At 41.9% G+C, this 117,786-nt stretch overlaps 2 protein-coding genes and 1 long non-coding RNA gene across 4 annotated transcripts; all 3 read right to left on the reverse strand.

The window, feature by feature from the left end:
• Positions 1-291: 291 nt before the first annotated feature.
• LOC125113342 (uncharacterized) lies at positions 292-35,854 on the reverse strand. The gene is made up of 3 exons (XR_007131418.1): positions 35,508-35,854; positions 33,505-33,625; positions 292-804 (listed from the first exon to the last, which is right to left on the reverse strand). It is a non-coding gene; the product is annotated as an uncharacterized LOC125113342 (long non-coding RNA).
• An 8,994-nt stretch (positions 35,855-44,848) lies between these two features.
• CDADC1 (cytidine and dCMP deaminase domain containing 1) lies at positions 44,849-92,200 on the reverse strand. Of its 2 annotated transcripts, none has more exons than XM_047755968.1 (10): positions 91,592-92,199; positions 90,769-90,866; positions 79,608-79,682; positions 76,464-76,641; positions 70,169-70,738; positions 64,809-64,858; positions 61,141-61,310; positions 58,943-59,132; positions 53,577-53,637; positions 44,849-46,476 (listed from the first exon to the last, which is right to left on the reverse strand). In XM_047755968.1, the coding sequence occupies exons 1-10, from the start codon at positions 91,671-91,673 to the stop codon at positions 46,379-46,381; spliced, it is 1,572 nt and encodes a 523-aa protein (XP_047611924.1). In that variant the 5' UTR covers positions 91,674-92,199; the 3' UTR covers positions 44,849-46,378. The 2 variants fall into 2 exon arrangements, with proteins under 2 accessions (XP_047611924.1, XP_047611925.1); XM_047755969.1 differs by lacking the exon at positions 44,849-46,476 and adding an exon at positions 52,584-52,613 and having other exon boundaries at positions 91,592-92,200.
• A 21,964-nt stretch (positions 92,201-114,164) lies between these two features.
• MLNR (motilin receptor) lies at positions 114,165-117,087 on the reverse strand. Its single transcript, XM_047756340.1, has 2 exons — positions 116,193-117,087; positions 114,165-115,417 (listed from the first exon to the last, which is right to left on the reverse strand). Exons 1-2 carry the CDS (start codon positions 117,085-117,087, stop codon positions 115,047-115,049), a joined length of 1,266 nt encoding a protein of 421 aa, XP_047612296.1. The 3' UTR covers positions 114,165-115,046.
• Between the last annotated feature and the right edge of the window lie 699 nt (positions 117,088-117,786).

A 117,786-nucleotide genomic window follows, 5' to 3' on the forward strand; every position in this document is an offset into this window, starting at 1 on the left:
ACTTTTCATCCATTTACAAGGTAGTTTAGTAACTGCCCACCTAATGGCATGTTAGTGCAGCAATTGCATGTTCCAGAACCACCCAGATAAGCCACATGTGTAGAAATCGAAGACCCACATTCTGTGATAGCAGGAGAAAATGTAAATGCATAACTAGGGAGTGTTTCAGTAAAGTCATTTCATTCATAAGCACCACGGAATATGATGATGTGTGTTTGGGATGCAGGAGATCCATGTCTACTGGTGTGAAAAAGCCACTTTGTATATCGTTGGTTAAGGAAACACTCGACAGAAGTTTGATTTGACAATATGTATGTAAATATTGAACTGTGTACCTAATATCTTGGTGTTTGTGTGGATGCGTATTATATAAATTCAAAGGTAGTTTAAGCTACGCGTGGAAATGGCATGGCAAGGAGGATATACGGGGAACTGATGATGTTAACATCTGGAGATAAAACTATAGCTTCTGGGAATGGTTAATTAATGGGCATTTTTACTTCCTTTTATTTAAATACTTTATAATTAAATTTGTTCCTCTGCATAGTAACGTGCCATAACGTATGACCACACACTGAGCATTTTAAAAAACAGTTCATAGGTCAGAAATCCCAGTGGTCTTGGCTGGGCTTCCTCTTGAGGGTCTTACAAGGTCAAAAATCAGGTCTCACGAGGCACAGGTTCTTATCCGCAGCTTCCAGGGGAGAATCCACTTCCAGGACCACTCAGGGGCCAGGCAAAGTCCACTGCATTGTGGTGGTTTCCATGTGGCCCCTCCGTGGTCACACCATGCATCTGGTGTCCCTGAAGGAGAGACGAAATACTGTTTGTCATCGTTTACTTATTTTCTTTTCTAATCCTTTCATTCAGTTGAAGGGAACATCACAAGTATTTTATGTAAGGTTATTACCTCAAGGTTTCAATAGAAACTGTTGACAATTAGGTTATGACCTGAATGCAAATTATGGAATTAGTGAATAGGACAGAAAATGAGTGACCCTCGCCCTGGCTCCATCCCTCTGCTCCAGCATCTCCATTCCTTATTACGACTTCAATCTCTTCATCTCCGTGACCTTTGGGTATCTCTAGAACCAATTCTAGACCTCTCTATTGCTCTCCCATATCCATCCTGTGCATTTTAGACGTCAACCCCCATGAGACCTCTATCCCCCGGTTCCGAGCTCTCAGCCCAACCCTCCTCCCCAACCTTTGAGCCTCCATGTCCTCCTCCTCCCAGACCCTTTGTCGTCCCCTCATTCCAATGACCTCAGCCCATTTCTCCTGTCCTGGATGTCTGATGCCCTCAGTGTTCCAGTCACCCGTTATCCAGTGTCTTGACTGTCCTCACGCCCCTCACACATTTCCCCCAACCCTGTAATTCCTGACTCTCCAATTTCCTCTGCATTTTTGGGGAATGTTTTGAGAAAAAGAGGTGTTAACTCTTCTCTAAATGTTTAGTAGAATTCACTTCTGAAGCCATCTGTTCCTGGACTTTGTTGGAATTCTTTCAAAAAATAACCGAGTCAATTTCATTACTGGTTATTCATCTGATTTTTTATTTCTTTCTCAGTCTTGGGAGAGTATACATTTTTAGGGATTCATCCATTGCTTCTAGGTTGTCCATTTTATTAGCATGTAATTATTCATAGTAGTCTCGTGCTTGTTGGTACCTCTGTGGTAGTACCTCTGCTGCACCTTCCCCTTTATCACATCTCATTTTACTGAATTGGGCCCTCTCCTTTTTTTTCCCCCTTGATGAGTCTGCCTAACGATTAATCAATTTTGTTTATCTTTTCAAAGAACCAGCTCTGGAGTTCCCGTCGTGGCTCAGCAGTAATGAACCCAACTAGCATCCATGATGTTGTGGGTTCGATCTCTGGTCTCACTCAGTGGGTTAAGAATCTGGCGTTGTCCTGAGCTGTGCCCTAGCTCACAGATGCGGCTTGGATCCCATGTTGCTGTGGCTGTGGTGTAGGCCAGCAGCTGAAGCTCCAGTTCGATCCCTAGCCTGGGAATCTCCGTATGTCACAGGTGCGGCCCTAAAAAGACCAAAAATAAATAAATAAATAAAATAAAAAATAAATAAAGACCCAGCTCTTAGTTTCACTACTCTTACCATTGATTTTAGGTCTCTATTTTATTTATTTCTACTCTTATCTTGATGGTTAAAAAAAAATTTTTTTTTTCCTAACTTGGAGCTTTGTTCTTTTTCTAGCTCCTTTGGGTGCAAGGTTAAGCTGTTCATTGAGATTTTTCTTGTTTTCCATGGTAAGCTTGCAGCACTGTAAACTTCCCTTTTAAACTGCTCTTGCTGTGTCCATAGATTTGGACTGTTTTCACGTTAGTTTACATCTAGGTATTTTTTACTTTCCTCTTTGATTTCTTCAGTGGTACATTGATTGTTTCATAGCATATTGTTTAGCATCCACGTGTTTGTGGGTTTTTTCCAGTTATTTTCTTATAGTTGATTTGTAGTCTCATAGCATTGTGTTTGGAAAAGATACTTGAAATTATTTCAGTTTTCTTAAATTTACTGAGGGTTGTTTTGAGGCCTCGCATATGATGTATGCTGGAGAAAGTTCCATGTGCACTTGAAAAGAAAGTGTATTCTGTTGCTTTTGGATGGAAAGTGCTTTATATTGCTTATCTCCATCTGGTCTAATGTCATTCAAGGCCAATGTTTCTTTGTTGATTTTCTGTCTGGATGACATATCCATTCTTATAACTGGGGTTTTAAAATTTCTTACTTATTGTGTTATTGTCAATTTCTTCCTTTATGTCAGTTAATATTTGTTTATGTATTCAGGTGCTCTTATATTGGGTGCATATACACTTCCAATTTTTTTGGTCGTTTGTTTTGTTGTAGGTTTTTATTTTTTCTATTATAGTTCATTTACATTGTTCTGTCAATTTCTGCTGTACGTCAAAGTGACCCAGACATATAAACACACATTCTTTTTTTTTTTTCCCTTCCCACTATACAGCAAGGGGATCAAGTTATCCTTACATGTATATATATTTTTTTCCTCACCCTTTGTTCTGTTGCAACATGAGTATCAAGACAAAGTTCTCAATGCTACTCAGCAGGATCTCCTTGTAAATCTATTCTAAATTGTGTCTGATAAGCCCAAGCTCCCGATCCCTCCCACTCCCTCCCTCTCCCATCAGGCAGCCACAAGTCTTTTCTCCAAGTCCATGATTTTTTTTTCTGTGGAGATGTTCATTTGTGCTGGGTATTAGATTCCAGTTATAAGTGATATCATATGGTACTTGCCTTTGTCTTTCTGACTCATTTCACTCAGTATGAGAGTCTCTAGTTCCATCCATGTTGCTGCAAATGGCATTATGCCATTCTTTTTTATGGCTGAGTAGTATTCCATTGTGTATATATACACCACATCTTCCTAATCCAATCATCTGTTGATGGACATTTGGGTTGTTTCCATGTCCTGGCTATTGTGAATAGGGCTGCAATGAACATGCAAGTGCATGTGTCTCTCTCTTTTTTTTTTTTGTCTTTTTTGCTATTTCTTTGGGCCGCTCCCGCGGCATATGGAGGTTCCCAGGGTAGGGGTCGAATCGGAGCTGTAGCCATTGGCCTACGCCAGAGCCACAGCAACGCGGGATCTGAGCTGCGTCTGCAACCTACACCACAGCTCACGGCAACGCCAGATCGTTAACCCACTGAGCAAGGGCAGGGACCGAACCCGCAACCTCATGGTTCCTAGTCGGATTCATTAACCACTGCGCCACGACAGGAACTCCTGCATGTGTCTCTTTTAAGTAGAGTTTTGTCTGGATATATGCCCAAGAGTGGGATTGCAGGGTCATATGGAAGTTCTAGGTATAGATTTCTAAAGTATCTCCAAACTGTTCTCCATAGTGGCTGTACCAGTTTACATTCCCACCAACAGTGCAGGAGGGTTCCTTTTTCTCCACACCCGCTCCAGCACTTGTTATTTGTGGACTTATTAATGAGGGCCATTCTGACTGGTGTGAGGTGGTATCTCATGGTTGTTTTGATTTGCATTTCTCTTATAATCAGCGATGTTGAGCATTTTCTCATGTGTTTGCTGGCCATCTGTATATCTTCCTTGGAGAACAGTCTATTCAGGTCTTCTGCCCATCTTTCCATTAGTTGATGGGCTTTTTTGCTGTTGAGTTGTATAAGTTGCTTATGTATTCTAGAGATTAAGCCCTTGTCGGTTGCATCACTTGAAAGTATTTTCTCCCATTCTGTAAGCTGCCTTTTTGTTTTCTTTTGGGTTTCCTTTGCTGTGCAAAAGCTTTTCAGTTTGATGAGGCCCCATTGGTTTATTTTTGCTCTAATTTCTATTGCTTTGGGAGACTGACCTGAGGAAATATTCATGATGTTGATGTCAGAGAGTGTTTTGCCTATGTTCTCTTCCAGGAGTTTGATGGTGTCCTGTCGTATATTTAAGTCTTTCAGCCATTTCGAGTTTATTTTTGTGCATGGTGTGAGGGTGTGTTCTAGTTTCATTGCTTTGCATGCAGCTGTCTAGGTTTCCCAGCAATGCTTGCTGAATAAACTTTCTTTTTCCCATTTTATGTTCTTGCCTCCCTTGTCAAAGACTAATTGACCATAGGTGTCCAGGTTAATTTCCGGGTTCTCTATTCTGTTCCATTGGTCTGTCTGTCTGTCTGTCTGTCTGTCTGTTTTGATACCAGTACCACACTGTTTTGATGACTGTGGCTTTGTAATATTTCTTGAAGCCTGGGAGAGTTATGCCTCCTGCTTGGTTTTTGTTTCTCAGGATTGCTTTGGCGATTCTGGGTCTTTTGTTGTTCCATATAAATTTTTGGATTGTTTGTTCCAGTTCTGTGAAAAATGTCATGGGTAATTTGATAGGGATTGCATTGAATCTGTAGATTGTTTTGGGTTGTGTGGCCATTTTTACAATATTGATTTTTCCAATCCATGAACATGGAGTATCTTTCTTTACATCTTCTTTGATTTCTTTTAGTTTTATAGTTCTCAGCATATAAGTCCTTTACCTCCTTGGTCAGGTGTATTCCGAGGATTTGATTTTGTGAGGTGCAATTTTAAAAGGTATCGTATTTTTGTATTCCTTTTCGAATATTTCATTGCTGGTATACAGAAATGCAACTGACTTCTGCATGTTAATCTTATATCCTGCTACTTTGCTGAATTTATTCATCAGTTCAAGTAGTTTTTGGGTTGAGTCCTTAGGGTTTTCTATGTATAGTATCATGTCGTCTGCATACAGTGACAGTTTGATCTCTTCTCTTCCTATATGGATGCCTTTTATTTCTTTTGTTTGCCTAATTGCTGTGGCTAGGACTTCCAAAACTATGTTGAAGAGCAGTGGTGAGAGTGGGCATCCCTGTCTTGTTCCAGATTTGAGTGAGAAGTCTTTCAGTTTTTCCCCATTGAGTATTATATTTGCTGTGGGTTTGTCATAAATGGCTTTGATTATGTTCAGGAATGTTCCCTCTGTACCCACTTTGGCGAGGGTCTTGATCATGAATGGATGTTGGACTTTGTCAAATGCTTTTTCTGCGTCTATTGAGATGATCATATATGATTTTTGACTTTTCTTTTGTTAATGTGGTGTATGACGTTGATTGATTTGCATATGTTGAACCATCCTTGTGAACCTGGGATGAACCCTACCTGGTCATGGTGTATGATTTTTTTGATATGTTGTTGGATTCGGTTGGCTAAGCTTTTGTTGAGAATTTTTGCATCTATATTCATCAACAATATTGGCCGATAGTTTTCTTTTTGGTGTTATCTCTGTCTGGTTTTGGAATGAGGGGGATGGTGGCATCATAGAATGTCTTTGGGGGTATTCCTTCTTTTTCAACCTTTTGAAAGAGTTTAAGGAGGATGGGCACCAGTTCCTCTTTATATGTTTGGTAGAATTCGCCTGTGAAACCATCTGGTCCTGGACTTTTATTTGTAGGGAGTGTTTTTATGACCTCTTCAATTTCATTTCTAGTGATCGGTCTGTTCAGTTGGTCTGTTTCTTCTTGATTCAGTTTTGGCAGGCTGTAAGATTCTAGAAAATTGTCCATTTCTTCCAGATTGTCAAATTTGTTGGCATATAGTTGTTCATAGTATTTTCTTCTTATTTTTTTTTTTTTGTATTTCTGCAGTATCCATTGTGATTTCTCCTTTTTCATTTGTAATTTTGGTTATTTGGGTTCTTTCTCTCCTCTTTTTAGTTGAGTTTGGCCAGGGGTTTGTCAATTTTGTTTACCTTTTCAAAGAACCAGCTCTTAGTTTTATTAATTTTCTCTATTGTTTTTTGAATCTCTATTTTATTGATTTCTTCTTTGATCTTTATAATTTCCTTCCTTCTGCTGACTTCAGGTCTTTTTTGTTCTTCTTTTTCTAATTTGTTTAGGTGGAGGGTTAAGTTGTCAATTTGAGATCTTTCTTCTTTTTTTGAGGAAGGCCTGTATCACTATGAATTTCCCTCTGAGCACTGCTTTCGCAGCATCCCATAGATTTTGAGAGGTTGTGTCTTCATTATCATTTGTTTCAAGGTAGTTTTTAATTTCCTTCTTGATTTCCTCATTGACCCATTGGTTTTTTAGTAGCATGTTGTTTAGTCTCCATGTAGTAGGTTTTTTCTCTTTCCTTTTCCCATGGTTGATTTCTAATTTCATGGCATTGTGGTCAGAGAAGATACTTGAGATAATTTCTATGCTCCTAAATTTGTTGAGGTTAGCTTTATGTCCCAATATGTGGTCAATTCTTGAGAATGTTCCATGAGCATTTGAGAAGAATGTGTATTCTGATTTTTTTGGATGTAGTGTCCTGAAGATATCAATTAAGTCTAACTTTTCTATTGTTTCCTTCAAGATCTCTGTTGCTTTATTGGTTTTCTGTCTAGAGGATCTGTCCATTGGTGTGAATAGGTTATTAAAGTCTCCCACTATGATTGTATTCCCATCGATTTCTCCCTTTATGTCTGTTAATATTTGTTGTATGTATCTGGGTGCTCCTGGATTTGGGGCATATATGTTGATGATAGTAACAGCCTCTCCTTGGATGGATCCCTTAATCATTAAGTAGTGTCCTTCTTTGTCTTTCTTTATGTCTTTTGTTTTAAAGTCTATTTTATCTGATACGAGTATTGCAACTCCTGCTTTCCTGTCATGTCTATTGGCATGAAATATTTTTTCCCACCCCTTCACTTTCAATCTATATGTATCCTTTGCCCTGAGGTGAGTTTCTTCTAGGCAGCACATTGGAGGTTTTTGCCTTTTTATCCACTCAACCACTCTGTGTCTTTTAATTGGAGCATTCAGTCCATTGACATTTAAGGTGATAATTGATAGATGATTATTTATTGCCATTTGAACCTCGTGTTCCAGTTGATTCTATGGTTCTCCATTCTTCCTTTTTTTGGTTGGATAGTCTCCGGTTATTATCTGTTTGAGTGTTTTTGTTTTTTTTGTTTTTTTCATTTTTTGTGAATGCGATGTTTGGTTTTGGCTTGTGGTTGCCCTGTTTTTTAAGTATGCTAACCCCTTCCTATAATTGTCCTGTAGGTTCAAACACTTCATTACTATATCCAAATTAAGAAGAGAAACAAACAAAAAAAAGGGTCTATTTACTTCCTAACATACACTTACAATTGTTATATCTTCTTCCTGGACTAATCCTTGATCATTATATAGTGTCATTCTCTTCCTTCCTTTCTGTCTGTCTTTCTTTCTCTTGTCTTTTTAGGGCCACACCTGTGACATATGGAAGTTCCCAGGCTAGCAGTCAAATTGCAGCTGTGGCTGCCAGCCTACACCACAGCAACACCCGACCCACAGCAATGACAATGTTGGATCCTTAACAAGCTGAGCCATGAGGGAACTCCTAATTATTGATATGTATGTTCTTATTGCCATTTTGTATATTGTTTTGGGGTTGTTTTGTAGGTCTTTTTTCCCCCCTCCTGTTTTCTTGTAACTTGATGGTTTTATTTATTGTCTTTCTAGGGCTGCACTCACAGCATATGCAAGTTGCCAAGCTAGGGGTCAAATTGAAGCTGCAGCTACCAGCCTACACCATAGCCACAGCAACACCATATCCAAGCTGCATCTTTGACCTATGCTGCAACTTGCAACAGTGCCAGATCCTTAACCCACTGAGCGAGGCCAGGCATTGAATCTGCATCCTTGTGAATACTAGTCAGGTTCTCAACTCACTGAGCCAGAAAGGGAACTCCTTGATGGCAATCTTTAGTGTTATGTTTGGATTTCTTTTACTTTTGTGTATGTGTCTACTACAGATGTTTGGTTTGTGGTTGCCATCAGGCATACACACATACACACGATTATTTTATGTGGCTGATTTCTTCATTTTGAATGCATTTGTACTGGCCTCCCCTCATGATTATTGTCTTGATACATATTTTACATCTAATTGTTTTGTTTATCCCTTAACTGCTTATTGTCAGTGTAGATGATTTTACTATATTTGTCTTTTAACCTTCCTACTAGATCCATGCATGTATGATTTCCCCCCTTTATTACATGCTTGCCCTTGCCACTGAGCTGTTTTTCTTTTCTAGATGTGGCCTCTTCTTTTCTTGCTTAGAGAATGTCCTTTAACATTTCTTATAAAGGTGGTTTCATTATCCTGAACCCTGTTTCTGCCTGTCGATGAAGATTTTGATCTCTCCAGATCTGAACAAGAAGCTTGCTGGTTACAGTATTCTTGGTTGTAGTTTTTTTTCCTTTCATCACTCTGAATATATCATGCCACTCCCTTCTGGCCTGCACATTTTATGCTGAAAAGTCAGCTGATAGCCTTCTGGGCCCTTCCCTTGTAAGAAATGTGTTGCTTTTCCTTTGCTACTTTTAACAGTCTCTCTTTAATTTTTGCCAGTTTAATTACTATGTATTTTCATGCCTTTCTCTACAGGTAACCTTGATTGGGACATTCTGTGCTTCCTGAACTTGGTTGTCTGTTTCCTATAACAGGTTAGGGAGGTTTTCAGATAATGCCTTCAATTACGTTCTCAGCCCCCTTTTCTCTCTTTTCATCTGGGTCCTCTATAATGCAAATATTAGTGTGCTTGATGTTGCTACAGAGGTCTCTTGAATTGTCCTCATTTTCCTTATTTTCTTATTTTTTCTCTTCAGTATCTTGGTTTCCACTGTCTTCCAGATCCATCTCTCTGTATCATTCAATCTACTGTTGATTCCTTCTAGTGTGTTTTTCATTTCACTTACTTTATTCTTCATCTCTGATTATATGTTCTAAAATTTTGTTAAAAATTTCTGACTATTCTTTGCACACATTCTTCTCCTGAGTTCTTCAATCATCTTTATGATCACTAAATTCTTGGGTAGACTGCTGTTCTCCACCTAGTTCTTTTGGGGTTTTATCTTGTTCCTTTGTCACCCTCATTTTGCTGTTCATAGTTTTAGTATCTCATAGATTTGTTATTTTTCCCAGTGTTGGACAAGTGACTTTTGCAGGTGCCATAGTATGTGTCCCAGCAGTACAGTCCCTTCTCATTAAGAGCTTTATGCTCTAGAGGCTTTCCCTATGAAAGCAGCATGGGTGTTTCTGTTGTGGCGAGCTCACTAGAGGGTGCTCTGGTAGGCATGGTTGGCCCCTGGTCTGGTTGGCTGCTGGCTCCTGCCTTGTGCAGAGGCCTCTGGTTAGCTACTGGTTGTTAGGACCATGCCGGAGGTGGCTTACTGCAGAACCCTGGGGGAACCCAGGGCTAGTGCTGCATTACGTGTGGGTGGAGTTAGCCAGTAATGCTAACCCAGGAAATCCCAGGGCTGTTGGCCACCTGCTGTGAATAAGCCAGGTCCTGGAGTCTGATTGCAGGTCCCCAAATTTGTATTGGATCATTGATGGGTGGCATTACTTTCTGACATAGCTCACTGCAGGCCCAGGGTGTCTTAAACCTTCTCTTAATACTGCTAGTGATTGGGGCCAGAGCCCAGCTGGTCCCAGGAAATGATCCTGGCATGCTAGTGGGTGGGCTATGTCTGCAGGCTGTGGGGCTACAGTTTCTTGTACCTGGTATCTGCCTACTAGTGTGTGAAGCTGAGCCTGAGACTAGAGTATACTTGCTGGTGGGTAGTGCTGGGGCCCAGTCAGTCCCAGGGCATGATCTGGTCTCCTGGTACGTGGGCCATATCCACAGACTGCAGAGCTATGGTTTTCCTATGGCTGGTATCCACCCCTAGATGGGGAAGCTGGTACTGAGGTTAGGGCAGGTACACTAGAGGGTGTGGCTCAGGCCCATGGGATCCTGAGAATGGTGCTTGCCCACTGTTGGTTGGAAGTGGGTCCCAGGTTCTCTGGCTACAGGGCTCTGAGAGTCTTGGGTTGAGTGTCTGTGCACTAGAGCATGGGACCAGGTCCTGGGCCCTCTAATGGGTAGGATCATGTCTGGGATGATTGTGGGCTTACAGGGTTGTAAGGCAATCTTTCTGCCAGTGGGTGATGCTGTGTCCATGCTGTGTTGGTTGCTTGTCCTGAGGCATCCCACTACTGGCTCCTCTAGGGTGTTGCTCTGGGCAGGGCTGGGTGTTGGGGCTATAAGCTAGAAGGAGGTTTCCAAAGTGGCATTTGCCAGCACCGGTGTACACATGGTAGAATGAGCTCCCAGTGTTACCAACAACATCTATTAAAGAGATTAGTATATCTCCCTATTTTATATTCTTGGCTCCTTTGTCATAAATTGATTATATATGCTTAGGTTTATTTCTGTACTGTTTTCTCCAGGGATCTTTGTGTTTGGGTCAATGCCATACTGTTTTTATTGCCATAGCTTTGTAATACGGTTTGAAATCTTAGAGCATGAAGCCTCCAGTTTTTTTCTTTTTTAGCATCACTTTTGCTATTTTGATTCCAGTGTGGTTCCACGCAAATTTTAGAATTCTTTTTGTTCTATTTCTGTGAAAAAAGCTACTGAAATTTTGACAAGGACTTCACTGAACCTGTACATTGCTTTGAGAAGTATGGACATTTTTAACAATATTCTCTTAATTCATGAGCAAAGGCTATGTTAACATTTATTTGTGTTGTCTTCGATTTCTTAATGTCTTGTAATTTTCATTACACAGGTCTTTCATTTTTCAGTTAAATTTATTCCTCGGTATTTTTCTCATACAATTGTAAATGGAATTATTTCTTTCAGATGTTTTATTATTAGTATATAGAAATGCAATTGATTTTTGTTATGTTGATGCTGTATCCTACAACTTTATTGAGTTCATTTATTAGTTTTACCATTTTTTGGGGAGGAATCATATATATAAGATCAGGTTTTCTGAAAATAGGGAAGCTTTACTTTTTCCTCTTCATTTTGGATGCCTTTTTCTTATTTTTGTGTGGGATTGCTCTGCTTAGGATTTTGGCACTGTCTTTAGTAAGAGTAGTGAGTGTGGGTACCCTTATCTTATTGCCAATTATAAAGGAAAAGCTTTGAGTTCTTCACCACTGAGTACAGTTAGTTGTGGGTGTGTGTTACATGGTGTTATTTTGAGGTATGTTCCTTTTGTTCTCAATCTGCTGAGAGCATTTATCATAAAAGAGTACTGAATTTTGTTAATAGCTTTTTCTACCTCTGTTGAAAGGATCATATATTTATTATTCCATTAACATTGTGTATCACCCTTATTTCATATATAGCGGTATCATGCCATCCTTCCATGCAGGGATAAATTCCACTTGATCACAGTGGATGATATTTATAATAAACTGTTGAATTTGGTTAGACTTTTGCTGAGAAATTTTTGCATTTATATTCATTAGGCGTTTCAGCCTATACATTTATTTTTGTATAGGCTTCCTTATCTGGGTTTGTTGTCAGAGTAATGCTCTCCTCATAAAAAGAGCTTAGGACTGTTCCCTCAATTTTTTGGGAAGAGTTTGACAGTGATTGGTGTTATTTTTTAATGTTTGGTAGAATTCACCAGTGAAACCATTTGGTCTTGGGCTTTTCTTTGTTGGGAGTTTTGTGTTTATTATTTCAATGTCCTTGTTTATTATTAGTCTGTTCAGACTTTGTATTCATGATTTAGGCTTGGTAGGCTTCATGCATCTGGGAATTTCTATCTAATTATTTGGTGTGTAATTGTTAATAATATACTCTTACAGTCTTTTGTATTTCTTTGATGTCTCCTCTGTCATTCATCAGATTTTTTTTTTTTTTTTTTGTCTTTTGTCCTTTTAGGGCTGCACCCATGGCATATGGAGGTTCCCAGGCTAGGGGTCTAATCAAAGCTGTAGCCACAGGCCAACACCAGAGCCACAGCAACGCCAGATCGAGCCACGTCTGCGACCTACACCACAGCTCATGGCAACGACAGATCCTTAACCCACTGAGCGAGGCCAGGGATCGAACCTGCAACCTCATGGCTCCTGGTTGGATTTGTTTCCACTGTGCCATGATGGGAACTCTCATCAGATTTTTTTTACTTCTCTTTTTTTCCTAAGTTTAGCTAAATGTTTGTCAATTTGCTTTATTTTTTAAAGTACCAACTCTTTTTTTTTTTTTGTCTTTTTGCCATTTCTTGGGCTGCTCCTGTGACATAGGGAGGTTCCCAGGCTAGTGGTTGAATAGGAGCTGTAGCCAGCCATTGGCCTACGCCAGAGCCATAGCAACGCGGGATCCAACCTACACCACGTCTCACGGCAACGCTGCAACCTACACCACAGCTCACGGCAACGCCGGATCGTTAACCCACTGAGCAAGGGCAGCGACCGAACCCACAACCTCATGGTTCCTAGTCGGATTTGTTAACCACTGCGCCATGATGGGAACTCCAAAAGTACCAACTCTTAGTTTGATTTTTTTCTTTTACTCCCTAGTCTCTTCGTCCATTATTTATTCTCTAATCTTTGCTCTCTTGTGCTAATTTAGTGCTTGGTTCTTTTTTTTCCCTACTTCCTTGATGTGTAAAGTTGTTTTTGAAAACTTGCATTTTAAAAAATGCAAGGAGTTCCCGTCATGGCCTAGCAGAAACAAATCTGACTAGGAGCCATGAGGTTGCAGGTTCGATCCCTGGCCTCATTCAGTGGGTTAAGGATCTGGTGTTGCCATGAGCTGTGGTATAGGTCTCAGACGCAACTTGGATCTGGCATTGCTGTAACTGTGGTGTAGGCTGGCAGCTACAGCTCCGATTAGACCCCTAGCCTGGGAAGCTTCTCCATATGCCACAGGTACGGCTCTAAAAAGACGAAAAAAAAAAAATGTAGTCACATAAGAACTACTTTTGATATATTCCCTAAATTGTGTTATTTTGTATTTTTATTTTATTCTTTTCAAGATAGTGATTTCTTTCAATTTCTGTTTTGACCCACTGGTTATTTGGGAGTGTTGTTTACTTTCTATGTATTTGTAAATTTTTCAGATTTTTTTCCTGTTGGTTTCTAGTCCCTATTATTGTGGTTGAAAAGCTGAGATGTGATTTTAATTTTAAATGTGTTAAGATTAGCTTTGTGGCCCAGGAATGATACATCCTAGGGAATGTTTTATGTCCCCTTGAGAAGAATGTGTTTTCTGGGGTCCTTGGATGAAATGTTCTGTATATTTCCATTGGGTTTACTTTTCTTTCTTTTTTCTTTTTTTTTTTTTGTCTGTCTTTTCTAGGGCTGCACCCAAAGCATGTGGAGGTTCCCAGGCTAGGGGTCTAATCGGAGCTGTAGCCACTGGCCTTGGCCTACACCACAGCCACAGTAATGCAGGATCCTTAACCCACGGAGCGAGGCCGGGGATCATACCTGCAACCTCATGGTTCCTAGTCGGATTTGTTAACCACTGAGCCATAACAGAAACTTCTTGGTTTACTTCTCTAAAGTGTTATACAGGTCGGTGTTTTCTCATTAATTTTCTGTCAGAATGAGAATTATTAATCTATATTACTTTTCTAGATGAACTAGTATTGGGGGTATGTAACATTTCTTTGAGTACATATGCATTAATACCTTTTTTATTTTTATAAGTATTACCTATACAATTCTACCATGCTACTTTGTTCGCATCTGTCAAGTTGATCCCAGGCCTTTCCTAAATTTATAAGGTGGTAAATTATATTGATAGATTTCCTAACAACAAAGACACTGAAGTCTGGTGGGGGATTCACTTAATCTTGCTATAACTTTTTTTCCTAAGTTAGGTTTATTAAGGTATTATTCATTTTTTCCTTTAAGTTTTATTGAGATATAATTGACATACAACACTGTTTAAGGTGTACAGCATAATAATTTGACTAAAATACATCATGAAATGATTATCTAACTGATTAGCATTAGGGCCTTTCCCATCCACCACCATGCCTACAGCACCTCTGCAACACAAGGCCTCACAACCAGGCACACTTGGGGCCCACCCCACTACCTGAGCACCACACAGCTCTCCATAACAGAGGGCTGCGTGCCTTCCAGCACACCCACAGCAATCACATAATGCAGGGCCTCAGCCATTTAGGCCAGGGTCCAATGCCACCTACCAGCTAGTCCCCAGTGCCTGGCCCTGCCACTGCAAAAAGGTGCAGGCATTCCACATGGGGGACCCCCCGAGAGCGTCTGGCTCTGCTGGCCAAAAGGGAATGTGCTACTGGGCCCTGTAGATAAGGCCACTTCTCTGTGACTGGGAAATGCAATGAACCAAATCTAATGAATAGAAATGCACAGAGAATGTGGAAACAAGAAAATAAATGTTACAAATGAAGTAACAAGACAGCAGCAGGAAAAGTACTAGACAAAGCTGAGACAAGCATTCTACCTGAAAAAAAAGGCATCCACGATTATAAAGGTGCTCACTCAAGTTAGGAGAATAATAGAGGGACATAGTTAGAACTTCAACAAAGAAGAATAAAATATAAAAGAGCAAACAGCTCAAAATACAACTGAGATTACACACACACACTGGAGGGAAGCAACATTATATATTACAGAAGAATTAGATCAGTGACCCGGAAGACAATAGTGAAAATCACAAAAGTTGAATAGCAAGAAGTAAACAAGAGATGATGGGTAAAAGGACCTCTTAGACAACATCAAGAATATTAACAGCATTATAGGGGTCCCAGAAAGGGGAGAAAGAGAGAAGGGGGCAGAGAATTTGGACGACATACTAACTGATGACTTTCCTAACCTGGAGAAGGAACCCGATTTCCCAGGTCTGCCGAGACCAGTTCAGCAGGGTGGGGCTGAAGGACGGGTGCTGTGAAACTTAAGAAAAAGTTAGCATAAAACAAGACACAGAGACATTTATCTTAATCAAAGGTGGGAACCGGGGGACTCAAGGTCTCAGGGACCAAGAGCGCCGCCTCAAGAAACCACACTGTTTTCATTGTGCTCTTTAGGATGATGGCAAGTGAGGAGGGGCCGATAGGTGCAGGATATAGGTTTTTTTTAATTATTATTTTAAAAGTCCCATAGCTGGTAGATGGTTAAGCTTTTATTCTGACCTTTAGGCATTTAACAGTCATTAGCACTGAGGAAGCTAGGTGCCTCCCATCTATGCATAGCATCTAGAGAATCACCACTGTGCTTCTGCAGACGGCATCCCTATCTGCAGCAACCCTGTGTGCCCAGGTTTGCACCTCGGTTCTCCTTGCTGATGCATATCCTACTAAGGACCTCTGATAAACCCCTTGGGGCCATGAGGCTCATCTTCCTCTTATTCTTAAGAGGATGTATCATGCTGTGCAGACAGCATGCCTATCTGCACAGGTCCAGCATGCCTAGACCAACGCATTATGTCCTCATTCAGCTGACCACATGAATAACTTATGCCTTCAGGTCTTTGTTCTTAAGCTTAAGTCATCTGCCAGCACTGCGCCTGTTTTTCGAGCAGGAATATACGGTAAAGGTAAAGCAGGGCAAGATGCTTGCTCTCACCACTTTTCATCAACACAGTATCAACACTCCTGGCCATTGCAAAAAGACAAAAAAACAAAACAAAAGAAATGGATCGAGTTTGTAAAGGAAGTAAAAATGTCACTGTTTGCAGATGACATGATAATACAGAGAAAACCCTAAAGACTTCATCAACATTAGCATAAATTCAGTAAATCTGAAGTACACACAATGTACAGAAATCTGTCATTTTGCTCTATACTAATAAAGTATCAGGGAAAATAAGGAAAAATGTTTGATTGTATCAAAAATAATAAAATACGTATGAATAAATTTAACCACAGAGGTGAAAGATTAATACACTGAAAAGTATAAGACATTGATGAAGGAAACTGAAGATGATACAAATTAAATGAAAAGACACCCCAAGCTTTTGGATTGAAAGAATTAATATTTTAAAAATAGCCATACCTCTCTCAAATAAACCTACAGATTTAAAGCAACCTACAGCTCCAATTCGACCCCTAGCCTGGGAACTTCCACATGCCGTGGGTGTGGCCCTAAAAAAAAAAAAAAAAAAGGATAGCCATACCTCTCTCAAAGCAACCTATAGATTTAAAGCAATCCCTATCAAAATACCCATGACATTTTTTATAGAACTAGAATGAATAATCCTAAAATAAATATAAGACCACAAAATGACCACACTGCCAAAGCAATCCTGAGAAAAAAGACCAAAGCTGGAATTATCAGGCTTTCTGACTACAGAGCTAAAATAATCACAAAACAGACACATACAATGGAGTAGAATAGAGAGCCACACACTTACGGTCAATAAATCTACTAGAAAGGAGGCAAAAACATACAGTGGAGAAAAGACAGTCTCTTCAGTAAGTGGTGCTGGGAAAACTGGAGAGCTACATGTAAAATAATGATATTAGAACATGTACTCTCATCATACACAAATATAAACTCAAAATGGATTAAGGACCTAAGCATAATAACCCAAATCATAAAACCCCTAAGAGAAAATGTAGAGAGAAAGACTCTGACATAAATTGCAGCAATATATATATTTTTGGATCTGTCCTCTATGGCAAAATTAATAAAAGCAAAAATAAACAAATGGGACCTAAATAAACTTGAGCTTTTGCACAGCATTGAAAATCATCACAAAATAAAAATTCTAACTACAAAATGGGAGAAAATATTTGCAAATAGTATGACTGACAGTGGGTTAATATCAAAAAATATATAAACAGCACATACAACTCAATCTCAAAGAAAAAAAAAAACAAAAAAACCCAAACACAGAGTTCCCTTGTGGTGCAGCAGGTTAAGGATCTGGCATTGTCACTGAAGTGGCTTAGGTCATAGCTGTGGCATGGGTTCAGTCCCTGGCCTTGGAACTGCCACATGCCATGGGCATGGCCTTAAAAAAAATAACAAAATACCAAACAATAATGGGAAGAAGACATGAATAGACTTCTTTCCAAAGAAGTTATACATAGGCTGAAAGGCACCAGAAAAGATGCTGAACATCACTAATTATTAGAGAAGTTCAATTCAAAACAACAATGTAGGGGGAGTGGGATGAAATGGGAGTTTGGGGCTAGTAGATGCAAACTATTACATTTAGAATGGACAAACAATAAGGCCCTATTGTATAGCACAGTATTAGAATGTGTGTGTGTGCATACATATGACCCAGTCATTGCTGTACAGCAGAAATTACCACAATGTTATGAATCAACTACACTTTATTAAATAAAAACTAAAGCAATGCGCTATCAACCTCGTACCTATTAAAACTGCCTATCATTATTTTAAAAAAAAACAGCCTATCATTGAAATGTCCACAAATAAATATTGGAGAGGATGTGGAGAATGAACCCTTGAACACTGCTGACAGGACTGTAAACTGTCACAGCCACTATGGAAATAGTATGGAGGGTCCTTTAAAAAAGCTAAAAATAGGAGTTCCCATTGTGGTGCAGTGGAAACAAATCCGACTGGGAACCATGAGGTTTCGGGTTCGATCCCTGGCCTTGCTCAGTGGGCTAAGGATCTGGCGTTGCCGTGAGCTGTGGGGTAGGTTGCAGACAAGGCTTGGATCTGGTGTGGCTGTGGTGTAGGCCAGCAGCTACAGCTCCATTGGACCCCTAGTCTGGGAACCTCCATATGCCGCAGGTGTGGCCCTCAAAAGACAAAAAAAACCCAAAAAACTAAAAATAGAACTACCATATGATTCATCAATAAGTCTCCTAAGTACATTTCTAGGGAAAAAAATGAAAACACTAATTCAAGAAGGTACATAAACCCATGTTCACAGCAGAAGTATGGACAATGGCCAAAATATGAAGACAACCCACATGCCTATAAACAGACATATGGCATATATGGATAGTGGAATATTGCACAGCCATAAAAAGAATGAAACTGTGACATTTGCAGCACTGTGGATGGACCTATAGAATGACTTAATGAAGTCAGAGAAAGACCAATACTGTGTGATATCATTTGTATGTGGAGTCTAAAAATAAGATGAATATATAAAGATATATAAAGAGACTAGTGGTTTACAGTGGGAAGAGGTAACGGGGAGGGGCAAATTAGGAGTATAAGATTAAGAGGTACAAACTACTAGGTATAAAATAGGTAAGCAACAAAGATATACTGTATGGGACAGGAAATTAGAGCCATTATCCTGTAATACCTTTTTTTTTAGGGCCACACCCACGATATTTGGAAATTCCCAAGCTAGGGGTCAAATTGGAGCTGTAGCTGCCGGTGTATGCCACAGTCAGCAACGCAGGATCTTTAACCCACTGAGCGAGGTTAGGGATCAAACCCATGTCCTCAGGGATACTAGTTGGGTTCATTACCACTGAGCCACAATAGGAGCTCCCCATAATAACTTTTAATCAAGGATAATCTGTAAAAAAATACTGGGTCACTATGCTGTACACCTGAAACTAATATAATATTGTCAATATAGTTCATTTTTTAAAAAAAATGAACAAAAATAATTAGATAGAGGAGCTAAATATACATTTTGCGAAAAACAAAAAACCCAGAAGACCAAAAGTCACAGGGAAATATGCTCAACATCACTAATTATTAGGAAATACAAATCAAAACTACAAAAAGATATCAGCCTACAGTTGTTAGAATGGCTGTCATCAAAATGACAATACAGTATTGCTGAGCATGTGTAGAAAAGAGAACTTAGCTGCACTGCTGGTAAGAATGTAAATCAGTGCAGCTACTACTGAAAACAGTAGGGAGGGTCCTGAAACATAAAAAAATAGAAGTTCCCATGGTGGCTCAGTGGGTTAGGAACCCAACATAGTGTCCCTGAGAATGTGGGTTTAATCCCTGGCCTCGCTCAGTGAGTTCAGTGTAGGCCGCAGATGCACCTCAGATCTGTTGTCGCTTTGGCTGTGGTGTAGGCTCAAGCTGCAGCTCTGATTTGACCCCTTGCCTGGGAGCTTCTATATGCTGTAGGTGTGGCTCTAAAAAGAGAAAAAAAAACATAAAAAAAATAAAACTACCATATGATCTAGCAATTCTACTTTTGGTTATTTATCCAAGGAAAATAAAACAATACAGAAAACTAAAGAGGGAGTTCCCTGGTAGCTCAGCAGGTTAAGGATCTGGCATTGCCACTTGTGTGGCACAGGTCTGATCTCTGGCCTGGGAACCTCTGCGTGCTGTGGGCATGGCCAAAAAAATATAAGCGATATATGAACCCCTATGTTCATTGCAACATAATTTACAATAGCTAATATATGGTAGCAGCCTAAATGTGCAATGATAGATAAATGGGTAAAAAAGATGTGTATACATGTATATATATATACATACATACACATGGGTACATATACAGTCATGTACATAGACATGAAATTTTCCATTGTTGACAACATGGCTGCACCTAGAGAGTATTATGCTAAGTGAAATAAGTCACATAAAAAAAGACAGATAGCACATGATCTTACTTATATGTGGACTCTAAAAACAACAAAATCAGTCCTTCAGTAAGACACTGAAAACTTGCTAACTGCAAGAGAGGAGATGAGTGGGTGTTGGGCAAGACAGGTGAAGGAGCCTAAGTATAAAATGCCAGTTATAAAAAAGTAACAAGAACTTAATACATATTATCGAGGCTATGGTTCGTGGTATTACAATAATTGTGGATGGAGACAGGTGGTTCCTTGACTCATCATGACGATCCTTTTGCAAAACACTTAAATGTTGAATCATTACGTTGTACACCTGAAACTAACATTGTACATCAACTACTCAATTTAAAAAAAGAATGCATGCCCTGACAGCATTTTACCTGAGCCAGATGTTGCGAGTGTGTAATGAACAGCCTTGAGGAATGAGACAATGTCTCTCAGACAAACAAGAACATTGCTAAGCTCTCATTTTCAAAGCAGTGGAGCCCTCGAACTCAGTGTTCCTCAGAGTAACACAGCACCCAACTGGATCCCTCTGCGTCACCCCAGTGGGAACTGGGGGGAGGGAGAACCAATACAATATTACGCTCATGCCTGTTTATGCCATAAGTATTAAAAATCTTTTGTTTCTAAGGAAAAAAAATTCCCAACCTAACTTTACAACTAAAGGCACTAGAAAAAGAACATGCCCAATGTTGGCAGAATGAAATAAATAATAAGGATTAGAGCAGTTATAAAAATAACTGAGACAACAAAAATAGTAGAAAGATAAATAATATTGAGATTTTTGGAAAAGCTAAAATTGACAAACTTTAGTTAGCAGAATAACTAAGATAAAGGGACATCATTATACAGTGATGCCTCAGAAATAGAAAATGCAATAAAAGACTACTATTAATAATCCTATATAACTTAGGTTACCTAGAAAGAAATGCAAGGACAAACTCCTAGAAACAAACAACCTACTGAAATTAAATAGTTAAGAAACAGAACATATGTACAGATCAGTAAAAGCCAAAACTTCTCAAATACTTGCAAAAATTTAAACAGGAAGGAGCACTTTCAAACCATCTGATGATGAAAGCTATTACCCCAATATCAAAACAAGGCAAGGGCACTATGAGAAAAGTACAGGTCAGCATCCCTGAAAAACAAAGATGAACTATACTCACAATACTGGCCAACTAAACTCAACAGCGCACAAAAAAGATCATTCATCATGATCATGTGGGAGCCTGGATGCAAGGGTAGCTCAACGTATGGCCATTGATAATTGTGATACATCACATCGAGGGAATAAAGGGAAAATATTAATAGATACGGAAGAAATATTTGACAAAATCCAACTTCACTTCATGATAAAGTCTCAAGAAATTAGTTACAGAAGGAATATACCTCAATACACTAAAAGTCATGACAAGTCCAAAGCTAACAACATACTGAACTATGAATCCTGAAGGGCCTGTGTGAGCATGCTGAGACAGGCTTGTGCGCCAGGCCTGGGCTGCTTCCGCGTATACCCCTGGGTGCAGCCTGAACCACACTCCAGTCCCTCTGGGCTGTCCCCATGCGGCCAACCCCAGTCCTCTCCCCTGGTCTGTCCTCTGAAACCTGTTTCAGCACCCAGCCGCTGCACCTACCAGTCTTAGGCTGGGGATGCTGTGCAGCAGCGCCGAGCCTCTGTGCTGGTCTGTTTTGTCTGCTGCCACCGGGCTACTGAGCTCCTCCAAGCCTCTGAAGCTCCCTCTCTGCCCCAGCTGACCTCCCTGCAGGTGAAAGCTCCTCCCAGGGTGAAGGAACCTTTCCTCTTTCACAGCTCCCTCCCAGGGTCAGGTCCTGTCCCCTTTTCTTCCTTTTTAAAAAATTCTTTCATCCTTTTGGTTATGTGGAGATCTTTCTTGCACTTCTGGGTCTCTGAGATGTCCTGCTAGCATTCAGTAGGTATTCTGTGAGGATTGTTCCATATGTGGATTTTTTTTTTTTTATTAGGGCCACATCCACAGCATATGAACATTCCCAGGCTAGGGGTCGAATCAGAGCCACAGTTGTCAGCCTACACCACAGCCACAGCAACGCAGGATCCAAGCCACATCTGCGACCTACATCACAGTTCGTGGCAACATGGGATCCTTAGCCCACTGAGCAAGGCCAGGGATCCAACCCGCATCCTCATGGATACTAGTCAGATTCATTTCCGTTGCGCCACAGTGGGAACTCCCCACATGTGGATTGATTTTTGATGTATCTGTGGAAGGAGATGAGTTCCACATCCTCTATCCCAACATCTTAATTCAATTTCTAAGTGACTTTTTGGCCTTTTTTCTTCTATTTCAGGAAATCAAATGATCAGTGTCTGAGGGAGACTGAGCAGAGGCCCAGGGACACAGCAAATATCAAGGTCACCACACAAACATCAATCCCACAGAGTCCCTAAAGCCCAGAATCTGAAGAAGCAAAGGAAGGAACAAACTGCCTTTAAAAGGACATTCGTCACATATACTCCCCGCAAGAGTCTATCAAAGGGCTCATTTCCATTGATTTTGACAAGAGATGCTACAAAGGCACTTCAGGTTTCCAATGTAATAGAAATAAAACTATTACATTGGCATTGTAATGTACTTTCCCCTGAGCATCACTGAAGTTGGGTGCCTCTTCATATGTCAAATCATTGTTTTTATTTTACAGTGAAATTTAATTCCTTATGTTCCAAATATAGTTATTTGGTTGCTTCTATTTTTTTCTCGTGACTGAGAAGCAATTCAAATATACCTTATAGTTGTGGTGTCTTTCCACAGCATCCTTCCAAGCCAAGTGCTGTCCACGTGATCAATAAAAAAAATCCCTCGAGGATATTTTCACAGGTCACCCACACTCAAGACAGCTGACGAGGAGGGCCGTCTGCCTTGCACGGCCCTACATCAAGAGCTCTATACAGAACTCTCTGCTCTCAACTTGTGGACCAGATAAAGGACAAGGTGAGGATATCATCATTATGTCACCATCTGCACCCCAGCACATCGGTCAGTGCCCAAACATTGCCAAGATGAGAGACAACAGGCCTGCTCCCTTCTCCTACGATGTTCCCCAGCTTGCCACCAAGACCATGTCTGGACTATGTTCTTAACCACGAGGCACAAGTCAAGTGTCCCAAGGACTCAATGCCCAGACCAGAGCCTATTAGGCAAAAATGTGATCTGGACTCCAAACCTAGGCGCCGGGCAAGAGACCTGCCTGGGTCTCCATTCAGATTTGCTAGAACCTTCCCCTTCATAGTACACCCCCCACCCCCTCAAGAAAAAAACTAGGTCCTTATCTTCTGAGGCTACTCTGGGACCTGATCTATGTTACTGCCCACGGTCTTCATCCTCTTCCCAGAACAACTGGACTTGGGCACAAACAGGGGCACCACATGACCATACGGCCACCTGCCCCAGGGCTGAGTGTTAACTCCCAGCCTCTACCCAGCTCACCTTACCCGAGCCCAATCCAGGCCTGCACTGTCCCCCACGCCCCCATCTCTGCACATTCCAGACCAACCCCTCAGAATTGTCTTCATGGTGGGACAAGGGGTGGGGGAGGTGCTCCAGGTTCAGAACTACTTATTTCATCCTCCTGAGAAGCCTCCTCCTCCAAGTCAGATGTTTCACATCTTAGGGGACTCGGTGATACTGACCCACGTCCCAGTCCATGTTCTCCACGAGGGCCTTCTCGTCTCCCCCCCAAGGAGAGTGATTCACCCCCATGGCAGGGAAGACTTAGCTCCAGTCTAATACGACTTGGAGGTGACTACTCGAGTGAAAGAAAAGAGCAGAATTTGTCCCATGAATTAGCCGTCCCCCAACTATGGTATATGTAGACATTTCAGAACACCAAGTAATACAGAGGGTTCCACAGCCCATTTGATGTAATGTTATGAATTACGTTAATTTCACTTGAGCTTTAAATGGAGATTACCAAACTGTCCTATGAGGTGTTTGGGAAAGTAGAAAATTTTTAAATTCTTTGCTAATCCTTTTGCAATATATTAAGTTAGGCTGTACACCTCCAACTTCCATTGTACTGTACATCAATTATATCTCAATAAAACTGCAGGAAAAACAAAGGAAAATACTAGTAAATGAGTAAGAAACTGAGTCAACACACCGGAAGATATTAAGCCAACTGATAGCCAGTAGGAAGCTATTAATTAAAATTTATTTGTCCTCAGTGTTCTAGTGACTGGAATTTGGGAATCTCTGGATAAAGCAGACAACTTTAGGGATGAAAGTGTCTGTGTTTTTTAAGCTGAGCCTTTCTTGAAACTAGAATTTTTGCCTCTGAGAGTTCTATTCAGCGCCATAATGGAGGATATTCTCTTCATGTTATACGTTTTGGTTATTAAAAATCATGGAAATGGGAGTTCCCACTGTGGTGCAGTGGGTTAAGAATCCAACTGCAGCAGCACAGGTCGCTGCAGAGGCACAGGTTTGATCCTCCGCCTGGCCCAGTGGGTTAAAGGATACGCATTGCTGCAGCTGCGGTGAAGGTTGCAGTTGTGGCTCAAATTCAGTCCCTGGTTTGGCAATTTCCGGTATGCCATGGATGCAGCCATTAAAAAAAAATCACTGGAAATGATATTTGGTTAGTTTCTTATAATGAGATCCTCCCAATGTATATTATACAGATATTTTCACTTCCAGTCATGTCTTGTAAGGTTTTTGGTCACTAAGTTTTATTTACTTGAGTGTAAAACTGGATCTTAACAGTCTCAGCGTCGTCTATGCTCCTGAATTGTGTTCAGGTGTCAGGCTTTCAGACATAACTCAGGTCTCCTAAATCAGAAAGTACATTTTAGGAGTTCCCGTCGTGGTGCAGTAGTTAACGAATCCGACTAGGAACCATGAGGTTGCGGGTTCGGTCCCTGCCCTTGCTCAGTGGGTTAACGATCCGGCGTTGCCGTGAGCTGTGGTGTAGGTTGCAGACGCGGCTCGGATCCCGCGTTGCTGTGGCTCTGGCGTAGGCCGGTGGCTACAGCTCCGATTCAACCCCTAGCCTGGGAACCTCCATATGCCGTGGGAGCGGCCCAAGAAATAGCAACAACAACAACAACAAAAGACCAAAAAAAAAAAAGTACATTTTAGCAATATTTTTAGGTGACTCAACCTGAACATTTTTTTTTTAATTAAGTAGGACAAGCGTATTTATTCTCAACTTGACAGCAAATTTGAATAACATAATGGTCTTTTTAAAATATTGATGCCTGGAAATACAATTTACTGAATCCTTTAAAGTCCTGGGCAAGGGAATTTTAAAAAGTTTTCCAAGTAGTAACGGTATGAGGCCACGTCTGAGAACTCCCATACGTGAAGAGCAAGGATAACAGCTCCCTAACTTGTTCTAGTCTTTGTCCAGCATGAGGAGAAACTTGGACCTGGGTCAAGAATGTGTGGGTGGCTTTATAGAGAATGGAATTCTATTAACAGGGGCAAAGAACCTAATCATTTTTCCATGTGAGAATCTGTCTCAGGGACGTCTTCCCTTAGTGAGGAACACTCCAGATGCCATCCTGGTTGAGGCCTCAAGACCAAGGAAAAGATAAAAGCAAAGTAAAGAAGTTCAGGTTGAGTTACTCAACTTGAATATATTTCAGGGAGGAGTTACATGAGTATTATGGTTGAATAAGATGTGCCTCGTCATGTCTTCTCTTCAACAACAACTTGGCTTCATTCAGAGACAGAAGTGTCTTTGTGGGAGCTTTGGGACCCAGCATTATACATCTAGGGGCCAGGAGGAGGCTCACCCACCCGTGTCCAGGGTAACAGGCATAGAGACCTCAGTCTCAGCTCCAGACGTTGTGCTCATCTGTGGTCATCCATATCCTACTGGCTACAGCCCAGGGGTACCTGGAAAATACTATTTGAATCCATCACTTATGAACAAAAGCATCTTTGTGGATATTCGGTTTTCTAGTAGAGAAATACTAGCACAATGTTGGAGGGGGGGGGGAAATGTATGAGTGTGGATGCATTGGACAAAGTAAAAGGAATAGTTTCACTCTGCCAATATCAGGCCTCCCCCCAGACTGCACAACTCAGGGCCAAGAGAGACCTTCCTGGCCCACCATTTCTTCAAGAGCAAGTGAGAGCCTGTGAGTTAGCATGTGGCTTCTGCAACTGTGTGGGATGCTGTCAAAAAGACACACTGTTTTCTTGCCTCACCCGGAGTGCTGATTTACGAGTTGCATGACCTCCTTATTCATGAGGGGGTGGGAAGACGTAGCAGAAAGGATTCTTTTAAGGTATTAATATGGTGCAGATTCTACTGGCTGTATCACAGACTCCATCAGGAAGCCCACCCATGAGCAATAGGGATGCCTCACCCACAGGTCCTCCCAACTGGCCAATGGGCACCTTCGGTGCTCTGCACAGCTTACCAACACAGATCCCCACACTGTGGCCAGTGAGCCATGTATGCTCCCAACCAAGGCAGTGAGTGCAAGCTTGGGCAGGCAGCTTGAAAACACACAGAAAGTTGGCTCATGTCTGCAGGCCAAAGACAGACCATAAATTTCTGCATCAGCACCAGCCTTAGGAGAAAAAAAGGGGCTATCAGCACCCAGCCCGTTGTGTTCCAAGATCAAAAGAGAGAATTCTGCCAAAAGATGTATTAAGAAGCACAAAACAGGTTTACTCAAAAAGGTCTGAGAACGCCTCAGAATCTCTAATTCTAGAGGGATGACAGAAGGCATTTCTCTCCTGAAGACATAACTGCTGGAGCAAAAGTGAAGACAGTAGCACAAAACCCCAGGAACATTAAAAAGAAAAATCAAAGTAACCTAACATCACTAGAAGATTACAAAAGTCTTCAAGTTATCAATCCTAAAGACTCAGAAATTTGCAGTCTACCCAATAAATAAATTTTTTTTTTTTTTGGTCTTTTTTTTTTGTCTTTTCTAGAGCCACCCATGGCATACGGAGGTTTCCACGCTGGGGGTCCAATCAGAGCTGTAGCTGCCGGCCTACATCACAGCCACAGCAAGGCCAGATCCGAGCCTTGTCTGTGACCCACACCAAAGCTCATGGCAACGCCGGATCCTTAACCCACTGAGCAAGGCCAGGGATCAAACCCGCACCCTCATGGTTCCTAGTCAGATTCGTTTCTGCTGCACCACGACGGGAACGCCTCAAATAAATAATTTTAAAATGCTGTTATAAGAAACCTCAGTGAGCTACAAGGAAAGACAGAAAGACAATTCAATAAAATCAGAAAAAAAAAAATGAAGAGGAGAAAAATATGACAAACATTGTAGAAAAGATCCAAAAACATTCCAGAGCTCAAATGAATGGAATGAAAAATGTAATAGGAAAATCTATGGCTATGATAGCTTTTTCTTTTTCTTTTTTTAATTTTTCAGCCGTACCCAGAGCATATGGAAGTTGCTGGGCCAGGGATCAAACTCGTGCCTGAGCTACCACAGAGACAATGCCAAATCCTTAACCCACTATGCCATAGCAGGAACTCTTACAATAGCTTTTTAACAAATATGCAGAATAAAATGAAGTATACTATGACATAAAAAATATAAAAGGAAGAGAATAAGGGAATGGAACATTTATAAAAATGCAAAGATAAGTTTCTATCAGTATAAAATGGACTGTTTTTAACTATGAGATGTTTTATGTATGCCTCATGCTAACCACAAAGCAAAAATCTTTAGTAGGATCACAAACATTTAAAAGGCTTACCAACATGGTAAACCACCAATTTACAAAGGTAGACACGGAAGGGGAAAAGATACAATGGAAATACAAAATCAGAAAGCAAAAAACTGGTGGTAGTAATAAGCCCTTCCATAACAAAAATCACTGTAAATGTAAATGGACTTAATTCACAAATTAAAACCATAGAGTGGCTGGCTGGATAAAAAAAAAATAAAATAAGGCCCATAAGTGCATATAAGACACTCGTTTCTGCTTTAAAGACACAAACTCAAAGTAATGACAGATGGAAGATTATATTCCATGCAAGTGGAAGCTAAATAATGTGAGGCTAGCCCTAGGTACATGAAATAGATGTTAAGCCAAAAACAATAAAAGACACAAAGAAGGTCATTATGTGATGATACAAGGGTCAATACAGCAAGAAGAAAGAACAATTGTAAATATATACACACCCAACACAGAGCACCAAATATAAGCAAAAACAGATCTGATGGGAGAAACAGACACTTCAATACCAGTAGGGGACTTCAATACTCCACTCGCAGCAATGGATAGATCACCCCATATGGTAAGTCAACAAGAAAACACTGGTCTATATGTTACAACAAAAGGACTTTTCAGGCATATATAGAACACTTCATCCAACAATTTATTCTCAAGTGTGCATGGAACATACTCCACAACAGGTCATATATAATAGGACACAAACACGTCTTAGCAAATTTAAGGAGATCCATATTATACCAGCTATCTGAACACAATGGTACACAACTAGAAATCAACAAGACAGTATCTGTAAAGTCTACAAATACTTAGAAACTAAACAGTACACTTCTGAATATTCAGTGGGTCAAAAAAGAAATCTAAATAGAAAATTTTTTAAAAACATTAAATGAAAGTGGAAATACAGCATACTCAATCCTAAGGAATGCTGCAAAAGCAGTTCAGAGAGGAAAGTTTATAGCAATAAGTGCATGACAAGAAATTAGAAAGTTCTCAAAACAATCAACCTCAAATAACTAGAAAAAGAAGAAATTTACTCCAAAGTTACCAAAGGAAGGATATAAGAAAGATTATAGAGTAAAATAAAATATATACGAGAAAATCAATAGGAAGGATCAACAAATTAAAGCTGGATTTTAAAAACCATAAAATTCACAAACTTTTAGCTAGACTAGGAAAAAAGAGAGAAGACCCAAGATTAGAAATGAGGGAGGAGACATTACACCTGATGCTACAGAAATACAGCATCATAAGAGACTACTAGGAACAATTATATGCCAACAAATTAGATACTCTAGAAGAAACTGATAATTCCTAGAAACTCACTACCTATCAAGACTGAATCAAGAAAAAACAGAAAACCTGAACACACCAAAAACAAGGGATTGAATCAATAATCAAAAAACTCCTAACACAGGAAACTCAGGAACCAGACGACTTTACTGGTGAATTCTACCAATCCTATGAAGAGGAGTTAACACAATTCTCAAACTCTTCCAAAAAACTGAAAAGAAAGGAATACTTTCAAACTTGTTCTATGAGGCCAGCATTTCCAGGATACCAAAGCCAGATAAAGATTCTACAAGCAAAAAAATCTGCAGGCCAATAACGCTGGTTAATATAGATGTAAACATTCTAAACAAAATATCAGCGAGTCGAATTACACAATACATTAATAGGATTATACACTGTGATCAAGTGGGATGTAAGAATGGTTCAACATACACATGTATGTGGGATACACCACATTAATAGAGTAAAAAATTAAAATCCTGATCATTTCAATAGATGCAGAGAAAGCACTGGACAAGGGGAAGTTCTCTTATGATTATAAACTCTGAACAGACTGAGTCTGGCAGGAAGATCCTTCAACATAATTAAGGCCACATGTAACAAGCCCATGACTAACATCACACTCAATGGTAGAAAGGTAAAAGCTGCTCTTCTAAGATGAACAAGGCAGTGATGCCCACTTATTCACTCTTATCCAAAACAGCACTGGAAGTATTAGCTGGAGCAATTAGGCAAGACAAAGAAAGGCATCCAAATCAGAAGAACTAAATATTTCATTATTTGAAGATGGTATTATTTAGTGTATTAAAATATCCCAAGGAATCCCAAAGTAGGTAAAATTGCAGTATATAAAATCAATATACATCAATTGTATTTCTATACACAACTAGCAAAACATCTGAAAAAATAAAAAGTATCTAATTTACGATAGCATCAAAAATGATAAAATACCTTGGAATAAATTTAACAAAGTTGGGGGAAGTCTCTTCATTGAACACTACAAGACACAAAATAAATTGAAGACACTAATAAATGGGAAGATCATAGATCAGAGGAATTTGTAAGATTAAAAGGTCCTAATGCCACCTGTAGAGTCAAAGAAATCTCTCTGAAAGATTCAACGGCATTCTCCACAGAAATAGAAAAATCAATTCTAAGCTTTTTATGGAACAGAAAAGAACTGAATAGCCAAAAGAATCCTGACAAAGAACAAAACCAGAGGCATCAGAGTTCCTCATTTCAAACTCTACTACAATCTATAAAACACTATTAAAACACCATGGTGGTGGCATAAAAATAGACAGCCAGAGCAATGGGACAGAATAGACAGCCCAGAATTAAACCTCCCAAATATAAGATTTTTGATAAGGTAACCAAGAACAACCACACAGAAATAATGCTTGCAATAAATGGTGTTGGACAACTTGGATAAACACTAGCAAAATACAGAATTAGATGCCTATCTTAATCCACTCACAAGAAGTAACTGAAGATAGATCTAAGACTTGATACCTTTAAGTCCTAAAAGAAAACATATGGAGGAGAGGGGAAGAAGTGGAATGCACTGGGAGCTTGAAGTTAGTAGATGCAAACTATTACATTTAAAATGGATAAGCGGAGTTCCCTTTGTGGCTCAGTGGTTAACGAATGCGACTAGGAACCACGAGGTTGTGGGTTCGATCCCTGGCCTTGCTCAGTGGGTTAAGGATCCGGTGTTGCCGTGACTGTGGTGTAGGTTGCAGATGTGGCTCAGATGCCGCATTGCTGTGGCTGTGGTGTAGGCTGGCAGCTACAGCTCCGATTAGACCCCAGCCTGGGAACCTCCATATGCCACGGGAGCAGCCCTAGAAAAGGCAAAAAGACAAAAAAATAATTAAATAAAATGGATAAGCAACGAGATCCTACTATATAGCACAGGGAACTATATTCCCATCTCTTAGGATAGAAAATGATGGAAGATAATATGAGAAAAAGAATGTATACATATATGTATGACTGGGTCACTTTGCTATACAATTAGCACAACATTGTAAATGAACTGTAATTTTTTAAAAAAGAAAAAGAAAATGTAAGAAACTCCTCCCCGTTGGTTTTGATGATTATTTTTGGATATGACACTAAAAGCAAAAATACAAAAGCAAAAGTCAACAACCAAGAATAAATCAAACCTAAAAGCTTTTGTACAACAAAAAAGCCAACTATTAAATGGGAAAAAATGAAAACCATATATTAGATATAGGGCATACAGTCAAAATTAAAAAACTCATGCCACAAGAAACCAAACAATGCAAGGTATGAATGAGCAAAGGAAATAGATTTTTTTCCCAAAAAAGACATACGGATGGCCAATAGCCATATGAAAATCTGCTCAACTTGACTAATCATCAGTACAATGCAAATCAAAACCATAGTAAGATATTATCTCACACCTGTTAGAATGGCTATCATCAAAGAGACAAGAGACAGTAAGCATTGCTGAGGATGTGGACAAAAGGGAATGCTTGTGAACTTTTAGTAGGGATATAATTTTTGCAGATACTATGGAAAACAAAATGAAGGTTTATCAAAAAAGTAAAAATAGGAAGTTCCCATTGTGGCTCAGCAGAAAAGAATCTCACTAGTATCCATGAGGATGGAGGTTCGATCCCTGGCCTTGCTCAGTGGGTTAACGATCTGGTGTTACTGTGAGCTGTGGTGTAGGCCAGCAGCTGTAGCTCCAATTTGACCCTTAGCCCATCAACTTCATATGCCGCAGGTGTGGCCCTAAAAATAATTATTAAAAAGAGGTAAATGGATAAGAAAGATGTGATATCTATACATTTATCTATATACATACATTGGGTATTATTCAGCTGTTAGAAAGAAAGTTTACCATTTTCAACAGTGATGTACCCTGGGCACATTATGCTGAGATAAGTTCAAAAAGAGAAAGACAAATACTATGTGATACCATTTACAGGTAAAAATCCAAAAAAAAAAGCCAAACTCACAGAACAAAGAATAGAATGTTGGTTACCAGGGGCTGAGGTGTGGGTGTGGGAGAATAGGAGAGATATTGTTTAAGGGTACAAATTTTTTTTTTGTCTTTTGTCCTTTTAGGGTTGCACCTGCATGTGGAGGTTCCCAGGCTAGGGGTCTAATCGGGGCTGTTGCTGCTGGCCTACACCACAGCCACACCAACGCCAGACCTGAGCCGTGTCTGTGATCTACACCACAACTCAAGGCAACGCCGGATCCTTAACCCACTGAGCGAGGCCAGGGATTGAACCTGTAACCTCATGGTTCCTAGTCAGATTCGTTTCCGCTGCACCACATCAGGAATGCCTAAGGGTACAAACTTTTAACTAATTTTGATTCCGAAAGATCTGATGCACAGTATAGTTAATAAAGGCAATGGAATATTTTTTTTTCTTTTTAGGGCCGCACCTGTGGCATATGGAAGTTCCCAGGCTAGAGGTCAAATTGAAGTTATAGCTGCCAACCACAGTCACAGCTACACCAGATCCTTAACCTGCTGAGCGAGGCCAGGGATCAAACCCGTGTCCTCATGGATGCTAGTCGGGTTCGTTACTGCTGAGCCACAATAGGAACTCCTAATGGTATTGTATTATAATCATCAAACCTGCCAAGAGACTAGATCTTAATTTTTCCCAACCACAATAAAGAACAAAGGCAAACTAAGAAATGAGTTTCCAAATTTACTGTGATAGTTTATTCGCATTTCTCAGTGAATCACACCAAACCCTTACTAAAGGTAAAAAAAAATATACCTATGAACTTCATAACAGAGGAATCTTACAGAAAGCATCTGAACCAGTGAACAGGTGCAATGGGACAAATGATTGTCAGGTGACTGAAGTAAACAAGACATTATCACTGCTGTAGGTATTCTGGGAAAAAATACATAATTACAACCTGAAACTATCAAGAAAAAAAGTTTTATGCAAATTTCAGTCCATATATACCTCCCATATTCTGATTCTAATACTATATTTAAATAGTATTTCTTATCAATACACAGAGTAAATCCTTCTTAATTACTTTTTTTCAGAGCTTTTTAAGTTATCTGGACCACTAATGACATCCCATTTAAAAGTGCATTTTCTCAAACTATGGCATTTGGAGTGGATAAGCAATGAGATCTGGCTGTAGAGCACAGGGAACTCTATCTAGTCACGTGCGATGGAACATGATGGAGGATAATGTGAGAATTGTGTGACTGGGTTACTTTGCTGTATAGCTGAAATTGACAGAACACTGCAAATCAACTGAAACAGAAAAAATTCAAATCTTAGCAAAAAAAGGGCATTTCCTTAATCCTGTTTTGGTAAGCTCATATTGCACTGAGATGTACATTAATCATTCCACTTTCCCTTTCTTCACTAATAACTCAACATCCAAAATCATCCCATGGATGACTGGATATTAATGCCATCTCGTGTTCATCTTTCACAAAAAGAATAATTTCAATAGTTGAATTCATTAATTCATGGTGAGAATTCTCCATGCTCTATAGGGGCCTGGATGCAGACAATGGGAAAAGCCTCTGGAACACAGAAGAGAAGCATTCTAAAGAGTTGACTTTGACTATCACAAGAAGGAAAAAAACAAAAACAAAAAACACGTAGTTGTTGAAAACAACAGAAGGAGAAAATTAAAAGTTTACAGATTCTCAATCCATGACATTTCAGGTGAAAAAGCAGACACAACCTCTGACCTGGGACAGGACAGTTTCCTGAAAAGCGGCCTTTTCCCCCTCTTCTTCCTCCTGCTCTGGGTCATTTCTCATCCAATGTATGTTGAGGAGTCACATCAGTATCTTGAGAACATTCGACGGCCTTTCGAAAATGAGATTCAGAACAATGAGCTCCTGCATGGAGACCAAACTATGAGCTTTTTATTTCCTGTCTACATGTGCTCTCTGCTCACACAGACGCCCAACAATTCTGCTACAGGAGAGAGTAAGTGGGCTACGCAGCCCTGCCCCTTCTACCCCATTGTAGAGCAGATGCCCACACCTCCCCAAAGGCAAATGGACCAAAGACTGAAAGCAACTCTCACCAATGTACCCAGCACCCTTCTGCTTAGACCTGGCCCAACCTCAGAATCACCTGGAGTTAACATGGATGCTCCCACCCTCCACCCAGATCAATAGAGTCTGTGGGGAGGGCACAGGTGATGTTATTTCTAAATACTCATCATGTAATATCAATGGGAAACTGCATGGGAACCATGTAGCAGACATTTCTTCCAAAGCTTTAAAGTGTATACACATTTGGGGGAGGTGGGATCAGGGCCTCACTTTCAATTATGATTCTCCTGTGGGGAATGAAATGGCATCTTTAACAAGTTTTCTGTTGGTGCAGATGTTACTCCCTCAGACCCGTATTCAGAGTATCAGGCATGGCACACCTGAGACGACTGAGCACCATGAGGGCTCTGGTAAGAACTTCCAGAAGTGCAAGTTCCCTGGACCTGATTCCCAGGGCCTGAGCTCCTCATTGTTGCCTAGGGTGGATGCTGCTGGGTGGGTGGAAACCACATGGTGGGTTTAGGCTTGTGTGAGGGGTCGCCCTTAGCAATCTACCCACAGGTACTAGCCCTCAAGTCCTTTAGGCCCTTCTCATCTCAGGGCCCATCTGACCCAAAGGACTACTCACAGGAGTCCCCAGGTGAGCTGAGACTCCACAGCACCAAGGATCCAGACCATCAAGTTGTTTACATCACTGATTTGTTTGAAAATAATAATACATATTTTAATGGCTGCAGGTGTGGCCATTAAAAGGCAAATTTATTTGTAGTCTATAAATTATATTGTTTACCTGAACGATGTTGTACAAATACAATATGGTATGTCAACTCCACTTCATTTTTTAAAAATGCACTCTCACCCAGGCCAACAGACAGAACCTGAGAGGGAGGTCACACAGGTCTTAAAACTCGCCATGTTATCTTCATTGTAAGCCTGGGGTGATCAGTCCTGGTGTAAACCTTGCCTCTCAAACCTTGTCCATATGCATACAAAGCATTCTAGGACCCATGGAAGAAACTGTGATTCTGCAGGTCTGGAGTGGGACCCATGAACTGGCACCTGTATTAAGTTTCTTCCTTGTGCAGGATGCTGCACCCCCAGACCCGTTTTTAGTAGCACTAGAGAAGGCAGGCTCAACACACCTGAGCCCTTTGTACCAACAACTATTGTTGGTACAAAGACCGCTTTCATCATCTTGAGGGATCACGTGTTTGGCTGGCACTTTAAAGTTTACTGAAGGCTAATAAAGGCTGTAACATCTGAGTAAGTCTATTTGGAAAATAACATGTATATAGTCATTAATGCAACGGTTACTGAGCAACTATTACGCCTTTACAAGAGGGTGCACCTGTTTTGGAAAGCTCATGGCTATTACTGGAGTCACACTGCACAGCCCCCGACCCTCCACCCCGCCTCCCCCGCTATCAGGACAAGGGGCTCTGCGAATCCAAAAGAGACTCGGCACGGCCGCTGCCCCGATTCCCGGAGGTCAGCCCCCTTCCCACCTCCGGCAGGCTGAGCCGGGCGGACAGCGGGGGTGAGAGGAGGAACCAAAGTTCCCCTGGACCAAGTCACTGCTCGCAGCTTTTCCTGAACAACAGCAGCAGCTCAAGAGCAAACCCGTGCGCCTCAAAAGGTGGTCTCGCGCTGCAGCCCGGGGACCCGCTGCACGGTCCGCCTGCTCTTACCTGGTTCCTGGCCCGTGGGCAGACGGGGGCCCTGGCCGGCGGAGTCGGTCCCGAGGGTTCAGGCCATGCGACCGTGTACGGCGTCCGGGGGCCCCCCCGCCCTCCCCTCAAGCTTCAAGTCAGCTCTGCGACGGAGGAAATACGCCGCGCCGCAAGTCTGGGCTCCGTGGGGCCCTGGGCTCAGTTCCAGGCCCGGTGCCGGGGCCGCTCGACCCTCACTCGTGGTCGCGGCCTTACGTCACATCCCGCTGCTTGAGGTCGGGTGCTCTGGTTTGACGGCAGGTACCACGGCTTTAGGGCACCTGGCCCGGCTTTGAGTCTGCGCCCTGTCGCACCCGCTTTACGTCACGAGATCTGGCTTAAAACCCACAAGCCCCACCCCCCCGTTTAAGTCACATGACTGTCTTATGTCAGGTTCTCTCCCCCCCCCCGCCCGCTTTACTTTTCTGCACGTTATTCTACTTCACTCCCTAAAGCGTTTTTTTGGTTTTTTGTCTTTCTAGGGCCGCACCCCCGGCATATGGAGGTTCCCAGGCTAAGGGGCCAATCAGGGTTGTAGTCCCAGGCTTACACCAGAGGCACAGCAACGCGGGATCCGAGGTGCCTCTGCGACCCACACCACAGCTCATGGCAACGCCCATCCTTACCCCACTGAGCGAGGCCAGGGATCGAACTTGCTTCTTCGTGGATACTAGCTGGATTGGTTAACCGCTGAACCACGCCGGGTACTCCCCTAAGATGTTTTTTTAAGTCAGTTCCACAGGCTTTTTGTCCTGGGACCTTGTTTTAGAACACGTGACCCTCCTTTATGTCAGGGCCTGTGGCTGTGGGGATGTGCTCATATGGCGCTTGGGAGGAGGGATCTAGTTGCAGGAGAGATGCTGAGTTCGGCTCTGCACCAGTTGAGTGGCCAGTGCCTGAGACACACACATGGAGACATCCGGACAGCTGCTGGACAAATGAATTTGGAGCTCTAGCAGGGATGGGCAGAGGCACTGATCTGGGGGTCAAAAAGCGCCCGGTGGGAGGTGGTTGGCCGCAGACAGGTCAAGGTGTGTGGAGGGGGGCATGCAATGAAGCACTGAGATTTAGGAACAAAGTCTGAGTGAGGAGGAAGCCATCCCTTCCTCATTGTGATTTCAGCCTTGGGCCCCACCCATGCTTTCCTGTGTTCCTTTGTGTGTTTTTTACCTCATCCATAACAATCTCCTCCTCGGAGACTTTCCCCATACCTCCGGGGCGGGGGGGAGGGGGCTTCAGGAGGAAACCACCCCATTCCTCCTCTGTCCCCTCCGTCATTGGGTTAGAAGTAAGCCCTGCTGGTCCACATGCTCCCTAGCTGCAGACGCACAGAGCCCAGAGCAGAGTGCAGTCTCCTGCCCCTGCACAGACTGGCCAAGCCGTCCACATCCCAATCACAGATGGCATCCTAGCGGTGTATGAGGCTTTTCCCCGCCCAGGCACAGCCAATCCCTTAGCACTTGTACCTCCCTGTGTGGGATCTGGGATCTGAGTGCTTCGTTGCATGGCCCCCTGCACCTTGACCTGGCTACGGCCAACCACCCCTCACCCGTGCTTTCCTGCTAGCCCTTCTGCCCCACCCGACACACCTCTCCTCACACGGCCAAGGTGAACCGACCCTTGGATCCTTGAACACTTGTTCTCCCCTGCTCCAAGCCCTCCAAAGACTTCCCTTGACACTCAAACCCAAAGCACTTACAGCACCACTGTGCAGGATCCGGCTCCCCACCTCCAGCCCCCTCTTCCCGCAGGGGTCCCAACATAGCTGGCTGCTTACAGATCCTGCCCAGGGCCTTCCCTCCATGTTACTCCTTCTGCCCGGATCTATCTAACCAGCATGCTTTTTTTTTTTCTGCCTCTGGTTCTCATCCTTCACCCCTCAGTTTAAACACCCCCTCCTGGCTTCCTGGACTTCACACTGGAGGCCCAGCACACAGTTCAGCCTGCCTTCCTCACTAGATTGCTGCCCCCTTCAAGGGCAGGCCAGTGTCTGTTCCTCACAAACATACCCCCAGGGTCTGGAACAGAGCAAATGCCCAATCGATTTTTGTGTTTTTGTCTTTTTAAGGCCGCACCAATGGCATATGGAGGTTCCCAGGCCAGGGGTCTAATCAGATCTGTAGCCGCTGGCCTACTTCACAGCCACAGCAAGGGCAGATCTGAGCCTAGTCTGTGACCTACAGCTCACAGCAACGCTGAGTGAGGCCAGGGATTGAACCTGCATCCTCATAGATGCTAGGCAGATTCGTTTCCACTGAGCCACGCTGGGAACTCTGCCCAATCGATACTTTTTTTTTTTTTGCCTTTTGTTGTTGTTATTGTTGTTGTTGTTGCTATTTCTTGGGCCGCTCCAGCGGCATATGGAGGTTCCCAGGCTAGGCGTCTAATCGGAGCTGTAGCCACCGACCTACGCCAGAGCCACAGCAACGCGGGATCCCAGCCGCGTCTGCAACCTACACCACAGCTCACGGCAACGCCGGATAGTTAACCCACTGAGCAAGGGCAGGAATCGAACCCGCAACCTCATGGTTCCTAGTCGGATTCGTTAACCACTGCGCCACGACGGGAACTCCCCAATCGATACTTTTGAAAGAACAAGTAATACTTTTTTTTTTTTTTTTGCCTCAGTGGGAACATCTGGAAGTTTCAAGGCCAAGGATCAAATCCAAGCTGCAGCTGCAGCCTACACCATAGCTGTGCCAACTCAAGATCATTAATGATCGAAACTGCGCCTCTACAGCAACCCAAGTGCTGCAGCTGGATTCTTAACCCACTTTGCCAAAGTGGGAACTCCAAGTAATTCATTCTTTAAGAATCAATTGCACTCAAGTTTCCCCTATCGCTGTCCTGAGCACCACTGCTCTGCAGATCCTGCCAACTCCCTGCAATTCTGTTTAATTCAGTAACATTCTTTTGTCCCCCTCGTCTCAACCCTAATAAATGTCACCTTTGCTCACACCCTCATTTTTTTCTCATTTTAAACCAACCCCAGCAATCCCATTCCCCCTCTTACTCCACTGACTGGTTCTCCACATCCAGACTGGAGGGATTGTGTAAAGGTACAGGTAGGATCATGTCATTCCTCGGCTTAAAGCCTTCTATGGCTCCTCACTGCACCTCAAAATGGTTCCCAAGGCCCCTCTTGGTTCCACTCTCTGCTGCCAACCTCCTACTCCTTGCCTGCTGATGCTACAACCACATGCAGTTTCTCATCCCCCCCAACACCCGCTCCACGCTCCCCTCACTCCCCAATTCCAAGTCCCATAGATCCAACAGTGTTCAAATCTAGTTTCACTTAAAAGCTGTACCTGGGAGTTCCCCTCGTGGTGCAGTGATTAACGAATCCGACTAGGAACCATGAGGTTGCGGGTTCGATTCCTGCCCTTGCTCAGTGGGTTAACTATCCGGCGTTGCCGTGAGCTGGGGTGTAGGCTGCAGACTTGGCTCGGATCCTGCGTTGCTGTGGCTCTGGTGTAGGCCGGCGGCTACAGCTCTGATTCGACCCCTAGCCTGGGAACCTCCATATGCCGCGGGAGCGGCCCAAGAAATGGCAAAAAAAAAAAAAAAGAGAAAAAAACAAAAAACAAAAAAAAACTGCTATAAAAAAAAGCTGTACCTGCATCATTGCTTGACTGTGCAGCCACCTGGTGGCTACAAGAAATAAGTCTTTTCAGTATTCTTCCTGCCAGGCTGTTTCTCTTCAATGTTATCCATGACAACGTGGGTGGGATAGAAGTACCACACTGATCAGGAGTTCTCGTTGAGCCTCAGCAGAAATGAACCTGACTAGTATCCATGAGGATGCACGTTTGAGTTCTGGCCTCATTCAGTGGATTAAGGATCTGGTGTTTTTTCGAGCTACAGTGTAGGTCACCGACACGGCTCAGATCTGGCGTTGCTGTGGCTGTGGTGTAGGCCAGCAGCTGCAGCTCCAATTCAACCTCCTGGCCTGGGAACTTCCATATGCTGCAGGTGCAACCCTTAAGGAAAAAAAAAAAAAGTTAACACACTGATCAAATGGCTGGGAGGGATGCCTGATTAGTGGGTATAGTAAAATTAGCAAGGAGTGTGACAAGCTACAACACTGGGCCAAATCTAACCATGGCTAGATTTAATAAGGATAAATGTAAAATCCTACACCCAGTTCCAGAAATAAAACACCTCTGCACATAGAAGCACAGGTGCTCACACAAGGGTTCCTGGTGACCCTGATGCACTGAGTCTGGCCGTATAGCCTTTTGCTGGATTCTTGTAGTACCTTCCTGTCTAGAGCCCTGGCCACTAGTCTCTCCCCATGCCAGCCCTTCCTCCACGGGGCCTGTAATCTCCCTCAGTGCAAAACTGCCCCTGGGGGAGGGGTCAGGTGGATGAGCACACACAGCTGGAACTTAAAGAGACATGGGGCTGCAAACAGTGGTTGTGACTGTGAATGAAAAATGCTGTCTGCCATATCAGTAAACAAAAGATGTTTCCCAAGGGCACAATGTGGAGTTAGGAGGCTGCTCGCCTATGGAGCACATGGAAACAGAACTGGCTCTTCTGATGAGGGAGAGTGGGTGGAAAAGGTTTGAACAGCTTGAAGCACCTGGTGCAGAATGATGTGCCCAGTCCCAGGGTGTGGAAAAAAGCAAGAAAAAAGCAGAAGACTCAAAGATTCTCTGGGTGCATGATGCTATCACATCTCAAGAAAGTTAAGATCTTGAGTGGTGGGGCTCAGGTACAGCACAGCCTAAGGTCTGACCAACTTTGCTGACCAAGATGGTAAATAGCAGTAATTCTCTGTGGTCATTCTTTGAACATCCCACAACTCATGAACAAGTATTTCTGAGTGTTCCTGTGTGCACATGAGGCCTCAGGAAGCCTTGTGTGTTCCTACTTGCTCTTTCGCATTTCTGCCATCACCAAGCACAAGGAGCAGAACCACTTCAGCCAGCTCAGCCTAGATTAAGTGACCCCCCACACACCCCGCCAAACCACACTTGACAGAACGAATAACCGGTTTTATTTAACTTCTTGAGTTTGGGGGGATTTGTTTCGTAGCAGTTGCTAAGTGATACAGTTCGCCCACTTCAGCAAACAAAGACTTCCCTTCACCCATGTTTTCCTTTCCCTTCATTACTTGAAAGCCTTAGGAACATCCTCATCTTTCACTTAGTCTACAAACCACTGAAACCCTGTCCTTGGCTTTCATGACATTTCTTGAGTTTCTCACTTCCCTCCTTTTCTCTCAGAGCCCTCCCATGTGCCCTCTTTGATCTTGTTTTGCTTCTCTCTCTCCAGGGATCTCATCCTCTCCCATGACCTTGAGGACCACCAAGGTCACATCAACTGAAAAAATGCACAACCTGAAAGTTTTATTTGGTGGACATTCTGAGGACTTCAAGCTCGGAAGACAGCCTCTCAGATTTCTCCAAAGGACTGTCCAAAGAGGAAAGGGAGGAGCCAGGATATATAGGAGTTTTTCATGTATTCCTCATCTCCATCAAGTCTTAAAAATAGTCCTTAAGAGAAGAACATACACTCCTTTGACACAATATCTTTGGGGCCTTCCCCCAAGGAAAAGATGCATAATGATATTAAAGGGTGGCTATTTATACTGAATATATTAATAAAAATGTTTAAAATGACTGCAGGAATGGAATTTCATGCTTAAAGTCAAAACATTATAGAGACTCCAAAAATGGAGAAGTGAATGAACATATTAACTCACCTCTGTTTCCTCCCCTAAAATCATAAAATTAAAGAGTTTTTGTTTTGTTTAAAATACAGACTTATAGGACAAAGAGAACAGAAGACCCAATGGGGACATTTTGGAAGCAGTGCCTTTGAACATGAGGTCTCGGGAGGCTGCTTCAGTGCATGAGGCTGTGTTCTGTTCTACATTGTTCTCAAATATCTGTTGCTGAGTAACCCTTTTGACTCTTGTCTGATTGACAACCTTGAAACTCATTCTAGTAGTGTAACTAGGACCATCAAACAATGCCTTCAAAATTCTGAGAGGACGTTATTCCCAATCTAGAATTCTATACCCAACGAAACTATCACTTCAATTAAAGGTAGTATAAAGACATTTGCAGACACTCAAAAGTATCCAAATTACTCCCCAACAGTAGTCTTGTCTGACAGTCATCCTGCTGCCATGTATTCTTTCTCAGGGATCTTCTGAAAGATATGTCCACCAAACTGAGAAAAAGATTGGATTCCAGGAAACAGGGGTTCCAATTCAAGGAGAAAGTGAAGGATGCCCCTCTGCCCCTCCCCCCCCCCGGGGAGCTGTGGAGGGGGAGCCCAGGAAGACAGCAGTGCAGAGGGTCTGGTTACCCAGGCTGGAGGTGGTCAGAGGCTCTGAGAGGGAGCTCCTTGACAAGAGCTTTTTAGGACACCTAAGTGTGCTTGGACATACTGAGAGGTTAAACAACCGCGATGAGTTTGGCTATAGGTTACCAGTAAAACATAGAAAGCCAACACCCCTCCAAAAAAGACAAATTTTAAATTCAGGAAAATAAGTTTTATAAGGAAAGAAGTAATTGCAGTACACAACATGACAAAGCTGTGAATAGCATTTACATGGTCATAATACCAAACAATGACTGGTAATGCAACCAATCTAATAAAAGAATATTGGGAGGATAGAAAGTTGGAAGTATGTAGAGAGGAAAGTGAGGTGAAGGAAAGCTCTTCCATAATGGAAAGTCAAAAGAAAATACCTAAAACTGAAATACTACTAAGGAACAATACAGGCAAGTGATTTTGAGATCTGCAGATAAATACAAAATAATCAGCTAATGAGTTCCCACTGTGGCACAGTGTTAATAATCTGGCTTGTCTCTGTGGCATTGCCAGTTCAACTTCCAGCCCTGTGCAATTGGTTAAGGATCCTTCATGGCCGCAGCTGTGGTGTACACCATAGCTGCAGCTCGGATTTGATCCCTGGCCCAGGAACTTCTATATGCCATGGGAGTGGCCAAAAAAGGAAAAAATAAAACAGCTAAAATAGTTGAGCCTGGTGGCCTCTGGGGAGGGGTGATACAAAGGACAGGGTGGGACTTACTGTTTCAAAGTAAGGTTTATAAAGTTGTTCATTCATTTGAAATGTGTACATATAATTTTAGTAAAAAAATGATTTAATTTACAATAGTGGAAGTCCTTCAATTTATTACTATAATGCACATGTTAAAATCAGCCAACATGTGAACATGCACAGGATAAATGTGCACTTACATTAAAAACAAACTGAGGAGCTCCCTTGTGGTGCAGTGGGTTAAGGATCTGGCATTGTCACTGTAGCAGCTCAGATCACTGCTGTAGCGCAGGTTCAATCCCTGGCCCAGGAACTTCCACATGCCATGGGTGTGGACACACACACACACACACACACACACACACACACAAAAGCAAAAAAAAAAAAAAAAAAAACCCAAAACAAACCTGAAAATGGAAGAAAAACACAAAACAAAAAAAACCTTGACACTGGATGATGATTTAGGCCCTTCTGACATTCTGAACTAGCCTTTAAGAAATCATTCACCTTCTGGACACTCCTGTTTCCAGATTTAAAAAGGAGTAGTCTAAACAGAAGAGATCTAAGTTCCTTTGAAACCTGAATCTATTTAAATGCAGTTCATTGAATACAATAAATACATTTTTTATGGACAAGCTTCTAAATAAAACTATGCCCAAGGTGTTCCATTTTAGATGGGCCTCATTTTTAAGTGGCACTGATTAATGGGGCTTTTAACTTATATGTCAGAAATATTTTATAATTTTAAATGATAGTAAAAAAAATACAAAGACTCCAAGAATATTAACATGAAATGAAGGTTTTAAACTGTGCTTAATCCTAAAAAGCAATAGCTAAATGCCAAGTGGCCACTATTGGCAATACCAGAACTTTAAAAACTTGGTGCTTAAAATGCCACTTGCACTAAAGTGGGTCAAAAGCAGATGGTTGAGGAGTTCCCTTGTGATGCAGCAGGTTAAGAATCCCTCTCGGATTGCTGCTGTGGCTCGGGTTTGATCTATGGCCAGGGAACTTCTGTATGCTGTGGAAACAATTCCCGCTCAAAAAAAAAAAAAAGGCAGATTGTTGTGGCAGATCTTAAAGTGAAGGGTTCATGCAAAACGAGGAAGATTTTGATTTATGAGTGATAGTATATTTTCAAACTCAATAAGTAACCGAGGAAGAGAAATCCATAGAAAAGCCAAATAAAAGGCTTTGGCAGTGATACAACGAAACAACACATACATGTAAACCTGGATGCACTCTGACAGCTGTGAGGCGAGCCAGGCTCAGCCCACCTCCAGTCACCAAATTCTACTGTCGCTTGGCAGTAAACAAATGCAGAGCTGTGCTTTTCAAATTATGACTTTACTATTATCCTCTCAATCTTTGAAATTAAGGATGATGTATTTTTGAGTGCAAATTCTGATTTCTCAGGCCAAAGATGAAGCCTCTTGATGGGAAAGCACCAGCTCTCAGTCCATACTGCTATCCCAGGGGGCTCTCAGTACAGCTCAGCAATCTCTGCGCGAGTCCCCAGTCACTTCCCTTTCCTACTCCCCCGTGTGACCATCTATCTCCCTTGCCTCCTCTCAGAAGTTCCTCTCATCCCCACTGAAGCCCCTTCAGGACCTCCATGTCCGCGAGGCCCTTTCTCCATGGCTCACCAGAGTGCATGCTTGTTCTCTTTTGTGCCACCACTGTTCCTACAGTTACATCCACAGGGTGCTTCGCAATCTCGAAGGTCATCAGAATCAAGGGAGGGAACGCTGGGCTGCACCCCCGGAGCTGCTGATTCAATAGGTCTGGGTGGGCCTTAGAACTTGGCATTTCCATCAAGTTTCCAGGTTACGCTAATGCTGCCAGTCCAGGGACAACACTCTGAGATTCATTCCCTTGCTTGTATCTTCCACCAGACTGTGAGTTTCTTGAGGTCAGAGGGCATTTCTTGCACATCTCCTCTCCAGGGTCTAGCCAGCGTCCAGCAGTCATTCAACCAATCAACAAATATGTACTGAATGCCTGTTATGCCAGACACTGTTGCAGGCACGAGAGATTCAGCCATTCACGTATATACACATACACGTATTTCCCTGCACTCATAGAGTTTTCCTTCTGGTACTACACAGCAACTTCTCAATAAATGTTGAAATCTGACCAGATACACAGAAGAAAATATGGCATTATCATGACCATTTTAATAGTGCCGTAGAAATACCAATTTTCCATTTCCTAATCATAGCTCTTCCCAGTTGTATATTTTTCCCTTCTGATACTCTCTCTTCAATGTCCAACACATAAATCCACAAAACGGGCAATATACTAGATATTGGGGCTTTATAAGACATTTGCTGATTGATTTACAAAATATTTGATGTCGTCGACATATCAGTTAAACACATCTAAGATGAACTTGAGCACAATGTGAGCAAATCGCAGTATTTTCATACTGATAAATGTTAAAGAATAGCGTACCTACTGGTTTTCAAATTAGCCTGTCATCTCTAAAGGCCTCTTTCCTCCCCTCCCTCTCTATTCCATGCTCTCCATCCCAACTGCCGTGTGGACTGACCTCCTGGGGAATTAGGCTGCTGTCCCAGCAGGGCATTGGTCAACACATTCATTGTCCTGGGTACAATTCTGAGAAACTGGTAGGAGGCCTCTGAAGGCCGAGTGATGGCATGGAAAGAAAGGGGGCAATGGCAGAGGCGAGCCTGGGCAGCTGCATGAGCCTGGACAGCTGCACGAAACAAGGGCAGTCATTCCTCAGGACCGCACTCTAGGCCCGTGGGCCACAGGCCACACAACTCCCTCCCCAACTCCAGGAAAGTATGAAATATGCAGCTTCATCTTTGGACTAATTTTCTGAAAGTTTCGCAGCAAACAAAAACGAGAGGATTCACGAAGAGAAATTTGGGATATAAGTGAACTGACCATAATGTTTACTTTCAAGACTTTTGGTATTCTAAAAGTTTGCAGATGCTTTTAAAAGGCCTTCCATTCAAAGCTATGAGACACGCTATGTTAACGATATGGAGGGAATAATGGGCAGAATTTCTGAGTGGAACTTGAAAAAGACTTGTTCCAATATTCAAGACCAAAATATTTCTTCTCCGTTAACCTCACAACCAAATTCCAGGTTCACTGTTAGTGACTGCAAGAGCTGGTGATGGCAAATAGTATCTCAGAATAATAATCTCTTCTTATTGCTACCCCAAATCAGTGATATAACACCCTGGGCCAGCAAATGACTGTGATTTCTATACACAGAAAGATTGAGAGAAAAACTAATAATCTTGTTAGGAGTACACTTTTTATAATGGTGATCAGACCCACCGACTTCATTTTTATGGCTCAATTCTAATTAAATAAATTCTGATTATTAGAAAATTTGGGTATAAATGTGAAATCTGGTGAGCTACACACTGACTTTAAAACGGTCACGTTTATTTCTCTGGAGGAGCTTACTAGGCATCACCTTCATAATCCAAAGGAATTAATATTTCTGAAAATGTATGTAATTCTCTGCCAAGATGTGACCTTGAGTAAACCAGCCCCATTCTGGCTGGCTAACAGAAAGCTAAGACAAGGAGAGATCAATCCCTGTTGCCAAATAAACTGGTCTCATTAAATTGCTGACACCCCATTACATGTAATAAAAGAACACACCACTACATTCGGAAAACACACAAATAAATCTAAAATAAAAACATTCTCATTAATATCATTCATATGCTAGTAATAAATTAGCTTCCTTAAAAATTTTTTTTCAGTTATTCACAAAATCCATTCTTATTTTCTGAGTTAACAGGGCTGGATTTTAAAAGTGCAATAAAAACTCTCGAGGCCTTCACTCCAGCTTAGACAGGACTTCTGAGTGGTTTGCAAGACGGAGCTTCTTGTTTTGGTGCTGTTCTTCATCCAAGGGTATGAGTCCCAACACACCATCTGGCGTTCAAGAATAATTTAATGTCAGGAAAACGTCACTTCAAATAAATGAGCACTTGTTAAAGTCATAGAGGTCGTAAGAATAAAATAATGCTTAAGTTAAAAAGGTATTCGTTTTATCTTAAAATTCTCAACTGTTGAAAAGATTCTAGTTAATTCACTCAGGAATATAATATCTGACCTTTTAAAAACTGGATTCAGAGTTCCTGTAATGGTGCAGCAGAAATGAATCCGACTAGTAACCACGAGGATTTGGGTTCAATCCCTGGCCTCGTTCAGTGGGACAGGGATCCAGTGTTGCTGTGGATGTGGTGTAGGCTGGCAGCTGTAGCTCCAATTTGACCCCTAGCCTGGGAACTTCCCTATGCTGCAGGTGCAGGCCTAAAAAGCAAAAAAAACCCAAACAAACAAAACTGGATTCATTCCGTGTCTAGCCAACAAATGATAAATTGGGGGGGGGGGTATTATTACCATTATTATTTAGACTGGAGGAAAACAGACTTATCCCCTTGGTCAGGTGGGAGAAGGGCCTGGCTTAAACCTCTTCCCATTGTTTAAGTTCCATGGCTTTACAAGTGCATAAATTCTGCGTGTTTAAGGTGCACGAATTGATGGGTTTCAACATAAGTACAGATCTGAGGAACCATCACCACAGTCAATATGATGAATATATCCATCACCCCCAAAAGTTTCCTCTTGCCCCATCCCCACTTCCGTCCTTCCAGGGATCTGCCTGCCTTCCAAGCCTGCGTGCTCTGTTCTGCACGGTGTTCCTAGTCTTAAGGACACCTGGATCAGGGTGCGGGCTTGCTTCTGGAGGTAGATCTGGAAAGCCTTTCTCTCTCTCTTGTTATATAATAATGGAAACATTAAAAAAAAATAAGAGTATGTGTCACAGAGATGGGAATTCTAAAGCCAGGTCATAAATTAACACTCAAAAACCTACTACTCAATCCCCAAACTAGAATATTACCACCTCCCATGTGCTCCCCAGTTTTATCCTGTCCCTCTTTCACCCTCATTCAGAGGTAACCACTATCCTGAATCCTATGTTTATCACCCCATTACCTCTTTTTTTCCTTTGGCCACACCCACAGCATATGAAAGTTTCCAGGCCAGGGATTGAACCCACACCGCACCAGTGACCCGAGCCACTGCAGTGACAATGCTGGATCCTTAACCTACTGCACCACAAGAGAATGCCTCATCCCATTACTTCTTAAAAATAATTTTGCCACGTGTACTAAACAATATACTATTTGGAGTTCCCATCGTGGTGCAGTAGTTAACGAATCTGACTAGGAACCATGAGGTTGCACGTTCGGTCCCTGCCCTTGCTCAGTGGGTTAACGATCCGGCGTTGCCGTGAGCTGTGGTGTAGGTTGCAGACGCGGCTCGGATCCCGCGTTGCTGTGGCTCTGGCGTAGGCCGGTGGCTACAGCTCGGATTCGACCCCTAGCCTGGGAACCTCCATATGCTGCGGGAGCGGCCCAAGAAATAGCAAAAAGACCAAAAAAAAAAAAATATATATATATACTATTTGTTTTCTTGTCGAACTTTATATTGACATTGCATCATAATATATTTAGTCTTTCGAAACTTGATTTTTCATTCAACACCATATTTCTAAGCTCCACCCATGCTTAACAATGTAGATGTAGTTCATTATACTTTCACTGCTATATAATATTCTGTGGTGGGAATACCCTGGAATGTTTTTATTCAATCTCCAGAGATAATTTTTTGTGTTATTTCTGATTTTTGCTTTTAAGAACAATGTTGCAAGGAATTATCTGTCTCTGTGTCCTCTATATCATGCAAGAGGTTTTTTAGGGCGTATGCTTAGAAGTCAAATGGCTGGGTCATGGAGTATAGGCATGTTCAGCTTTACAAGGATAACATTAAATTGTTTCCAAAGTAGTTATACACATTTTCAATCCAACCAGCAATATATAAAAATTCCTAACCACCCACATCCTCACTAGCACTTGGTCTTGGCAAACTTTAATTCTGCAACTCTAATGGGTGCAGCAATGTGGTTGTAAAACAGTGCTGCATGTGATTTTAATTTTCATTTCCATGACTGCTATTGGGTTTGAGCCAAAAAAACCAAAAACCCCCAAATGAGACTTAAAAGCTTTAAAAAGAAAGAAAGAAGAGGCAGCTCTCTCTCTCTAATATATATATATATTATTTTACTGTTATACATAGCATGTGGAAGTTCCAGGGCCCAGGATTGATCCCGTGCCACAGCAGTGACAACACTGGATCGTTAACCTACTGAGCCACCAGGGAACTCCGGGAATAGCTATATTCATTTCAGTGATAATTAATATCAAGAACAAAGAAGGCATTACATAATGATAAATGGGTCAATTTTCCAAGAAGACATGATAATTCTTAATGTGTATCTACCTAACAACAGCATCAAACCATGTAAGGAAAAAACCTGAATCGCAAAGAAACAGACGAAACTACTATCACAGCTGAAGACTTCAATACCACTCTATCAAAAATGGATAGGTCCACAGAGAGAAAATCAGTAACAGCATAGCTGGACTCAACAGCACCATCAATCGACTGCTATATAACTGACATCGATAGATTACATCCAACAACAGCAGAATATATATTCTTCTCAACCCCACATAGAACATTCACCAAGAGAGGCCACATTTTGGGCCATAAAACACACCTTAATAAATTTAAAAGAATATAAATCATACAGTGTCTACTCTTAGATTACAATGGAATTAAACTAGAAATCAGTAACAGAAAGATAAGTGGAAAATCCCAAAATATGTAGAGGTTAAACAACACACTTCTAAATAACACATGGGTCAAGGAAGAAATCTCAAGTTATATTTTAAGGGGAATTTACAGTATTGAATGCACATATTAGAAAAGAAGAAAGATCTAAAATCAATAATCTAAGTTTCTACCCTAGGAAGATAGAAAAGAAGAATAAATTAAATCCAAAATAAGGAGAATAAAAAAATGATAAGAATTAGAACAGAAATTAATGAAACTCAAAACAGAAAAATAGAGAAAATCAATGAAACCAAAAGCAGGTTCTTTGTAAAGATCAATAAAATTGATAAACCTCTAGCTAGGCCAACTTGAGAGAGAGCACACACAGATTACTAACATCAGAAACAAAAGAGGGCTATCAATACAGAACCCATAGACATTAAGAGGATGATGAAGGAATACTGTGAATAACTCTATACCTAAAAGTTTGATAACCTAGATGAAATGAACCAATTCCTTGAAAGACACAATTTGCTAAAACTCACATAAAAAGAAATAGACAATAAGAATAGGTCAACATCTATTAAAGAAATTGAATCAATAATTAATAACCTTCCCCCCACCAAAAAAGACACCAGGCCCAAGTGGTTTAATAGGTGAAGCCTATCAAACATTTAAGGAAGAAATGACGCCATTTCTCTACAGTCTCTTTCAGAAAGAAGATAGAAACAGAGGAAATACTTCCTAACTCATTCTCTATGAAGGCAGCATTACCCTAATACCAAAACCAAAGACATTACAAGAAAACTACAGACCAATATTTCTCATGAACATAATTGCAAAAATCTTCAACAAAATATTAGCAAATTGAATCCAACAATGTATAAAAAGAATTATACAACATGAGCAAGTTGGATTTATCCCAGCTATGCAAGGCTGGTTCAAAATTCAAAAATCAATGTAATCCATTACATCAACAGGTTAAAAAAGAAAAATCACATAATCACATCAATAGATGCAAAAAAAAAATCTGACAAAATCCAAACCCCCTTCATGATAAAAATTCTCAGCAAACTGGGAAGAGAGGGAAACTTTCTCAGCTTGATAAAGAATATCTACCAAAAGACCTACAGATAGGAGTTCCTGTTGTGGCGCAGTGGATTAAGGATCCAGCGTTGTTACTGCAGCAGCTTGGGTCACTGCTAAGGCATGGGTTCAATCCCTGGCCTGGCACAGTGGGTTAATAATCTGGTGTTGCTGCAGCTGCAGCGCTGGTCACAGCTGCAGCTCAGATTCAATACCTGGCCCAGGAATTTCCATATGTTGTGGGTACGTGCCCCCTCACCCCAGAAAAACCCTACAGCTAACATCATACTTAATGATGAGGCATTCAAAGCTTTCCCACTAATAACAGGTACAAGGATGTTCCTTCTTATCACATCTTCTCAACATAATACTGGCAGTTCTAGCTAATGCAATAAGACAAGAAAAGGAAATAAAAGGTATTCAAATATGGAAGGAGGAAATAAAACTGTCTTTGTTCTCAGGTGATATGATCATCTATGTAGAAAATGAAAAGAATCAACCAAAAAAACCTTCTAGAACTAATAAATGATCATATCAAGGTTGCAGGATTCAAGGTTAATTTTACAAAAGTCAATATCTTTCCTATATACCAGCTATGACCAAGTGGAATTTGAAGTTACAAACATAGTATCATTAACATTAGCATTCAAAAGGATGAAATACTTTAGGTATAAAGGCTAACGAAATATGTGTAAGATCTATAAGAGGAAAACTCCAAAACTCCGATGAATAAAATTAAAGAAAAAATAAATAAACGGAGAGATATTTCATGTTGTGGAAAGGAACTCTCAATAATGTCAAGATTTCAATTTTCCCAACATTGAATCTATAGATTCAATGCATTCCCAATCCAATCCCAGCAAAGTTTTTGTGGGCACTGACAGATTGATTCTGAAGTTTATATGGAGAAGCAAAAGGGCCAGAATAGCCAACATAATATTGAAGGAAAAGAAAAAAGTTGAAGAATGGACATTACCCAACTTCAAGACTTACTGGGGCTGGAAGTAGGGGAAAATGGGGATAACTACAAATGGGCAGGATTCTTTTTAGATGATGGAAATGTTCTGAAATTAGGCTATGGTGATGGCTGCATGACTTGGTGAATCAACAAAAACCCACTGAACTCTATACATTAAAAGGACAAATTTATGACATGAATTATACTTCAATAAATCTCCTATAAAATTGAAGAGAAATGGATATTATTTATTGATATAAAACACTTCCTTAAAATAGATACAGAACATAAATTTGTAGTCCAATGAACAGTCACAAAGCAAACACACACTTAACCAGCACCTAGGTCAAGAAATAAAACATAGCCAGCAAAACAAAAACCTTTTTTTGCCCCCTCCCCATCATGTCTCCTCCTCCCAAGCTCAGTATTTCCATCCATGAGATGTCTTCCTCTTCCTTAGTGATCTAGGAACAATAAATCCTGGCCACTAGCCCTATATTGGTTATAAGTGGCAAATATATCCTCCTCCATGGCTTCCTTTGTATTCTTTTAATGGTATCTTTTGACAAACTGATGCTCTTAATTTTAACATATTCAATTTTTTATGGTTAGCGTTTTTTTGCGTTCTTTCCCTCACCACAGGGAATTATTAACTTATCCTTTCAAACACTATTAAATCAGATCCACATTTTTTTCTTTCCTTTTTTGCAGAACCTGGGGCATATGGAAGTTCCCAGGCCAGCGATGGAATCTGAGCTACAGCTGCAGCAATACTGGATCTTTAATCCACTGCAGTGGGCGGGGGAATGAACCTGTGCCTCAGCAGCAACCCAAGCCACTACGGAGAAAACACCACATATTTAACCTGCTGTGCCACAGCAGGAACTCCTCTTTTTTTTTTTCTGATAAATTTTTAAAAAGGAAGGAGGAAGGAGTAGATATGCATTTTTTTCCAGATTGCAAAAAAAAAAAAAAAAAATTTACTACTTGAGTAAAATAAAGCTAACTCAGAATACAGAAAATCAAGATATTCACATAGAAATTATTTTCATAAAGACTTTTATATTTCCTGATTTTTCAACGAAATCAAGTCATTGTTATTACCAATAAAATTTTGGAGCTCCCATTGTGGCTCAACAGTAACAAACCCAACTAGCATCCATGAGGACATGGGTTCAATCCCTAGCCTTGCTCAGTGGGTTAAGGATCTGGGGTCGCTGTGAGCTATTGTGTTGGTCACAGACACAGCCTGGATCTGGCATTGCTATGGCTGTAGCCGTGGCTGTGGCCGGCAGCTACACCTCCGATTCAACCCCTAGCTCCATATGCCGCAGCTATGAGCCTACAAAGACAAAAAAAGAAAGAAAATTTTACCTATACTAAACTTCCATTTACTTTGAATCCAAACAGAAAGATAGCAAAGCTAAAATTTAAAAATAACATTGTACGGCAATAATTAATGTTCAAAATTATGTGCCTGAGGATCTGCAAAATCTCCCAAAGATGACATTATATTGAAAACATCTGGTGAGTTCCCATTGTGGTGCAGCAGAAACGAATCCAACTAGGAACCATGAGGTTTCAGGTTAGATCCCTGGCCTCGCTCAGTGGGTTAAGGATCTGGCGTTGCCATGAGCTGTGGTGTAGGTTGCAGATGCAGCTCGGATCCTGAGTTTCTGTGGTTGTAGTGTAGGCCAGCGGACCCCTAGCCTTGGAACCTCCATAGGCCACGGGAGCAGTCATAAAATAGCAAAAAAAGAAAAAAAAATCTGTGTCAATATGCACATAATAAAGCTTTGAAGACTATTTCTGGTAACTGTGCTCACTCTTAGTTAATTATGTTATTCAAATAACCAGAATATTTCCATTTTCTGACCAATTTGAGTAAAAGTGACTTTACTCTAAAAAGAATCTATTTATCTTCATAATTTGGCCCTAGAGCCATCTGTGCTAATTATACGTATTTTTCTTTCCTAAGTGTCCAAGAGGCTTTTATTTTGGTACAGAAGAACACTCTTGTCTACTGTCTCATATAAATTTAATTTATAAATTCAATTTGTGCGTGATTATTTGCATTATGCTACAGAGTCCAAAGGACTAGTTGTTAATCAGAACTTTCCATTACACCTAGCATACAGCAGATACACAATGTGAATAAACTGAATGGCAAAAAATCTAACCTACAAAAAGGATCTACTCCATCTGCAACCACAGAAATTTCTAACACCTGATCATTGTAACTCACTGTGTATCTTTTCTTCTTAGCAATAAAGTTAATCTCAATAAAGGACTCTTAAATACTTACTCTCTCTGCTTTCAGGCTCATTTTTTTCAGGAACAGAAGATCCTGACGGATTCCGTTGCCACTATAAAAGGACACGAACATTTATATTTATTTGTATGTTTATGTAAACATACATACATTTAAACATTTACTCATATGTTTAAGAAGGATTTAATAAATAGCATTTCAGCACTGCACTTTCAGATGTCAAAACAGCTTAACACAATGTAAGAAAAAAGAGCATACCGACCAAGCCCTTAATAATGATCCTGAATGACCTTGAATGATATAACTTCTGGGAGTCAATATTCTCAGAGAAGGAAAGAGTGTAAAAATCCTCTTTTACCTTTGTTTTACAGGTAAGGAAGGAGAAGACCAGAGAAGTGTGGTGACTTGCCCAAGGTTACACACTGACTAAAGAGAGCAATAGCATTAGAACCTGGGTCTGACCATGCCCAATACTATAGAATCTCCACCACTTCAAATTCTGTCTCCAGGTCCTAAAGTATCTTAAAATAGTTAGAGAGGGCCTAGATAGAAAGAATGAAAAGATGACAAAGATTATCTTGCCTTTTAATATAGTTATATCATATAATATGTACTATTATTTATATCATAGAATTGCATTCATCATACCATATCACATCTCCTCTGATTAGAGTTTTCCATCTCAACCATTTGGAAAGAAATATGGAAGCCTGCAGATTCTCAGACATTCAAGGGAAGACCGGAGCAGCAGATAAGAAAAACTGGGTATAATCAGTGTCTCAAAGCACACCCCTTCCTTTCTTATTTACCTAGAAATATTCATCATCAGAATCACTAATGACCTAACCGAAAAAACCCCACCAGGGCACTATCTCCAGAAAGACACAAGGAAGTGTACAGTCTCTGGGAACTTTGTCCAGAAGCATCAATTAGTTTATCAGAGAAACTAATCAATATCATGGGCCTTAAGAGGCGACGAGATATGCAGGACATTTTATCACCTACAAAAAAGTCACTGGAAAGGGAAGACATCTAGAACAGGTCAGTCACCTATAGAAATGGGATGGTTAGGATTAACACCAGGAAAAAGGGTACTTACAAGCAGTGGGAAGATATATATGAAAAAACATTTTAAAAGGCATATCCTAAACATGTCAAAACACTAAAATCTATTAATTTGAGCCAAGTAAAAACTAATAATCTTGAATTTACACTTAAGGATAACCATAAAAAGATCATTTCTAACTGTGAAAACTTAGAAGCAATCTAGGTGTCCAACAAAAGGGGAATGGTTAAATAAGTTATATCTACAGGTTGCAATATTGTATAATTTTTTTCAGAATTATTCATTTTTATAGCATTTTTTATTACTCAATTACATTTATAATTGTACAATGATCATCACAACCAAATTTTATAGCATTTCCATCCCAAACCCCCAGTGGTTTTATACATTTATTTTATTTTACTTTATTTTATTTGTCTTTTTAGGGCTGTACCCATGATATATGGAAGGTCCCAGGCCAGGGGTCAAATTGGAGCTGTAGCTGCTGGCCTATGCCACAGCCACAGCAATGCAGGATCCTTAGCCCACAGAGTGAGGCCAGGGATTGAACCTGCGTCCTCATAAATACTAGTTGGGTTTGTTACTGCTGAGCCACAGTGGGAACTCCATAAGTTTATTTTTATTTTTTGGCTGTACCCATGGCACATGGAAGTTCCCAGGCCAGGGACTAAACCCATTGCAGCCTGCACCACAGTTACAGCAACACTGGATCCTTAACTTGCTACACCACAAGGGAACTTCCAATAATCGTGTAATTATTAAAAATTATTCCTGAACAATTTTCAATGACCCAAAAAGCACACCAACATGTTAATGGTGGTGTCTGTGAGTTGTAGAATAATATCTGTTCTTTCTTATCTTCCTCTATACATCTGTTCTTTGACATCCTCTAAAATGAGCATATATTTTTGATATTGTTTTTTAAAAATACTGTAAAGAAAAACCCATTGGTATCAAATAGAAAAAAAACAGTCTCTCAATAAATGGACAAAGGCTTACACTGGTAAAATACATTCTTGGAAAAACTTGCCCAGCTCTAGCCTAGTTTGCATCCACCCCACAGAACAGAACCTTAAGAGGTTAAGCTTGAGAGATAAGCCTCAAGGTATATGGTAACACCTCAAAGAGAAAAAAAATTTTTCAAACAGAATTAATTTCAGTTGGTTTAATGTTAAAAAAGTCAAAGTATTAACATTCATATTACTTTTGACAGTCTAAGAGCAAATATAATCACTATTAAAACAGAAATTTAGAAAAATGCTAGTTCTTATTAGTTACTGGTATTTTATAAAACTAGGCATTTAGCTAACCAAGTAGTTTAAATCATTTACATGATACTGCAAGCCAGGTCAGATGAGGGCGGAGAGTTAATCTTTACTGGAAGCAGTGCAGATAGAAACCCTGGGTACCTGAGTAAGAGCATCCTGGGTGGGTCCTGGCCCAGGAGGTGTTCCTGAACCCCATCTCTGCCCAAGGGGCCTTTGCTCCCTCTGTCTTTCTATCTTCTCCTCCCGCTTCTCTTGCCCTATCTTACACTCTTCTGATCTCTTCATTCTCTTCACAATGGAAAGGCCACTAAAATCCACCAGTAGGTGAGGTTTCTCAGAATTCACTTAACCTAGCACAGTCCCAAAGAGCTAGGTCACTTACTCTCTATGAAGAGATTTAGAGAAACCTATTTCTTCTCACGCTTCAGGAGGAATGAGGCAACAGAAAAAAAAAAAGAGAACTAGTGATTTCCCTTTTGACAGATACAAGCTTTTGTTTCTTTCTGTGTTTTAAAAATTCTTTTTGGGGAGTTCCCATCGTGGTTCAGTGGTTAACGAATCTGACTAGGAACCATGAGGTTGCAGGTTTGATCCCTGGTCTCACTCAGTGGGTTAAGGATCTGGCATTGCTGTGGCTCTGGTGTAGGCCGGCAGCTACAGCTCTGATTGGACCCCTAGCCTGGGAATCTCCATATACCATGGGTGCAGCCCTAGAAAAGACAAAAAGACAAAAAAAAAATTTGTTTTTGGTCTTTTTAGGGCTGCATCCATGGCATAGAACAATTCTCAGGCTAGGGATCATGAGTCTGCAAGCTACACCGCAGCTCACAGCAACACCAGATCCTTAACCCACTGAGTGAGGCGAGGGATTGAACCTGAGTACTCATGGATACTAGTCAGGTTCATTACCGCTGAGCCATGATGGGAACTCCTGTTTCATTTTACAAAAGAGGCATCTGTCCTGCCTGTCGCTTCTTTCAGTGGTTCCCTTTTCTTACTTTCTTCTTCTTCTTTTTTTTTTTGTATTTTTAGGGCTGCACCCATGACATACAGAGACTCCAATGCTAGGGATTGAATTGGAGCTGCAGCTGCTGGCCTATGCCACAGCCACAGCAACACAGGATCCTTAACCCACTGAGTGACGCCAAGGATCAAACCTTTGTCCTCACGGATACTAGTCAGATTCGTTTCCACTGAGCCACAATAGGAACTCCCCCCTTTTCTTTCTTTTTAAAATCATGATAAACTTTAAGTAACACAACTGGAAATAAGAAGTAAAAATACATAACAAAAAAGAAAAGGATAAAAATGTATGATCCTTCATATACACACAGAAACTAGGAAAATAGACACTATATTATTTTTTAAAAATTTAAATACATATATATATAGTTTAGTAAATATTCTTTGGGTGCTTTATATGTTGCAGGCAAGTTAGGCTCAAACAGGAATGTAAAGTTGAAATTTATAAATAGTTCTATTACATGCTTTTTGTACCCACTTCAAACTATAAGTACTACATTAATCGCCAGAATTATTATAAACAAGCAATTGGGCATTCCTGCTGTGGTGTAGTGGGCTAAGAATCTGACTGTGGCGGCTTGGGTTGCTGAGGAGGTGTGGATTCAATCCCCGGCCCGACACAGTGGGTTAAAGGATCTAGTGTTGCCACAGCTGCAGTACAGGTCAGAGCTGTGGCTCAGGATCAACCGCTGGCCCAAGAATTTCTATATGCCGTGGGTGGAGCCAATTTAAAAAAAGGTCACATGGTTTTGGACAGGACCCTTTTACTACAGAGAACTTTATTGGGACAAGTGGTAAACCCTGACTGAACTCTACGGATTAAATGGTAATAACATATCAATGATAATTTCCTGAGTTTTGTGGTTGTACAGTGGTTATGGAGGATAATATCCTGTTTGAGGAAATATTCAATAATGTATTCAAGGGAGCTCCCACTGTGGCTTAGTGGGTTAAGAACCCGACTAGTATTCATGAGGATGCAGGTTTGATCCCTGGCCTTGCTCAGTGGGTTAAGGATCCAGTGTTGCTGCAAGCTGTGGTGTAGGTTAGGTATGCGTCTCAGATCTGGCATTGCTGTGGCTGTGGTATAGGCCAGCAGCTATAGCTTTGATTCGACCGCTGGGCTGGGAACTTTCATATGCCTCAGGTTCGCTCCCCCACCCCCAGAAGTATTTGAGAGTGGTTTGGCATTATGGCAACAACTTAACTCTCAAATATTGCTGGAAAAAAATTTCTTTGTAGTGCTTTCATAACTTTTCTGTATACCTAAGAATGTTTCCAAAAAGAAAAGTTGTTTTTAGAAACCTAAGTAGTAAAAAAGCATAATGAGGAGTTCCTGTTGTGGCTCAGCGGTAACGAAGGATCCATGAGGATGCAGGTTCAATCCGTGGCCTTGCTCAGTGAGTTAAGGATCTGGCGTTGCCATGAGCTGTGGTTTAGGTCGCAGATGTGGCTTGGATCTGGCATTGCTGTGGCTGTGGCATAGGCAAGGCAGCTATAGCTCCAATTCTACCCCTACCCTAGGAACTTCCATATGCCATAGACGCAGCCCTAAAAAAGGCATAATGAAATAAAGTTCTGAGTTTTCCATGAACTACTATGGTACTTTTTTTGAAATATCAAATATTAAATTTCTTCTAATTTTTTCCTGATTTTTCCCATGAAAAATGCATGTGTGTGTATGTGTCTCCTCTTCTTTTGGGTAATCTTAAACTAATTCCATCTCTATCTACCACTTCGAATCAGAAAGAAAGGTGAGGAAAGAAGTGGGTCAAAGATTTTCTTTTGTTAGCCACCAGATGGCACTAAAGGACCAACTAATTCAAGATCTTTAAGCTCAACATACAACTGTAAAGATACATATTCATAAGGTAAACTCTAAGCTGAATGTTTATAATTAGGCAAGTGCTTGCATATAAAAATAAACTCAATGATAATATTTTTTTAAAACCCTTTAAAAGGGTAAGAATCACTAAAATATTCAGCTGAGTACCTAAGAACATAAGAGAAAGTATATTTGAAAAAAATGTGTATCTACTTACTGTAAATTTGCTAACACCCTCAAGTTCCCCAAATCTCATGTAAGAGATGTCTGCCTTCTTTTTTCCAACATCTACATCCCCTGCATAGATTTGTTTTATGCCTGCACCTTTAATTAAAGGTACACATTCATCACATGGGCACTTTGTCACAAAAATCATACTTCTTTCTTCTGGTTTTATTTCTTGACACCTACAAAAAAAAATACATATATATATATATCATATTAGGAAGGCAGTTTATGAAAGGGTGTTATGTTTTATAAAAATCTTTAAATGCTAAAATTTAAAAATATAAAATCGAGCTGCTTCAGAAACAGATTTGCAACATCATGTACAGCAATGATTAAAAGCCCTATTCTTGCTAAATGAGTCAATGGCAAGATTTTCAGTTAGATTACAAAGTAAATTAAAACACACACACACAGATCAATGCTTTTTAAGTAAGAACCTCTTTATAATGCCGCAATTAGGGGCTAGAACTAACACTCTCCCTAAGAATGTACCATGCGTGATTAGACATTAAGCCATTATGGGAGCCCAAAGGTCTACCTCTTATCTGGTACCTAACAGATATTTAATACATGCTTACTAAATTAATACGTTTATACTAAAATTCTGTTTTGAGTTATAGTCCCCTTCCCACCTTCCCTAACACAGGATGATTTTACTTAACAAATACGTGGATGTGACAAGATGAAGCAAATAAATCTGTAATGAAGAGCAGAAGGAAGAAGCCAGAGGAGCAGGTGAGACTTCACATGCCGGCACAGCTGAGGAATAAGGAGTGCTTCACTGGAGGACACAGGAGTCGGACTCCAGGGTCCACTGTTTACACTGCTCTCAGTCAGCTGTCTGCCATTCCCCCCCCACCCCCGCCCTCCATATCCATGTCCCTAGTGCAGACTCTGATTCTGTAACCCCCGTACTAGGGCAGCAGAATTTCATGCATCTAGTCTGTTCAAACAATGTACCTACAACCTAAGTAATCGTCAGTGTGACTCTGTCAAGGCCATTCCATCTCCCCACTACCTACCAAATGAAGTCTACACTCAAAGTCCTCCCTTGTCAGTCCCAACCTATTCCCACGTGCCCCAAGGTCCAGCCTAACTGGAATATCCATGTTCCTCGATATACAAGCATTTTTCCTCCTTCTCGCCCCCTGCTCTGCCTGAAGCAAGAATGGTTTCACTTCAAGTAAGCACCTCAAGGAACTGCCACAATCACAGCACATCTTTAAAGCGCAGCTCAAATGCCAGTTGCTCCATAAAGCTTTTCCCTCACTCTCCCCCTCCATTCATTGCAGCCCCTGAATTTCCGCTCACTTTGTGGTGGCCTTTTCCACACAACCGATCATGTTAGGCTGAATACAGTCCTACATCCCCTGTTGCATTATAAACTCCTCAAGACAGAAACCAAGACTTACACAGATTTGAAATCCCTAAAATCACCCACTTAATGGTAAACACTGAGAAATGTTTGTGGAAATGATCTAAATTAACATTAGAAGGAGGTGGAGCTCCTGTCGTTGTGGCACAGCGGAGGCGAGACCGACTAGGAACCATGGGGTGGCAGGTTCGATCCCTGGCCTTGCTCAGTGGGTTAAGGATCCGGCGTTGCCATGAGCTGTGGCGTAGGTCTCAGATGCAGCTTGGATCCTGAGTGGCTGTGGCTGTGGCGTAGGCCGGAGGCTGCAGCTCTGATTGAACCCCTAACCTGGGAACCTCCGTACGCCATGGGTACAGCCCTAAAAAGGCAAAAAACAAAGAAACAAACAAACATTAGAAGGAGGTGATGCCAGTTATAATCTCTAACAAAAAATTATGTTAAAGCAATTTCATTCATAATAAAATCTGTATGTTCATAAACATATATCAATATAATATGTAATATATTTAGAAAACAAAGGTGATGCTATAATCCAGACAGAGGCAAGACCCTGAGAACAACATCAAGCAGTTTTATACCGGAGAGGGAAGGAAGAAAAGAAAGACTTGCTCAATAATTGCGAAGGCCTGAAGGATCCCTGGCAATGGTCTCAAGTCAGGCAGCAAAGACCAAGCACAACCAAAGCTATACTTCTGAAAAGCAGATTTCTCAGAATTTTTAAAAAGACAATAAATTACAGCTAAAAGAAAACTAGTTTCCACTACCCCTTTCTAGGGTAGGTTATAGAAAATACATGCAAACAAATTTCATACCTAAATGTCAAGGCATTTTGTTCCGCGTGTACAATGTATCTGAATTTCCTTATTTCTCTGTCTTTCTGTTTGTCATCCATGTGCGGGAAGTCAGCATACTCGGACCCAACAGGAAAAGCATTATAACCACATCCTATGAAGTACATCGCACCCGTTCCATCACAACTTTTCTGTGAAAAGTGAGCAAACCAACAAAGCTATTTCCAACTTTTTGAACAGACATCCTGTAGTGTATCATTAAAGCCTAGTATCATACTTTGTATAATGAATTCACTTGACCATGACAAACTGAACCATCATAAAAATACAGTGTTAGATCTTCCCACTGCTGCGTGGTCCTGTCAAAGCTAAGTTTCGAGCAGGCCGATCATCTTTAATATATAATCACAAGGCAGTCCTTGGTTTTAGCAGTGAATTCAGTGTTAGCTTGTTGAACTCACAAACCGTTTCACTTGATTCAGACTGCTCTTCCTGAATAGGTTATAAGATCCTGGAGAACAGAAAACATGTTTTATATCTCCTTTCTATACCTTAGAGGACACCTATGAGTGTTCCACACATAGCATGCACTCAACAAATTATTGTTAATTTCTTATCTGCTCTGCGCTGTGCTACTGGTTAGCAAGCCAGAAATTCTAAAAATATTTTGAATACACCAGTTCTGTTGTTGGGCCAAAAAGTGTTATCATATATAGTGGGAAAATAAATTTTGCACTGTCCTTTAATCTTCATGTTTATTAAGCCTCTACTGTGTGTGTGTGTGTATACACACATATATATTATAGAATTTCCTACTTAAGTGGCTTTTTCTATTTCACTTGGTCAGTGGCCTATTAGGTGTTAATATGAGTGCTTTTATCAACTATAAGAGCAAAAGGTTTTATAAATCATACATGTTTATAATAGTGTGGAATATGGCATAAACCTCACTCAATTTCAATATATTATAGTTATTCATGTGACAGAATCAACAGACTCATTACTACAGCAGCTTGATCAAAATCACTCTTATGGTAAACCAACAAAAGCTTACAAATAAATTATCACATTAATAAAAATCATCTTTGAGTATTTACTAAATGTCAAACATCATGCTGAGTTTTAAATGTGTTATTTCATTTAATTAATCCTCACAACATCCGAGACAGCCATACTGTTACTACTTCTATCTTACAGATAAGGAAACTGAGGCCAAGAGAAATTAAATAACTTGTCCAGGGTTTCAAAGCTGGTAATAGCCAGAATTCAAGCCTGGGTTGCCTGACTCTAAACTCATGTCTTTCCACTTTACTATCCTGTCCACACTCTAGATAATGTCACTGGAAACCTAAATTCTCCACAAAGTAGTTGAGAACCTAATGTTCAGCCAAAAGGCTGCTGAGCATTTATATAAACCTGAGGGAGAGTTCCAACCAAAGGCCGGGCAGTGCGCGAGGTGCTAGGAATACGGTGGTAATAAACAAGATAGAGAATCCCAGCTTTCATGAACCTTCTAATCGGGAGATGGTAAGAAGCTGGTCATGTAAATTGAACTGGGATGAGTGTCACCGGTGAGTTGGACAGAATTCTATGGGAGTTTTTAAGCAGAGGAACCTATTCTTGTAGGTGTTCACAATTAGCATAGAAATAAGCAGAGTCGAGGGACAATTTGAAGGTAGAAATCATACATTTGGTGATAATGGGGAAGGGGAGGGTGACCACTCAAGAAGCAATAGGTTAGCAGGAAGATGCTGCATGAATTGGCTAGGTTGAACTTGAGGGACCTATGACATATCCAGCCAAATAGTCAAATTACTTGCTGTAAAGTCTATTGACGGAAACGGAGGCCCCCTATTCACCTTTTAGTCAGCCCCACAGTTACTAAGTATCTCTTGTTTCCATGCCATCCCAACCCATCCCCATAATTCCAAGCCTCATCATCTCTTTTTATTGGATCTCCCTATTTCCTGTCTAGCCCACATCATTTTTTAAGTGCAAATCTGATCAAATCATTTTCCTATTTGAAACATTCTTGGATTGCACTGTTCAATACAGCAGCCGCTAGGCGTATGTGATCAGTGCAAATTGAGAGGTACTGTAAGTATAAAATACACACAGGATTATAAAGACTCAATACTCGCCCCCCCCCCCCCAAGAGTTCCTGTCGTGGTTCAGTGGTAACAAACCTGACCAGTATCCATTAGGATGTAGGTTCAATCCCTGGCCTCACTCAGTGGGTTAAAGGATCTGGCGTTGCCGTGAGCTGTGGTGTAGCTCGCAGAGGCAGCTTGGATCCTGCGTTGCTGTGGCTGTGTGCTTAATCTTCCTCCAAGATTAGGTAAAATATATTCTTAAAATTAATTCACTTGTTTCTTTTATTAATTTTTAATTTTTTAAAATTACAGTTGATTTACAGTGTGTCAATTTCTGTTGTACAGCAAGGTGACCCAATCATACATATACATACATATATTCTTTTTCTCATATTATCTTCCACCATGTTCCATCACAAGAGATTGTGCTAGACAGCAGGACCTCATTGCTTATCCACTGTAAATGTAATAGCTTGCACCTACAAACCCCAAACTCCCAGCCCATCCCACTCGCTTCCCTTCCCCTTGTCAACCACAGGTCTGTTCTCCATGTCTGTGAGTCTGTTTCTGCTTTGTCAACATTATTTTTATTTTTTTAACATGGCTCCTACAAATTTTTTAGTTATGTATGTGGCTTGCCTTTTATTTCTGCTAGTTAGTGCTGTGCTAGGGAAGCCCACTGTCTGAAGAATCAAGTCTAAACTCTCTATGTGGTATACAAAGTTCTTCATGGTGCAACCCAATTTTTTGCTACTCTATGACTCTGGACTCCTCTATACCAAGTCTGCACTTCCCCACATTCTCTCGCATGCCCTGCCTCTACATGTTACCCTCCCTGTCCCACTAATTTGCCCTGCCTAGTAAACGACCATTCATTCTTTAAGACTAATAGCATGTGTGGAGCTCCAGCTATAGAGCACTGGGTTAAGAACCCAACTGCAGGGGCTCAGGTTACTGCGGAGGCACGGGTTCTATCCTCAGCCCAGTGCAGTGGGTTTAAGGATCTGGTGTTGCTGCAGTTGTGGCATAGGTCACAGCTGTGGCTCAGATTCAATGCCTGGCCTGGAAATTTCCATACATTGCAGGTGCAGCCACACACAAAAAAAATTAATAAAAAATTTAAAAAAGACTTATAGCATTTAACTTCCTCCAAGAATATTTTACTCATTTCTCCAAACAGAGTAAAGGTGCCTCCTCTATGTATGTTCTCAGGGTCTCATGTTAGAAGTACAGTTATATGCCAGAATATATATATATATATATATATATATATATATATGTATATATATATATTCACCTGTCTCCGTCACTAGACTATATAAGGCCATAAAGGGCAGCACATGTGTCTTTGTTCTGTTCACTGTTCACTGTGGCACAGAGCCTACACTGTAGAAGGTGTTTACTAACTGTTTGCTAAATGAATGAATCTATCTAGAAAACTGTTGATGAAATGCACAAATGTTTATAGAACTTAATACATACATCAATAAGAAATATTAATCCCAATGGGTCAACAAAATGTCAGATACTTAAGACTGAAATACGCTTAAACAAGATCAAGATTAAATGTTAATAAAGAATTATTTTCATACTTACAGATTTTCCTTCTGCCCAGATGACTGCTCCAACTCCTGTTTTATGATCCTCTGAAAGATACATGGCATGTGACTCAGTAAATATCAACGATTTGTTAGTTTCAGAAATACATTTTTCTCAGAATAGTAAACACGTATTTATTGAAATACATACTTCATAAATGTAGCAGCAATCCTCAACAATCTCACTACTTACAGAAAAATATGAAAATAAAATACTCTCAAGCATAGACTAGGGGAGCTAGGTACTAACTATAGACAGTGTCACTACCAACCCAGTGGTTCCTGATCTACATGCAGAGATCATTACAATGACAGCGCCCACACTCAGGGCACCTTAAAGCTATAACCAGAACTGAGTGTAACTTTATGGCATTTCTGCCACGTCTGTTTTTAAATGACCATTTCTAATAGATGATGAAACTAATTAAGGAAGAAGCTTCTGAACTAAAGGATTTAGTGTAAGAACCATTCACGACAATCAAATCTGTCTTCTAGCATTTTTGTACTCTAATCGTGGAAAATACATTTCATGGACGTATTCTTGCTATGAAAAAAGTTCAAACTCATAATACAAACATAAACAAATCTTCACGGGCTGTCATATTACATGTATATGAAATTTTTTTTTCACTAGAAGGTACATGAAAGGAATTGTGATTTAAACAAAATGTAGGCCTTTTCCCGACCTTCACAGTTTGCCTTGAGGGGAAAAGAATGCCAAGCTAAAGACAGGATGCTTGTTTCTAAATCAAGTGCTAGAAGTTAGAAATATAAGGTTATAATTTCTCTGCAGAACCTACTTATTTACTTTGCAACAAGGCTATACTTCTTAAAATTATTAACTTTAAATGGAAAAAACCAAAACAGAAATTCTACATATTAAGAATTGACTTTTCCTTCTATTAAGACGAGGGTAAGTTTAAAATTTCTAAGACAATTATACACAAATTATAAAATCCATAGTACTTATCAAAATCTTAATAGGAGACCAATGTAGTTAGGTAGGTGCATTTACACAGAGAAAGTGACAACTATCTGAGCTTGCCCTGAGATAGCTTCATACTGATGAGGATTAAATGAAACTGTGACTTCATAGAACTTCCTAAAAGTTAATCTTTCCAATAACAACCTATTTAAATACTTACTTTTCTAATAAAAATAAAAAGAAATATTATTGCATCTATGCATGACAAACTGGGATAACTGATAAAGTTAATTTTTTTTAATGTTATTGATACTATAATGAAATCCCCCATCTTCAGGTTAAGCAAGTTGGGTTTCCAAAATTATACTACAAAGCCTTTTTATAATTTATTTTAAGCACCTGTTAGCTAGTGTCTCATTTTTATCTAAAGGTAAAGCAACACACTGCCTTTTCTAGATGAGAAAACAGGCAAAGAAATTAAGTGAATAAAATTTAGCCCTCCATTCCCAACCTGCTTGCCTCCCTCAGATGTGAAAAACTTCCTAACAAAGATCTCCCTGTAATGAACGCCTGAGTCCCTGCACTCATGAAGCTTATGGTCTGGTGGGGAAGGTGACAAGAAGACATTTGTGTTCCCAGCCACTAGGCTGGGCTTTGGAGGAAAGGAGCACGACACCAAGGGGCATATATATTGGGAGGAATGTACTTTATAGAGTGGAGACTGTCAGGAAAGAGATTTTGGGGTCAACAAAATTTTGTACCTTCCAAGACCTTCAGAATATAACATGAGGGGAAAAGAATAAAATGATGGCTTTATGCTCATTTCTAAGGCAAGGAGCAGAAGTTATAAACCTAAGATTCTATTTGCCTGCAAAACCAAAACCTTTAAGTAAAATTTTACTTAATACATGCATAAATCTGAAACAAAAAAAATGAAAAACTCAAATAGAAATTCTTCATATCAAGAGTCTTTTCCAACCGTTGACTTTAGGTATTTTTCATGTTATTAATTTTTAGTCCTGGAGCCACTTTTTCTCTTCTAGCCGAGGGACAAAGTAAATCTTGTTAGGAGGAAAAACAATGTGATTTTTAAACTAACCTCTACTGCTTAGCTAAAGTTAGTTTCACCAAGAGAATAATTTTTATTCGGTGTCTTTTGAAATCAGAATAAAGTGCATCCATATACGATGGAACAGATTTCATCTAGCCATAGGGTTGGATGACTGATGAAGTAATTTCTCAAAAATCTTTTCACATTTCTAATTTTTATGTAAAATTTCTCCAAAAAAACCTTTCATGTCTATAAATTGTTCTCAGGATCTGGTCATCCACAAGATTTTCTTTGTACATCTCTGAAGGGAGGTCAACTTATAATCATGAGCCAAATTCCTGAGACTTTTTGACCACTGAAAGTCAGAGGACTCTATCCTATGGTTCTGGAACACAGGCGTGGTTATTTTGGCTCCCCATATGGTGATCATGTCAGGGTTTGTCCAAGTGTGGTCCACAGACCAATTGCATTAGAATCATCACCGGATGCTTGTTAAAAAGGCAGGTTCCTGGCTCCCATGGAAATTCCCTGAATCAACCTCCCCAACAGAGGCGGTCGACTCAGGAACCTGTATGTCTCATGAGCAACCCCTCTGAGTCCTAGGCAACTACAAGATGAGAACAGCTGTATTATGGTTTGAAATAGTTAACTTTCTTGGCTACTTCAACCTACTTTCATCATCAACCGTGTGTTTAGGAGGAAGCCATCATCATCAGCTTTGGAAAACACCTAGTCTATGGGAAAACAGGACAGAAGAAGACAGCAAAACTCACACTTAAACCAGGTAGGTAAGATGTGATACCATCCTCGCTCTGTTTCTTCTCCTGGAGTCTAACAAGTTTTGTCACTTTCTCACTACCTCAAAGTATCCTAGAAACATACTTTTAACAACATCTCTGTGGATCCTATTTATTCATCATTCAAAAATGAGTTAGTAAGCACCTACATTCAATTCGTTTTAGAACTCTGTTGTTAAAAGTTTTAGAATTCATTTTAATCATACGTATATTGTTAAATGAAATGGTTTAACAGAATGATTTCTTCACCTCTTATGTAGAGTGAAATAAAGCTGTTAAATAAGCTGAATAGTGTAAAGTGTAAACTCTGAGTTATTATGAACACACTAAGTCACGGGATACCGACCTTGCTGGATTGTCCTCGGTGTTAAATGAGGCACATATACAAGTCACCTAGCTTTGTGCTTGACATATAGTAGATGCTTATTTGTCATCGGTGAAGAATATTGGTCCAGAATTCCTTATCTAAAATCCCCTTACATCAAGCTTTTAAAAAAAGCTTGCGGCCCATACATACAATACATATTATTTTTCTAGAATCTGAAAGAAATCTGAATTCCTTTTCATTTGGCTCCAAGGGCTTTGGATAACGGACTGTGGACCATTTATCTTTGGACATGAAAAGATTTATCACACTGTGCTCAGTGATAAGGAAAAAACGATGATGCACTGGGAAGAGCTCACAGTGGAGAGGAAGACGTGACAAAGAGCCACATCTCCCCTGGACGTGGGCTCCAGGCAAGAGAGTCATACATGGACAAAAAATTAACCTTGAAAAACCTTTTAAATTGCTCATCAAGTGCATAAGCACAAACCTGTGCACAGTAACAGAAGATACATTTACAATACAACTATACTACTAGAGTCTCTAATAAAGAATATATATGCAAATATATATCTCTACATCACTGCATCTTGAAACACTGGAGCCACACAGAGTATGATGAGGTACTGTGAAGAGTTCCTAAGATCAGGTGAAGGCACAGAACACTCCCACCTCCCACCTATACTCACTCTGGAATCTGCTGAATTCTAATCAGCACAAGGTGAATAGTGAAATACAGCTATAAGAGCTATTCCCATTTATGTTTCCATCCTTCCAGAATGGTTTGGAGGAAACTTCTTTATAAAACAGGTGTTGGCAGAGACTAATGTACAGGTCATGACACAAGACAATTACATTAGGTCAAACCTTTGCAAAATACAGTTGTTTGGCATCATATAATTTGCGCCTGTAGTAGAATCAAATTCTTTAATAAGAGCTGAGGGGTTTCTTTTATCCTGATGAAAGTTGGAACCACATGCAGAACTTTAAATTAGATTCATAAGCCTAGACACATCCTAAGGGACTAGGTTTAGTAGGTCTGGGTTGGAATTTGAGCATTCATACTTTTAATAAAAGCGTCTATGGTGATTCTAACATGCTGCCATTTGAAAACCTCCATTTTACTGAAATTACTTCAACCTTTGGTATTTGTTTAGCATATATTGCAGACCAGTAGCATTTGAAGTGGACCTCTTCTGAAGATTTTCTCTCTTCTCCTTCTTTCTTGGGATAGGTTTTAAAAACTCCACTATAGCCACTCATCAGATTTTACTCTACCGCTACTCCAACCTGCATTTTCTTTTCCTTATTTCTAGCTGCATATTAAAAAGTGATCATGATTCACTATGAAAAATGTTATGTCTGGTAAGATGTAAAAATACTGTCCTATAGTTGGAAATAGATACCATCTTTTATCATGATAGAGAAAATTCCCAAATAATATTTTCCTTTTTCACACATAGCTTACATACGACTTAAGCAAAAACGTCTGATTTCTTCTCTTGCTGACTGAAGACATACCAGACACTGGAAGAATCTGCCAAAATTACTTTGATTCTACTGGTGATTTTGAATTCATATTTACTAAAAAGATTTTTAAAGTTTTTACCCTCAACATTGTAAATCAACTATACTTTAATAAAGGTTTTTTTTTTTTTCACTAAATATTGAATACATACAGACTACTGAAGAGTTTTAAAAAATCATTTTGGTTTTCTTTCTTCTCTCTCTTTGTCCTATCTCTAGTAGAGGGCTCACTGAGTTGCAAAATGGTTAAAGCAAGAAGCAGAAATGACCCAATTTGGGAGTTCCCATCGCAGCGCAGTGGTTAACAAATCCGACTAGGAACCATGAGGTTGCGGGTTCGAGCCCTGCCCTTGTTCAGTGGGGAGCCGTGAGCTGTGGTGTAGGTCGCAGACGCGGCTCGGATCCCGAGTTGCTGTGGCTCTGGCGTAGGCTGGTGGCTACAGCTCTGATTGGACCCCTAGCCTGGGAACCAAAAAATGGCAAAAAGACAAAAAAAAAAATTGCCCAGTTAGACCCTGATTTTATAAATGTCGCACCAATAGGCCACAAGAAATCCTAAAACAGCTCAAAGAAAGAGCTGTCTACTCAGGACTCTCACTAACTTCTCTGTACTGCATGATCAGCAAAACTTTAAGAGTCAATGAATGCTACCAGAGTGAGATGAACACCATTGTACCTCTGAGACAAATACGACCCAATCAGCCCCAATTTATGAACTAAGCACATAACTCACCAGTCCGATATGCCAATAACCTGGCCTGAATCATGCAGTGCCTTGCAATTTCTTGTGGCAAACTTTGATTGTGAATTTCATTAATCTGCTCGGTACTGCCACAATAAAATCCATAGTGTTTAAAGTTGGGCACACTGGAAGCTACTGCGGCCAAAAGTAGGATAAGGTCTTTCATGTTTTGCCTTAGATTGCTAAAGTATGGATTTTCACAGAGGTTCTCCAAACCTATAGTCATTAGTATTTGCTTATGCAGTTCTTCATTGGAAACCAAAAATATCGTTTCATATTCTTTTATTCTTTCTTGTTTACATTCAGAGTAAAAGTCAATGTTAGTGTCCGGCAATGTTCTTGAAATTTTTTGGATAAAGTCACATTTGTAAGAGGTCTCTTCTACAAACTGCACCATATAACACACCAAAGGCTGAAGTAAGACGCACACATGGGCCCGGCTGTTTGACTTCAATCTTTCCACTGCTTTGGCATCTAATTTTGCATCTTCATAACTAGAAGCCCCAGTAAGCAAACTTATTTCTGGATCAGCAGGCCAGTAGGAAATTCGGTTAACTCCAGCTGCAACAGAAAATAGGAAAGGTAGTTACCAGAGGCATGTGAAATTAAGGGTTGTCTTGACAAACCCACCATATCACTGCAGTAGATCGAAAGGTCCCCATACAATAAATGGCTATTACCAAGTCACCAACAACACAGCCCAAGTGTTGACAAACTATGACCACAGGCCAAATCTGTCCTGCTGCCTATTTCTTACAGTTAGCAGATCAAGAATGGATTTCATAGTTTTAAGTAACTGGGAAAAAGAAAAGGAAAAATATTGTGCAACACATGAAAAGTATATAAAATCCAAATTTCAGTGCCCATAAAGTTTTGATGGAACCAGACACACCTAATCACTGACACGGTCTCTGGCTACGGCTTTCACACGATCATGGAGATGCTGAGTTGAGAGCGGAACAGCTGTATAGATACCACATGGCCTGCCGAGCCTAGAACATTTACTATCTGGCCGTATACAGGAAAAGCTGCCAACCATAAAGCCCTTGGAAGGTATTTGGGAATCACTGGCTTTGCTAAGTGTGGTCCCAAAGCCCAGAGCTGGGGCTATATACCAGAGTCCTCTAAGTAATCAAATGGCTGCTTTTAGAAATAACTGATATTGGCTAGAGTTTTGTATCTGAAATAAACAATTCATCCATGCATTAAAAATGTACCTGTAGTCTAAATTCTTTCTCTGGGAAGCTCTTCTAAGAAAACATGTGAAATAAAGACAAAAGAAAATTCATGCATGCATATATTAGTGTAGCATTGTTTAAAACAGTAAAAAAAAAAAAAAAAAAAACAGAAAATTTTAAATGGCCAAAAGAGGGGAGTGGTTTAACACATTATAGTCCTCCTCATAATAAAATACATTGATCTAAAAACATCCACATTGAATTTATAATGTGAGGGCAGCAGGGAAGCAGAGGGAGAAAAAGACAGTATTAATGATCTTTAAGTCCACAAAATCAAAGACAAAGCAATAAACTAGAAGGACCATTTTTCAAGACAGAGAAAAGGTCAGTAATCTTTAATATACAGACTTAATTAAGAGCACATATGAATTAACAAGAACAATAAGGCCTCAAGAGAGACAAAAGATATGAAGAGACAATTTACAAAAGAGAAAGCAAAGCTGGATAACATGAAAAAAGTTTTTTGTGTTTGAGATTAAACAATGAGATGCCTTATACAGAATTAGGCATGCAAATGTTCATCAATTAATTAGCATTTTTCAACAAAGAAATCCCTTTGCTAGCATTGCAGGTAATTCCCACCAGGAGAGGAGTTTACGTTTTTGATGATTGTACCCAGAAGTGCATAGACAGATAGCTCACTGGTTTTCTGCATTCAAAGTAAGAGATGAACTAGAAAATTCAAGATAAACAAATGCAGATTTCTAGCTACTCCCTGCTACTACTGACTCTTGCTGTGGCTTGGTATGTAAAGTAATTTTGAAGACCTCAAAGCTATTATCAGAATACTTCCTCTGCCTGTTTCACGTTCCCTCTATGCAGTTCTCATAATCTGTTTCCTAACCAGTGTGATGGTCAGCACTTCATCTCAGCATTCTGGTTATTTCTAGCAATCTTGATTCAAGAGTGAAGAGGGGATGACTAATGTCTGAATAACGTTTCATGGACCAGTAGCAAATGCTACAGCAAAGATTCTCAAAGGTTTTGGTCTCAGACCATGTTACACTCTTAAAAATCAATGAGGGGGAGTTCCCGTCGTGGCCCAGCAGAAATGAACCCGACTAGTATCCATGAGGATTCGAGCTAAATTCCTGGCCTCACTCAGTGGGTCACGGATCTGGAGTTGCTGTGAGCCGTGGTGTAGGTCGCAGACATGGCTCAGATCTAGTGCTGCTATGGTTGTAGTGTAGGCCAGCAGCTGTAGCTCTGATTTGACCCCTATCCTGGGAACTTCCATGTGCCTAGAGTGTGGCCCTAAAAAGCAAAAAAAGCAAAAAAAAAAAAATCAATGAGGACCCCAAAGAGTTTTGGTTTATGTGGATTATACTGTTTTATAAAATTAAAACAAAACTTTAAAATATTAATTCATTTAAAAAGAGCACTAAGGAACTTATAAATTAATATAAACAACAGGGTTCAATAAAAAAAATAACTATGTTTTCCAAAATAACAACAAAAACTAGCTGAGAAGAATGACAGTACATTTATACAAATCTCTTTATTTTCTGGCTAAAGATAAGACAGTGGGATTCTCAAATCTGCTGTTTTCAATTTGCTACCATAAGTTTTCACTGAAGTATCTGAAAAGTGTTCAGCCAAACACTATATGCAATTAAAAAAGGAGTATTTTAGGAGTCCTGTCGTGGCTCAGTGGTTAACGAACCTGACTAGCATCCATGAGGACACTGGTTTTATCCCTGGCCTCGCTCAGTGGGTCAGTGATCCGGTGTTTCCATGGACTGTGGTGTAGGTCACAGATGTGGCTTGGATCCCGTGTTGCTGTGGCTGTGGTGTAGGCCAGCGGCTGCGGCTCCGAATGGACCCCTAGCCTGGGAACCTCTCTATGCCTTGGGTGTGGCCATAAAAAGACAAAGACAAAAAATAAAAAGGAGTATTTTAACAGCCATTTCAGATAATTACGAATATTCTTCTTTCACATTACATAAAATTTTGAGAAGGGACAGATGTGAATTAAAATGTGGAATCTAAAAACACATCAACAAACTTTTTGTACTGCTATATTAAAGGGCATGGAGTTCCCATTGTGGCTTAGTGGGTTAAGAACCTGACCTGTATCCATGAGGATGTGGGTTTGATCCCTGGCATCACTCAGTGGGTTAAGGATTCCACACTGCCGAAATCTGTGCCGTAGGTCGCAGATGTGGCTTGGATACGGTGTTGCTGTGGCTGTGGCACAGGCCAGCAGCTGAAGCTCCAATTCAACCTGGGAACTTCCATATGCCATAACTGTGGCCCTAAGGACAAAAAAAAGAAATGTTTGCTTGGTAGCTGAGGTAACAGTAATTATAATATAACTAAAGTATGTTAGCTATAGCATGGGGTTAAACCATGCCCCTTTCCAAGATAACTAGAAAATATATAAGCCTAATCAAACATAGCAATTTTATTTATATATGGTTCTAATACCATAAAAACATTTCCATTGCACGTCCTTTCTGATTTTCCACACTTCATCATCTCTCTTGTCAGTTTTAAACATGTGAACTCAAAGACATCAAGCAGTGCTAAAAGATCTGCACTCCCCTATTTTTAAATTCTTGGTTCTTAGGCTACTAAGAGTACTTCAACCATAGGCGACTCAGAGCAAGACACAATTTTCACTCATTCTTTTCTCTTGATTCTAGAAGCGATCAGTCAAAAAATGTTTGGTTTCCTTTCTAGATCAATGCCACCACCTGAACCCTATTTTTTTTTTCTTTTTAGGACTACACTCTCTGCATATGGAAGTTGCTGGGGGTCAAATCAGAGCCACAGCCATCGGTCCTTGTCACAGCCACAGCAACACTAAATCCAAGCTGCATCTGTGACCTATGCTTCAGCTTGCAGCAATGCCAGATCCTTAACCCACTGAGCAAGGCTAGAGATCAAACCCACATCCTCACAGACGCTGGTCAGGTTCTTAACCCAGTGAATCACAACAGGAACTTCCTGACCTATTTTACACCTTACCTAATGCAACAGGCTATTAATCAAGCTCTTAACTTATCTTCCCATGTTCTAATTCATTAACAACAAAAAACAACTGTCTTAATCATGTTACATCCTGTTCAAAAGCCTTCAATGGCTCCACATTATCTGTAACAGGAATTATAAGTCAATTAACACAAATGATAAAATGAATATCCAGTCTGCTCAGTTTACTGGGAAAAGGAGAAAAAACTGCCCCCGCCCCCACTATCACGCTTATCTTCTCTCTTCAGGGAAAAGACTACAGAATCTAATAACTTATCATAGACAGCTACCTACCTGCTTGAAATACTTGTCGCAGGCCAGGAGGCTCTGGCCACGTGACCATTTCCTCTATCGCTTCCACCTGTAGCTCAGGGCAGCTCTCATCACTGATCAGATCATTACTCTTAACTTTTTTTTGGCCACACCCATGGCATCTGGAGGTTCCCAGGTCAGGGAATGAACCAGCACCACAGCAGCGTCCTGAGCTGCTGCAGTGACGATGCTGGATCCTTAATGCCCTGAGCCACAAGGGAACTCTTCCTCTTAAGACTTTGATATAAACAAAAACAGTTCTTCCTCAAAACACGTTTAGGAAAGAGGTCTATAAGATAAAGCCCAAAGGCCAGGCAGTCTTTCAAAGGTCTCCACTAAAGCCCCAACCTATCATTATAATCTATCTGCCACTATTCTCTGCAAGAATAATTTCCACTTCAAACGCTGACCTCTAGAACCTTGCTTCTCATAACCTGACGACCCCACATGTGTTGTCCCCCTGACCAGAAATATGTTCTTCCTCCTCTACATCTGATCCATGAAGATCCAGCTTAAGCCCCAGCTTTTCATGACACGCCAACCTGCAGGGATCACTATTTCTCCTCTGAGCTCATATACCACTTTCAGCCTGTATTACTCATTTGCTATCAGATGATGTGTTACACTAAATTGGGTTTGGCCTCCTCCTCAGAGGTCTAGGGGGATAAAGTTGAAAGTTTAGTTCGTGGCACTTCTAATCACCTGGGTGGTTTCCTTGGCAACCAGACCATTCTGGGATTCCCAAAGGTTACCTCATTGATATAAACTCAGTAGTGGTTGAAATGGACTTGATATGAACAACAAAAGACACCTTTATCATGCTGATCATTCAGGAAATTAAAAGGATTTTAGTTGCTTTGTGCTCAGAATGGAATAAAGACCAAATATATAATTCATAAGTGCCTAAGTAAAAAAGACTATATATATATATATGTTTTTTTTTGGTTTTTTTGGCTGTGTCCATCACATGTGGAAGTTCCTGGGTCAGGGATCAAACTCACACCACAGCACTGACCCCAGAGCAGTGACAATGCTGGGTCTTCAATGCAGTGCATCACCAGGAAGTCCCGAAAAGATACGGTATTTTTTAAATTGGAGAATGGTCTGAATGCTTACCTGTGTACAAAGTAGAATCATAAGCACAGAGGTTTAGTGAGTGGTCTGGTGTGGCAGGGATGGAGAGCTGCACATTAATAATTTGTGCTCCTCCTTCCAAAGGGTAGAGAAGTCACTGGGAGATAGCTGCCCCGCCAGGAAATACAGTTTCCACGGTGGATACGAACACAAATGATAGCTTGACTTTCAGGCCAGGATTTTTAGGAAGCAGGTATGCTTCTCTACTCTTTCTATCTCTAGATGCAGAAGACTCAAGGCTCGAAGGGATGACAGTAGCAATAAGACAGAAAATGCCTAGGCCCATGAATCAACCACATGGAGAAGAGCTGTCTGCTGTTCACCAACACCTGCACTGGACTATTACACGGGTGATGAGCATCTAGTTTAAGCCACCGAAATTTCGGTGTTTTTTGCGATAGCAGCTAGTATTAGTCTACCAATTCAAGAATGGTCACCTAGCTAGTTAGTGACAGAGCTGAGACCAAAATCCCTATTTTCTGACTTTCCTTCTTATAGATATCAAACTGTCTTCAGATATATATTTACATTTCTAAATTATCTCAGTGGAGTTTAGGCAATTTGTTCCCACTTACTTTGTTCTAAGATAAATGCTATTAATCCCCAACAAAGGCCTTGTTTGCACTTACCATTTACAATCATTTTCAAACAAGCAGAACATGGTTTTCTGGAAAAATAAAGATCACAGTTTTTCAGCCTTGACCCATGTCTTATCAGAGCAATTTTCCCAGCATGTAAATCTTCACTAGAACAGTGGAGACCAACAATTTTCATGTTTTTTACGACCACGAGACCAGTTCTCTTCACCTACGTTAAGATACAAAATAATAATTTATAATTTATGTGATTAGTTTTAACATTTAATGAGCATATCATGGATTATAATTGATTTATTACTAAAATGATCAAAACACATTTCTCAAAATGTTCAAAATTTTTCCTAAAGTTTAATGTTGATGTTATACCAGAAATTTTCGAAATCTAAGCTTTCTAAACCAAACAATTAAACATTCAATTATCATACATTTATCCCAGTAAAAAATAATATATTTTAACCTAGTAAAGAGCAAGAACCAAGTCAATTTGACTTGTTTCTTCTAGCATTAAGTCTCAGACTATTTAATATTAAGCTTCTAAATAAAAGGAAAAACCCTGTGATTTTTACACATGGGTAAGTGAACCCCAGAGAGTTTACACGATTTTCTGAAAGACCCAGAAGCAGTACAAGGCAGAGAACTACAGCAGAGGTCATCCCGCATCAGGGCTGCGGCTTCGATACAGTCCCTGGCCTGGAACTCTATATGCTGGGGGTGTGGCCAAAACATAATAAATACATAATCAAATTAATTTAATGTAAATAAGCTTTAAATTTACTTTGAACACTTTTACCTCCCACCCCAAAGTTTCTTAAGATTTTTAACGTTCCTTAAACACAAAGTGTATGTTAGTATCTACTTCTAAATAACTCCAGCAAGTTTCAATAAATAAAAAAAAAAACTATCAATGATGCGGTCTTATCAAAAGATCTCATGAGTTTCCTGGTGGCCTCGTGCTTAAGGTTTTGGCATTATCACTGCTGTGGCTTGAGTTCAGTCCCTGGCCCAGGAACTTTCACATGCCATGGGCCTGGCCAAAGAAAAAAAAATCTCAGCAGGGAGTTCCTGTAGTGGCTCAGCGGAAACAAATCTGACTAATATCCATGAGGATTCGGGTTGGATCCCTGGCCTCGCTCAGTGGGTCAGGGATCCAGCATTGCTGGAGCTGTGGTGCAGGTCACATCCGAGGCTCAGATCCAAGCTGCTGTGGCTGTGGTGTAGGCCAGCAGCTGTAGTTCCAATTCAGCCCCTAGTCTGGGAACTTCCATATGCCACAGGGGTGTCCAAAAAAAAAAAAAAATCAGCAGACTTGAGCTTATATTATTAAGCTGAATCAATTGTGGCCAATAGAAATGGCTGCAATTAAATGATTTTAGCCTTAGATTTTCTAAGTAGTTAAGTAGACAGAAATAAAGCTAGAAACCCTGGCTACAAAACTTTTTAAAAAGTCATTTCTAAAGAATGGGAGGCATACTATCAATTCATTTTTTTAACTGAACAATCTTTTAGGCTAAATTTATCACTTTCTTTGTCTAGAGCCCTTTTCATTTCAGAAAACATTTTTTTTTTTTCCCATTTTGTTTCTAGCTAAGTCCAAAATATCCAGTTTGAGACCAGGATTTATTCATCCCAAACCTAAAATAAAACCAAACCAATAAAAGTCTAAGTTGCATTCCATTTCAGTACTTCCACTTACTGCAACTCCCAGAAGACGGAATATTTGCAGAGAAGCACTGTTCTAGATCCTGACTTTGCTTCATTTTACTCATATCTTGGCAAGTCGGCTATGTAATCCTAGTCACAGTTTTACACGAAAACACAGGCAAAAGAGGACAGTGTGTTTAGCATGTGAACACTAGCACGTTTACTTAACTGGCGAGTCACTACTTTTTCCCTTTTGCCTTTCTTAGTAATTAAAAACATCTAAATATTTTATTATTTTTTATTTTTTTATTTTTTTGTCTTTTTGCTATTTCTTTGGGCCGCTCCCGCGGCATATGGAGTTTCCCAGGCTAGGGGTCGAATCGGAGCTGTAGCCGCCGGCCTACGCCAGAGCCACAGCAACTCGGGATCCGAGCCGTGTCTGCGACCTACACCACAGCTCACGGCAACGCCGGATCGTTAACCCACTGAGCAAGGGCAGGGACCGAACCCGCAACCTCATGGTTCCTAGTCGGATTCGTTAACCACTGCGCCACGACGGGAACTCCTAAATATTTTAAAATAAATTATTTCTATATTCTTGCTGGGCATTTTAGAGACTCGTTCTCAGAAACAATCAGAAAATCTCCAGGAATGTACACCAGAATCATCAGGGTAACTTTTTTTCAAAATATACATGTTTTGGCTCCACTTCATACCCACTGAATCAGAATCTCTCTGGAAAACTCAAAGGATTAAAATAGCAAGGATACACTATGCAATATGAAAGAGAACAAGGTTCATCTTGTCAGGTCTGGGCTTTGATCTACTCTACTTCCAAGCCAGTAGTTGGCCTGCTATTGTTTCTTGGATGCTAGCAGAAGACATGAACCTCCTGGGTCTGGGGTTCGCAGCACAGCAAGCCGTGTGAGCGTCCTGTGTGGGATGGCTCCCCGCCTACAAGCCCCACAGGGGTAGTGCAGATGGACTCACACGGATTCCTGGATGTGAAGTGCGTTGTGTTACAGGAGAGGAATTCGGCTGTGTTTTATCTCAAAGGGTCAGCAAATCCGTTCTCCATTTCAGGAGAAGATAGTACCTCAACCCTCAAGGTTGCTTGCGGCAAACACAATTCTGAGAAATGGCCTAGGCAAAGAACAGTTAGGGCCTTGCATTCTTGGCAAGACCAGCAGGATGTGTTGGAGTCTGAGAGAACATGCAAGAGTGTTTCTCAACATCTATATGAACTTAGAGGGGAAGGTGCCAAGTGTGAGATTTGAAATTTTTTTTAAAAAGAGCAAGTTGTAGGAATGTATTGTACAATACTTAATACTCTGTTCTCTCCTCCAGCCCCACCTTTGGAGAGACATGTACAGTCTTGGAAATGCATAATTTTTAGAAGAATATACAAAAACTCTCTTGGAAGTAGGAACGGAGAACTTGAGTATAAAAGGGACTTTTATTGTACTTTATACCATTCCTTTTGCTGTGTTATTACGAGCACTTATGTCTTTTTAAAAAATCATAAAAATTTACCTGTTTTTTATCAGTAGATACTCTGGCCATCTCTTCATTATCTCCTAAGGGTCCATGCTTTCCCTCCTCTTTTTCCTAATAAAAAGATTAAGGAAAAAAAAAAGATTAGCAAGACATATGATTAACTCAATATTTCCTATATTTAAAGGTTTTTTTGGCTGTAGCCATTCATTTTTTTTTCTTGATGAAACTCTGCAATGACTTCCTGCTTTGTTCAGGTTCAAGTTCGGACTACTTAACCTGGCCCCAACATACTTTTCCAAAACACAGAACTAAAAATAAAATTCTGTAGTTTAAGTTTTCAGAGATGGGGCCGTTTTGAGCAATCTGAGTGTGGCTATGGGTATGAAGAACGAAAGGGGGGCAGAGGTAAATTATCTGGCATTGGGAAGGTAAGGAACTCTGTAGCAAGGGTATGAGATATGGATTGTGGTAGGCAGAATAACGGCTGCCCAAAGACCCCCTGGAGCCTGTGGCTATTACTTGCAGGGCTGCATATGGAATTAAGGCTGCTCATCATCTTGAGATGAATAGCTTGACCTGGATGATCTGGGTGGGCCCAACGTAATCACAAGGGTCCTTATAAGTAAAAGAGGGAGGCAGGAGAGTGAGGGTCAGAGTGATGCAACATGACAAAGACTCATTCCACCATTGCTGGCACTGAAGATGGGAGCCAACGAATGTAGGCAGCCTCTAGAAGCTGGAAAAGCTAAGGAAACTGATTGTTCCCTAGAAGGAATGCAGTCCTGCCAACACTTCGACTTTAGCCTCGTGAGATCTATTTTGGATCTGTGACCTACAGAACTCTAAGAATATAAATCTGTGTCATTTGAAGCCATGAACTTTGTCAAAGCTAACACAGGAATGTCCGTAAGTCTACTCTAAAAGTAAAACTTTTTTTTACCTGTGTCCTTTCTGGAGTGCTGGGACACAGGTTCAATTCCTGGCCTGGCACAGTGGGTTAAGGATCTGGTGTTGCTGCAGCTGCAGTGTAGGCCACAACTGCAGCATGGGTCTGATCTCTGGCCTGGAACTCCATATGCCACAGGGCAGCCAAAGAAGGGGGGCGGGGTAAAACTTGAAGTAGAAAGTTTTGAGACAAAGGATAAATTCATTCATCCATCCATCCATTCAACCAGCTTTTAAACACAATGTTCACAGCAGATTTATTCTTCATTTATTAATTCAATAAATAATTATTGAACCCTTGCTATGCGCCAGCCATAAACATCGTTGCTTAGGATGTAAGTATTACAGAGTGTAAGATTTATGAACACAATAACGTTACTATAAGGTAAGGTGATGACAGGGTGAAACAGCAGGATTCTGTGAGCCTCACCACAGGCGGGATATGTAATACATTGGAGAAGGTCTCTTTTCCTTTTTTTTTTTTTTTTTTTGTCTTTTGAGGGCCGCACCCATGGCATGTGGAGGTTCCCAGGCTAGGGGTCTAATCGGAACTGTTGCCTCTGGCCTACGCCAGAGCCACAGCAATGCCACATCGGAACCGCGTCTGCGACCTACACTACAGCCCACGGCAACGCTGGATCCTTAACCCACTGAGCGAGGCCAGGGATCGAACCCGCAACCTCATGGTTCCTAGTCGGATTCGTTTCCGCTGCGTCACAACAGGAACTCCTTACTGGAGAAAGTTTCAAAGTAGGAATGGCAAACTCGGTGAAGGTTGACCTCTTAGTCTTCTGAAACAAGTGCTGGACACTAGAAAAGGGGTAACTTTTAAGACGTTTACAAGAAAAGCCATGTTCTGGGAATGTTCAGGCAGAAGAGGAAGGGGAGGAAGCAACGATGCTGGCAGTGAAGTGAGGGGTGCCGTGGCAACAGTGATGATGATGATGATGAACACGCGTGTGACAGCAGTAACACCTCACTTTTACCGAGTGTTTACCACGTATTAGGCCCTAAATTAGCTCATTTAATACTCACACCTTTATGAAGTAGCTATGGTTATTCCCTTTTTCCAAATGAAGAAACTGTGGAGAGAGATTAAATAGCTCCACCATGGTCACATAGCTCATGAAGGGGTAAGCATGGATCTGAGCCCCAAATCCACTGTCCTCGCCATTATGCTACAGGAATTCTGCTCTAGAAAAGCATGTGAGGTCTTTTAGCATAAAAACAAGGTACCAAAGGACACAATGGGAAGAGCTGGGAGTATATGATGTACAGAGAAATATGAGGGAACAATGCAGTTATTATAATTCTTACTAACATAATATTCGGGCAACTTGAATAAGTCTTACTTAACTAAAATGTAAAACTATGAACCAACAGGAGAGATAATTATTTTTAAATGACAGCCATGTTCAATAGTACACTTCTAAAACTTTTTAATTGTGGGTTTTTTCCCTTGGAAGTCTCATTAATAATTAGTTTCTCTCCCACTCATTTATCTAGTTTTAGGCTGGATTATTAAAAATTCTTACTCCATATACTCAGTATATACCTTCCTGAACAATCTTCAAGGCACACCCATATAGTGTAAATATTTAACACAGAAAACTCTAAACAGCAGTCATAGTCAGAAGCAGTTGTAGTTAATAATTCCCTAAGGCTGGTAAAAATATTATAGACCATTTAAATGTACAATAATAAGGGGACATGTTACATTGATACAATGCACTGTTATATAATCATTAAGATGACAGTGAAATGATAATAAAAACCATAAAACTCCCAGAAGAAAACAGATGGTAAGTTCCTTGACATAGGTTTTGGCAATTTTTTGAATCTGACACCAAAAGTAAAAGCCACAAAAGCAAAAGTTTATAAACAAGTGAGAATATAACAAACGAAAAAGCTTTTGCACAGCAAAAGAAACTATAAGAAAATGAAAAAAGGCAATCTATTGAATGGTAGAAAATATATGCAAATCACCTGACAAAAGACTAATATCTAAAATGTATAGGAGTTCCCACTGGGGCTCAGTGGAAACTAATTTGACTAGCATCCATGAGGACACAGGTTCGATTCCTAGCCTGACTTAGTGGGTTAAGGATCTGGTGTTGCCGTGAGCTGTGGTGTAGGTCACAGAAGTGGCTTGGATCTGGTGCTACTACAGCTTGGCATAGGCCAGTGGCTCCAGCTCTGATTTGACCCCTTGCCTAGGAACCTCCATATGCTGCGGGTGTGGCCCTAAAAAGCCAAAAAATAAAAAACAAAAATTTTTAAAAATAAAATAAAATACATAAAGAACTCACACAGCTCAATAGCAAAAACCCAACAAATACAATTAAAAAATGGGCAGAAGATCTGAATGGACGTATTCCAAAGAAGATATACACAATGGCCACAGGTACCCGAAAAGATGCTCTACCTCACTAATCATCAGGGAAATGAAAATCAAAACCACAATAAGGTCTCACTTCACACCTGTTATAATGGCTATTATCAAGAAGACCAGAAGTTATCAAGTGTTGGTGAGGATGTGGCGAAAAGGGAACCCTTGTGCACTGTTGGAGGGAGTGTAAAAGGGCTTAAGCGTAATGGAAAACAGTATAGAGGTTCCTCTAGAAGTTATAACTAGAACTACCATATGATCCAGCAGTTTCACTTCTGGACATTTATCCAAAGAAGATGAAAAAACCAACCTGAAGAGCTATATGCACCCCTGATGTTCACTGCAGCATTATTTACAATAGCCAAAACATAGAAACAATCTAAGTATCCATCAACAGATGAACAGATAAAGAAACTGTGGTACACACACACACACCCCAGAATATTATTTAGTCATAAAACATAATGAAATCTTGCCATCCGCAAGAACACAGAGGGATCTCGAGGGCTTTATGCTAAGTGAAATAAGTCAGACAAAGATAAATACTATACAATTTCTCTTATATGTGGGGTCTAAAAACAAACAAACAAACAAATCTCCCAAGCTTATACACAGAGAACAAACTTGTAGCTGACAAAGGTAGGGGTAGGGGTGGAAGAAACTGGTCAACTGCCAAAAATGTTTAAATAAACTGAATTTTTAAAATAAAATAAAAGTAACAAGCACATATAGTACATAGCATAAGCGAGGCATTATATAAAAGCTCCATGTAGTAAGTACCAGTAACATTCCATTCTACAGATGAGGAAGTTGACACAGAGGTAAAGTAAACTCACCCAAGGTTACACAACTAGTAAGGGGTGGAGCCAAGATCGGAACCCAGGCACTAACTGCAAAACCACTGGCTACTCCCAAACCACTAGACTACGTTGCCACTCCAGTGTTTATAACAGTATTACACCACGAGCACTTTCCTACTTTAAGTGAAAAGGGCAGGATCCAGAATTAATTGGTATCAAATGAGTAAAAGGAAATAGAGAAAAAAAGATTGAGAAACAACACAAAAACATTAGCCGTCTATACGTGGTGAAATTACAATGGATTTTTTTTTCTTCTGTATATTTCACAAATAATAAACATATATTACTTTCTTAAAACACAAAAATATTTTACTTTTTTGTTGTTGTTTGTTTGTCTTTTTGCCTTTTCTAGGGCTGCTCCCGTGGCATATGGAGGTTCCCAGGCTAGTGGTCGAATTGGAGTTGTAGCCACCAGCCTACGCCAGAGCCACAGCAACGCGGGATCCAAGCTGCATCTGTGACCTACACCACAGCTCACGGCAATGCTGGATCCTTAACCCACTGAGCAAGGCCAGGAATCAAACCCGCAACCTCATTGGTTCCTAGTCAGATACGTTCACCACTGAGCAAGGCCAGGAATCAAACCCGCAACCTCATTGGTTCCTAGTCAGATTCGTTCACCACTGAGCCACGACGGGAACTCCCAAAAATATTTTACTTTTAAAAAGACAAAGGTTTGTCAAGAGCAATGTTCCCAACACAAGTACATGTCAAACTGCACCTTACAGTTTCTCTGACTTACTTGGTAGAGCAAAAGCAGAATAAACAATTTAAGTGAAACAAATTTATTACTTTAGCTTAAAGAATATTTTCTTCTCTTAATAGGAAAAAGATCTTACTTAACCCTAAGAGCATCATGTGCAATTTGTAGTGGAACTATTTATTTAATACCCATCTGTTGAAAAATAATTCAATTTTAACACAGGATTCTAATGTATGTGCGTGTGCGTGTGCATGTGCACGTGCGTGTGTGGTATGTGTGAATGGATTAAAATGAGACCAAATCTTGATTACTAAAAAATGATTCTTTAGGAGCTCTCTTGTAGTGTAGCAGGTTAAGGATCTGGTATTGTCGCTGCAGCAGCTTGAGTTGCCGCTGTGGTACAGGTGCCATCCCTGGCTCTGGAATGTTCAGATGCTGCAGGTGCAGCCCCCCAAAATTTATTTATTTATTTTCTGTCTTTTGTCTTTTCAGGGCTGTACCTGCAGCATATGGAGGTTCCCAGGCTAGGGGTCCAATCAGAGCTACAGCTGCCGGCCTACACCAGAGCCACGGCAACACTGGATCCTTAACCCACTGAGCAAGGCCAGGGATCAAACCTGCAACCTCATGGTTCCTAGTTGGATTTGTTTCCACTGTGCCATGACAGGAACTCCAAAAAAATTATTTTTAATTAAAAATTAAAATTAAAAAAGGTTCTTCAAAATTATTACTCAATCTGTTAAAAAGCCCAGTTTTTAATTAATGTATTTATTTTTAATGGAAATATATTTGACATTAATGCTGTGTAAAATTAAGGTGTATAACATATTAATTTATTCATATATTATAATATGATTGCCATTGTAGCAATAATTTGCACCTCTATCACAGGTTACTTAACTACTCACTGCTTTTTAGTAGTTGGAATAACTAAGTCCTGGTCTCTTAGCACATGTGATGATTATAATACAATATTGTTATCGACATTCAAAGGCACTAGGCATATCTCCAGGGCTTATTTACTACTCATGTTTATACCCCTAAACAACATCTGTCCTGTCCCCTGTACCCTAGCCCATGGTAAACACCATTTCACTCTCTCTGAGTCTGGCTTTCCCAAATTCCACTTAAAAATGAGATCACACAGTATTTGTCTTTCTCTGTCTGACTTATCTCATTCAGCATAATGCGGTCAAAGTCTATTTATGGTGTTGCAAATGGCAGGATGTCCTCCCACCTCATGGTTGAATAACATTGCTTTGGAAAGTTCTTTTTTTTTTTGCTTATTAGGGCCACACTTGCAGCACATGGAAGCTCCCAGACTAGGGGTTGAATCAGAGCGACAGTTGCTGGCCTACACCACAGCCACAGCAACACCAGATTCCTGACACACTGAGCAAGGCCAGGGATCAAACCTACAACCTCATGTATACTAGTTGGGTTTGTTACCGCTGAACTACAATGGGAACTCCAAGGCCAGCTTTTTTTTTAAGCCCAGCTTTTTAAAGGCACTTTTTTTTTTTGGCTGCACCAATGGCATATGGAAGTTCCCAGGCCAGGGACTAAACCCATGCCACAGCAGCAACCTAAGCCACAGTAGTGACAACACTGGATCCTCAGTCTGCTGAACCACAAGAGAACTCTCAAATGCACTTTTAAAAGGCTTCAATCTCTAAACATTTGCTTCTAATCTTTCTTCAAGACAAACAAAAAACCCAACAGTTTAGAAATCTTCTACTTTCATAAAATAATACTAAGCTAGGAACAAGTTGAAAGAATAAAAGACTTCAAAATCCATGAAGAGGAGTTTATGTTGTAGCTCAGCAGAAATGAATCTGACTAGTACCCAGGAGGATGAAGGTTTGACCCCCTGGCCTTGCTCAGAGAGTTAAGGATCCAGCGTGGCTGTGAGCTGTGGTCACAAACATGGCTCAGATCTGGTGTTGCTGTGGCTGTGGTGTAGGCCAGTGGCTACAGCTCCAATTCGACCCCTAGCCTGGGAACTTCCATATGACAAAAGTGCAGCTCTAAAAAGACCCCCAAAAATAAATAAATAAGTAAAAATTCCACGAAGAAAATGAAGAGCTTTCTCAAAGTCCCTAATATGTGCAGCAAGGGTGGAACATAGGGGAATGGCTGAAAAATAGAGAATACGAATGCATAACATTTTAAATAATGTTTTCTAGTTATAAGACATTCTCACAGTAATTGAGAGAAAACCACTCCAAAAGACTTTAAATGATCATGAAAAGTAAATTCCCTATCCACACACAGACTTTACATCCTTCACAAAAATTAACTCAAAAGGAATCATAGGCCTACATGTAAAATACAAAACTACAACACTCCCAGAAGATAACATAGGAGAAATCCTAAATGCTCTTGAGTATGGTGATGGATTTTTTAAGTATAACACCAAAGGCATGATGCATGAAAGAAATCAATGATAAGCCGGACTTTATTAAAATTAAAACTACTCAGCAAAAGTTAACATCAAGAGAACGAGAAAACAAGTCACAGACTAGGAGAAAATATTTGTAAAAGACATATCTGATAAAAGATTGATCTTGAAAATACAAAAAGACAAAAAGCAAAAACAAGGAGTTCCCATCGTGGCTCAGTGGTTAACGAATCTGACTAGGAACCATGGGGTTGCAGGTTTGATCCCTGGCCTTGCTCAGTGGGTTTGGGATCCAGCGTTGCTGTGAGCTGTGGTGTAGGTTGCAGACGTGGCTCGACTCGGATCTGGCGTTGTTGTGGCTCTGGTGAAGCCTGGCAGCTACAGCTCCAATTAGACCTCTAGCCTGGGAAACTTCATGTGCCGTGGGTGCGGCCTTAGTAAATACAAAAAGACAAAATAAATAAATAAATAATGAAGTCTTAAAACTCAACAATAAGAAAACAAACAACATGATTAAAAAATGGGCCAAAGACCCTAACAGACAATTGACTAAAGAAGGTACAGACAGAAATAAGCATACAAAAGATGTACCACATCAGATGTCATCAAGGAATTGCAAAGTAAAACAACAATGACATATTACTCTGCTCCTATTAGAATGGCCAAAATTTAGAATACTGACAACACCAAATGCTGGTGAGGATGTAGAACAGGAATTCTTTTGTTTTTTCCTTTTTTGGGGAGAGAGGGGGGGCCATCGGGGGCATATGGAGTTCTCGGGCCAAGGATCAGATCTGAGCTGAAGTTGTGACCTAAACCACAGCTGTAGCAACGCTGGATCCTTAACCCACTGTGCCAGGCTGGGGATCAAACCTGAGTCCCAGTGCTCCCAAAATGCCAATGATCCCACTGTGCCACAGGAGGAACTCCAACAACAGGAATTCTTATTCACTGCTGGTGGGAATCCAAAATGGTACAGCCACTTTGTAAGACAGTCTGGCAGTTTCTAAACATATCCTTACTATACTCTTTGCACAATTGTGCTCCTTAGTATTTGCCTAAAGAAGCTAAAAATTTATCACCACACAAAAATCTGTACACAGATGTTTACAGCAGCTTTATTCATAATTGCTATAACTTGGAAGCAACCAAGATGTTCTTCCAAAGGTGAATGGATTAAATAAATTGTGGTATATCCAGACAAGGCAATCTGATTTAGTGCTAAAAATGGACTATCAAGTCATGAAAAGACCTGAAGGAAACTTAAAAGCATATTACTAAATGAAAGAAGCCAAACTGAAAAAGCTATACACCATATGATTCCAACTATATAACATTCTGGAAAAGGCAAAACTGGAGACAGTAAAAGATGAGTGGTTGCCTGTGGGTGGGGTGGGGGAGGAATGTCTAAGTGGAGCCCAAGAAATTTTCAGGGCAAGGAAAATACTCTGTATCATATCATGATGATGCATATATATCATCATATTTTGTCCAAATCCATAGAGTGTACAATAGCAAGACTGAACCATAGTGTAGACTTTGGGTGATAACAATGAATCAATGTACTGCTTGAGGAAGATGTGGATAATGGGGAGGCTATTCATGAGTGCAGACAGGGGTATATGGGAAGTCTCTGTTCTTTCCCCTCAATTATTATTATTATTTTTTTTTGGTCTTTTGTCCATTTAGGGCTGCACCCATGGCATATGGAGATTCCCAAGGCTAGGGGTTGAATCGGAGCTGTAGCTGCTGGCCTATACCACAGCCACAGCAACAAGGGATTCGAGCTGCATTTGAGCTTCACTGGAGACCTACACCATGGCTCACGGCAATGCCGGATCCTTAATCCATTGAGCAAGACCATGGACACTAGTCGGGTTCATTAACCACTGAGCCATGACAGGAACTCTCTTTCCCCTCAATTTTGCTGTGAAATTAAAAGTGCTCTAAAATAGTAGTTGTTTGTTTTGTCTTTTTAGGGCCGCATCTACAGCATACGGAAGTTGTTTATTTAGGGCCACACCCACGGCATGTGGAGGTTCCCAAGGCTAGGGGGCGAATCTGAGCTGCAGCTGCCAGCCTAGCCACAGCCACAGCAATGCCAGATCTGAGCTGCACTGGAGACCTACAGCACAGCTTACGGCAATGTAAGCCACTTACGTTAACCCACTGAGCAGGGCCAGGGATGGAATCCACACCCTCATGGATACTAGTCGGGTTCTTTACTGTTGAGCCACAAGGGGAACTCCTAAAATAGTAGAGTCTTAATGAAAAAAAAGTGAATTCCCTAATCCCCTATTAAAATTCTTCAATGCAATTCCTATACTTAAAGGACAAAATCTAAATCCCTTGCAAGGCACAGGTTTTTTCTGATCTGACTTTTGCCTACCTTTCTAAGCGCACATCCAGTCTCTTCCCTCTACCCAATTTTACCCTCCAACATGAGGACTACAAAGTCTCTCTTCAAGCTCGTGTGGAGTGCCTCGGCTTGGCAAATACCTACTCATTCCTCATGTCTCAGTGCAAATGCACCTTCCCCTGTGACTCCCTCCCTTACTTCCCCGTGGAAAACCTGGTCCTCAGTCTTCAGTCTTGGTAGCATCTCTACTTCTACTTTCTGCTTGACTCCACCATCTATTATATCGTAATTGTTTACATGCCTAGTTTTTTCCCCATTAGAAGATAAGGACCACATCCTTCTTTTTGTATCTCCAGTGTCAAACACACAACCTCACCCACAGTTAAAAAAAAAAAAAAGACATCAAAAATTAAAAAGAAAAAAAGGAGAGTTTTCTTGTGGCACAGCTGCGTTTTCACTGCAGCAGCATGAGTCGTTGCTGTGGTGTAGGTTTGATCCCTGGCCCGGGAACTTCCATGCAAATAAATAAATAAACAAACAAAAGATGATTATGAATGACCTCATAAGAGCACTGGAAATTTAAAGATTTACAAAAAGTGTGTCTGTGGAAAATCTAAAGCAACCTTTTAGCAGAATTACTGGCAAACTGGAAACTTCAACAAGCCTATGCAGAATATAATTACTACTTTGTAAGTGGAAGAAAAAAATCTTGTGCTTAAAACAAAAGATTGAAGGAAAATATCCAAATGTCAAAAGCGTAGTGTCAGAATGGTGAGAAGCTACAGATAATTTTTCCCTCTTTTTCCTGTTTTTAAAAACGTCTGAAATACTTACCTTAGCCTAATAATATTTTCCAAACTTTGAAATCTACTAAACCAAAACGGCGAGAAACAAGCTCCATGTATAAAAGAAACCTAACTCCAAGCATGGAGGAAAATGATGAGAGTGGAGCACCTTGCTGCCCCAAGAACAGAAAAAAGAAAAGATGTACAATGTACATACTTCCAATACACTGGCTTTTATGATTAGCCTTATTTTACATTCCAAATCTGTTTGATCATCTTTTTTGAGATCCAAAAAAGAGACTCCTTACATGAAGCAAAACCAATTAACATTCATGGATATAAGAGGAGATGCTAAGAGGTATACCAAGTGAAATGAGACAGGGTCTCTCTCTTCATCAATTTAGTTTGGTGGAAGAGGGTAAAAAAAAACACCAAGATGAAACACCAACCATATTCAATTGAGTGATAAATTATGTGGTATAGACAGCAATCTATTTAGCCAAACCAACATAAAAATGCTATCAATATCTGATGAACAGGGCAGTCTGAGAGGGTAATTATTCCAGTTTTAGACTGGAAAGAGAAGCTATCACAGCTATGAACCACAGGTATCACACTAAACCACAGAGGTATTTTGCAAATTTGAAGGCTTGTTGAGTTTGTTTTTAAGTGTAACAGAAACTGGAGCAATAAAATCAAATTCTAGACCGTTGCTTTTCTAAGAAGAAAAAATTACCTAAGGAAACAAATTGTACCTGAGATTTTTGTCTTTGGGTTTCGACTACTGGGAAGAGCTCCATCCAGAGACTGAGCAGAGTGAAAAGGTTGACTTTAGAAAGCCTTGGTATTTCACCTACAAAAGAAAGGGCAAACATCTTAAAGATTTACTAACGATGAAAATAAGAACTAAGCTCAATGCTACTTGGGTGCTGAAGTCCTAGTTCAGCTGTTTTAACAGGAGGCAGAGAAAAAGGATTTGTGTACTGGAAAATCAAAGTGCTTTCTTAGCAGGAGACTGGTATCAACCGCCTTGCCAGCAATCTCCTCTGGCACTTTCAAAAGTTGGACCCTGTCACCCGGCAGAAAAAAATAGTATAACTCATCAAGGTAGCTATGGAAACAATCCAAAAGAAGTTATGAAAATTCCTTGCATCTGATGTCATCGTGGAGCAAGTTTTACTTTGGACTGTGATGAGACGTTGCAACAAGGGCCGCAGTTAGAACACAGAACTAAAAATACGGTGACCTTTGAAGGTAAAGCAGAAGAAATACAGGAAAGTGTCCCGTGCGGTTAATTTTGATACCAAGTCAAAAACAAGGTTGGGGGAATTTTCAGGCTCGTCGATCCCCGTAGATCCCACCTCCAGATCCTGGAGGAAGAGTAAAGGGGGGCAGTGAGCGCAACTTCAAAATCCTGTGCAGCGAGGCCAAGGAATCCCGGTGACTGAGAGACGCGCCCAGGGCGGAGATAGGACACACTGGAATAGAAGGGCAAGCGGGGACCGGGAGTGAAACCGCGGGAGACGCACAGAGGAGAGCGAAAGGCTGGGGGGCGGGAACAAGGTTCGAGGCACTCACCGGTCATGCTGCCAGTCTGGGTGCTGACTGACCGCCCAGCCTCCGCGCTCTCCAGATTTTGCATCTGCCCTGCTTCTTTCATCCCCAGCCTAGCTGTCTCTGCTGTCCAGGAAACCTGTCGCTATTCGGCATGATCTTTGCCCCAGCTACTCCACCTCTCGTCCCCTCCCAACAACTGTACAGCAACCGCCACCCCGACGCAGCCCAATGACGTAGGAGCCCGGCCGCCATTTCCGGGCGCCTTGTGTGACGTCACGGGGAAGCGTGGCCGCCGTGGCGCCGCGCCGCTCTTTTCCCGGCGACCGGGTAGGTAGGAGACGCTGTGCAGTAAGTCGTTGCAGGCTTGTATTTGACTCTGTTGTTTTGCTGAAGTATGGTCGCTTGAGGATGTCTTGGCTCGAAGTCCCAGGTTGCGCAGGCTCTGACAGGCTGATGAGGGCAGCGCGCGCTTGAGAGTTTAGGTCAGAGAGCGAAGGAGAATTGAAATGGGAACCTGCCCCATCTGTGGTCTGAGAGAATTTGAGGGGCGAAGAGGGGTGAGCTGGGCGGTCCAGATTGCTATCCTCTGAGATCGGCCTGTCCTAGGGAATTTAGTGCCGGGGACCACCATAGGGACGCTGTGCTTCTTATTAAACACATGAGGAACTGAGAGTTGGAACCGTAATTGTGGGGAATTGCACAATACGGGGGTAGGAGGAAGTGGCCCCTGGAAAATCTGAGAAGAACGTGGCATTTTGGATTTGTGTCCAGTGCAATTTCTTTTTATTATTTTGTAATTGTCCTAGGCGGGACTCAAAATGAAGCCCTTCCTTCCCCCAGTGACTCAGAGCCTGGTTTCCATCACCAACTTGTGCTGTTATCACAACTTGGTATACTTAAATATAGCAAGACAGAAAAACTGCTCAAAGACTATGAAAGCAAAAGCCAACGTTAAAAAGTACATCATCTTGTGGTAGACTCAAGAGAGAATCTAAAGTGTTGATGGGTATGATTATGGTTCATTAATTTTCACTATAATAGTATTCATTGTAGCTATAGATCACCATTTACTTATCCATATTTGAGTCAGAAGACATTTGCACTCTCTCCATCTTTTTGCTGTTACAGACAATGCTGATTAAAACATTTTTGTTGCCGCGGGAGCGGCCCAAGAAATAGCAAAAAGACAAAAAAAAAAACCAAAAAAACAAAAACATTTTTGTATATGTCTCCTTATGTTCATGTAGAAGAGTTTCTTTAGGGACTAAGGAATAGGATTCTTGGGTTGTCAGGTTTCCCAGCTAAAGCTGAAAAGTTTTCCAGAGAGATTGTTTGCCTACCTGGCTGGCATAAAATGGTTTCTCTTGGCTATAATGTCCCCTGATTTCTTCTTGGGTTGATTGTTTCCTCTCTATGAAATACCCATTAACCATTTCTCTATTTTGGTAGTTCTATTTCTTACTCATTTTGTAAGCATTTCTTTCTTTCTTTCTTTCTTTCTTTTTTTTTTTTTTTTTCCGGTTGTCCCAGGGCCAGGGACCAGATCCAAGCCACAGTTGTGACCTACATGGTGGCAGTGCTGGGACCTTTAACCCACTGCACCCATTGCATATCGAACCTATGTCCTAGCTCTACAGAGACACCGCCCACCCTATTTCATCACAGCAGGAACTCCCATAAGCATTCTTTATACATCCTGGATAGTCCTTCTTGGTTGGGTATGTATATAGTAAATATCTTCTCCCCATTTGTCACTTGCTTTTTCACTTTTTTTTCTTGGCTTTTTTAGGGCCAAGGAGGCACATGGAGGTTCCCAGACTAGGGGTCAGATCAGAGCTGTAGGCTGGCAGCTGTAGCTCTGATTTGACCCCTAGCCTGGGAACTCTTATATGCTGCAGGTATGGCCCTAAAAAGTTAAAAAAAAAAAAAGATATTTTTCTATTTCCTCTAAAAGCCACAAATTTTTCCTTTTATATTTATACCCTCATTCATCTAGAACTTATTTTTGTGTATGATGTGAGGTAGGAATCTGATTTTTTTTCCACTTGCATAATTAGTTATCCAGCACTATTTCCTCATTGATCTGCAATGTCACCTCTGTCATGTATCAAATTTCCATATACACATGAGACTGTTTCTGGGCTGTATACTGTGTATCATTGCTTTATTACACCTCTGTAATAAACACCTTTTTTTACCCCCAAAAAAGCCACTTTATTTTCCTCAGAAATAGCTTGGTTATTCTTTTTTTTTTTTTTTGTCTTTTTAGGGCTGCACCCACGGTATATGGAGGTTCCCAGGGATCAAATCAGGTGTAGCTGCTGGTCACAGCCACAACCACAGCAGCGCCAGATCCAAGCCACATCTGCGACCTCCCCCACAGCTCACAGCAACACCCTATGCTTAACCCACTGAGCGAGGCCAGGGATTGAATCTGCATCCTCATGGATGCTAGTCAGATTCATTTCTGCTGGGCCATGACAGGAACTCCGCTTGGTTATTCTTGACCCTTTAATTTTCCATGTAAATTTTAGAATCATAGGGTTACATTCATCAAAAAATTCCTCTGGAGGAGTTTCCCTGTGGTGTAGCAGATTAAGTATCCAGTGTTGTCACTACAGCAGCCCACTGCTGGGGCACAGATTTTATCCCTGGCTGGGGACTTCCACATGCCCCAGGTAGGCGCCCCCCCCAAATCCTCTGGAGTGTTGACTGAACAATGGCTTCAGCTCCGATTCGACCCCTAGCCTGGGAACCTCCATGTGCCGCGGGAGTGGCCCAAGTAATGGCAAAAAGACAAAAAATAGATAAATAAAAATAAAAATTACATCTGGGAGGGGTTCCCGTCGTGGCTCAGTGGTTAACGAATCCAACTAGGAACCATGAGGTTGCAGGTTTGGTCCCTAGTATTGCTCAGTGGTTAAGCATCCAACGTTGCTGTGAGCTGTGGTGTAGGTCACAGACTCAGCTTGGATCCTCCATTGCTGTGGCTGTGGCATAGGCTGGCAGCTGCCCCTCCGATTAGACCACTAGTCTGGGAACTTCCATATGCCTCTAGTGCAGCCCTAAAAAGCAAAAAAAAAAAAAAAATTGCATTTGTAAGTATTGTGGCTAACATATACAAATGCAAATGATTTTTATATATTAATTTTATATTGAGCAGTTTTGTAGATTTTCTTAATTTTTTTTTTTTTTGCCACACCCATGGCATGTGGAAGTTCCCAGGGCAGGGATTAAACCTGCACCACAGCAGTGACCTGAGCCACAGCAGTGACAACACTGGATTCTTAACCTGCTGCACCACAAGAGAATTTCTTACTAATTTTAATACTATTTTTAGTTTATTTTGTTTTCTAGACTGAGACTATATTATCTACAAATAATGACAATTTTATGTCATTCTGGAGTTCCCTGGTGGCCTAGCGGTTAAAGGCTTGGCATTTTCTTTCCTTTTTTTTTATTTTTTTATTTTTTTTTTTTATTTTCCCACTGTACAGCAAGGGGATCAAGTTATCCTTACATGTATACATTACATTTTTTCCCCCCACCCTTTGTTCTGTTGCAACATGAGTATCTAGACAAAGTTCTCAATGCTATTCAGCAGGATCTCCTTGTAAATCTATTCTAAGTTGTGTCTGATAAGCCCAAGCTCCCGATCCCTCCCACTCCCTCCCTCTCCCATCAGGCAGCCACAAGTCTCTTCTCCAAGTCCATGATTTTCTTTTCTGTCTCTTCTCCAAGTCCATGATTTTCTTTTCTTTTCTGTGGAGATGTTCATTTGTGCTGGATATTAGATTCCAATTATAAGTGATATCATATGGTATTTGTCTTTGTCTTTCTGGCTCATTTCACTCAGTATGAGATTCTCTAGTTCCATCCATGTTGCTGCAGATGGTATTATGCCATTCTTTCTTATGGCTGAGTAGTATTCCATTGTGTATATATACACCACATCTTCCTAATCCAATCATCTGTTGATGGACATTTGGGTTGTTTCCATGTCCTGGCTATTGTGAATAGGGCTGCAATGAACATGCGGATACATGTGTCTCTTTTAAGGAGAGTTTTGTCTGGATATATGCCCAAGAGTGGGATTGCGGGGTCATATGGAAGTTCTATGTGTAGATTTCTAAGGTATCTCCAAACTGTTCTCCATAGTGGCTGTACCAGTTTACATTCCCACCAACAGTGCAGGAGGGTTCCTTTTTCTCCACAGCCCCTCCAGCACTTGTTATTTGTGGACTTATTAATGAGGGCCATTCTGACTGGTGTGAGGTGGTATCTCATGGTTGTTTTGATTTGCATTTCTCTTATGATCAGCGATGTTGAGCATTTTCTCATGTGTTTGCTGGCCATCTGTATATCTTCCTTGGAGAACAGTCTATTCAGGTCTTCTGCCCATTTTTCCATTGGTTGATGGGCTTTTTTGCTGTTGAGTTGTATAAGTTGTTTATATATTCTAGAGATTAAGCCCTTGTCGGTTACATCACTTGAAACTATTTTCTCCCATTCTGTAAGCTGCCTTTTTGTTTTCTTTTTGGTTTCCTTTGCTGTGCAAAAGCTTTTCAGTTTGATGAGGTCCCATGGGTTTATTTTTGCTCTAATTTCTATTGCTTTGGGAGACTGACCTGAGGAAATATTCATGATGTTGATGTCAGAGAGTGTTTTGCCTATGTTCTCTTCCAGGAGTTTGATGGTGTCCTGTCGTATATTTAAGTCTTTCAGCCATTTGGAGTGTATTTTTGTGCATGGTGTGAGGGTGTGTTCTAATTTCATTGCTTTGTATGCAGCTGTCTAGGTTTCCCAGCAATGTTTGCTGAATAGACCTTCTTTTTCCCATTTTATGTTCTTGCCTCCCTTGTCAAAGACTAATTGACCATAGGTGTCCAGGTTAATTTCCGGGTTCTCTATTCTGTTCCATTGGTCTGTCTGTGTGTTTTGATACCAGTACCACACTGTTTTGATGACTGCGGCTTTGTACTATTTATTGAAGCCTGGGAGAGTCATGCCTCCTGCTTGGTTTTTGTTTCTCAGGATTGCTTTGGCGATTCTGGGTCTTTTGTTGTTCCATATAAATTTTTGGATTGTTTGTTCCAGTTCTGTGAAAAATGTCATGGGTAATTTGATAGGGATTGCATTGAATCTGTAGATTGCTTTGGGTTGTATGGCCATTTTTACAATATTGATTTTTCCAATCCATGAACATGGAATATCTTTCCATTTCTTTACATCTTCTTTGATTTCTTTGATTATAGTTTTATAGTTCTCAACATATAAGTCCTTTACCTCTTTTGTCAGGTGTGTCCCGAGGTATTTGATTTTGTGAGGTGCAATTTTAAAAGGTATCATATTTTTGTATTCCTTTTCTAATATTTCATTGCTGGTATACAGAAATGCAACTGACTTCTGAATGTTAATCTTATATCCTGCTACTTTGCTGAATTTATTCATCAGTTCAAGTAGTTTTGGGGTTGAGTCCTTAGGATTTTCTATGTATGGTATCATGTCGTCTGCATACAGTGACAGTTTGATCTCTTCTCTTCCTATATGGATACCTTTTATTTCTTTTGTTTGCCTAATTGCTGTGGCTAGGACTTCCAAAACTATGTTGAATAGCAGTGGTGAGAGTGGGCATCCCTGTCTTGTTCCAGATTTGAGTGAGAAGGCTTTCAATTTTTCCCGATTGAGTATTATATTTGCTGTGGGTTTATCATAAATGGCTTTATGTTCAGGAATGTTCCCTCTGTACCCACTTTGGCGAGGGTCTTGATCATGAATGGATGTTGGACTTTGTCAAATGCTTTTTCTGCATCTATTGAGATGATCATATATGATTTTTGACTTTTCTTTTGTTAATGTGGTGTATGACGTTGATTGATTTGCATATGTTGAACCATCCTTGTGAACCTGGGATGAACCCTACCTGGTCATGGTGTATGATTTTTTTGATATGTTGTTGGATTCGGTTGGCTAAGCTTTTGTTGAGAATTTTTGCATCTATATTCATCAACAATATTGGCCGATAGTTTTCTTTTTGGTGTTATCTCTGTCTGGTTTTGGAATGAGGGGGATGGTGGCATCACAGAATGTCTTTGGGAGTATTCCTTCTTCTTCGACCTTTTGAAAGAGTTTAAGGAGGATGGGCATCAGTTCCTCTTTATATGTTGATAGAATTCGCCTGTGAAGCCATCTGGTCCTGGACTTTTATTTGTAGGGAGTGTTTTTATGACCTCTTCAATTTCATTTCTAGTGATCGGTCTGTTCAGTTGGTCTGTTTCTTCTTCATTCAGTTTTGGAAGGCGGTAAGATTCTAGAAAATTGTCCATTTCTTCCAGATTGTCAAATTTGTTGGCATATAGTTGTTCAAGGCTTGGCATTTTCATCACTGGGGCTGGGGTTTGACTCCTGGCCTGGGAACTGCATGCCACTGGCACGCCAAAAACAAAAACAAAAAACTTTCCTGTAACTTCTCTCTCGTGCATCCATTCTTTTCCTAAGATCTTTGTGACTGTTGCTTTGAACAGGTGGATTGCCTTTCTCCACTTCACTTAGTTGTTCTTCCGGGGTTTTATCTTGTTTCTTCATCTGAAACATATTTGCCATCCCATTTTGTCTCAATTTCCATTTGTATTATTAGGTATGTGTAAGTTTATGTTTCTTGACCTTGAAGAAGTGGCCCCCTGTGGGGATGTCCTGTGTGTCTCAGCAGTACACTCCCCTCTCATCACCCAGGGGCGGGGGGCCAGCTACTCCCAGGATAGGTTCTGACCTGTGTTTGTGTTTCTGCAGGCTTCTAGATCATAGCTTTATTGCTTCTGACATCTGCCTCCTGGTGGGTGAGACTGGTACAGAGACTTGTACAGGCTTCCTTGTGGGAGGGCCAGCACCCCCCACGGGTAGGTGCAGCTGGGTCTCCAGCCCTCTGCTGGGCAACGCCATGTCTAGAGGTTCCTGTAGATGCCTGTCTGCAGGTGGCTGTGGTTGTGTTCCTGTCCTGTTGGTTGTTTGGCCTGAGGCGTCCCATGGAGCCTATAGGCTGTTGGGTGCAGCCAGGACTTGGTGCTAATTATGCCAGTAAGGTGTTTGCCTCCAACAAGAGTTCAAGTAGATGAACACTCCCACATGTTTCCACCACCAGCTTTTATGACCCCAGAGCCACAGCTGCCCTCCTGCCTCCATAGGAGACCTTCCCAGATTAGCAGGTAGGTCTGGCCCAGATTCCTATGAAATCACTGCTTTTGCCCTGGGCCCTGGTGTGCATGAGACCTTGTGTGTGCCCTCCAAGAGGGCAGTCTCTCTTTTCCCTAGTCCTCTGGAGCTTCTTCAGTCAAGCCCCACTGGCCTTCAAAGCTGAATGCTCTGGGGGCTCCTCCCAATGCCAGGCCCTCGGGCTGGGGAGCCTGACGTGGGGCTCAGAGCTCTTCCTCCTGTGGGAGGACTTCTGTGATAACATTATCCTCCTATTTGTCGGTCATCCACCCACATGGTATGGGCTTTGATTATATTGCAAGTGATTATTTGCATCTCATTGGGTTTTTTCTTTATGTTTTGGGGTATAGAACATATTTTTTGATAAGTTCTAGTCTTTTTTTTTTTTTTTTTTAAAGGGCCACACCTGCAGCATATGGAAGTTCCCAGGCTAGAGGTCAAATTGGAGCTGTAGCTGCCCGCCTATGCCACAGCAAATCCAAGCCTCATCTGTGACCTAAACTGTTGCTCATGGCAGTGCCAGATCCTTAACCCACTGAGCAGGACCAGGGATTGAACCCACATCCTCATGGATACTAGTTGTGTTCGTTACCACTAGGCCACAAGGGAAACTCCCCGCCCCCCTTTTTTAATGGCCACATCCGTGGCATATGGAAGCTCCCAGGCCAGGGATTGAATCTAAGCTGCAGCTGCAGCAACACTGGATCCTTTAACCCACTGCACCGGGCCAGGGATCAAAACATGCCTCTGCAGCAACCTGAACTGTTGCACTCAGATTCTTAACCCACTGCACCATGGTGGGAACGCCAAGTCTTTTTTAGCAATGGTTGATCTGCAGTTAGTTGTGATTTTGGTCCACGTCCAAGCTCCTTCTGGGTCCCCGTTTGTGTTCACCTTCTGGACCAGGTTTGGGCATTTCTGAATCAGCATCCTGAAGAGGTTCTCTAATTAGACATGCGAGGGACTGGAGGGAGGGATGAGGATGAGAGGACAGGTAAGAGGGAGATAGAGACGGCACTGATGCTGATGGCATAATTGCTTGGATCAGTCAGCTTACATAATAGTGAAAATGGCAATAATAATAATGTTCCAGCGTTGAGCATTTACTAAGTCTCTGGCTCCATTCTAGCTACTTTACATATGTTATCTCACTTAACCTTGTGGATGTTTTTATTATTATGCCTACTTACGGGAATCAAGACACTGAGTACCTTCCTCAAACAGACCCAAATTGAGGGCGTAGGAGCAGAATATAAATGTTTATTACCTCATTTAATACAGCAGCCCTATGATACAGATTTTTTATGATCTCCCTTTTACAGGTGAGGAAACTAAGGCCCTTAGACTGGCAATATCAGCATCATTCAGGAGCTTGTTAGAAATGCAAAATCTTGGGCCCCATTTCAGACCTACTGGGGCAGAATCTGTACAGAACCACCAGGCTAGACCAGAGGGCCCTGTGGGTCTTAAACTCATGTATGCATGAGGGTCCACTAGAAGCTGTGTTAGAACCCACATCCCTGCGTCCCAGCCCTTGTCCCAAATACAAGTCCCTGGTATTTATTTAGCAGCAATACTTTGGCGCTCTGTGGAGTTGCATCCCTCAGGTTCTTTTTGGTATCACATCATCTACCAACATTAGCTGGTAGTGAAAAGCAGCATTTTGGAAGTTCTCTTACAGTGCAGCGGGTTAAGGATCCAGCATTGTAACTGCAGCAGCTTGGTCACCGCTGCGGCACAGGTTTGATCCCTGGCCTGGAACTTCCATGTGCTATAGGCGTAGCCAAAAAACCCCAACATTTTCAAGGAGCAGAAATCAGAGTTTTATTTTCAGGGGTTGACACACTTTTTCTGTAAAGGCCCAGCTAGTAAATATTTTTAGGCTTTGCGAGCCATTGGGCCTCTGTCATATGTCGCAAAAGCAGACAATATATAAACGAACAAGGGTGTCTGTTTTCCAGTACAACTCAGTCAACTCCTCTCATTTAACTTAGAATCAGGGAACCTCCAATGATGGCAATGCTCCCAGTGCAGAGTGTGTCTAAGGAATGGGGCTCTTGGCGTTCAGCGGAGAGAGGAAGAAAGGACTGTCTGAGTCCATTGCTCGTACTGTAGGCGAGGAAAAGCAGTTTTCCCTCGACCCTCCTAAGTTTGTGGCTGAGACCCCCTCTGCAACAAAAAACAGATTAATGAGACAAAAACACACCATTGTAATTACTACATAAGGGGAGCCCACAAAGAAAGGAGACTCCAAAGGCAGCCAGACACCTGAGGCTCATGTACCACCCTGAGCTGAGGAAAGGGACTGGGGTCTGGGCCTTCACCGGGCCGAAGGCCTTTCACAGGAAGGTGAGAAGAGCGGATGTTTGGTGAACAATGTTTGCCCACCATGCAAAGGAGGCTCAGAAGACAAAGTGATCTCAGCTGATGGCTCTTCCTGGTACAGGCCTCCTTTCTAATTTTTTTTTTTTTAGGCAGTAAAGGAGTTAAAAAGCTTTTCAAAGCTGAGTCTGCTGGGTCTTGATAGCTTTCGGTTCAAAATAATAGGTCAAAGTGGCACATTCCGGAAAAGCCTGTTCTGAACCCCTCCACACCATATGCCAGGATTAACTCCCTTCAGGCTGATTACACTGTTAACACCTTGGGATAACTTTTCTACCAGGCTATGAAATCCTAATACTTTATCAGTTTTTGTAAGGTAACCTCTCACCTCATAGGCTATAAATTGTCACTACTTTTTATCAGTTGTGTTATTAATTAAGAAAAAAACACTGTGCCAACAAACTTATATACCCCGAGTCTCGTGTAAGAATCTTATTTGACAAGGTCTTGCTTTTACTCAAGCAGCCATATTATTTTCTTTTTTTTTTCTTTTTTTTTTTTTTTTGGTCTTTTTGCTATTTCTTGGGCCGCTCCCGCGGCATATGGAGGTTCCCAGGCTAGGGGTCGAATCGGAGCTGTAGCCACTGGCCTACGCCAGAGCCACAGCAACGCGGGATCCCAGCCGCGTCTGCAACCTACACCACAGCTCACGGCAACGCCGGATCGTTAACCCACTGAGCAAGGGCAGGGACCGAACCTGCAACCTCATGGTTCCTAGTCGGATTCTTTAACCACTGCGCCACGACGGGAACTCCATTATTTTCTAATAATAGAAAATACATTGCAAAAAATAATCAAGTAATCACCTTTTATCATTTTCTGAGTGTGGGATAACTTTTCTCCTTGGCCTTATGAGAAAAAGCCCTATAACACTCAGTGCTGATTATTGTTGAAGACATAATTTTCTAGCTTATAGGATGTCATCTTGGAGTCCCCACAGGATAAATTCTCCCATCTCCTGTAAGCCATGTGACCTCCCTAACCAAACACCAGGACATGAGTTTCTTCTCACTTTCTCTCTGGTATGATCTTATTTTACCTACACTGGTTTTTCTTAGTTTCGACTCTCTCCATTTCTTTAATGTTTATCTTATTTTGGGCATTTTTATTTAAAAAATTGCTTTCTGTCCTTTATGGAATACAAAATTTTTAAATTTCATCTAATTTTTTTTTTTTTTTTGGCCATGCCCATGGCATGAGGATGCTCCTGGGCCAGGGATTGAACACATAGATCGGCAGTGACAACTGCTACATCTTTAACCCTCTGAGCCACTAGGGAGCTCCTCTGGAGTACAGATTTATTTAAGTCAAAAAGAATGTTCAGGAGTTCCTGTTGTGGCTCAGCAGGTTAAGAACCCAACTAGTACCCAATAGGATGCAGGTTTGATCCCTGGCCTCACTCGGTGGGTTAAGGAGCTGGTATTGCTGTGAGCTGTGGTATAGGTCGCAGACATAGCTCAGATCCTGTGTTGCTATGGCTGTGGTGTAGGCCAGCGACTACAGCTCCGATTCGACCCCTAGCCTGGGTACCTGCATATGCCACACCCAGGTGCGGCCCTAAAAAGCAAAAAACAAACCAGGGGTGGGGCTGTTCAATTTGAGGGTCTTTAGTTCATTGTGCCTTGAGGACAAAGGGGAAGTGATGCTGGTATCTTCAGACTTAGGAAGTAGCAGATAGACACACCAACTCAGGTGTAATGTACTCAGATTTACATCATCACTTGTGTGGCTGAAGTTGAATGTTCTTGGTCGGCGCATGCGTCCTGCCCAGCTCATTCAGAGGGACCTGAGTACTGTAGACAGTTACCCTGCAGTTCTGCTTTTTTGTTTTGTTTTTTAAACAGAATTCACGTTTTATTAGATTAAAATAAACGACACAAAATTGCTTGTCCTCACCAATTAAAAGATACTGTTTTCGGAGTTCCTGTCATGGTGCAGTGGAAGCAGTCCAACTAGGAACCATGAGGTTGCGGGTCTGATCCCTGGCCTCGCTCAGTGGGTTAAGGATCTGGCGTTGCCGTGAGCTGTGGTGTCGGTGGCAGACGCGGCGAGGATCTGGTGTTGCTGTAGCTCTGGCATAGGCTGGCAGCTGTAGCTCCAATTAGATCCCTAGCCTGGGAACCTCCATATGTGTGGCCCTCAAAAGACAAAAAAATAAAAATAAAATAAAAGACACTGTTTTCTGTATTTTTCCTAGGCGAACCACAAAACTCTTGATAAGAAAACGGGTTTTCCCGGTTATGCATATAAATCAAGATGAGGGAGTAGCTATGGTCATCAAAAACCCAGAGGAAAATGGGCAAAACCACACAAATCAGTTGTCAGAGTCTGCGGCTTCAGGTTCTGTCTCAACCATGGTGTTCATGGTCTATCTGCTGAAAAACTGAGCCTGGTCGGGGTGCAGATGTCACAGGGGTGCAAGCAGCAGCCACGCCTGTGGGGCGACAGTGGCCATTTAACAGTAAGGGTAACTCCCTTACTTACATTCTCTTGATGAAAAAGTCAACTCCGCGGGTGAGCACAATTTCTGTCACTTTCTGGTAATTTCCATAACCCGCCATCACAGATTTTTAACAGCATTCTTCAGATACAGTGTACTTAGGTCAGAAGCTTCACTGTACTTTATAAATGTGTTTTCTTCCCTTTTCACTCCCTACTTCCTTAACATTTCTTCAAAGAACCGATAAATCCTGACCATTAGGTCGGTGATAGTAAACATCATGCCCCGAATGCCTTCAATGCGACCCTCACGCCGCAGGCAGGAACCAGTCACAGAGCAGCACTTTCAAGACCATCTTCTTGGAGAACACAGTAGTCTCCAAAGTCTGCAAGTTCAGACTGTGGCCGTTCAGCTGGTAAGTGGGCAGTGGCGGCGGATTTGGTGTGTGACCTTTGGCAAATTTACTTTCAGTGACTAAGAGGCCTGCATGCACCTTATAGTTTTGCCTCCTAATAAACCAATAAAAGATGTCTTTTAAACTTTTCTCAGATATTTTCAATGATTTTTGAATTACTTTAGGAACTCTGACACATTGTGTAGAGTTTGCTCTGTGTGTCTCTCATGAAGTCCAGATCAGGTTTTGCATTAAGAGTTATGTTCCCAAAGCTATGGGACGTGACCTCTTTTGGGGCGATGTTTGGGGGTGTGTTTTATGATGTTTGCATCCGTGCTCCCTCTCCATCTTCATCCTGGGAAGAATCCACAGGACCTAAAGCAATTTGGAAACCTTAGAAAAAAATACATAAAGATCAGGTAGCTGTAGAGCATCATAAATTCTGGACAGAAGCTCTTTATCTTTCCCTCTGTTTCCACTGGAGCCTCTGACAGTGAATCTCCACAGTGTCAGGACTGGTAAGTCACTGTACTTGGCTCAGTGCTCCTAGGACATGTTGAGCTGGCGATGATCCATGTCTGAAAGTCAGGGCTTTGAGGTGCTGGTCTGGGATTCTCCCCAAGTTACTGAGTAAAGCCATCCACTGTTAGAACACTGGGAGTGTTTATAGTGACCTCAAAGGTGAGTTGAGATTCTAGGTTACCTTGGCCAGCCCTGCAGAACTTCCCAGAACGTTTCATTTGAATATCGCATTTAGTGTTCAAAACTGTGGCTTCCTCAAACCAAAAATAGTAATAAAACTCCCTATTTTCCATCACTTTCATTTGTGAATATGACACTAGTAGCTCGAGTGGCTGGTTGCCAAGGAGATGCCAGAAGTTTGTCGCTGGACTTTTTCCCTCAAAGGCTCTTGTTAAGCTGGGATGTTTTTAAGAAGGAAAAATGAAATCAGTGAAATAGAAATCTGTTAACATGCTACAGGGCACAGATGCCTGACCAGCAATAAAGCTCTTCCCTCCGGCATGTGCCGACACCTGCCTATTGAAGGAGGCCCTTTTCCTTCCATCAGTACACCTCTTTCCATGCTCTGAAAAAGGGCAGATATTACACTGTCAAATGCTATAAGCAGTTGCCGTCACTGTTGGAAAAAAAGAACAGTCTTCCTCAGGTATTCTCAATGCAATAGACACCCCATAATAAGCCCTGACCTTCCACAAAGGGCAGAGTGTGGTGATGGCTGGGACTATTTGTCTAAGCCAGGTGGACAGGAGTTTCATTTTGGAAGGCACTTCACTGGACGCAGTCTATACCTGACCACCTCACTGCTCCACGATCAGCTTCCAGTGTGTGTGTGTGTGTGTGTGTGTGTGTGTGTGTGTGTGTGTGTGTGTGTGTGTGTGTGTGTGTGCGCGCGCGTCTACCTGACCACCTCACTGCTCCACGATCAGCTTCCAGTGTGTGTGTGTGTGTGTGTGCGTGCGTGTGTGTGTGTGTGTAGCGGAAACCATGCCTTCTGGACAGGGAGAAAGGCTGATTCTTTTTTTTAATTTTTAATTTTTTTCATTTTTTGTCCTTTAGGGCCACACCCGCGGCATATGGAGGTTTCCAAGCTAGGTTCAGTCGGAGCTGCAGTCCCTAGCCTATGTCAGAGCCACGTCTGTGACCTACGCCACAGCTCACAGCAATGCTGGATCCTTAACCCACTGCACAAGGCCAGGGAGTCTTCATGTTTACTAGTCAGGTTTGTTAACTCCTGAGCCACAAGGGGAACTCCAAGGCTGATTCTAACAGGAGACAGTTAATAGCATGTGAATCGAGGGCAATAATGCTAGCTCGCATTTACTGGATTACTATGTGCCAAACAGTGTGACAGGTACATTGTACTATTAGAATAGGTACATTGCAATAATTATATAACAACATTCAGTTAAAATATTGCAGTGTAATATTTTTAAGAAATTTGTAAGTTTTTAAGAAATATTTCTCCCTGCCCAAAATATGTAGTATCCTCCACATGCATGTATAATTACTGTTATTAAGTCTCTACTATGTGCTAGGCATGGTGCCAGATGCTTTATATATAGTGAAATATTACTTCATTATCTCAGGTCTCAATTGTTACACAGAGATACATTTTTCCAGAATGAAAACCTTGGAATTAATTGATCACTTAAAAGGTTTACTCTATTCCACACCTTTTGCAGAAAGAAAAATACATAGGCCGTTAAAAGTGGCCTAAGTCTCTGTAAACATCCAGGAATGGGTTGTATATAAATTAAATGCTTTCAGTTCAGTGCACTTTTATTACATACTCTGTTTCAGGAGGTTCTGAACAGACACGTCTTCAGTTTTGTGACCTAAGAATATTAAGTGTGTTTCGCAGATAGATACTCAAGCACCCAGGTGCCAGGTGTTCCCATGTAGGGAGCTTGGGCATAAGCCACAGCAAGAAGGGCTAGCTTTAGGGCTGGGGTCCAAGTCAGGGCAGGACCAGCAGCGAAGCCCCCTACTTAGCTGCTGGGCTCCCTGTACATGGAGGCCCCAAGGCAGGACCACCATAGCCCTGTTCCACGGCTGTTTCCTCTGTAGCTTATCAGCTTCCGGCTCCTGCCCCCAGCACTCCACTGAAAGGCTCTCCAAGTTCTGTCTTTTTGCCAAATCCTGGGGCCTTTCCATTACCCTTCTAGGGATACCAGATTTAACAAATAAAAATACTGCATCGGGTTAAATTTGAACTCATAAGTAATGTGATATTTTTAGTACAGATCTTACTTGACTTGGGATGGGGTCGTGTCCTGATAAACCCATCATAAATTCAAAATATCATAAGTCAAAAAATGCATTTAATGCACCTAATGTACCAAACATCATGGCCCAGCCTAGCCTACCTTAAATGTGCTCAGAGCACTTACATTTGCCTACAGTTGGGCAAAATCATCTGACACAAAGCCTGTCTTAGGATAAATGGTTAAGTATCTCATGTATTTTACTGTACTGAAAGTGAAAAACAATAGTTGTGTGGATACAGAATGGTTGTAAGTGTGCAGGTTGTTTACTCTCATGATTGCTGACTGGCTGTCAGCTATGGCAGCGTCACGAGCGAGGGTTGTCCCATACATAGACAGCCTGGAAAAGATCAAGTTCAAAATTCAAAGCGCATTCTCTAAAGAACACATCACTTTCTCACCATCCTTGAGTCAAACCATCATCAGTTGGAACTAAGTACATAAAACTTACTAAACAAACTTAAAAATCATTTGTTGTTCATCCAAATTTGAAATTGGACTAGGAGTCCTGTATTTTATCTTAACGACCCTACTTCATCCTCTTCTTGTTCTCTGAGTACTTGACCCCATGGCCAAGGAACCTCCTGGAAATTCTCTTCCTTTGGGCAGTATCAGTTTGTCATTTTGTCACTTTCCCTTTTTCTGCTCCTGCCTGGTACAGTGAGTTCTCCAGCCTGTGCTGGGAACACTAGCATATAACCCTAAACCTATTTCTTTCTCTGTAAGCTTTTTTGGAAAGGGCATCTATCACATCAGTGGTTCTCAAAGTATGGTCCTGGACTAGCACCTGGAAAACAGACAGAAAATACACATTCTCAGCTTTTGACCCAGTCATACAGAATCAGGTCTTTTGGGGGTGGGGTGGGGCCCAGTGCTCTTTGTGTTTTAAGAGGACCTTCAGTTGTTGTTTTTTTTTTTGGTGGTTGTTGTTGTTCGTTTGTTTGTTTTTTAGGGCTGCACCCGCGGCATATGGAGGTTCCCAGGCGAGGGGTGGAATCAGAGCACAGCCGCCGGCCTACACCACAGCTCACAGCAATGCCAGATCCTTAACCCACTGAGTGAGGCCAGGGATTGAACCTGCAACCTCATGGTTCCTAGTCGGATTCGTTTCCGCTGTGCCATGACGGGAACTCCAGGATCCTGTATTTTCATTTGTTAAGTTTGGCAACTGTTCCACAGGGTTTTTGTAAAAGCCTTATTAGCTCTATTAACCCTGTTTTAGAGATGAAGGAATTGAGGCACAAAGAGATGAAGCAACCTACTCATGGTCACATAGCCTGGTTTGAATCTAGGCTGTAGGATCCCTGAAACCTGCCCATAATCACTAGACACATCCTGTGCCTGCTGTCTGTGAATAACCCAGCATGTGGAGCTGTGCCACCACGGGAACTCCCCTTCAGTGAGGATTTAAATTTGGAGAACCACTGGTTTAAACAATCACTTCTAAGATGTTGCCTCCCAGATCTTTATCATTAACCCTGATTTCATACCCACACTTCCCTCTAGCATTTCAAACTGGGAATATCCTGTGGAATGTTACAATATGGGGGGTGGGGGTGGGAATAGCCCTATAGGAGTTCCTGCTGTGGCTCAATGGGCTCAGTGGCATTTCTGGAGTGCTGGGTTGCAGGTTCAATCCTCGGCCTGGCACAGTGGCTCAGGGATCCAGTGTTGTGCGCAGATCCGATGCCTGGGCTGGGAATTCCATATGCCAGAGGAAAAAAAAAAAAAAGAAGAAGAAAGAAAAAGCTCTATGGTCAAAAAAAAAAAAAAGTTTACATGGTATTGCTGCATATCTTAAAATTTGACCTATTTCCCAGTAAAAAAAGAAAATGGAATTCATTACAGTCCCCTGCTAAGCCACCTCTGCAGTCTATTTTTTAAAGAAGTTGAATATTTTATTATCAAACTTTCTTATTTTCCTGCAAGACTGTTGCTTCACTATATAAAAATAGTACAAGCAAACATAGTATATTGCAAAATTAAGATAACATTGTTCTTCATCTGATGCTGTGCAACCAACAAAAACTTCTCTTCACTGCCAGTTATCTCCAGTGGAAGATCATTAAGGTAACACTTATCCTTGGGTTACATAAGTTTTTAAATTTAAGTATATTTGATTTATAGTGTGCCAATTTCTGCTGTACAGAGAATTACATAATTTTTATAAAAACTAGTTTTATCACAGATAATTTCAGGAATTCTGAATATTGTAACTGGAGCCTAGCCTAAAAATCACAGGGTGCTGTGAAAAAGACGTATAGGGTTATCTGAAGGCATTAAGAAGTTAAGGGGTGTAGTCCCTGGTGGTTCAGCAGGTTAGGGAACCAGCAGTTATCACTGCTGTGGCGTTTAGGTCCCTGACCCTGGAACCTCCACAAGCTGCGGTTGCGGGAGCCGTGGGGGGAGGGAAAAAAAAAAAAGTTTAAGGGGTATTTTTCTCCTGGTGACACTGTTGCAAGTAGTTTCTTTTGCTAAATGTTGCCTTTACAAAAAAAAATCTATCCGTCGCTAATATGAGACAACTCTGCTAGATTATGTTGTTTCAAACTAGTTTATTTAGGAGTTCCATTTTCACTTCTAAATAGATTTTATGTATTTCTCCTAAGTGTCTTTACTCATTAATTCATTTTAGTTCTGAAGGCTTACTAATTATCACCTTGATCAACCAGCCAGCTTTATAAAAAGATTTGATGACAAGTCCTGGGTTTTAGAGCTTTTTAGATTTCAGTTACTTCTGACAGAGCATGGCGTTCACTGGCAGTTCTCTACATTTTCGAAAGCCCCCAATTCCTCTTGTTCAGTTTTATCCCAACTTCAGGTAGACTGCAGTAAATAATATCTCCCAAAGCTTCCTGCGTAAAACTGCTGATTCCCACCGTCCCAACACCGTTTTCTGTTGTTATCCACTCATGCTTGTCTACGAATTTACTCGCGGAGAGCAATGCAGACCCACTCGCAGCGCCTGAGCCGCAGCCTCGAGGCCGCGGGGGGGCGGGGCACGGCGCGCGCAGGCGCGGTAGGGAGACTCGGCGCCCTTTGCCCGCCATGTGCGTGGGCTTTGACAGCCTCTTTCCTTCGAATTGCTCCAGCGTTCTCCTAGTTCGAGAGCTAAAAATATTGAAGTTCTGACTTTTCCTCCCGTATCCAGTCACCATAACGTTGAAAGGTTGGAGAACTGAGTGGCTTTCAAGCGTCAAGCAAGATGTTTTTGGGGTGGCCCTTCCACGGGGACCTTGCAGCCCCGCCCATCCACCAGGCCGATTTCCTAGGCTCCCCCAGGGCCAAGGTGACATGGGGTCAAGGCATCCAGGATAGAACTCAAGCCTCCAAGAGGTCCCCAAGAAGCCGAGTAGGCCTGGCCCAGAGGAATTCAGGAAGAGGGCAAGGGACGGATCACAGATTGAGATTTTTTTAAAAAAAGAACCCACCCAGAAGATGTTTGAAGAGCAGGATACAGCAGAGAGGCCTGGTGACTGAAAGGAGCAGTGGAGGCAGCTGGGCTCAGCCTGGCCTGTGGCTGGAAGGACCTCCGCGTGGGCCGTGGCTGGACTGCGCAGCAGGGAAGACGTTAAGGGGACTGGGGCCGAGGAGCCAGGGAGCCATTATCGACCCACAGTTGTGAGTTTCTGCTGAAATTTCCGCATGAATCCACCGCCCAGTCCCACCGGTAGTGTCTTTGTTTACTCTTTGTATCTTTTCCTTTATCCCGAGGTAAATACGGGGAATGGAAGGAAACGGGTGGGGAGAGGGTCAGAATGGGGAAAGAACAGGAGAGATTTCGGGGAGGGAGAGCTTATTGATGGTTTGCAAGCATGTCTGAGCATTGGAATCACCTGCGGAGCTTTGAAAACTATATCTGGGTTCAGCCCCCAGAGATTCTGATGCCATTGGTCTAGCCTCTAGATGGGTGCTTCTCATACTTGAATGTGCGTAGGAATCACCTGGGGATCTTATTAAAATGCAGATTCTGGCTTAGAAGTTTTGGGGTGGGGTCTGAAAATCTGCATTTTTAACAAGATGCCAGGCTGTGCTGAGGCCACTGGTCTGTGGATCACGTTTTTTCTGCAGCAACGGTCTACACTAGAAGTTCCCAAAGGGTGGTCCCCAGCCCATCAGAATCAGTGTCATCTGGGAACTGGAGAGAAAAGCACAATCTCGGGCCCCACCCCAGACCCTCTACATCAGGAATCCTAGGGGTGGAGCCCAGCAGCATCTGTTTTCACCATCCCTCCAGGTGAGTCTCATGCATATGCTGAAGTTGGGGAAACCCGCTGTTGTAGAGAATTCAGGAGGGGAAATAAAAGCCTGAAGGAAGGGTGTGATAGTCACTGTAAGGACAAATAATGAATTATTGTGGAAGTCAGACAGAAACAAAGATCTTCTCTCTGTTCTGGTTATGAACAGGTATAACCACTGTAGTACAATTAAGACACCACAGCTTTGAGAGCTGAGTGTTTTCCAAATTTTCTTTTTAATTTTATGCCAGTGTCATCATAAGTCATAGGAATTATTGAAACATTTTCAAGACTTGTGTACTCGCTGCAAAGATGAGGGAAAGAGGATGTCAAACTGAGTCCTGCCTGGGCCAGAGTGGGGCGCAGCCAGTACAGATGCTGGAAAATAAGATGGGCGTGCCTGGCGCTGGGGATGGAAGGTGGGGAAAGAGATGCTCCGTGTCCGGAGGCTGCAGGGGTGCTGGGGTCTTGGCGTTGGGAGGTGCTCAACCCAGTTGTGTCACCGCTCTACCTCACGAGTGTCCTCTGCCTGGATAATAGTACATAACTGGTCCCAACTGGCCTTCAGCCTCAGCCTCTCCAGACCCTGCTTTGTCTGCTCTGCAAGCTCCAGCTCCTGGTTACACCAGTGCCCCGGCTACCCTCCTGTCCTCTCCCTCGGAGCCCCATCCTCTATTCCCTTCATCGCCCACTCCCCACCTGCTTTTCCCTGCGCTTTCAATTCTGTCCTGGGCTGTCCCCTAGCTGACCAATGGCTCTGAATGCGTCTGCTTATTCAGCCACCGTCTCTGTCCATCCACTGGGGTGAAGATCCCCATCCAGTTGAATTCAACACGTGTTGTCCTCCTGGGCAAGGGGTGCCAAGAGGAATGAAACGCAGCCTGTCCTTAGGAGTCAAGCGACAAGCCCTCAGCCCCCTGGGATGTGATGGGCTAAGAGCTGTGAAAAGGATTCGCCCAGAGCATTGCCCTACTGTCCACCCACACACAGCTCTCCCGCTCCAGCAGGCACTGTTTAGCCCTAATACACCAGCATCTGCTAATCTTTAAGAAGTGTGTTTTTGTTTTTCTAAGAAGGTGGCAAGGACAGTCAGCCTCTGTCACCTCCTTGTAGTTTACACAGAGTGAGGGACCTGCTGAGTGACTGGCTACAAAGTGTGCTGCCCGCAGGGCACCCGCCTCTCAGTGACAAATGTTCCCGTGCCCCCAGGAGTAGGGATGCTGATTTTGGAAAGTTGCTCAGAGCTGACGCGGGTCTTTGTGGTATTTAGAGTTCAGAATCTTTAGAAACTTGACTCACTATTGAAAATTGCCTCACATCTATCGTTAAGAAAAGCCTTTTATTTAAAACGCCCCTTAAAACACTCAACCTGAAAAAAAAAAAGAACAAACAAAAACACTCAACCTATACAATCACTAACATTTGTATGTGAAAAGCTTCCACATATTAGCAAACTTAACTCTGACATGAGTAGAAAAGTCAGCAGAGGCCAGAGTCAAACTTCCAAACATCATCAACACATTGCCCTCATGTCCCCTTGGGGACCTTGAGCAGGTGACTCCTGCTTCCTTGGAGGTGCTGTGCCATCTCTTCTTGGAATGTTTCCTTCAGAAGTGGAAGCATCGCCTATGGAAAGGGGGAGGGGCGTCGTGTGGATGGTACCAACCCGAAATGCTGCAGGTCGGTCTGATGCGAGTGCCTCTGCTACCTTATGAGCTGAATCTGGCTAGTCTAGATGATATAACCACACATTTCAAGGCAAAGAAGGCCATTAAAAAGCTGACAAATTTGGACACCGTGACATGGCCCGGGGATTCTGTTTTGTCTAGCAGTTGCTTGGTGTATAGTTTCAGAGTGAATAAATGAGGTACAAACCCTTCCCCAAGGTTGGTGCCTCACCGAGCAAAAGCCTGGCTGCCCCTCTCCAGTGATCCCTGACTCGGCCACCCCAAGTCTTCCCAGGACACCCTTCCCCTTTTTAACCAGCTGTCAACACAGGAGAACAATTCTAGAACTTTGGACAGCTTTTCAAGTATTGTTGACTGTGACCCATAATAAGAACACATTTTATGAGCCAGGAAAGATACTAATATATATTTGAAACTAAAGTTTCCCAACATGTTAGCCCTATTATATTTGATACACTGATTTCTCTATTCGCACCCACTTGTCCCAATAAACATGTGACACACTCCCCTCATCTCACAATCTGCTGATGGAAGATACCAGCATTTTGAAAACAAGCACACAGCCATCTGCAGGAGGGACGAAATTCAGACGCTCCATCTCAGGGACTCTGAGGCCGGGCAGGGCGATCCTCCCCACACCCACAGCTGGGAATACACCAAGGTCACGGGAAGTGGGATGTAAGTCCCTCTTGTCTAGACTCGAACAAGAAAGCTCAAAGGAGAGGGCTTGGCTTCCGTATCTAAAATATTATCCTATAAATAAAAGATCAGTAAGGTTCTTAACCATGATTTTCCACAGGGAAGAAGTCACTTCTGACTTCTCCCGAGAGGAATTCTCATGAGAGGAAAGACTGTGTGGCTGCAGCTCCAGCATGTCCCCACTTAGTGCCACCAAGCCGGAGAGTGGCCTTGCACAAGGCTGGCACCTGTACTGTGAGACCCCTCCATCAGTATCCCCAACAACAACCCAACATGGTGTTTGGGGTTGGGATTCTTGGGGAGAGAGTACAGCATGCGAGGTTTTCTTACCATCCTTGACTACAGAATCCTTTTTTCAAATACTCCCCCAAAATCTGCAGAACACAGTTCACGGGCTGCTGCCCCAAGGGCGCACTACCTGCCTCTTCCACCAGTTGGAGGAAACAGTGTAGAGGGGAGGCTTCTTTGCTGCTGCACCAGCTGAGGGCAGGGCCGGGGTGTCAGGATGCTTCAAGGGGACTCGAAGGCATCACTGTACATAGCTGATCACAAGGAAAAGGCAACAGGACTTTGTCGGCATGTGGAGCAGACCCTTGTTTTTGGAGTCACCATTCATAACTTACAACTGAGCAAGTTGTACCCTGCCCACCTCCGGGAGGCGCCCTTCACACAGCCCCTGGCGTGACTGAGGCCCTTTGGAGTTGTGAGGCCTCAGCAGCCTCTGAAAATAGGTTTATGTTTTAAATTGTTAAAAAAAAAAAAGTTAAGAGTTGTTGGTCAGAATGTCCAGCACAGTCTCTTTCCCCGTTGACTCCATCCATTGACTCTTGAGTTTTGCTGAAATGGCAGCTTCTCAGGGTGGGGGCAGTAAGGCTCTTAAAGACTGGAGTTTAGACTCAGACCTGAGACTCTCTTCCGTCGCTACTGGAACAGGAATGGTGAGAACACTTATCCCACCAAGCTGAGGTGAATAAGGCATATGAGGGCTCTTATCAATGCCATTAGCAGTCACTTTGTCAAGAAGCTGTCCTCCTGCAGCTCCCTGCCCTCAGGCTTCAGCGACCGGGTTTAAAAGAGAGAATTGTGCCTAAACTTTAGGATTTGCTCTGAGCCTGAAAGAGACAGGACCCTTGGACACTGGACTCTACCCAGAATCTCTTTCCCTTATTTCTAAACATTTTTGCTGCCATATATAGGCATTAAGTAAGTCCTTGGGTCAAAACTCTCATTACCCTGGATTCCTTGTATATGCACCATCATATTTATATCCAAAACATAAAAACAGAATATACCCCTGACCTCACCGGTGGCAGTGTTGATGGCAGCGTCTCTCCGGATCACTTGTTAACCAGAACATGAGCGGTCATATTTCCCAAGAGCAGGAGAATGAGGATTTGCAAAGCCTCCCCAGAGCACATGTTGTGATTTGGGATTTCAGGAGGATAAAACGAATGTCTCCAGGGAGGTACATGAATGGAAAACCAGACAGATCGGTAGGGTTACATTTCATAATTTGCTGTGTGTTTTTAATCATGCTAAGTTGCTGACCAACCTGCAAAACGTCAACCACTCTTACCAGTTCTTCCTAACAGCACTGGGTTCCCCCCTTGAGGAATTTCTCCTTCCAGAGGTATTTTCCCTTAGGTCCCAGAGCTGTGGGATGAGGCGCCCTGCTTGGCGGTGCTGAGTGCTGACGCTTGTACATTAGCACTGGTCTCCGTGCAGCCAGCCGCGTCTCCTCCAGGGTCCCTCTCAGCCGCCCTGCTTCTGCAGAAACCTCTCTGTCTGGACCATCTGGCCAGCAGCAGTTTCCAGGCTGCTGCTCTATACTTCTTTGAAATGAGGTTGTAGAGGATGGGGTTGATGGATGCGCTCAGATAGAAAAGTTGCAGAGCAACGATGTTAAAATACTGAGAGAAGTACATCATCCGGGAATCTTCAGTATTTATGTAAATGATTCTGCCAACGTGGAAAGGCAACCAGCAAACTATAAAGGCCAGAACCACCACCACTGCAAAACAAAACATGCACCAGGATTAGCCAAAGCAAGTAAGGGTCCCCGGGAAACCATCTGAAGGAATAAGTAACAGGAAAATAAATAAGATAAAGCTTTTCCTAGCCAAATTCCACGCCAGAAAAACTACCAGGCTGCAGATAGCAACGATATTTACTTTAAAAGTATTTGGCTCACTATCAAGGACATGAACCAAAAGGAGCAATTTGTACTAACAAGCTGTTCTGGCATGCTTCCTTCCACAAACCCATTTCAGAGATGGGTTCTCTGTTTTCCGTTGAAAAGGATCCTGCATACCTACACAATCTTTTATGTATGTATGTATGTATGTATTTTGATATGGGCATGACTCACTTTAGTCTTCCTGATCATTTAACACTAAGTAAAGAAACTTTTAGCTTAACGTGACCTACCCCATCTTTTCCAGGGTACTGTGGGTAATTCCACCTCTTCGGCCTCGAAGAGAGGCAGGCGGCTTAGGAGCCTGCGGTTACCCATCTTGCAGTAGCCTATCTCGCTAATCACAGTGAGTTTGGAAAAGCGTTGCTGTTGACTGGACCTCGGTATCCCACCCTCAGGGAGGGCCCGGGGTGACCCAGAACTCCTGGAAAAAGGGGATGGTTTTCTTGGAAACTAGAGGAACAGGCAGGTGGGGGCTTGTGTAGAACGAGAGAAGGAAACATGGCCAGGAGAGGCGCCAAGGGAGACCCGGGGAAGAGGACACAGCCCGGACCGCGGGTTGGGGTGTTTGGAACAGGGCGGCGCCACTTACGCAGGACGCGGACGGTCTGCCGGTGGCCCTTCTCCCGCCCGGGGATGGCCCGGCTTCGCAGCGGCCCGCGGCTCCGCCACAGCTCCCGCCCGATGAGCCCGTAGAGGACGCTGAGGCACAGGAAGGGCAGGAAGAAGTAGGCGGTGGTGACCCACAGCATGACGCGCAGTGCGCCCAGTTGCGCGGGGCTCGGCCGGCACTCTCGACTGAACAGCGCAGCGGCCGCCGCGGCCTCGGGCGCCGACGGAGGGGACAGCGCTGGCGCCCTAGAGGACCCGAGGAGTGGCGGTGGCGGCGAGGCGGTGAGCTGCGCGGTGCCGTTAAGGTCCTGGACCGCTTGGCGGTCGGGGTCCTGCTCGACGCCCACCAGAAAGAAGAAGGGCCCGGCGGAGAGCAGCGCCACTGCCCACAGCGCGGCAATGAGCGCACGGACGCGGCGCCGAGTAACGAGGACGCGGGCCTGGAGCGGGCGGCAGATGGCGAGGTAGCGCTCCACGCTGAGCGCTGTCATGTGCAGCAGCGTGGCGTAGGTGCAGCCCTCGCCCAGGTAGAGCGAGAGGCGGCAGAGCAGCTGCCCGAACACCCAGGGCCGGGAGCGCCAGAGGCGGTACAGGTCGAAGGGGAGCCCGAGCAGGATGAGCAGGTCGGACACGGCCATGCTGCCCAGGTACAAGTTGGTGGTGGTCCGCATGTCCCGGTAGCGCCCGATCAGCAGCACGGTCACCACGTTGCCGCTCACCCCGACGGCGAACAGGCCCAGGCACACGGCGGTCACCGGCACCAGCGCCCCCAGGGGGAAGGGCGAGCAGCGGCTCTCGTCGCACGGCGGCAGCACGGCCCACGGCGGCTCGCCCGTGCCCTCTACGCCGTCGCTGCGGTTCTCCGGGTTGCCCATGAGCGCGCCGCGTGGAGCGGAGGCACGGGACGTCCGCCGGGTCCCTCTGCGCCGCGGAGACCCCGGGCTGGGCCGGGAGCCTCGCGCACGGCCCCGCTGCCAAAGCTCTTCCTCCAGCGGGCTCGCCCAGCCCCTGACTGCACCGCCTGAGCCCCCGGGTCCCCAGGGTCCCCTTTGAGGGCTGCTGAGCGGGCGGCGCGAAGTCCCCGCCCCCGGCCACCGCCCAGCCCACCCCGGTCCCGCGCCCGCTTCCAGGCCTGTGGTATTCCACGTATTTCAGTCCCTTTCCTCCCCACCAACTGAACGCGGGAGGCGGCCACCGCGCACGAGCCCTGCCCCGACACGGGAGGCGATTTCTGAATCCAGCGAGGTTGGTTATTGGACCCGGCGGAGCGCGCTCGCTTTTGTGCGTCGGGATCCGAGGGGGATCTTCCGAGGGACCTCGGCTGGTGGCGGCGTCTTGATGGTTCGGGAAGGTCCCACGATACTAATAATAGGAGGGGAGCCTAGGCCAGAATCTAGGCTCCCTCCCTCCCTCCCGTGTTCTGGTCGTGGCCCTGCGACCGAATCATCTTGGAACTGTCCCAGCCTCGCCCAGCCCAGTTCTCCTTCTCTAAATTTTCAACCGGTGATGGAGTTGACCAAATAATTTCAGCGATCTCGTATTACTCTAAAATCTATGGGCATGCCCATGGCTAC

This window comes from Phacochoerus africanus, chromosome 13, assembly GCF_016906955.1.
Source record: "Phacochoerus africanus isolate WHEZ1 chromosome 13, ROS_Pafr_v1, whole genome shotgun sequence".
In the NCBI taxonomy this organism is placed as follows: Eukaryota; Metazoa; Chordata; class Mammalia; order Artiodactyla; family Suidae; genus Phacochoerus; species Phacochoerus africanus.

Excerpts from the sequence above, each read along its gene's own strand:
- CDADC1 (XM_047755968.1), bottom strand. The coding sequence starts at position 91,673 with ATGAAAGAAGCAGGGCAGATGCAAAATCTGGAGAGCGCGGAGGCTGGG. Across the intron at positions 59,133-61,140 it reads CAAAATGCCTTGACATTTAG|GTGTCAAGAAATAAAACCAG; the intron begins GTATGAAATTTG and ends TTTTTTTTGTAG. Across the intron at positions 53,638-58,942 it reads AGGGTGTTAGCAAATTTACA|TGGCAACGGAATCCGTCAGG; the intron begins GTAAGTAGATAC and ends GTCCTTTTATAG.
- MLNR (XM_047756340.1), bottom strand. The coding sequence starts at position 117,087 with ATGGGCAACCCGGAGAACCGCAGCGACGGCGTAGAGGGCACGGGCGAG. Across the intron at positions 115,418-116,192 it reads GCAGACCGTCCGCGTCCTGC|TGGTGGTGGTTCTGGCCTTT; the intron begins GTAAGTGGCGCC and ends TTTGTTTTGCAG.